Raw genomic sequence first — 117,951 nt, forward strand, 5'->3', positions numbered from 1 at the left:
TTTATTAGTATAGATAGCCAAAGTTTTTATCTTGATGTTCAAGTTTTAAAAAGTTAACATGTCTGTAGTTTACTTTTTTTGCATTGGCATTGTTTTGTTATTGTTTTAATAGCCAGAGTTTTGATCTTGAGGTTCAAGTTTTACTTTTTTTTTTTTTTTTTATCTTTATTGTTCAGATTATTACATTTGTTCCTCTTTTTTCCCCCCATAACTCCCCTCCTTCCAGCTCCCACCCCACCCTCCACCCTCACTCCCCACCCACTGAGTTCATCCATAGGTGCATGATTTTTGTCCAGTCTCTTCCCGAATCTCCCATTCCCCTTTCCCCCCCAAGAATAGTCAGTCCATTCCCTTTCTATGTCCCTGATTCATTATAGTCACCAGTTCATTCTGTACATCAGGTTATTTATTCACTTGATTCTTAGATTCATTTGTTGATAGATGCATGTTTGTTGTTCATAATTTGTATCTTTACCTTTTTCTTCTTCCTCTTCTTAAAGGATACCTTTCAGCATTTCATATAATACTGGTTTGGCGGTGATGAACTCCTTTAGTTTTTCCTTATCTGTGAAGCTCTTTATCTGACCTTCAATTCTGAATGATAGCTTTGCTGGATAAAGTAATCTTGGTTGTAGGTTCTTGGTATTCAGCACTTTGAATATTTCTTGCCATTCCCTTCTGGCCTGCAAAGTTTCTGTTGAGAAATCAGCTGACAGTCGTATGGGTATTCCCTTGTAGGTAATTGAGCCTCTTTCTCTTGCTGCTTTTAAGATTTTCTCTTTGTCTTTTGCTCTTGGCATTTTAATGATGATGTGTCTTGGTGTGGTCCTCTTTGGATTCCTTTTGTTTGGGGTTCTCTTCGCTTCTTGGACCTGTAAGTCCATTTCTTTCACTAGGTGGGGGAAGTTTTCTGCCATTATTTCTTGAAATAGGTTTTCAATATCTTGCTGTCTCTCATCTTCTGGGACTCCAATGACTCTGATATTAGTCCGCTTAAAGCTGTCCCAGAGGCTCCTTACACTATCTTCACACTTTCGGATTCTTTTTTCATTATGCTTTTCCAATTGGGTGTTTTTTGTCGAATCTTTGGTTTGATTATTGTGCTCCTCTGGTCTGCTATTGGGTATAATATTCTTTATTTCAGTCCGTGTATGCTTACTTTCTAATTTCTTTATCGTAGCATCGAGGGTCTCATTAGTTTTCGTGAGGCTCTGCACAAATTTATGGCAAGCCCTCAAAATTGCGATTCTTAGCTCCATATCCTCCATTTCTGTCATGTTTTTTTGTCTCCGCATCTTTTATGCTTTCTTGGTGCACCCCCTTGTGGTCTCTGTGCGCAGTCTTGTTCTAGCGAAGCCTTAATTGTTGTAGTTAACACTAGAGGGATTTGACCAACAGGCCGACTGCTCAAGTTTTACTTTTATTCTAGTAGCTTAAAAACAAAAAAAGGGGGAGATGTAGGGAGTGGATATAGGGTCAAGCCTCAGATTGACCTGTGGAAGGGCCACAAACAAGTCCTAGCCTGGAGGGCGGTGCCCTCTTAGCATGATTAAGTTTAACCTTATAACCCTCCTTAGTTCCTTTCTAGGTAGCTAATGAGCTTTGGGAGGTGCAACAAGTGCTGCCAAAACAAGGTGAAACTCACAAGAACATTGTATCCATGTTGATCACTTCCTTATTTTGTTTTGACTATAAAATAAAGCTTCAGCTTGGAGGCTGGGGATCTTTCTGTGTCCTCATCCAGGCAAGGGAGATATACCAGGCCTCAGCTGTATTCCCTTGTCTGTCTTCTTTAATCCTTCACCACCCTTTCTCAGGTTCACCCTTGGCTGTGCTGACACAGCACATTTTACCCACTTTTTGTTGGGCTCATTCTTCTTCTTGAGGGGTGTATTTTGGAGGTTCAGGTAATTCAGGAACCAGCATGATCTGCAATGGTGCCTCTCTCTCCTTAGCAGCTAGCCTTGCTGCTGAGTCTGTGCAACAGTTCCTTTCTGACACTGAGTCTTTCCTTTTTGGTGTCCTCTACAATGGATGACTGCTACTTCCTTGTGATCCCAGACTGCTCTAGTAACTTCCTCCAGTCATCAGAAGCCCCCTTTTCTTGTATATGGTACCATGGATATGCAGGGTAGCGAAGGCATAGCGTGAGCCATTCTTATCCTTACTGTGATTTAGGGCTCTGACTAGAGCCCAAAGTTCTGCCTTCTGCACTGACCATCCTTCAGGCAAGGCCTGTGCCTCTATTATCACAAAGTTTGATACTACTGCACACTGGGCTCATCTTTTTTCTTCACCTAGGAAGCTACTGCCTTCCATGAACAATACTAAGTCCAGATTTTGTAGAAGCCTATCTGTTAGATCTGGCTGCCTGGAGGAAACCTCCTCTAGGACTTCTAGACAATCATGTTCAGGAGTTCCCTCTGCATGTGAGCATGAGTCAGCCAATGTTGCCCCTTACCTTCCATTAGGGTGACAACAGCATGAGGCACTTTAACATTTAAATTCTGTCACAGAGTGAGCTTGTCTGCATCTTTGACTAATAAGGTAAATGCTACAAGGTCCATGAGGCATTGGGCCACCTAGAGGCAACTGGGTCAATCTCTTTGGAAATGTAGGCTACTGGGCTCTGCCAGGGTTTCAACTCCTGAGTCAGAACTCCTAGGGCTACCCCATTGTAAAATCCCGTGCACATCTGGAAGCCCTAGAGCCAGTGCCTCAGTGAGCTTTGCCTTTATGATCATGAAGGCTTTTTTTCTGCTCATGACCTTCGTTAATGGGTGCCTTTTCCTTTCCTTTTAAGGCTTCATAGAGGGACTTAGCTAGATCTGAAAATCCTGGGATCCAAATTTGACAGAACCTGCTGCCCCTAGGAATTCCCGAATCTGTCGCCAGGTTCTGGGGACTGTACTACCTGCTTTCTTTCAGTCCTTAGTCTTCGTTTCTCTTGGGTAATTCGGAAACCTAGGTATTTTACTTCCCTCTGACAGATTTGAGATGTCCTTTTGGACACCCAGTAACCTATTTTAGTTAAGAGTCTTAGAAGGGTTTGTGTTCCTTCATGTGGAACTAGCCTGTAGGAGGTCATATCCTAGTGCTCCACTAAAAGAGTCGAGGAGTTCTTGAATGCTTGTGGCAGTCTGGTCCAGGAAAACTGTTCCTTAGCCCCTGTGTTTGTTTTTTTCCACTAAAGGGCAAACAGGGGCTGATTTGAGGGTGCCCGCTGAAGGCAGGAAAAGGCCTTTTGCCCAGACAAGTGGGAATTCCTTGTCTAATTCAGGCTGAAATGGTGAGTCCTTTGACTGGGAGGTATAAAGTCTCAACTCTTTCTTCCTAGGCACTGCTAAAGACAGACTCACTTGAGAGGTCTCCTCACCTAAGTGCAGTTGTACTGAGCTGTTCAGGGCTAAGGTGATTTCTGCTACCATTTTGGGCAGAGGGACCAAGCAGTCTGGCAAATATAGGAATTCATGAACCAACTGGTGGCTGCCTAACTGACATTGGTAGGGACAGAAGAATAGTCTACAGTTGTGATCCTGGTAGCTCCGATAATGGTGACTTTCTTTCATGAGAGGGGAGCTACTTTCTGAGTAACTACCAAGTGCTCTGCCCCTGTATCTACCCTAAAGTTCATAGTCTGGCCCCTGATTTTAATTTTGACCATGGGCTCATGGGGGCCCAGTTGGAAAGAGTCCAGTCTGTCCTAGTTGGAGACAGCTGCCAGCAGTCAGATGAGGTTGGAAAAGGCTGCTGGATTTTCATCAGGCCTCTAGAAAACCTCAGAGGTCTTGGCCACATTAGGGGGTTTCTTGGCCCCAGCCCAGAGCCCCTGGAGGAAGGCCAGTTGATATCGCTCTAATATGGCCCCCTTGTCCTCTGAATTCAGGTCCCATCTGAGTTCTACACCTGGGGTAGCCTCCCTGGCCCATCTGTCTGTGTCTAATGTCCTGGCGGGGTCTAGGTCTGGAACCATTTCCAAGTTTCTGTTATTATTCTTATGTGCTCCTCAGTGGTAAAAAGTGAGAAGGAGTTGCTTGCAGTTGACCCAGGTAGGCTTATGGGTATGAAAAGTTGACTCCAGAAGGTCAACTATGGCTTGAAGTTTTTCAGAATAAGTGGAAGTGTCATTTAAGCAAACAGCATTTAAGACTGCGGCCCAAGCTTCCAATTTTAAGAGATTGATCGTAGTGAAAGGCTTGGTAGTGAAAGACCGATCCCCTCTCTTGTGGGATCCTGTTTTCTCCAATTATATGAGGACCCCTGTATTTCTTGGAGAGGCATCTGGAAAGCTGGGAGTGGTTTGGGTTCCCAATCTGCTGAGTGCAACTGGCTCTGGAGAGTCTGGTTGGCAGGAGATAGGAGGAAGTGGTATATCTAAGCTTCTCTGGCTAGGCAAAGGGGCACTGGATGCTGCTGGAGGCACATATGGAGGTGGTAGAACTGGCAGGGCTTCCTCAGGTGGTTCCTACAGAATAGAAGGCTTATTCTCCTTATGAGGGTCCTGCCCTTTTCCCTTATATACACAAAACCAGATCCAAAGCGGCTTAAGCTCTGCTATTTCTAGCCACTGGTCAATATAAAGGAACCAGTGGGAATGACCTGGTTCCCCTGTGATAATTCTGTGAACATTCCTGATCATGAGGACATCCAATGTGCCCTCTGGTGGCCATCCTGCTCCAAAAGATGGCCAGTCTATTTCACACATCCTTTTTAACTCCCAGGGGACTAGTATTAAACTGTAGTCCCCAGTAAACTCCTTTTTAAAATTCCTTAACATACATTATAAGACAGCAGAGTTTGAGGAGGAGCTATTACCCATGTTGCAGGGAGGGACCTGATTGCCTTCTCTTTTTTTAAAATGCCTGAATAAAAAAACTAATCAAGAGAAGGCTTATTTTCTAATTTCATTTGTTCTTGGGTGTGGATTGAAAATGACAGTAATCAGATTTCTGCTATCAGTTTCCCTAAGTACATTGACATAAGCTATTTAACCTCTGTTTAGGGAGGCAAAATGCAAATTATTTACTCCCAACTGTCCTTAATTTAGGGAAGACAGAATTTCTGCTCAGTTTCCCTATTTTACTTGTCCCGTCTTACTGGCCTGTCATCCTTTCAACTTTCTTTCAACATTTCTCTTTACCTTCCTCTATTAAGCCAAAGCCATACATTCTTTCCACTTAGAACTCTTAGCCTTAATTTTTAGGTGAGATGTCATATCTTTTTTTGAGATGCAAACAGAAATTTCACTAGCTAAACAATTTAAACAAACAACAAAGAGACATATTTAAACAATAAAGACAGATAACATTCGCCACTAAAAATTTTGAATTACCAGGGAAATGTGGGAGAGGTTTTAAAAACAAAACAGAAACAAACATAAAAACACTTTTACACCAGTACATGCCACATTTACACCACAGAATACCACCAAATCAGTTTCAATTGTATAGAAATGCAGAACAAGTCCCTGAATAGAGGCAGTATAAAACTGCCTAGGAACGCTTCTCTTCTACCTTTTATAAGGCAGGCCAGACTCAGTTTTGACTTCCCTCCCAGAAAGTCCCAGAGACAGTGAATACCATCTAGAAGCCATTCCTCCAGATGATCTGAGCTATCCTGAGGTAATTAATTACCTAAGTAGGGACCATCTTCCTCTTCTGTCCCATAGGACAGGCCAGAACTCAGACCCATTTCTCAGGGGAAAAACTTACAGTGTCGGACATCTGATTTTTACTTCTCTCCGGGGAGGTCCCAGAAAGGTGTTTACTTCCTCTTTTGGGTTCACTAGAGTGCAGAGTTTCTACAGTCCCTCCGGGCTCCACGAGTTTAGCAACTAGTGAATGTGCTGGTGGCACACCTTCCTTCGGTCCCAGAGCCTGAAGCAAGTGGCCCAAAGTCCACTCTCATCAACAGTGGCCTAAGAACCAGCTCAACTGACGTTTCGCGGCAAATGCACCAAATGTGGCAGAATGCACAGGAGAATGATCAGCCAGCACTCTGAGGGAGGAAAGTTTAACCTTTATTTTGCAGATCTGCTAGTCCAGGGGAATTCTGGATCCAAAGCCTGAACTGAACTCACGGGCAGACTCTGACCTATGTATCTCCTCCTGTGGCGGGCCTCTGAGGGTCTCCGCTTCTCCGCCCACGTCAGCTGTGGAGGGGTCCTGGGGTTAGGCTCTGCAGTGCTGTCCCTCTGCTCAAAACAGTCAGGGTACAGTTTTAACCAGATACTGAACTAGGTTGCAAACCCTCCCCACTGCATCCCCAGTTTTCCTTTTCATTCAAGTAACCCACACTGTTTTTATTCATTCTGTAAACCTCCTATCCCAAATGAACTTGAGATGAAAGTCAAAGGTAAAGCAATTCGTTCTTCATTTTTTTGTGTGTGTGATGTTGGGGCCATAAAATGAACTCATTCTTTTATTTACTTAGCCAAATTTCTGATACCATTCTTTAAAATGCTTTGCTTAGCAAGATTGTGGTTACTACACCATGTCTCCAAAACAGATAAATATGTTTACAGAGCCAGCTGATGGCTATAGTATAGCATTATTGCAAGACAGGAATTCCACCCTTTTAGGAATATCCCAGGACATTAAAAATAAAAATAAAGTAAACCCTGAGGCATGAGTTTACAAATTTCTGGGTTATGCCAAAGATGTAAAATCAGTAAAAATTGAACTAAAACCAGATATAACCTAAGCATAAATGAGATTCTGCCCATTGATAACAGAGTCATTGAAATGACTAAAAAATTCTTAAGACTTGGCCTAATATAACCCTGCGATACCTCTTGTAATACTATCACATTTTACCTTTTAAAAAGCTCCCTGGATACTATTGGCTTATGCAAGATTTAAGACCTGTCAATGAATCCTCACATGGCCCCTTCCTGCTGAGCTCCTGCCCTGCAGCAAGTCTGCTGTTTATACACAGCTTAGGCATGCTCTCTGCTCTGCCTTGAAAAAAACACATGAGCAGGTCTGTGAAAACTGGGGATTGTAGGAGATTCAAGCAAACACTAGGTCATGTGGTTCTGGAGTCGGACCATTTCCCCACCTGGCACCTGACAGGTGCTTTCCTTCACCAGGGTACATACTAGGAAGACTCCTAGTAGCTTTACTCTGTGAGCTTGCATACTGCAAATAATAATAATAATAATAATAATAATAATAATAATAATCACCTCCACAAAGCCTGGATATACTGTGCATTTTTCTTGGGAGCTTTTGTTAAAGACTCAGATAGTAAGTTTGGTGGTTCTAGTACGAGGGCAATTTTCCCCCATACTGTGAGCCTGACTGGCACTTTCCCCCAGCAAAAGATCCACAAACCTCATCCTCCTGATATCATTGATCCAGCTCTGCCAACACTGTGCTTTGTGAAGAAGACCATTGCTGCCACAACCTGGGGCCACACTACTTGTTATACTGTAAATCAGAAGACGCCTTAATCAATAAGCCAAATTTATTTGAAGTCCTGTTCATTTTTGCTAGTGCTAGCAGGCCCAGAGGAACTCTTGCTTCTCAAATTCTGGGACCCAATATGGTGCAAGACTTTCCCATTTATGATTCTCAGCTCTTTGTTTTCCAAATTTGAAATGAGATTTCTGGATCTTCTGATAAAAGATTCTGTGTGCTCGGACAGAGCCATGAGAATATATCTCAAGGCCTGGCCTAGTGCCAGCACTGAAAACTCTGTCCTAGGCATAGGTTATGGCCTCTCTGGAATGGGATTAGTTTTATCTTCCCTATTATTTAAGCAAGCAAATGTTTACAGAAGCCAGAATAGCAGGGTTAAAATTTTAAACAGCTGTTTTTACCCAACATGGAGGTTACTATGCTTCATACTGAGTATGGGAACCTTTTGAAGAGATTCAAGAAGGCTCAGGGAGTGGAATATCAACCTAAAACATAGAGATGAATCTTGAGGTGCGTTGGGATTTTTGATGATCCACCCTCTGGCTCTGAGCTTGTGGAAGCCTGTTAGGTCCATGCCAAAAGGAGCCAGGCCAACAGACATTGTGAGAGTTTAAGAAATTGTATTTCATGCTCTCACAGCAGGCTGAGACTAGTATGTTGGTGTCATCATTGAAGGTCTGGTTAGATTCTCTTATGTAGGGTAGAAGTATACAATATAGGGTCAGAGTGTGGTTGCAGGACTCAGTCAAGCCATGAGGAGGCCACAAATTGTTCAAAGGAGTGAAGGAATTAGAGTGTGGAATTCTTTCAAGCAAAAAGGGATTCAACTTACCTTCTTTTTTTTAGGCACCAGCTGTATCCTCCAAGCTATGGGAAAAGGCTTATAATAATATATATTTCAGAAAACAAGTCCAAGCAGGAGAGATTAAGGGTGGTTCATCCTAACAGAGCCAACTTTGGTACACTCCTTGGTTCCTCCCATAATCACCCTGGTTCAGCAAAGGCAGAAAAATTGCAGATTACTTGTAGCTCCAGATAGGTAGCCAAGGCCAATTGCAGGCAGTGCCTGAAAACAAGTCACTCCAAAAGTGGCCCAATTTCAAAACAATCATCGGAAGCCTTAAGACCAGACAGATCACAAATCAATTAACCACATAACCAGGACATCCAAGGAAGAACTTAGCTAGTCCCAGAACCTGCTTGAGCTAACTTACCTTCAAAGTGTTAGCAACCACATGGCAGTTTATATGCTAGTGGTCAAGGCTTATCTTAATAGTTAATCAGCCTGAAAATTAATACCACTTATGAAAAAGAAAACAGCATTCAAGACTAAAATAAAGAGCAGAAATCATTGACCTACACAACGAACATTCCTGGAGCACAAAACTCAAATGATCAGAGATTACATCTATAAGCCCCATAGACACATATCACAAAAGACCACCATAATGAGATTGAAGACATAGTATATCTATCTAATACACAATAAAAAATACAAGAAGACTGCCAAAATAAAGAGACAAAGAAACATACTGTCCGCTCCAGCACCCTCTCCCCTCCAAAAAAGAACAAAAACAAAACACCAGAAAGCAACTAAATAAAATGAAGGAACAAACTTCCAGAAGTAGAATTTAAAGCCATGATATTAAGGGTACTGAATAAAGACACAGTCTTTAAGACAAAGGAGTTTAAAAATATATTTCATGCAAATGGAAATGAAAATAAAAGCTGGCGTAGCAATGCTTTTAAACATGTAGGCATCCAACATAGAAGCATCTTATTATACAGAGTAAATCCTGATAAACATAAGTGGAGAGATTGATAGGAACACACTCATAGTAAAATTTTAAGAGTCAATTGATATCAATGAATAAATATTTGAAAGAGAAAAAAGAACAAAAATAAATAAACAGTAAAATTAAATGACATTCCAGACCAGATATACTTAATATATATTTTCATATATCAATTTCACCACAAAGCAGCATAATACACATTCCTTTCAAGTGCACATGGAATATTTTTAGGATAAACCATATGTAAGAGTACAAAACAAGTTATAATAAACTTAAGAAGATTAAAATCATGCTATATATCTTCTCTGACATACTAGTATGAAATTAGAAATAAAACAGACACAAAAAATTAAATAACACAATATGCTCATGGTCAAGGAGGTTAAATAACATGTTACTAAGCAATGATTGGGTTAGAAAGGAGGTCCTGGAAAAAAATCAAGTTACCTTGAAACAAATGAAAATCAGAACACAACCCAAAATCATGGGAAAGAGCTATGCATTCCTAAGGAAAAAAGTCATAGCAATACAGGTCTACTAAAAAAATAAATCCAATAAAATATCTAACATTGTACCTAAAAAACAAACTTAAAGGAAAACAAAGTGCCAAATTAGTAAAGCAATAATAAAAATAAGAGCAAAATAAATTTAAAGAATATTTAAAAAATAAAAAAAGACAAAACACTCAAGAGGATGGTAGAGTAAGTGGAAGCTACTCCCAGGGCCAAACTGGAATTATAACTAAAATATAGAAAAACAATTCTAAATAATCAATTGAAAACTAGCTGGAGAGAGCCCTGATAATTAAGGATGGAAAGTGGAGAATGCATAGAAAATCGTAAAAAGGATAGATGTGTTAGAGAACTGGGCAGGCTCCCACTAAAAACAGCTGAATTTCCAAAGGAATATCTTAGCTGTGGGGGATTCCAAAAGAGAGCTCTGTAGTCTAAACCCAAGTTGGACCCCCACCCCAAAGCGCCAGAACTGAGAAAGGTGCCCACAGAACATATAGCTGTGAAAAGAAGCAGAATTGCTTTCTGCCGGGAAGAGAAGGCTGGAAATGAAGGCACACTCTTAAAGGAACAATGCACAAAATTTTGTGCGCAGCATTCACCTTAGGCTCTGGCAGAGAAATGGAAAAGTGTACTGGAGCTGTGTGAGCAGAAGCCAAGTGTGGGGGCTTTGGGGTTAGACTTCAGAAGGGACACACCCGAGTTTCCTGTGCTGAGTCATTCCCTCCTACTGCAAAGGTATCTTTCTCCAGCAGAGCTTTATTATCCAGGTAGCATTGACCCACCATGTTTAAAAACCTCTTGCCCAACCATGTAGTCAATAGCCTGAGAATAGTTGATACTGAATGACAACCAGACTGTAGGCAGAAGAGGATCTCTGGAGGTTTTAAGTCTTTGCATGCTCTACTTCTGGCCCTGAGGCTAGGAAAAGCAGACCTTCATGCATATCTTGATCCTTTCCAAAGACACCCAGCCAGAACAGAGGAAACCACAAGATGTGGATAGCTGACAGCACCAAACAGGATACTCAGGGCTAGTCAGAAACAATGCCTGATATTGTCTTACCCTAGAGATTGGGAGGTGTAGCAAATAAACCCAACACATAGACATAAAGACAAACTGAGAGCCAAAATGGGGACAAAAATACAAACCCTGATGGAAAGACTAAGAAAATTCTCCAGAAGAAAAGCTAAATGAAATGGAGATAAGAAATGTATCAGATATTGATTCAGAGTAATAATTACAAGGATGATCAGCATGAGAAAAGATATAGAAATAATGAAAAATGACAAGTCAGAAATGAAGAATGACAAAGCATTAATAATAAACACATTGGAAGGAATATATAGATTAGAAGAAGCTGAGGATCAGATCAGTGAATTAGAAGACAGGGTATAAAAAATCACTAAATCAGATAATTCAAAGAAAAAAACAAACAAAAAAAAAACAAGAAGACAACTTAAAGGAGCTGTGGGAGAATATGAAACAATAATATTCACATTATAGGAATTCCAGAAGGAGAAGAAAGGGAACAAGGGATAGAAAATGTGTTTCAAGAAATAAATGGCAGAAATGTCCCTAACTTGGTGAAGGAAAAAAATCGCACAAGTTCAGGAGGTACAGGCAGTCCCAAGCAAGAAGAACCCAAACAAGCCTATGTTCAGACATTTCCCATATAATAAAGAGGTAATATTCAAATTAGCTCTCATGCCCTCACAAGATGGCTGCCAATGACCAGGCCGGCAGGGGAATTACTGAGGGACAGTCAAATGATTGAACAGTAGGCTGTATGGGGCGACCAGGTCAGTGGGGAGCAGTTGGGGGCAACCAGGCTGGCAAGGGGGCAGTTAGGGGTGACCAGGCCAGCAGAGGGGAGCAGTTGGGAGTGACAAGGCTGGCAGAGGAGGGCAGTTGGGGGCAACCAGGTTGGTGGGGGGTGGGGGGGCAGTTAGGGGTGATCAGGCCGGCAGGGAGGTGAACAGTTAGGAGCCGGCAGTCGGATATCCCTGAGGGGTCCTGGATTGGAGAGGGTGCAGGCTGGGCTGTGGAGATAACCCCGTGCATAAATTTCTTGCACTGAGCCTCTAGTAATAATTAAAATGCCACAAATTAAAGAAAAAGACAGAATCTTAAAGACAGCAAGAGAAAAGCAATTTGTTACCTACAAAGGAGCTCCCATAAGGCTGCCAGCTTATATCTCATCAGAAACTCTACAGGCCAGAAGGGAATGGCATGAAGTCCTCAAGGTAATGGAAAGCAAGAATGTAAAACCAAGATTACTATATTCAGCAAGGCTATTATTCAAAACTAAAGGCCCAGGTTCTCTCTCTCTCTTCTCTCTCTAAAATAAATAAACAGAAGAGAAACCAAGATGGCAGCATAGGTAAACACCGGAAGTTGCTGCCTCGCACAACCACTTCAAAAATATAACTAAAAGACAAAACGGACATCACCCATAACCACAGGAAGGCAGGGTGAGTGGAAATTCTACAACTAGAAGGAAAGAGAAAAGCACACTGAGACTCAGAGGAGCTGAGGTGTGGAAGTGCAGAGGTACAGATGCGCTCCCAGAAAGGGCTGGCAACTGAGGACACGGTTGTCTTTTTCAATCAGGAGGGAGTCTCAAGCTCCTGACTGCTCTGAACTCCAGTTCTGGGCAAGTCTCTGGGGAGCAGACTCATACAGGGAGAAACTGGACTGTCTGGCATCAGTTGGAACTCGAGGGCGGCTTTCTCTCAGAGGTGCTTGCCACCATTACCGGGACACAGAGACGCAGGGCCTCTTAGGGTAGGACTGAGGATCAGCCATAGCTGTTTGCTCCGCCCTGTTGATCCCCTGAGGCCCGCCCCACCCAAGCTGTGCACAGAGGCTTTTGCATATGAAAGGCCTGGCCCTTTACAACCTGAAAATTACCTAACAAACTGCAGCTGGGTCAGAAAGGCCCAGGACATCCAAAAGAAGGTCCAAGGCCCCACAGCAGCTTGCATTGCTTCAAAGCTGGGCCTCATTGGGCACCTCCAAATCCCAAATAAAAAAGAGGAATCTGCAGATCTCTCCACAGTTCCTGCTGGGTAGCCTCAGGCAGAGGCTAAATTAGCACCTCCTTAGAGATCCAAGAGCCAGTGTACCCAGTGATCAGAGTGGGACCATCCAGATTACAACTCCTCAGATCCATAGGGACACACTCAGGGGGAATACTCAGTGAGCACCAAAGCCCCACTGAAGCAAGTCTTGCCACAGAAGGGTATCTCCAGCACAGAAGTTCTCCCACTGTAGACATAGCTGATTCTCACAGTCAATTGACCTGGAGGTCAATTCCTCCCAGTGATACCTACAACAATCAAGGCTTAACTACAACAAGACTGTGCACAAAGCCCACAAAGGGGTGCACCAAGAGTGTCCACCTCAGGTAATTGGGGAGGCTAAGCCACTGGGCTCTATAGGACACCTAGCACAGAAAGCCACTCTGTCAACAAAGGAAAGCATAAAAAATGCGGAGAAAAAGAAACAGGTCACAAATGACAGAAATGGAGGAAAGCAAACTACTGGATATAAAGCTCAAAACCAAACTTATAAGGTTTTTCAAGAATTTTCTAGAAACCACCAATAAATTCAGTAAGACCCTCAAGAAATCTAGTGAGACCCTTGAAGATATGAAAAAGGACCAACTGGAAATTAAGCATACACTGACTGAAATAAAGAATATTATACAGAGTTCCAACAGCAGATTAGAGGATCACAAGAATCAAGCCAAAGATTTGAAATACGAAGAAGCAAAAAACACCCAACTGGAAAAAGCAAAAGCAAAAAGAATCTGAAAATATGAAGATAGTGTAAGGAGCCTCTGGGACAACTTCAAGCATACCAACATCCGAATTATGGGGGTGCCAGAAGAAGAGAGAGAGCAAGATATTGAAAACCTATTTGAAGAAATAGTGACAGAAAACTTCCCCTACCTGGTGAAAGAAATAGACTTACAAGTCCAGGAAGCACAGAGAACCCCAAACAAAAAGAATCCAAAGGGGACCACACCAAGACACATCATAATTAAAATGCCAAGAGCAAAAGACAAAGAGAGAATCTTAAAAGCAGAAAGAGAAAAAAAGTCAGTTACCTACAAGGGAGTACTCGTATGGCTGTCAGCTTTCTCAACAGAAACTATGCAGGCCAGAGGGAGTGGCAAGAAATATTCAAAGTGATGAATACCAAGAACCTACAACCTAGATTACTTTACCCAGCAAAGCTATCATTCAGAATTGAAGGTCGGATAAAGAGTGTCACAGATAAGAAAAAGCTAAAGGAGTTCACCACCAAACCAGTATTATATGAAATGCTGAAAGGTAACCTTTAAGAAGAGGAAGATTGCTTGCTTCGGCAGCACACATACTAAAATTGGAACAATACAGAGAAGATTAGCATGGCCCCTGTGCAAGGATGACACACAAATTTGTGAAGTATTCCATATTAAAAAAAAAAAAAGAAGAGGAAGAAGAAAAAGGTAAAAATACAAATTATGAACAACAAATACACATCTATCAACAAGTGAATCTAAAAATCAAGTGAATAAATAATCTGATGAACAGAATAAACTGGTGAATATAATAGAATCAGGGGCATAGAAAGGTAGAGGACTGACTATTCTTGGGGGGAAAAAGGAGAGTGCGGAGTGAGGAAAGAGACTGGACAAATATCTGGGTGAGTACAGTGGGAGAGGGAGGGGAATAGGGTGGGGTAGGAACAGGATGGAGGGGAGCTATGAGGGGGGAAAAAAGAGGAACAACTGTAATAATCTGAACAATAAGAATTTAATTTAAAAAACAAAAGAAAACTAGAGGCCCGGTGCACAAAAATTTGTGCACTCAGGAGGGGGGTTCCTTCCAGCCGGCCTGCGCCCTCTCATAGTTTGGCACCCCTTGGGGGATGACCATCTGTTGGCTTAGGCCTGCTCCCTGGGGGATTGGGCCTAAACTGGCAATCAGACATCTCTCTGGCAGCCCGTCAGCCCTCGGGGGATGCCAACTTGCCAGCAGGGAGCAGGCCTAAGCTGCTGTCTGACATCCATAGTGCTGCTGAGGAGGTGGGAGAGGCTCCCAGCACCACCACTGTACTGGCAGCCATCACTGGAGCAACTAAGCCGCCTTTTTAGCATCCATATAACAATTATGCTGAATTCTTTGACAAATTGCTTGTCTCCATTTTGTTTATATCTGCTGATTCCTCCTTTTCTTTATTATGGTGGTTGTTTCATTGTCTCTCATTTTTTGTTCCTCTCTTTTTGTCTCTATATGTTAGATCAAACTGCGATGCCAACCCAATTTTTTTGGATTTGTCTTATGTAGTAGATTTTTTGGGGGGACCCAGTGGTGCAGTCTCTCAGGTCTTTTTGGCTGGGTATTCTAGGACTGCCTTCTACATGTAATATTTGTGTTCTCTTGATATAGTTGGGTCTTGAATGTTATTGTCTCATTCATGGATGGATTCTCCTCTCAGCTATCTGGTTATGTGACTTGATAATACAATAATAATAACACATCACTAAAGCAGACAAAGAAGATAAGTTTTTAATAAGGGTTAAAAGGAAAAAGGAAAGCTAAAGTGGGAAAAGTAGAAGAAAAACAAGATGAAAGAAAAGAGAAAGGCAGGAGAAAGAAAATGGGGTATAGAAAGAAGACGAAAAGAAAAGAACAATAAAAAAGTTAAAATAAAATAACAGTACTTAAAATATTTTTAAAAAGTGAAGTGTCATTTGCTTCAGCTTTTAATGTCTCGTGGGGACTGGTTTAGGATATCACTCTTCTGTTTGTCTGCCAATTTTGGTGTTAGGTAGTTAGCTGCTGACCACTGGCAGGCATTGTCTTTGGCTTTTTATACCTGTTGAAGGTCCAAGCGATCCACTGTTCCTCTGCCTGTGTGTCTACACAGGCCTTGGTTCTAAGCAGGCAGGGCCAATCTGCCCACTTTTCTTGTCTGCCAGCTGTCAATCTTAATCACTCAAGCATCTGTTTCTAACAGGGTTTTAGGTGGACATGGCACTGTTTTGCTTTCCAGGATTCAGATTGATGATTCCCTGACTGAGAGCTACCCCTCCATGAGTGGCCCAAGATATTATTCTGGTGTTGGTTGGTCAAAGATTCTTGTATAGAGACCAGTGGGGTTAGCTGGCAACCTGTAGTTTTTATCAGTCTGGTTCCCAGAATAGTCAGGCAGACTGGCCCCTCTTCCAAACCAGTAACTGAGGGTTCTTTGGCGGCTATTCAGAGTCCTTGTTTCCTTTGTATAGCTCAAAATGCAGACGGGTGTGGAAGGCTGTATTATCTGTCTTGAGGCTACTGGGAGGGGCTGGCTCTTTAGGAGAGAAACATCTGCATAGGTTTGGAATATTTTGAATGTCCCAATGCCAGATACCTTGTCATTGTCTCCCTGTCCTCCCCTCAGGCTCCACAAATCTGGCAGCAACTGTTCACACCTGCTGCTGGTGCTGGCCCCAATCACTCCACACAGTCAGCATGAGGGAGTGGTGGCAGTGGGAGTGGAGTTGCTGGCAGACAAGGGACGAGGGACCACAGCAGGAGGGACCAGGCAGGGGCACAGATGATAGGCCAGATTATCCCCTGTGCCCACCACAGCCTCATGGACCACAGTTCATTTCAAGGTGCACAAATTCGTGCACTGGGCCCCTAGTATATGTATAAAAGCCTAATATGAAAAGTTTCCCCTCAGGATTTTGACCAACCAGGAGTTTGATCACTCGCTGTGATATGCGCTGACCACCAGGGATGGCATGGAATGAAAGAAAGCTCAGGCCATCAGTCAGCAGCCAGGAAGGGAGGCCCTGGCTGGTGGCTGGCAGCTACTAGTGACCCTACCCATGCGTGAATTTCATACACTGGCCCTCTACTATTAAATAAGAGTATTGAAAGCAAACATCCCTATCTTGTTCCTGTTCTTAGGGGGTAAGGTTTTAGTTTTTGCCCTTTGAATATGATGATTGCTATAGGTTTGCCATATATGGCCTTTATCATGTTGAGATTATGCTCTCTCTATTCCCACTTTGCTTAGAATGTTTGTCAAAAATGGGTGTTGGATTTTGTTGAATGCTTATTCCCCTTCTATTGAAATAATTATATGATTTTTGTCTTTCAATTTGTTTATGTTATGTATCATGTTTGTTGATTTGCAAATATTATACCAGCTTTGCATCCCTGGAATAAATCCCACTTAGTCATTATCCTATATAATAAAAGGGTAATATGCAAATAGACAGAACGGTAGAACAACCAAACAACCAATCAAAGAGTAATATGCTAATGATATGCTAAGGCTGCTCAACCACTTGCTATGACATACATTGACCACCAGGAGGCAGACAGTTGACTGGTCGACCAGTCACTATGACATGAACTGGTCACCAGGGGTCAGATGCTCCAACTGATAGGTTAGCTTGCTGCTGTGCTCCAGCTCATCGGGACTGTGAGAGATGGGCCGGAAATGCCCTGGAGCCCTCCTACAGTTCCTCCTCAGCCGGACCATGCATCAGTGGGGTCCCTCAGCCTGGCCTTCATCCTCTCGCAATCTGGGATGCCTCAGGGGATGTTGGAAAACAAGTTTCAGCCTGATCCTGCAGGCCACTCCCTTTGGGAGGGTGCTAGATGCAGGGATCATGGCTGACAAGCGCTGCTGTGGCAGTGTGAGCCTCTCCTGATCCGGATTGATTAGGTGTGAGCCCATGGCAGGCACAATGGGGCTGGGATGAATGGAGCGGCAGATAGGAGCTACAGGCAGCATTAGACTAGGGTTTTGGTCCGATCCCTGCAGGCCACCCAGAGGGACCCCACCCATGCACGAATTCATGCACTGTGCCTCTAGTCTATATATATATACAAGCCCAGCTACCAAACGGAATGACCAGAATGACCAGCCCACCAGCAGCTATGACATGCACTGACCATCAGGGGGCAGATGCTCAATGCAGGAGCTGCCCCCTGGTGGTCAGTGCACTCCCACAGGGGGAGTGCTGCTTGGCTGACCAGGATGAGCAGCTGCTCCTGAGGCCCAAGATAAGGCCAATTCTCTTCACCTATCAAATCTGCACCTACCTGAGACAATCCAGACTTTGGCCTGACCCCACCGGCTGATGCAGGCCCTCTAAGGCAGGATTAAGGAAACCTTTGGAGCAGTGGTTGCTAACTGGTGGTCCATGGACCACTATTGGTCCATGAGGTCTGAAAGTTTGGCGACTGCTGCTCTAAGGTGTGTTCTAGAAAGAGCATGGGGAACTGGCACACACGGTTGGCAAGTGGGGACATGACTGTGGACCCCCTGGGGAGGCCGTCCTGGTGGCTGAGAATTCTGGAGCATTGCTACTCTGAATATCCCTGATGGTCTCACTGACCTGGCATCATACATCAAGGACACTTGCTGAGTGGCTTTGGGGTGCAAAGCTCTCCATCAGGTTCCTGCAGGACCCGGAATACACTTTTACTCAAGACATTACCCTGAAATATCAGCTCAGACTAATTTCCTCATTCAGCAGCTACTCAGAAGGCAGGTTCACATCTGCTCAGCTGACCAGGATGAGGAGCGCTCCCACAGTGGGCCAATCCCCACAGGCCATACTCCCCACCAGTGCGCGAATCCACGCATAGGGCTTCTAGTATTTGTAATATTTTACTGGATCCTGTTTGCTAATATATTTTGAGGATTTTAGCATCTATGTTCATCATGAATATTGGCCTACATTTCTCTTTTTTTTTGTAGTGTTTTTATGTGATCTTGGAATTAGGATAATACAGGCCTCATAAAAAGAGATGTTCCATCCTCTGGGATTTTTTTTAAAAAACTTTGAAGAGGATAGGTGTTAGTTCTTTGAATGTTTGGTGAAATGCCCCTTTGAAGCCATCTGGACCAGGCTTTTGTTTGCTTAGAGTTTGTTGTTTGTTTTTCGTTTTTTTAATTACTGCTTCTATTTCACCAGTTGTTACTGGCCTATTCAGGTTTTCTGATTCTTCCTGATTTAGTTTTGGGAGATTGTATATTTCTAGGAATTTATACATTTCATCCACATTGTCCAGCTTATTGGCATATAGTTGTTCATAGTAGTTTATTATAAAATTTGGTATTTCTGTGGTGTCAGTGATTACTTCTTCACTTTAGTTTCTGATTTTATTTATTGGGTCCTCTCTTGTTATTTCTTGATGAGTCTGGCTAATAGTTTATCAATCTTTTTCATCTTTTCAAAGAACCAGCTCTTGGTGTCATTGATATTTAGTATTTTTTTAGTCCCCATGTCATCTATTTCTGCTGCAATCTTTATTATTTCCTTCATTCTGCTTACTCATTCTATTTCTAGTTCTTTAAGTTGTAGTGTTAATAGTTTGTTAATTTTTCTTGCTTTTCTTTTACTTTTTTTTTTGAGGTAGGCCTGTAGTGATATGAACTTCCCTTTCAGGACTGCTCTTCCTGTTTCCCAGAGATTTTGGTTTGATGTGTGTTCATTTTCATTTGTTTCCAGGAAATTTGATTCCTTTCTTGATCTCATTGGTAACCCATTTTTAAATAACATGCTATTTAGCTTTCATGTGTTTGAATGTTTTGGGGTATTTTAGTGTAGTGGAATTCTAATTTCATTCCACTGTGATATCAGAAGATGCTTGATTTTTAATTTCATTCCACTGTGATCTGACTTTTTGAACGTGTAGAGTTGTTTTGTGTCCCAACATGTGGGCTACCTTTGTGAATGATCCATGTGGACTTGAAAAAAATGTATAGTTGGCATGTTTGGGGTGAAATGTTCTATAAATGTCAGTGAAATCCATCTGATTTAGTGTGTCCTTTAGAGTCAGTGTTTCCTTGTGAAGTTTATGTCTGAAAGATCTATCCAGTGAGGTAAGTGGGTTGTTAAATGTCCCTACTATGAATGTATTGTTGTTGATCTCTCCCTTATAATTCTCTAGAAATATATATATACTAGAGGCCTGGTGCATGAAAACTCATGCATTGGCGGCAGGGGGTCCCTCAGCCCGGCCTGCCCCCTCTCACAGTTTGGGAGCCCTCGGGGGTGGGAGATGACCAAGCAACCAGGGGAAGGCAATGCCCCACCACACTTCTGCTGCTGCTACTGCCAGCAGCGCAAGCCTCATCCATCCCTTGTTACCTGAGCCTCAGGCTGCTCTGGCGTGCTGGGCAGGCACCATTGGAGGCTTGTCTGTGCCTTGGGCTGGCCCTGGACTCTGGGGGGCTGAGGGGACTGGGGGACTACAGAGGCAGGCGCAGCCATCCTGTGGCTGTGGCCATTGCCATCTTGGAGGGCGGGGCAGTCAATTAGCATATTCCCTGTGAAGATGGGGCAGTCAATTAGCATATTCTCTTCTTATTGGCTGTGGGCACAACATCTTTGTGACAGTGTGAGGGGCAATTAGCATATTCCCTCTTTATTGATAAGATTTTTGTGCTTCTATATTTGATGCATATATCTTTTCCAGGATTGTATCCTCTTGTTGAATCTATCCCTTTACCTATTATGTAGTGACCTTTGTTGTCTCTTGTGATGGACTTCATTTTGAAGTTTATTTTGTCAGATATGAATATTGCTACTCCAGTTTTTTTTTTCTTTTCCATTTGCAGAACAATTTTTTTCATCCTTTCATTCTTATCCTGTGTGAGTCTTTTGTTCCGAGATGGGTCTTTTATAGATAGCATATAGTTGGGTCATGTTTTTGTATCCATTCAGCTACTCTATGTACTTTGATTGGAGCATTTAGTTCATTTACATTTAAAATTATTATTGATAGATACTTACTTATTGCCATTTTTATTCTGTATGCCTAGGTTTCTCTATTTCTTCTTCTCACTACAGCAGTCCCTTACCATTTTTTGTATTGATGGCTTGGTGGTGGATATATTCCTTTAGACTATATTACTTTTTGGGGGGACAAGGATGGGGGGTCTGAGTAGCTCTTTATTTCACTGTCTATTTTGAATGATAGACTTGCTGGATACAGTAATCTTGGTTTCAGTTCCTTGCTTTCCATTACCTGGAGTAATTCATACCATTCTCTTCTGGCCTGTAGAGTTTCTGATGAGAAATCAGGTGTCAACCTTATGAGAGCTCCTTTGTAGGTAGCAGTTTGTTTTTCCTTTGCTGCCATTAAAATGATGTTTTTATCTTTAATTTGTAGCATTTTAATTATACTGTGTCTGGGCAAGGGCCTGTTTCATTCTTCTTCTTTATGAATCTCTGTGTCTCCGGAACTTGTTCCTTTTTCAGGATTGGGAAGTTATTTGCCATTATTTCTTCACACATGTTTTCTATACCTTTCTCCCTTTCTGCCTCCTCTGGCAAATCTACTATTCTAATATTACTAGAGGCCCGGTGCACAAAAATTTGTGCACTCGGTGGGGGAGAGGGAGGGGTGCCCCAGCCCGGCCTGTGCTCTCTCGCAGTCTGGGACCCCTCAGGAGATAACGACCTGCTGGCTTAGGCCTGCTGCCGGGTGGCAGAGGGCAAGCCCAATCCCTAGGTGCAGCCCCTGGTCAGGCTCAGAGCAGGGCAGATTGGGGAGTTGGGGCGCCGCCCCATCATGCACAGAGCAGGGAGGATTGGGAGGTTGCGATGCCACCCCTAGTCACGCTCAGGGTAGGACCGATTTTGGGTTTGGGGCACCGCCCCCTGTCACACTCAAGGCAGGGTCGATGGGGAGGTTGTGGCGCCACCCCCTGTCATGCACAGAGCAGGGCCGATTAGGGGGTTGGGGCGCTGCCCCCTGTCATGCACAGAGCAGGGCCCATCAGGGTTGTTGGGGCTCCGTACCCTGTCACGCACAGTGCAGGGCCGATCAGGGGGTTGAGGAGCTCCATGCTGAGAGTCACAGAGTAGGGCCGATAGGGGAGTTGGGGCACCGCCCCCTGTCACACACAGAGCAGGGTGGATCAGGGGATTGGGGTGCTACACCTTGTCACACTCAGGGCAGGGCCAATGGGGATGTTACGGCTCTACCCTGTGACACACAGAGCAAGGACCATGGAGGGGGTTGGGGCGCCACCATCTATCACCCACAGAGCAGGGCCGATCAGGGGGTTGGGGCGCCTCTGCTCTCACACTCAGGGCAGGGCTGATGGAGAGGTTATGTGCCCCGACCTGCAGGGCACGCTTCGTGGGTACACTGCACCAAATCCTGCAAAGGAATGAGAGGATAGGAGACGCGAAGAAATGGAGGCAAGACAAAGTTCTGATCAAGCCTCAGTTTTATTCTTTACAGCGGGTGGTATTTATGTTGTTTCTAGAGGAAGGGGGTGGGCAAAGGAAGTCGTTAAGGATGTAACAGGCTTTGGAATGTCGCAGCTTATCAGCGGAGATGTAGCTTGCTTTGTGCTTAGGGTGAGGGTATGTTATCTTTTAACTCCAGGCTAAATTGCAAGGTTAACTTTTAACTCCAGGCCAAATCGAGAGTTGGCTTGGAGGAGCCAGAAACCTCTTGTTGTAAGCTGGAGATGTATATGTGATTTATAATGGCTCCCAACAATTCCTCCCTTACCATTTAGTTAAGGGTGGGCATTAACCGACTGGGGGAGTAGTGACCTGGTTCCTCCCATGAGATCAGCAGATCTCACCTCTGGTGGCTCTTGGTATCTTTTGGGGAGGAGAGGCAGAGCCAACAATTATATATGTATGGATACCAACCTCTATGCAAACCAGGTGTGCTCACAGAGAAATCCAGAGGCGGTCGAGAAAATTTTGATTTTCTGTTTTGACCTTCCCTTGCAGTGCTTTGCCCTGCACCCAGACGGTACCCATACCATACCTCTTTATAGAGTGTAGGTAAGCATTCCTCTGGCTTTATGCTGTCCCCGTGTGGAGGGAGCTCTGGCAATCATAATCATGTTCTCGGTGTATAGTAGCTAAACGGTGGTAGTGAACCTGAATGGGTTTGGCCAGGATGCTATCAATTTGCTGTTTGACAAAACTTGTCAGTTTCTTAAAAGCCCATGGACCAAAGGTTAAAATTAACAGTAAACTGACAAGGCGGCCAAGTGCAGGAAGCAGGTAGGGGAGTAGGCCATTGAGTCCGCTCCAAAGGGGGTTTTCAAACAGCTCTCTTCGCCTTTTCACCAGGTCTTCCTGGAGTTTTCTTATCTTGTCTCCGATGATTCCAGATTTGTTGGCAAAAAAACAGCAGCATTCCTGTAGGGCTAAACATATTCCTCCCTGCTCTGCTATAAGTAAATCTAATCCTCTTCTATTTTGTAAAACTACTTCTGCTAGGGAGTCAATTTGGTCTTGGAGATCATTGATAGTACCTGAAAGAGCCTGAACATCAATTAACTGATTATAAAATTTATTATAGGTATGTAATGCGGTTCCTAATCCAGCTGTGCCAGTGGCCACAGCTCCAGAGACTCCCAGTCCTATAAGTAAAGGAATAAATTGGACAGCCCGCTTACTGCGTCCAGGAATGTAATCAAGGCTGGGTAGGGGGACAGGTTCTCCCCCTGGAATAATATCAATGTCAGGGAGAATACTAGCCTGAATACATAATCCTGTCCAGTTTAAAGGTAGAGCTGTATAGGCCATATTACCTCCACATACAAACACTCATCCAGGAGCGGGGCAAAGGGAGGAACTGTGATTGTGAACGGGAGAGCAATTAACAAAGCTAACGAAGCCTACATCTAGATCATAACTATTATTCTGGGGGAGTTTTTGTAGACATGAAGAAAAGTTGAATGCAACAGGTTGAGTTCTAAAGGGCAAACTGAGGGTACAATTATTATTAGAAGTGATGTTACTGATGTCATCTGGAATGACAAGGGGCATAGGTGTACCTAGGGTCATGCATAGCCAACAGTTTTCTGCAAGGGATGGATTGGAGGCATTTAAAGCACGGAGTGTGGCTTCTAAGATATCAGAGGTTTGGGTGTCTAGATCTACTCCTCGTGATTTAGGTAAGGCTAAAGGGTGATAGTGGAGGGGAGGATACATGTTTCTAATGAATTCTTCAATTTGGTTCTGAACTAGGGCTTCCCTGACTCTGTCAGAATTTATAGTATGATAGGCAGCTTTCTCATTTGATGACCCATCAGTAAAAACAGTTAAAGCTCCAGGAATTGGTTCCTGCGTAGTATTTTTTGGTATAATGATGGAGGTCTTATATAAAAATTGTAAAAGTTTATCTTTTAATAGGTGACAACTAAGTTCCCCTGAATATCCATTTAACCCAATTTGCCAATTTTAAGTCAGTTTGAAATAGCATTTATTCTTTTAACTTTACTTGTCCTAAGTTATGGACAGTAAATGACCTTAATTAAATTTCTGGTATTAGTTTTTGGGTACATTTACATAAACTTTGTTTAAGGAGACAAAACACAAATTATTTAATTTAGCTTTTGAGGCCCAATATATTGATTTTTAATTTTAGTTAGGCATCTGAAGGAAACCTTTTTATTTCCTTCCAGACAGCTTTCTTTCTCACACCAGCAACAAATGTAAGAAACATGGTTGCCTTTTGAGATTTTAACAAATACTGTCGCAAAGCTATATATTTCAAGTGATTATTTTAAAAAGGCAAAGCGAAGCAAGTAAATTTAGTATTTAGTAAACTTTTGATTCACAAGGGACAAATGCTGCCCCACCTCCAGCCTAATTTAAAATGCAGCGGCGAGGAGCTTTTGTTATTTCAAATTACATCTTAAAATTCCACTGCTGTATTTTAAGAAATATTAAACAAAATTACTTGTTTTGCCCTTTCTCAGAGGCAAAAACCTAAAATATATTTATTAATTTATATTTGATAAAGCTTTCTATGTGATTTCAAGTATATTAAATTGTCTTTATTAAAAAATCCTTTAAGAAGAGAGAATAAACTTTTGAAAACATTTCAGGGCCCATGAAATGTCCCAAAGTCATTCCTTGGTTATAGTTTTGAAATCCAACTTGAAAGACCATCAAATATATATGTATATATATATATGATTTAAAGATTATATACCTTTTATAATTATTAAGAGATATCAATTAAATTAAAACTGATCTTTGTATATAAAATTTCTGTTGGGATCACAGAATTTATCCTCTTTTTTAATTAGATCAATGAGTAACATATTTTGAATTCTAATTATTTCAGAGAAAGCACAAGATTTTCTTAAAAATAAATTTCTCTACCTTAGGCATTTAGTTACCACAATTATAATTTTTCCCAATTTGATTTAACTAGAACTTTTTAGCTGGCAAGTCAAATATTTAGCATTTCTCAATCAGTAACATTTTTAGGAATAAACTTCAAAAAATGCAGGACATAATCAACCAACAGATTTAATTCTGTTCTTTAAATTTTGTACGAAGTACACTTAGATCTTATTTAATTCAGTTTTATGTCACTTCAAGATACCTAGGTATAAACTCCAAGGTCTTAAATTTCACAGCAGATTTGGAAAACCACACTTGAGGCTGGCAAGGCAGGCCTGGCCCCAGCCTTTGATTTTAAAACGACCATAATTTTTCCTCTGGGGAAGGCCAACAAACAAGGTTGTAGATACATTGCTTCCTGCCCCTTGCTAGTCGGTGGGAAGTTTCAATATTGGCCTGGCGGAGGAAGGGGGGCGCTGTTTTCCCTGAAAGAACAGGTTTGGCCTAGCCTGGATTAATCAGATGTAAATTGACCACATTCTTTAAGAATTTGCTACAGGTGGGAAGCAACTAGCCCCTTTTCTCATTAGAAATGTTTTGGCCAGCCTTTTCAATTAACAAAGGGCCGGTTTTTTACCGGGCTACTTAGATTTTTATAATTAATATAGATCAATAATTCTTGAGATTCAAATCTAAATTATTATTTTAAGGCAGTTATTTTGGTAACTTTTCTATAACAGACAATTTTACTAAATTTCTTTGAGGCTTTTAAGATTAACTTTGGAACAGGCTTTATTAACATTTCAAAAATCACTCTTTATTATGGAAATATACCAATATTATTGCTAGAACCAGCCTGCATTTCTTCCCTGGCTCAAATATGCCATTTTTCTTAGGAAATAATCAGTCTTGGGTTTTATTCTGTACATTTGTAAAGAGATTTTTAGCTCAAAACTCTATCTAAATGTCCAAAATCGGATGATGCGCGCTTTTAGTTCCAAGCCAGTTTTTCTCTTTACACGTGAACAGAAATCCCAGACGCATTTTCTAAATTTTGTAAAACTTTTTTAATTACGAGAAGGAGATTTTAAATTTGAATACTGGGGAGGAGACGTCCATATAGGATCGCCATGTGTTCCTTTTTCCTTTCCCCTACATATCCTGCTTTGGGGGAAGTTTTCGCAAATGACTTAGATGGCGTATTTGTTCCCAAAGTCATGCTTAATAGAAGAAGACATTTTAAATTTTTTCCTATTTTGCTTTCTAAAGTCATGGCTAGCACCCAAGGTAATCTTAGCCAAATTTGGTTGTCATAAGATGTTCTCCAGTAATTTTTAAATAAAACACCAAGTAATCTCATTGCAGGAGAGCCCACAGCTCTGCCCTCTCCTGCCATCTCTGAATCTCTCTGAACCAGAGAGAGATTCGGCAGCAGGGTTTCATTTCTTAAAAGTAAAGAAGTTTTTTAAATCTTTCTTTTTAACCCTAAATATTCACGCCTTGAGGGACTCCCTGAGTCCTTTAAGAAGCCTTTTAAATCTTTCTTTTGAACCTTAAATCTTCGTGCTCTGAGGGACTCTCTGAGTCCTTCAAGAAGCCTTTTGAATCTTTCTTTTTAAACCTAAATCTTCGTGCTCTGAGGGACTCCCTGAGTCCTTCAAGAAGCCTTTTGAATCTTACTTTTTAACCCTAAATCTTCATGCTCTGAGGGACTCCATGAGTCCTTCAAGAAGCCTTTTGAATCTTTTTAACCCTAAATCCTCGCACCTTGAGGGACTCCCTGAGTCCTTTAAGAAACAGCTCATGAGAACTCAGAGCCTGACCCATGTCTTAGCCTCTTCCACGTAAGCCTCCAGGACATATAAACCCCGTACCAGGTCAGCCCAGGAGTTGACAAGGAGATGAACCAGCAAGGAAGATGCCAACCGTCACCTCAAAAGAGAGGCCCCTGTCCACATGTCATAGGTCTGGATGTTGAAATTCTCTGCTGAGACTACTTCAGTCCTGTTTATGCCACAGGTGTGTTTTCCTACGTAAGCAACTGGTTGGTATAATCCGCCAACTCGGGCCCCTGGATCAGAGCTCCCCAGATCGAAACTTGTTTTCAAGTGCCTTCCTCGGAGCTGTTTTTGAGGCTCACTCCTCCTACGTAAACAGCCGGTTGGTATAACCCTCCAACTCGGACCCTTGTGAGGCAGGTAACCTGCTAGGACCCTCAGGCATTCACCAGTCGGGAGTCAGGCACCCCATGAGTGCTCACAAGGTGGACGGCTTGCGTTTGTAAGTAGGCAAGGAGTTTTCCCGGAGTAACAGTGACACAAGTTCTTACTGGTTTACTTCTAATTTTTGGGTGGACGGTTTAAGCTTTAAAGTAGGCAAAAACACTTACTTCAGAGTCTCAGCTGGAGTCCCCACTTTCTCCGAAAGAACCACTAAGACAAGGTGAACACAGGGTTTTTGGAAGGAGTCAACCACGTGGAACGAAACCAAGGGACAAGCCTGGGTGATTCGGAGTTCTCTCCGCCGAAATCGAGTACCTTTCACTCTTCCCCGAAACAACAAGAGAGTGCTCAAAGTGGACTAGAGGCAGGAGACAAGGGGGGAGGCAATGAGGGAAGAGAATGCCTATCCAAAAGTGAATGCGTTCACTTACCAAAGCAACAGGTCTGACTCGCAAAGCGGGTAAGCAGAGCGGCGACCAGGAAAAAAGCAGGCTGACTCACAGGGCGATCCCAGTGGCGCCAAAGGGGGTCTGGCCCGACATAAAAAGTGAACGTTCCTGAGGAGGATTGGAGAGCGGAGACCACGGTTGGGCGCCAGTTATGCCCCGACCTGCAGGGCACGCATCGTGTGTATTCCACACCAAATCCTGCAAAGGAATGAGAGGATAGGAGACGCGAAGAAATGGAGGCAAGACAAAGTTCTGATCAAGCCTCAGTTTTATTCTTTACAGCGGGTGGTATTTATGTTGTTTCTAGAGGAAGGGGGTGGGCAAAGGAAGTCGTTAAGGATGTAACAGGCTTTGGAATGTCGCAGCTTATCAGCGGAGATGTAGCTTGCTTTGTGCTTAGGGTGAGGGTATGTTATCTTTTAACTCCAGGCTAAATCACAAGGTTAACTTTTAACTCCAGGCCAAATCGGGAGTTGGCTTGGAGGAGCCAGAAACCTCTTGTTGTAAGCTGGAGATGTATATGTGATTTATAATGGCTCCCAACAGTTATGGCTCTATCCTGGCACACACAGAGCAGGGCCCGTGGGGGCGAGGGGGTTGGGGCGCCGCACCCTGTCACACACAGAGCAGGGCCGATCAGGGGGTTGGTGCGCTGCACCCTGTCAAACACAGAGCCGCAGGGCAATCAGGGGGTTTGGGCGCTGCCCCCTGTCATGCTGATCCCAGTGCTGGGAGCCTTGCTGCTCCTCTGATCCCGGTGCTGGGAGGCATATTACCCTTTTACTATATAGGATAGAGGCCTGGTGCATGGGTAGGGGCCGGCTGGTTTGCCCTTAAGGGTGTCCTGGATTAGGGTCGGGGGTCCCCACTGGGGTGCCTGGCCAGTCTGGGTGAGGGGCTGAGGGCTGTTTTCTGGAAGCGAGTGGCTGAAGCTTCCAACCACTCCTTGTTTTCTTTTTTTTTTTTTTTTATTCTGGGCCAGCTTTAGCTCTGAGGCCTCGGTGCTGAAAACATCGATACAATGTTGCTAAAGCCTGGCTGAATGAAAGCCGGTTTCTGGAGTTTTGTTTAGCTTCTTATTTGCAACATAGTACATAGTTGCTTAGAGTTGCAGCTGAGAAGCCGGCAAGTGAGGCGGGGAACGTTGGAGTCCACAGTCACTGAAGCAAGCAAACCTCCCTGCTTGCTTCAGTGCCTGGCTGCCGGCCGCCATCTTGGCTGACAGTTAATTTGCATATACTCACTGATTAGCCAATGAAAAGGGTAGCGGTTGTATGCTAATTACCATGTTTCTCTTTTATTAGTGTAGATGTTTCATGTTGTCCCACAGGTTTCTTAACGTGTCCTCCTGTTTTTTAATTGTTTTTTTTTTTTTTATGGTTCTCTGATTGAGTGATTTTTTTCAACCCTGTTTTCCAATTCATTGATTTGATCCTCAGCTTCCCATAATCTGCTGTGTATTCATTCTATTGTGTTCTTTCTTAGTGCTATTTAGTTTTTTACTTCCATAATATAGTAATTACTTCATAATTACTATATGTTTTCTCATGCTATTAAGCATCTTTATCATCATTTTTCTGAATTCAACATCAGATTAATTTCTTATCTCCATTTTATTTATATCTTCTTCTGGAGAATTCTTTGTTCTTTCACTTAAGGGTTGTTTCTTTGTCTCCTCATTTTGGCTGCCACCTTGGGTTTGTGACTCTCTACTATGTAGATCTATTATGCCTGTCAATCCTTAGTGTGGGCAGTGTCAAATGTTTATGACGAATTAGATCAGGCAAAGATTTAAAGTCTCAAGCTGACTGCCTCTGCCTATAGAGCTTTAGGATTCTTTCTTGAATAACCCTCAAGTAATTGTCTGCAGGTGTTTAATGATTTTTTTTCCCCAATAGGTGTGTCAATTACTTCTGCCTGGAGGCTGTTTCTCTCAGTCTTTTTATAGACCTCAGCAACCCTGCACCATGGGGCAAGGTGTTTTCCAATAGGGTGGGTCAACTGCCTCCCTGCAAGGCAAAGTTGCCTATATAGCAATTGTCTGTGTGAAAAAAAAAAAAAAAATGACCTCTGAAGTGTGAGACAATGACTCAGCCTTGGAAACCAGGTTGTCTGCCTTCTGAGCTTTAACTCCAAAGCCCCCAACTCTGCTTCTGCTCACACAGTTCCAGTCCACACTGCCCTTCACCTGCCAGAGCACAAGATGAGTGGCTTCACAGGGAATGTTGTGCATTGTCCCTTTAAGAGAATTCCTGTATATCCAGCTGTCTCTCCCTAGCAGACCAGAACCCTGCTGCTTTTCACAGCCAGATGTTATGTGGGTACCCTTCTGAGTTGAGGTGGTCTCTGATGGGGGGCCCAGCTTAAGAATTAGATCCCAGAGTTCTCAATGAGAACCCCCCGACAGCTGAAATATCTCGGAACTTCAGCTGCTGTCTGTGGGAGCCTGGCCAGCCCTTTCACACCTCTGCTTCTCCTACCAGTCTCTTTATGGTCTCCACTTTTGGTCCTCAGGTATCAGGTTCTCTCCAGTGAGTCTTCCATTTATTATACAGGACATTTTTCTGTATTTCAGTAGTATTTTCTGTGTTCCAGTTTGGTCCAGGGATCATGTCCATGCAGCATCCACTTACTCCACTGCCATTTTCAATATCTTCCTAATGCCTTGTAGAGTCCTCCTTCGCACAAGGGATGACCTGAGCTGTGAAAATGATGTGCAGCATCCAAAGTCATTAAAAGGGACGTTTGCTTCAGCCAACATGGGTGGGATGGTCATATTAGGCTTGTACACCCATCCCATCCACCTGTCAGCTGTTGGCAGCCATAATCCTGGTTTGGAAGAGGAGGCTCCCAGGAGTGATTGCTACCTGTCATCTGCTGGACTGAGTCTTTTATCCCTCACAGGCAGCTAAGGCCACCGTCCTGTCCTGATGACAGCTCATGGGCCTCCAAGAGCAATCCAGCTATACCTATTGGCTCCTCAGGCCTGACACTGTGATTGCCCTGGATGGGGCAGTTGATAGTCTTGGGGAAAAGAAGACATCACCAGCTGAGGCAACACAATGGTGGGGTCAGCTGCCTTCATCACACATTCCCCACTGTGACCCCCATGGCTGCTCCACCTGCTTTCACTCAGCTTGTCTGCCCCCTCCCCCTAGGTAAGGGCACTACCAGCTTGGTTGTGGGTCATAGCTGGGTAGTTGAGGAGGGTCACTCACCGGAATGGTCAGCTAAGAAACGAGATTAGATGACTGCCCTTCACAGCTGAGTCAGATAAGCCGTGTCTGAACCTTGGCAAAGTTGTCTTGACTCCCATACCCTGCCCTGCCTGCCCTGGGGGCCAGACCCAGTCTCTGAGTGCTGCCCTTGTGAAGGAGGTATGTCATCATAGATATTGTCTTCAAAGATCAGACTTCCTGTCCTCTTGTGCTTCTCAGTGGTTAAAGCACGGGCCCTCCACCTAAGGTCACTTGTTTGATTCATGGTAAAGGACACATACATGAGTTGCAAGTCGACCTGGGTCAGGGCATGTGTAGGAGGCAAACAATTGATGTGTCTCTAACACTCCGTTTCTCTCTCTCTCCATTCCTCCCTCCCACCCTCCCTAAAAAAAAAAATGAAAAAGAAATATCCTTGGGTGAAGATTAACAAAAACAAACAAAAAAAGATTTGACTTCTTAAAACTTACTGAATAAAACGTTTTAACATAATAATTTGTTATGGACAGACAATAGTGCAGTAGGTCTGGTGGGGCAGGCAGAGGCAAGATAGAGCAATCAATGGGAGGGGAAAAAGGAACATATGTAATAATTTAACAATAAAGTATAGCTCAATGGTTGAGTGGCATTGACCTATAAACCAGAAGATCAAGGTTCAATTTCTGGTCAGGTCACATACCCAGTAGGGGACAGGGCAGGAGGTGGCCAATCAATGATTCTATCTCATCATTAATGTTTCTATCTCTCTCTCACTTTCACTTTCCCTCCGAAACCAATAAAAATATATTTTAAAAAATAATAACACTATTTCTTAAAAAGTTAAATTTAAAAAGGAAAAGTAAACAAATTCCACTAATTGAGGCTGCTCTGTCTGTGGAGTAGCCACTCTCTATCTCACCGCTTCACTAAAAAACTTACCTTCACTTTAAGAAAAAAATAATTTTTTTTTAAAGCAAAAGATTGTTAATCTCATCACTCAGAGAAAACTCTTGTAACATTTTGAAATTTGCAATAATATGCAGCTGTTTAAAAACAAACAAACAGTACATTTGGGAAATACTGAAAATAAAACCACCCATAATTCCATAATCCAGAGACCCCTGTCTGACTTTCTCAGCTGCCACCTTCCATTACAAAGTATCTTGAATACCATCCCTTCACTTTCAGTTACATTGTGTCCCACTCTGGGCCTGGGCTGTGGTTTAACAAACTCCCTCTTTTTGGACATGAAGGTGTTTTCAGAAAGGCCTTGTATAGCCCACCTTGGCCTGGTTCTGGTACAGATTTAGATGTGCAGTGTGTGCATGCATTCAGGGCTCAAGAAAGTTCTCCAGTTTCCTGGATTTAGGGAGAACATGTACATTCCACCTTCAGGTCTTCCAGGATGTCAGTGTACTCCTCTCAGGCTTCTTCTCCTGAGACCATGGTTGGGGGCATTGTTTTCTGGGAGGCAGAGGAGGAATGGGATGCAGAGTGGTGGCAGGTGGCAAGTGGCAGGGAGAAGCAATCTGCTATGTTGTGAGTGTCTCCTGTGTGGCATCAGGAGGTACTGGCAAAAGGGGCGACTATGATGTTTTCTAAAATATTTCAGATAGCTACTTGATTTTTGAAGTTATTCATGAAACATTTTTAAGCCCCTGTTGCATTCATGGAACTACACCCTAGAGCAGTGGTTCTCAACCTTCTGGCCCTTTAAATACAGTTCCTCATGTTGTGACCCAACCATAAAATTATTTTCGTAGCTATTTCATAACTGTAATGTTGCTACTGTTCTGAATCGTAATGTAAATAGCTACTTGATTTTTGAAGTTATTCATGAAACATTTTTAAGCCCCTGTTGCATTCATGGAACTACACCCTAGAGCAGTGGTTCTCAACCTTCTGGCCCTTTAAATACAGTTCCTCATGTTGTGACCCAACCATAAAATTATTTTCGTAGCTATTTCATAACTGTAATGTTGCTACTGTTCTGAATCGTAATGTAAATATCTGATATGCAGGATGGTCTTAGGCAACCCCTATGAAAGGGTCGTTTGACTGCCAAAGTGGTCTCGACCCACAGGCTGAGAACCGCTGCCCTGGAGGGTGGAGATGGGCAGAGCCAAGTTTTACAAGTGATGGACGAGCTCTATGGTTGTGGATGAGCTCTAAGACTCACTGGCGTGATGATGCCGTAGGATCAAGCTTTGGAGCTGAGTAGGAACTAAAAGGAAAGGAAGCTGAAAATTCCATAAGAAAGGATATTCTGACGAGTTGCTTTTCTGCCTACCAGGCCTACCATAGACAGCCATTGCTGTTTTCTTCCCTCCTCCTCCTTTTCTATCCTCATGGCTTTGTCCCACAGCAAACCTCTGCTCACCAGTCAGCACCAACTTTTCCCTCATCACCACATGAGGGCACAGCTGCTTCAGGTCCTTTCAGGGACCAAACTTCAGAGTCAGGATTCAACCAGGATGTTCTGCCCCTACCCACCTTCAGTCAACCACCTCACACTTCTTCCCTCTTGTGTGCTGGGCCCCAGCTCCTGCCATGAGGCCATGTCCAGACAGGACTCCCCTGACATCGTCAGGGAGAGAAGCACAGAGGGCCTGAGAGCAATGGAGAGCTGGAGGGGTGAGAACGGGAACAGCCCAATCCCCTCCCCTAGGACCCTGCTGGTTCATGTCAATGAAGGGACAGAGAAAACAGGCCTGTGTTTGGAGCAAAGGAGGGCCTGAACTGAGGGCAGGAGAGCCGCTTGTCTAGGGAATGCATGTACTACCACAAGAGCTGTAGGGCCACTGCACCATGGTCTGTAGAATGCTTAGGAAAAGCTGGGCTCCTACCCAAAGTGGAACTTCCTGTGACTTCACTTGGCCTTTTCCAGGACCAGTGTCAGGTGGACAGCCAGTGTTCCCCACAGCTGCAATGCTGCTGCTGTTTTGGGAAGGTGTCTTGCATCACATCTATCTTCTGAGTTTCAGCCAATACAGCTTAAGAAATGAGAGAGTGGACTTTTTTGCCTGGTCCTGTCTGGCTCTAGCCCAGCTTCCCTCCCCTCTTTCTGGCCTCTGCACTCCCTCCTGTGATGACCACAGTCTACTTTTTCAACCATAAAGTGGCAAGTTCCAGAAAAAAATTAAAAGAAAATAATTGACTCTGAATTAGAACATGCACCAGCCAATCAAAAGGAGTGCTTGCAGCGGACACACCCCGCTGGGGCCCACAGGCTGACTTTAAACCTTGAGCCTAGTTAACCCTATGCCAGAGTTGCTGGAGTAAATCATAAATTTTACCCATAAGACTCCCCCTGTAACTGGCAAAACTAAATGGCTCTGCTTCCACAAAATTAGACCATATTCTCTGGTGAAAATAGAAAACACTTCCAGCACCCTTCCCCCCATGAATGTTGAACATGCAACTAAAGAAGTCCCAGGACCCCCTATTCTGGTGCTAGGACTGGAAATATATTAATCATATCCCAGTCCAGGTAAAGTATCCTTGAATCAGTTTTGCCAGGGAATGGTCTGAAAGTACCAAACTTGCTTGTTTGTGGAATGGTGGGCCAGGGTGGAAGCTGAGGTATGGAGCAGCATTGCGTTGAGCATCTGCCAGGATCCAGCCTAATGGCAGTCATTTAATGGTGAGGAGAGTGACCCTCGTTAGGTGCCTCAGGGGTTCCTCATCCACTCTGGATAGCACTGGGTGGATGAGCCAAACCTTCGTCTGCAATCTCTAGGGCTAACCACTGTGTACCTGGCTGCACTCATTCCTGTGTACACCAAATGGCTTCAGCTGCTGACAGCTCAAGCTTAAGCCGTGCACGATGATAGCTTAAGTTCTACAATGATACCTAAATGTACACTCACAGCAACACCATCCCTCCTGTCTTTAGCCTGACCTTATCCAGTGAGGCCAGTGCATGGCTTGTGAACTGTGTTCCCCCACCTGACCTTCTTAAATGTGGCCAGTGCATGTCTTCTGATCTGTGTTCCCCCTGCCTGACCTTGTCCAGTGAGGCCAGTGCATGGCTTGTGAACTGTGTTTCTACCACCTGACCTTGTCCAGTGAGACCAATACATGTCCTGTGAACTGTGGTTCCCCCCGCCTGACCTTGTCCAGCTGTTGCCAGAGCGTGGATTGTGAACTTTGTTTTCCCAGCATGACCTCAACCAGTGAGACCAGTGCATGTCCTGTGAACTGTGCTTCCTCTCCCTGACCTCATCAAGTGAGGCCAGTGCATGTCTTGTGCACTATGTTCAAGCCTGACCTTGTGCAGTGAAACCAGTGCATGCCTTATGAACTGTGTTCCACCACCTGACATTGCCCACTGGAGCCAGTCCATGGATAGTGAATTGTGTCCCCCGAGCTGGGCCTTGTTTAGAGAGGCCAGTGCATGTCCTGTTTACTGTGTCTGTGAGCTCTGTCCCCCAGCTTGACCTTGTCCAGTGAGGCCAGTGCACGTCTTGTGAACTGTGTTTCCCCTCCTGACCTTGTCCAGCTATTATAATGGCGTTTCTTGTAAGCTGTGTTATCTCTGCCTAACCTCGTCTAGTTTTGGCCAGGACACGAATTGTAAACTGTGTTCCCCATGTCTGACCTTGTCTAGCTGAGGCCAGCGAATGTTTTCTGTACTGTGTTCCCCATGCCTAATCCTGTCCAGTGAGGCCAGTGCATGGCTTGTGATCTGTGCTTTCTTGGCTCAAGCATATAAGGCTGGGAAGTGCCAGAGATTAGGGACTAGGTGGTAGCAGGCAACTCAAGATAGACATGTGGGCAAGTGACAACTATGGAATATTTGTGCTGAATAGTAAGGCTACCATTATTGTCATTTCTTTTGCAAGCCCAGCATACCTACAAGAAAGAGATTTTGGAACTTTGACGCCCACCAGTCATGGTGACACTGCAGGGCTCATACTAGAAATAAACCAGGTTCAGGAAGTGACTGTGAAAAAGCCTATTCAGAGAACATTCTCTCTTTTAAATATATGTTTTTATTTACCTCAGAGAGGAAGGGAGGGAGTGAGAGAAGCATGGGTCAACTGCCTCCTGCTCTTCCCCAACTGGGATGGAGCCCAAAATCCGGGCATGTGCCTGACTGGAAATCAAACCATACCTCCTGGTTCATGGGCTGATGCTCAACCACTAAGGCACACTTTCGTGGTGAGAACATTCTTTATTCAAACAAGCATGTGGTACTGGAGAGATTTTGAATGCAATGAATCTGGAAAAACTTTCAGTCGAACTTGTCTTATTGACCATAAGAGTCCATACCTGGTAAAAGCCTTTTTGAGTGCAATGAATGTGAGGAATCTTTTACCACAGTTCATTGAATGCACCCTTACCCCCTCCACAAAAATTAGCCCTTATTTGAAACAGTCTAGATTAAATGTATGTGGACATACTCATTCAGAGCTGGCGAGGTGACCTGCAGATTTTTTGGGGTGTGGAAGGAACCACAAATTAACTTATAGATGTAAAGTTTGAGTAGAACATGCAGCATTTTCTAAACATATTTGGGTACAGATTCCTTGTTTTATGAGCATTCAGAGCACCCTCTTGGAATGCCAGCTGGAGGAGCTATGGCCACCACCAAAATAGCTACCCACTCAATACTGCATGTCCATGAGTTCCACCTGGCCCCGGCTCCAGCTGCAGCAAACACCATGGCTTCCCTACATTCCTGTAGGTTTTGTTCAGTTTGGCCAGCACCCTGAGCTTCCTGCCAAGCCCAGTGCTGACAGGGGCCTCCTGAAGCATGTGGAGCATGTCCTCTCATTGAGGTGACTGAGTAGCAAAAGCTGTTGCTGCCTTCCAAGGGGCACAGTCAGCATCTCCTCATCCCTAATGCAAACAACATCAAATTGTTCAACCAGCATAGCTACAGGGAGGACTTTCTCTTCCTGAGTTGGGCAGTTTTCATGTGTGTGACAACTGCATTGTCCTTGTCACTTTGGAAATAAATGGAATTGACTTCTCACTTTTTAGATAATAAAAGGTGAAAACAATAAAATTTTCACTTGGCATCATGTACGAGGTCTTCCCTGAAGAGCTTAGGAGCTATGACAGCAGAAGACTGTACCCACTGGAAATGCAAGTGCAGAGAAAGTTCATCTACTGACAATGCTCAGCCAGGTCTCCCAGCCAGGGCAGCTGAACACTCCCTGACCAGTGGGCTTAGACTCCTCTATGATGGGCTGTTTGCCCCATGGTCATCTAATGTCAGGGCTTTCCTTATCTGATGAATAGGTGTTTAAAGCCAGTCTCTCATGTGACTCCAATTCTACACTGCATGTTACAGACATGCAAATGGGAAGAGCTGATTATCAACCCTGGGACCCTGAGAATCACGCAAGGTGGCCACTCCCAACAGAGCCCAGAGCTACAGGTTACCAAGACAGCTTGAGAGTTACCTGCTTGGGTAGAAGAGGCCCAGCCAGCAGGAAGTGCTCGCTTCATGTGTGATCTAAGGTCAGGTCTGATTGTACCTCAGCGAGGTGTTCATCGGTGTGTATGGTGTGCAGATGGAAGATGTGTGGGCATCTGCTCTCCCCAGCATAACCTCCAGACCAAGTTTAGTCCCTAACCAATTCCAAATCTAGCTGTCCTCACCTTCTGTGGGAAGAAAGTCAGCTCAGGTAAAGGCCTCCACCAGCAGGGACCCACTCACCTAAGGGCTAACCCACACCTGAAACCCAAACAGATCACATCTCCACAGGCCTCCTTCTGTGGTGCAGGAGTGACCCCTGGTTTTCTCCCATGGGATCTGGAACTTTGTCTCAAATGCCACCACAACCTGGAATAAATCCATGGAATGAGCAGTGGAGAGAGGGCATGTGGGGCATAGGTAACAGGGAAGAAGAGGGGAGGAGATGAGGACAGAGGCACACCTGCATACATGAGCACGCCCCACACAGGGGATGCCTTACTAGTTCACCCACCATGAAGTCTCTTCCACTCCCCAGCACTCAGCCAGGCACAGATAATTTTGGATAAGAAGCACTGTAGGAGCAACACTGAGAGGTATATGGCCAGGTACCCTTCCCACCTAGGCCCTTTCTCTGGACCCCAGGCATTCTGGGGCTCCTCTGGGATCAGCCCTTGCTCTCTGTATGATAGGTGAGAGGTCAAGACCACAAGCATAGCCTCTCTCTTGACTGGAAGTCCACCCACTCTAAGACCTCACCTCTAAAGACAGGGACAGCTTAGTGCAATGGAGCTTGGGGTTGGAGGGGTCAGGGGGTGGGGAGCCAGGTTGCTACACAGTGATCCTGGCTTTCTCATAGGCTTCCCCCCTAGGAAGTCAGGTTCACCTTGGTCCAAGGAATTTATCAAGAGTTTTGAAACCATGTATTTGATAAGTTCACTTGTGATAATAGAGTATTTGCTGACTAAAAATATTGTGGGGATACGATGAAAAGGAAACATTCTGACCATTTCACACATGAAAGATGAAAATGGGACCTGCTTTCCACAGTCCTGAGCCCTAGCACACATACCCCTGGGCGCCTTTACTTGAGCCTCTCTTTTCCTTGAGGGGCTGCCAATAGCAACTGATCATGTTGTTGACACCCCAGCAGACTTTGAGGCTGGGGTCCAGGTTGGGGTCCTTGTCACGGAAGATCTGCAAGCCAGCATCAAAGTGCACCAGGGCCTTTCCAATGTGCCTGGCGGTGAGCTGGTTTGGGGCAGGGAGCTGTATTTACCCTCTTCCCCTACAGCACACTACTGCTTCAGCACCATTAGCTCAATGTTGGACAGGTCAGCCCTGTGGCTCTGCTGCAGCTCCACCATGCCTGCTCCCACCACAGCCCTGAAATCTGTACTATGCACCAGCACCATGACATCATGTAGTATCTACAAGACTGTTTCTACTCTCTTGCCACCACTGGACACTTTCTGGTCACAGTTTCTGCCACCCCTGGTTCAGCATGGAGGATGGGATCTCCTCTTTGGACTCAGATGCTCTACATGGCATTGAGGACACTGTAGTCCTCCGAAAGGCCAGGACTGCTGACTGCTCGGGTGCCTCCCACTACCCCACCCAAGCCACCAGGAAAAGGAAGACCCTTCATAGGTAGCAGGCCTTGAAGGTGGCAACAACATCCTGGTCCAAGGGCTGGATGAGGGCCATGGTGTATTTGGGCAGGTGCTCCACATGCAAGTGGTCTGAGAGGTCGTCTAGATTCCCAGGATGGCCTGGCACACTGTCCAAGATGAGCAGCACCTTGTGCTGGAGGCCATGCTGGGTTCAGTACTTCTCCACAGCCAAATAGAAGAAGTGCAGAAACCACTCCTAGAAGAGGCTCATGGTCACCGAAGCCTTCCTGTGCTAGCACCACAGCATAGTCAGGTTGGGCCTAGAGAGCCCCTGAGCACCCTTGGCACCTGGGAGGAGGACACCAACAGTGGCTTCAGCTTGATGTCACCTTCTGTGTTGCCTTTGAGTGGCAGAGTTAGGACCTCTTTAACACCTTTGGACCCAGGGGCCAACTTGTTCTCCACAGACAGGAGTGTCCTTTGGGGCAGTGGATTCCAAAAAAGCCTGGTCTTGTCCATGCTGAAAACTTGCAGGTCTGTGGGAACTATTCCAGAGTCTCTGGATAGTCAAGGCAACTCAGAGCATAAAAGGCCTTATTGATAGTGCACTGTTAGGCCAAGGCCACTCTGAACATGGGAATCTTAACCAGAATTTCCAAGGACTATTGCAGGTGCACAACACGGTCACTACTTGGAGAGAAGCTTCTTTTGTATAAATAGTGTCATACATTTTAACCACCAGTGTGCTGGGGAAAAGGCTGGGAGAGGTGAGATGGCTGGAGAGGATCCTGAGGCTATAGCTCTAAGGGAGAGCTCTGGTGCTGCTGCTATGTGAGATGGTAGGTCCAGAGACAGCATGCAGCTGCTTAGATAATGGTTGTGGGTATAGAGGCTACTACTGTTTTGTAGGAAAGATGTATTCATTTATCAGTTGGTGTGCGGCTGCCTGCATGAGACTTCACTGTGATAAACTGTTTTGTCTAATGGCTTATGGCCACTGGCCTCTACAATAAAGACTCATTCTTATACACTCACATCTCATGGCTTCTCCGTCTATCACCCAGCATCCAAGAAGGTCCAGCCCCTAGCAGAGGGCTCGAACCCAACAGTTAGTGTAGTGAGCAGGGGTTGAGAAGGAACCTGCCCGGACACTTGGTGTATTTGTTAGTAAGCAGGATTTAGAAGAATCTAGGGACTCAGAGCCCCTGGCTCTGACATGGCCGAGTAGCTGACCTTCTGGTTCCCCCTGCGCAGCAATGCCTAGAGCTTACACACATCCCCTGCACTGGATAGTCACTGCTGCCAGGCTACTCCCCACAGGCCTTGCAGGCTTGACTTGCCTAGAAGCGAGAGACTGGCCCAGAAGATTCGGCATAGGCACCCTGGTTCCACTCCCATTGGAGGTCACAGAACAGGCTGCAGGCCTTCTCCTGGATGTGTGCCACTCTGATGGGCATGTTGCGCTGGTTCTGGTCATGCTGATGCTCAGAAGTCGCTCCATGTTCTCCATCACCAGGCTAAGGCTGCTGATCAACCTTGGCGCAGCTTGAAGGGTGGCCGCCTGGGAGCTCACCTGGATATTGTCTATTTTCACAAATGGTGGCCACTGTGGACACAGACAGCCCCAGTGCCCACCCAATGCTGCTGAGCTTCTCTCCAGCCTTGAAGCACTGCAGTACATCCAGCTTTACCTGCAGGCTAATGGCCTCCCAGTCTAACTTGGTACCTCCACACTGGACAGTGCTCTGCAGCCTCTTTGGGCTGAGACTGGGTGCAGGGCGGTTCTGTCCAAGCCAAACTGATCTTTCTTGATATCATGGAGGAATATTTGGGTTCCCACCATGAGCCTGCTCTCAATGCCACCGGCATCTGTAAAACCACAAGATGTTTACTGGTATGAACAGCCTAGGAGCTTGAGTAAAACCTGAAAGACCCTTAACAAGTCTCCCTTTAAGTAGGATGTTCCAGGCTACATGGGGTCAGAGTTCACTTGCTGCTGGATGAATTCTAGCCCCGTGACCCTCAAGAACATGTAGGGGTTCCCAGGTGTGGCTGTGTCTCAGGAAGTCCCAGGCCTGGCCGTCAGGGTAAGGATAGCAGGGGTGACCCACCTCCCACCTCAGCAGGCAGGAGACCCTGGCCACATCCTTGGCTGACCTACCCTCCTCCTCATGTGTGTTCCTAGGGAAGCCTCTGAGTTACCCAACAAGACCACACACACAGGTGCCCCATGGCACAGACAAACTTTGGTCCCTGTCTCATGGGTAGAGCCATCCTTGGGAAGCTGTATGCATCAAAGACCCAAGAGGCCCCTGCCTGAAGGAAACCCTGCTGGGAAGGAGGAGATCTCTACTGTGACCCATAGGACACCAATTCCTGGGCCGACAGGAACCATCCCACTGGGATATGGTGAGGACTAGAGGCGAAACAGACTTCCCACTGCTCAGTACAAGGGCAGAGGCATCAGGGACACCCAGAAGCTGGAGACTGCAGGTACTGTCGCGCACAGAAAGGCCCTGGACTAGGACAGGGCCCTGTTCTGTGGAGTAAAAAGGGCTAGTGGCCCACATGCCACCATGGGCCAGGAAATTGCTCTGCAGAGCTGCTGAGGAGACTGTGGACTGTGGGTGTCACAGAAGGGCCCTAGCACTAGAAGAAGAGAAGGCTATGGAGTGCAGATAATTTGTGGGCTTTCCTGGGAGATGTCTGCATGGCTATTTACTCACGTGTGTATGTTCTGCACATGTACAGAGGCCAGGAAGAAGGACACACACAGTTAGCACTGGCATTGCCAGAGGAGCAAGCAGGTAGAGCCTTAAACTTCATATACCTTGGTTAAGGTTTGAATAACTTTACAATGCAAAATGGGAGGACAAACCTGGCACAAAATTAATTAAAAAATACTCACTTTTCTAAAGTGAGCTGGGGGCAGAGGAGCCTGCTGGAATCAGGCAAGGCTGCATTTAGCCCAAGAGAAGCAAAGCAAAGACTAAGGCAGCATGAACATGGATGCAGCTGTGCCCACAGACGTGTCCTCTGGGCACACATGATGACATGTTGTATTGTGATCTGGGTGCCAACAATAAAAACCTGAACTTCATGGCAACCAGAATAAGTTGAGACTGGCAATCCTGTCTGAGCTCCCTCCTCTTGGGATTTTGATTTTGGCTCTGGAGTCCTGAGACCTGGGGACAAGCTCCTAATCCTCTAGTCATGCAATGTGAGCCTGGGGCAAGCAGGAAAGATGGCAAGGCAGGTTGCTGGGCTGAGCCTGGGGTCAGGGAGGCTGGGCACTGCTGTGCCACAGCACAAGGGTGAGGAAAGTCTGAGGCAGCAGGATGTGGCATTCTGACTTAGCAGGACTCAGTTCACCTGAGCTCCATCTCTGACAGGCTTGTTTGGCTTTGCCATGTCTCCAGACTGCTGGACCTTGGGAGGGGCCTGGACCAGCCCTAAGGAAGAGGGTCATGTTAGTGTCTGTAATGGGGCGACCCGCGGAGACAACCACCAGGGATTCAGATAAAGATTTAGGATCCTTTATTAAGCTGGCCAGTGACTACAGTTACAGCACCCTGCCGAAGCAAAGGCTGAACTGTAGTGCCTACCACACACACAGGCATTACAGCGTTTTTATTTGCAAAAACCACAACGTTATTTACAAAGCCTTGCTTACACAATTTGTTCCCGACATAGTACAGCAGCAGTACAGTGACTACCTTCCTATCTATGTGTTCTAGGAACAGAGAGCACAATGTGCCCCACCTGGCTGAAGCGCCAGCACATTCCTATCTATGTGTTTTAGGAACAGAGAGCACAGCGTGCCCCGCCTGGCCAAAGTGCCAGATAAGCAGCCCAGCACAGTGTCCTGAGCTCACCTGGAGGACATTGGGGCTGGGCACCCAGGTCAAACAATCAATCGGTAGTGAAGGGTCAAGTACTGTTTGCACCAACCTGGGCTGTACAAGACATGGCCCTGCCGACCCTCTGGGCAACACACACATATGTACCTCAGCAGTAAACCCTTGGCCAGCCGTGGGCAAACTACGGCCTGCGGGCCGGATCCAGCCCGTTTGAAATGAATAAAACTAAAAAAAAAAAAAGACCGTACCCTTTTACGTAATGATGTTTACTTTGAATTTATATTAGTTCACACAAACACTCCATCCATGCTTTTGTTCCGGCCCTCCAGTCCAGTTTAAGAACCCATTGTGGCCCTCGAGTCAAAAAGTTTGCCCACCCCTGCCCTAGGCCCTGTAACCCAAGTGTCAGAGCCTGCAAGAGTACTGCTCAGCACTGCTGCTCTGAGTTTCTCTGAGTCCATATATTCTAAATTCTTCCCGACTATTCCAGGGCAGGTTCCTTCTCAAACTCTTCCCACGGTACTAACTGTTGGGAACTTAGTCCAAGTTCCTCCTTTATCCTCTGCTCACTACTTACCAGGTGTTGGGTCCAAGCCCTTCTGCCTGAGGCTGGACCTTCTTAACAGAGAACCTATGAGAGGTTGTGGGTATATAAGAATGAGTCTTTATTGCAAAAACTAGCAGCCACATAGCCATCAGACAAGACAGTCCTTCACAACAATCCCATATAACCAGCCCTACACTGGCTGGTAAATACATATATTTTCTACAAAGCAGTGTTAGTCTCTGTACCCACAGTTACTCTCTGAGCAGCTGCATGCTGCCCCCTAGACTTACTACCTCACTTCATAGCAATACCTAAACTCTCTGCCTCAGCAGCTTCTCTAGCCTCTCTGGCTCAGTAGCTTCATCTGTCTTCCCTGCCCAGCACACTGGCTGCTTAACATGGTAGCTGTACCTGAGCTATGAGCCCTTAGCCTTACATTGTAGCGGTACCAGCTCTCAGCTCTGTCTGAGCTCTCACGTCTTTCCCCTCTAGCTCACTGGCTGGTCAATAACATACATATTGCTATTTACACAAAAGAGGCCTTTAGCCAACAATGACATCAGTTATTTGGCTCTAGAAGGGCACAGTGTACATACAGTGAGATCGCTGTGGCCTTGCAGCAATGGTATCTTAGCCTAGGGGCAGAGTGGCCTTAAACAGTCCAGTGTATTGATCACAAGGCCTCTGTGGTTTAATTGGACTTAAATACGGGGCTTGATTCCCACCCCAAACCACTGAAACACCAAGGAAAGTCATTAGAATCTTCCTTCCACCACCTCTGTGTGCATAGTAAAAGGGCCCACTGAGTGGGCCTGAGGGGTCCAGACCCCACTTTGTTCCCACATTACAAACAAAGGTCTGGCCCTTGACCTGCTGTGGCAGGTCACCTTTAAGCCTTGGAATATTCTACCTATTTACCTAAGGCCTTGGACCACACCAGATAGTTGATGCTAACCATGAGACTGTGGCTGTGAACTCAGGACACACTGTATCAGGTTGACCTCTCGGGGAGCTGAGACTGAGTCACTAAAGTCAGTCATACTCTATGTCTATGTGAGAGGCCACCATAAAAACCCTGGATAACAGCTTGGGCAAGGCTCCCTGGTTGATAATCTCTTGTGTGTTGTCATACTCCACTACTGGGACAGTTCAGCACTGTCTCGAGAAGGGGTGCCTGCACACTTGTGCCTGACATCTCCCAGACTGTGCGCTTTTTCTGTTGCCAACTTTAATCTGTCTCCTGTCACTCAATAAGATGTCACCATGAGAGTAACAGGCTTGCTGAATTCTATGGCTTCTCAGTGAATCAGTGGGAACCCTGAACATGCTGGGACAGCCAAGGGAGAGCATGGCACTCTGCCTCTGGACCCGACAGCATCAGAACACCTGTCTTCAAGACTACTTAGAGGAGGTCAGGGCCCATGTGGGGGCTGAGACCATGTAAGGGCAGGGACAACCACAGGAGTTGTCAGGAAAATGGGAACTGAACTTGAGACCATGTCCCTTCAAGGCTGAGTGAACATAACCACACAGGCCCCATAGGCTCCCATGAGTGTCACATAAGAATCCTCTCAGTGGGAAGCTGGGCACTGGAACCAAGGACAGACCTCGGAGGAAAAGGCAAATACTGGCTGTTGCTCAGGAGCTGGCAATACAGGACACTGGCAGCAGGTTAGAAAGTAGCCGGACACTACAGCCAAATACCCACAGGGCCCACAGACAGGCATCCTCAGCCCCACCTGCACCTCACAGCCATCCCTAGAAAACCAGAGTGCCAGGGCTTTCCTGAGCAGGAACTGAATAGAGTTTATGGCTTTTCCAACATGGGCAGAACTGGCTTGACCAGGGCCCCAGGGAGACTGCAACACCTTCCAGTAGAGGACCCTACCCAGGCACCTGGGTTCCAGCTCCTCCTTTGAGTTTCTGCTGTCATCATTCTAACCTCATCCCATTGTTCCCACAGCTCTGGTAGTGAGCACTGTTACCTGATTTTCCTACTGCCAGGACTCATAAGGGTTCTGTTCTTTTTGCACCTAGGTTCAATTACTTACATTAAATTCCCTGTTGAAACAGCTGGTGTGTCACTTCTGCAAAAGGTCAGACTTACTATATGACCTCACAATTCCTCCATACCAAGTACATAACCAAGAGCAATGGAAAAGTTTTTCCACATGAAATCATGCACTTGTATGTTCACAGCATCATTGTTCAGAATAGTGAATAATATTCTCCAAAACATCCAACAATGAACAGAATGTGGTATAGCCACACAATGGAATGGTATTTTGTGCACTGGAGGCCTGGTGCACAAAATATGTGCATGAGGGTCTGAGGGAGTTCCTTGAGCCTGGCATGCACCCTCTCCAATCCGGAACCCCTCGGGGTATGTCTGACTGTTTGGCCTAAACCGGCAGTCAGACATCCCTCTAGCAAGCTGGAACTGCTGGCTCCTAACTGCTCACCTGCCTGCCTGCCTGATTGCCCTTAATCACTCTGCCTGCATGCCTGATGCCCCTAACTGCTCCCCTGTCATCCTTATTGCCTCTAACCACTCTGCCCTGCTGGCCTGATCATTGCTAACTACCTCTGCCTGTCTGATCACCCCTAACCGCCTCTGCCTGCCTCCTTGATGCCCCTACCTGCTCCCCTGCTGGCCTGATAACCACTAACCACCTCTGCCTTGGCCCCCATCCTCCCCACCATAGCTTTGTCCGGAAGGACGTCTGGAAGGCTGCCCAGAAGATGTCTGGTCTATCTGGTCTAATTAGCGTATTACCCTTTTATAGTATAGATAAGAATATGTGAGGTGCTCTCATCATGCAGCAGGTCTTCAAATGATGTTTTATTCAACATTGTTTCACTGTAACACAAATGATATTAACTCTCACTTATATCAATTGGCCTGTGGTAAAGTGGTTTTGTTACCTTACAGTCACACAACCTAAGGACAATTAAGTGAGCACTCACTGTCCTTAATGAAACCAGTCATAAAACGCCATTAATGTATAATTCCATTCAATGAAATGCCCAGAATTATCAAATCCATGGACATAAAGTAGATTAGTAGACATTAAAAGGGGGAAGAGTGAGGAGTGAGGGTTCCTGGGCATGGTGCTTCTTTGGAAACAATAAAATTATGGCAATGGGGTTGGTTGTACAACTTTGTGAATACTGTCTATTATCCCCACAAATTATACGCTGTCTGGGTATGTGAATTATAGCTTAGTAAATGTTTTCTTTTTTTTTTCATACATAGGGGCATACAGACACAAGGCATGGTGCAGATGTGTGGAGTAAGTAAAGGAGTGCAAAAATACCAGGGTGACCATCTCCCCTGCCCATTTCACAGCTGTCAGCTCCTCACAGGCACGTGTGGAGTCCAAGGTAAAAAGGTCACCAACTTCTGTGCTACCTCCTTTCATCCTCACCCCTTCAGGGAAAACAAGACACCCTAACTGTCTGAGAGTGTCCTTGTCCAACTGTCCACCTAGACTAGACAACAATGGGGCAGGGACCTTACTTGTCTCCTACTTCCTGCACCCACAGGGTCTGGCATATGACACACCCTTAAGGACCTTGTGAGGAAAAAGAGGAAGAGAAAGAAGGCCCAGTGCACCTAGGCGGTGAAATGTCATGCCAACCTCTAGCTGCAAGTCTTAGAGGCTAATAAAAGCTCCAAATGTGGTGCAGCTTTGAGTCCCTTCCCAGTGATGAGAACAGGGTGGGCCTGGGCTGAGAGGCAGGCATTAGGACCCAGGGTTCTGGATGTGTCCCTTTGATAGTCCCCACCCGAGGCCTTTCTGACCTGCGCTAGACCTGGGCTTACATTCTCCTGCAGCATCTGAACAAGGTCCTCCACCAGATCCACAGCTTCCTTGCCACTCTTGGGGTTCTAGGACTCTACCCAGACCCAGTTGTCTGGGGGAAGTACACCCAGGAACTGCTTTAACAACATCAGCTCCAGCATCTGCTCCTTGTGTGCACCTCAGGCACAGATCCTGGTGGCACAGCCCATGTAGGCTGGTCAGGGCCTCTCAGAGGTCCCATGGCCTCTTTGTAGCAGAAGCTGTGAAAGCACAGTGGGGATCCCTACTGAGCCCAGGAGTCAGCTCTGGGGGCTGAGGGCTGGAGAGGAACTCGGAATGCCATGGAGCTGCCTTGCCCTCCTCCATCTTGATGATCACAAACTCTTCCTGGTCCAGGAGTGCTGGGTCGGCTGCCAAGGCAAGACCTTGGGAATCTTGCCTTCCCGGCCCTCACTAAGGTCACACACACCGTCTTTCTGGGACTCATGCCCATCAGATTAGAGAGATGGACCACCCTTCCCTCCTCCCACCACCCTGTATAGCCACCTGCTCTGGGAAAAACTGTCCGTCCTCAAATCTTGCTAGCTGGCAACCTGGCAGGGGACACTCCTAATGTTGACCTCCCCCTAGTACTGGGAATCTGGTTAAGAGGAGTGAGCCCACTCTGCAAGGAAGCTTTCAGGAATTCAGACCCGACCAAGCCAAGTAGTGAGGCCTCCTCCATCCCAGGACAGTGCCTCAGTGAACTGCAGCCAAACAGAGATTCTGGCAGGAAGTAGCAAAGGCTCAGTGCCCTGGGAGAGTCTGGGTGAGTGAAGGATACAGTCTCAGCAGCAGGAGGAAGAGTGAGGTGGGGCCTTGGCCAGTGTGATTCAGTTGGTTGGAACATCATCCTATACACCAAGGCCTGGTGGGTTCCGTTCCTGCACACATACCCAGGTTGCAGGTTTGATTCCCAGTCAGGGTGCATGCAGGGGCAACCGATGAAGTTTCTTTTTCTCTCTCTCCCTTCCTATCTCTCACAATTAAAAATAAAAGAGTGAGGTAGGTGTGGGGCCCTGTATAAGTATACACCAGGTGATTCAAGGTTGTTTTAAGCATGAGCTAATCAGGAGGTGCTCAAGGTTAGATAATTTATGCGGGTGCAAGGTCGCTACAAGCCTCGTACTGGGTAGACATGCTTTTCTGTAGCAAAATACCGATGTTATTGTTTGGCAAAGTGCCTTCTTTGTTTGAGCCTGTTTGAGCATGTATATAAGCTGTCACTGACTAGCCTGCTATGGCTGCTTTTTTGTGTGGAATAAAGCATATCCCATCTGACTGCCTGTGCATACCTATCTTTCTACTTTCCCTCACTGAGGAGGGTCAAGTTCCTGGCTGAAGAGCTCATACCCCACAGTGGGTTAGGCTGAAAGGACTGAATAGAGGTCTGGACAGCCTCAGAACAGGTGGTGAAGGCCTCAATACTTGACTCCTTCCACCATAGTGGACTCCTGAGAGGGCTCCATGCCAGTGTTCTTGATCCAGCATCAAGAGGGTTCAGGAATCTGGAGAAGCACTGTGCGTAAATTAATCAAGAGTCCAGAGACATAATTTTGAAAGACATCTGGGGAGTCAGAGAAGACTTAGCTAAAGGAATTAAGTTCTCCTTGTCTCAGGACCCCTTGCTCTTTATTAACACAAATTGTCCTAAGGCAAGGTAGATATACACATCGAAGGGTAGGGTTTGGTATACAGTAGGCATTGTTAAATTGGGGGAATTTGCCTACAGCTGTTCAGGAGTTTGGCCAGTAGGAGGCAATAACATGTAGATTGAAATGCCCTTAGCTGTCTGGCAGCAAGCAATCATTTTATGGATCCTTTTCAGGCTTGGGGAAATGCCCTCAGCCATCTCCAGATGATTCAGCCCTGCTGACATGATGGAATTGGCTTCCGGCAGCTCCGCTCAACTCAAATTGCCAAGATCCACCATCGACACTCCCCAAAATCCTTCCATCAACATTTTAAACCAATCCTCTGTTCAGAAAGGGCATCTGGAAATCAACCCCATCTGGCAACTCCAAGAAAAGGAACTGGAGGGCAGCATTTTCGTTATAAATCTCAGTAGACTGGACTTTTCTTTTGCACCAGCCACTTGCTACCGTTGCATTTTCAAAGGTGAATGCAAATAGTTTCCAATGGCAAGGCATGATTTAAAAGGCTCTGGTCTGGGCTCCTCAGACCTGGATGGCCTCACCGACACACCCCCAACACCAAGGTGAGGTGACAGCTGGAGGAAAAGACTTCCTGGGCCAGAGCAACCCTGCAGAGTCTCCATTGGAGGAGGATCTGAATTGTAACTGCTATGTGTGGGGAGCTTCTTCACTTTGTGGAGGGAACGGAGGCACGCAGATGCAGTGGGAGCAAAGTGGGAGCCAGCACTGGGATGCAGAAATCCAGAAAGACTTCCCCAAAGAGGTGTGAACGACTCAGGGAGATCAGGGTAGGAAAGTGATTGCAGTGTATGCATGGAGGTCAAGGGAGGCCGGTGAGGAGGGGACCAGAGCCTGTTGACAAGCAAACCCAGAGCTCCACCAAGAGCTGGACTCACCTGGAGCCATTTATGGGGACTCCAAGTCTGAGCAGCCCCCCACTTTGCCTTTACCCAGGGAGATGGGTGCTTCTATGTCCTACCTCCCCTACTGTCCTCAATCCATGGCACCCCTATCCTGGGTCTTCCCATCACCTTTGGCCACATGGCACCGGACTCACTGCCCCTAGGAGCACACAGACTGGCCTGTGCCCCACAGGATCAAGGACCAACCACCCTGGGGCCAGAGGATCACGAGCTTCTGGCTGCCTCAAGAATTGCTTCCAGTGCTTTTCACCCTCTCCTAACCCTCACCCGCCAACTGGCTCTCTGCTCCATATTCCATGCATGCCCCCAAAGAGGAGGTGAGGCAGGGTAGGGGGATCAGTTGTTTCCTTCCTCTACAGCAATGGACAGCAGGGGGAGTGAAAGATGTGCAAAACAGGTTCTGTTAAGTGAGGTTCTCTGGGAAATGTAGTACCCCGTACCTCAGAAAACAGTTCCATAGAGTTGCATAGACTACAATTCCCAGGAGGGAGCTAGCACCTGTGCTAAGGGATTCAACGGTGTATGCAGTGGCCCTGAAATGTTCTTCAGGGGCCTTCAAGGGGATCGTGGCTGATCTAGTCCCTGGTACTTCTGTTAGGAGCAAAAATAGAATACTGGGGACTGCCTGTGGTTATGGGAAATATTAGCCATGCTCTGTTAACTGTGATTGGCTTGTGTAGGTTAAAGAAAGGACATTGTTACCTGGCTAGGAGTTATACACCCCCCGACCTGGGAATCTTCCTTGGAATGGTCCATTCTAATTCAAGAACTGCCTGTTATTATGGAAAGATTAACAACCTCAATGCCCAAACAATGGATTCCCATCCCAGCCTGCCTTGCCTACTTCCCCATGCCTGTAATCCCTACTTCCTGTGTAGTCTGTGACCTACCCTACATAAGCAGCTAGTTTTTGATAGTGAGCAGAGTAGATTTTTGTGGATGACCTGCTGCTCTCTCATATCACCAGCATTATTGGAATAAATCTATATATCCTATATAATAAAAGCCTAATATGCAAATTGACTGTCACACCCTCACACAAGATGGCTGCCCCCCGTGGCCACAAGATGGCCAGCAGGGGAGGAAATTTGAGGGTGATCAGACGAGCAGGGGAGGGCAGTTAGGGGTGACCAGGTTGGCAAGGGAGGGCAGTTAGCGGTGTCCAGGCCTGCCGGAGAGGGCACTTGGGGGCAATTTGGACTGGCAGGGGAGCCATTAGGCATTAATCAGGCTGGCTAGAGGCCAATCAGGCTGGCAGGCAGAAGTGATTAGGGGCAATCAGTCACTCAGTCAGGCAAGTGGTTGGGAGCCAGCACTCATGGATTGTGAAAGGGATGTCTGACTGCTGGTCTAGGCCCGATATCACAGGTATTTGGCCTAAACTGGCAGTTGGACATTCCCTGAGGGATCCCAGAATGGAGAGGGTGCAGGCCAGGCTGAGGGACACCACCCCCAGTGTACAAATTTCATGCACCAGGATCTAGACTATATATATATATATATATATACATATAAAGCCAGTGACCATAATGGCCATAAAGACCATAACAACTGGTCTCTATGATGCCCACTATGGCCAGCCAACCTCGCAGCCCCGCCCTCTGTTGGCCTTTCCCTGATTGGACTCTCCCACCCTAATCAAGAGCGGGTGGATGGCCAAACGCCCCCATCCTCTCCCCCCACTCCCACCAGCCCCACCCCCGATCAGCCAGCCTCACCATGATAGGCCCGCCACCCTTCCCCCTGGCTGGCACACTCCTTATTGCACCCTACAACCCAATAGGGGTCAGGGATTGCCAGTCAACCTCCTGCAGCCCCTGCAGTCCCAATGGGCCCCACCACCCTGATTGCCCAAAGCCCCTCCCTCTGGCCAGCCCCACTCCTGATCGCCACCCCACCTCAATAGGGGACAGGGACAGCCAGCCAACTTTCCACAGCTCCTCCCCTAGCCAGCCCTGCCCACTATGGGCCCCCAACAACCTGATCAGCCTCAGTCCCTCCCCTCAGCTGACCCCACCCCTTTTCACCCCCTGACCCCGATAGGGGGCAAGCCTAGCTGGTCAATCTCCTGCAGCCCCATCTCCTACCTGACCCCACCCCAAATTGGCCTCCCCACCCCAATCTGGGGTAGGGACAACTGGCCCACCACCTACAGCCCCTCCCCATGATCGACCCTGACCCCATTCGTCCCCCGAACCCCAATTGGGGCAGGACCCACGTCCAATCACTTGCGGCCCCTTCCCCCATCTGGCCTGGCCCTGATCAGGCCCAGATCAGGTTGAGCCAGCTGGCCAACCTCTCTCCATCTGCTCCTCCCAACAGAAACAGCCCTGATCTGCCCTGATTGGGGCTGGGCTGGCCGGACCCCACCCATGCACGAATTCGTGCACTGAGCCTCTAGTATCCTAATATATAAAAAGCCAGGGGGATTCATGACCAAAACAACCAGACTGAAGATGTGAGCCCATGGCATGGACAGGGAAAGGAAGGCTTGAGGAAAGCAGAGGTAAGGGGGATGCCATTTCACACAGCTGTGCCGCCTGCAGGGTGGATGCTAACTTGCTCACATGCACTGAGTGTGAATATACTGCAGGGGAGTAGAGGGAAAATAAGACCCTGGAGTACTGCTGGGCCCTTGGCCCTGATCTCTCTGGCCCAGTTCTCCACCCCATCTCCACACTGCCCAGGACCAGAATCCCACATTCTGGGACTAGTAAGGCTCCTTGATGTCCCCACAGTCCATGCTGTAGTATATAGGATAGTCATTGGAAGCCCCAGCCACCTGAACCAGTTTCCTTACATAGACCAATTATTGGACATAGCTCAGATCAAGCTTTCCTGGGTCTGGTTCTGCGTTACTGGTCAGGAACAGCATAAGGTCCTCATGTCACAAAGTAAAAGAAAGACTTCAGGAACAGTACAACAGCCTCTCATATTGCAAGAGGATTCTGAGGAAGCCAGCCCACTGCGACCACCAGAGACACCTGAGCCTATAGAAAGACATATTAGGTCAGCGGCCCAAGGACCAAGACCCCCAGTGGCAATGCAGATGTAGGTCCTGATGGGATCCTTCAAGAGGGGGGATCAGTCTTTAACTATCAGCTATTCTTTACCACTGACCTCCTCAACTAGAACATCACATGCTGCCTGCTATATTCTGAGAAACCCCAGGCAATGATAGAGCTCCTAGAATCCATATTTCTGACTCATCGCCCCAGCTGGGTTGACTGTAAACAGCTCCTCCTCACCTTGTTTAACAGAAGAATGCCAGCAAATTGTTACTGAAGCCAGGAAATGGCTCCAAAATCAGGCACTGGGCATGGGAAGGCCTGCCTGATGAGGAGCCACACATGATCCCAAATACAGAGAAAGGAAAAAATCCCCTAGAAAGATACCGACTCGCCTTCCTGCAAGGAATAAAGGCAGGAACCAAGAAGCCTACAAAACCTGGCACAGATCTCTGAGGTCTTATAGAAACCAGATGAGATTCTGGCTGACTTCTATGAAAAGTTCTGCGAGGCTTAGAGAGTCGACTCCATTGGACCCAGAGATCCCTGAGAACCACTGCCTGGTCAATGCTGCCTTTGTAGGACAGGCTCAAACCAACAACTGACAAAAGCTTTAGCAATTAAAGGGATTTCTTGGAAAGAATGCTACTGAATTGCTAGAAATCACCCACAATCACCCCTTTGTAAACTGGGTCTGCACAGCCAGGAAGGAAGCAGATCAAAGAATGTGAAACAAAAGGTGGCCCTCCTGGTTGCTGACTTGGGGCACCCAGGCCCACCAGGTGACACGGGAGCTGAACACTAGGAGGTGATACAAATGGTAGCACCCCTATCAGGATGGGAAGTTACCATTGTGGGGACTACCAGGACCACAACCTGTAGACCATTCTGTGGATCCCGACAATGCCAGCTGGGAGGCCACCAGGTGGTACATGAGTACCTGTATAAACCACTGCAAAATCCTGACCTCATTCTGTACATGGACGGCAGTCATTTCACGAGTAAAGGCAAAAGATATGCTGGGTATGCAATAGTTTGGAATTTTAAAGCTTTGGAGTTTCTCCAAAGAGCAGAACTGTGCGCACTGATGAGGACATGAGAGCTTAGCAAGGATAAGCAGGTCAACATATATACTGACTTGCGCTACGCCTTTGCCACCCTACGTATTCATGGAGCTATATATAAGGAAAGAGGACTCCTCACAGCAGAAGGGAAAGGAATCAAAAACAAAATAAAATCCTGAAACTGTTAGAGGTGGTCCAGGAACCGAAGGAGGTAGCAGTCATCCACTGTAAGGACACCCAAAGGGAAAAGACTCAGTGTCAGAGGGGAGTGTAGGGCAGACACTGCAGCTAAACAAGCAGCAAGAGAACAGGCAACACCACCCAAAATCATGCTGGCTCCAGAACTGCACATACCCCCAAAATACACAGCTCAGGAAAATGAATAGACACAGCAAGAGGAAGGAAATATGACTAAGAAGGGATGGTGCATACTTCCAGACCACAGGATCTATGTGCCAGAACAACTAGCCCACTCAAAGGTCCTCCAGCAACATGAACAGATCCACCTGGAAAAAATTGCCCTAGAAGTTTTATTGAGTTGGTACTACCTGATCGCTTGACTTCCATTCCTCTGTGCCTCCGTCTCCCAGGAATGCCTCCTTTGTGCTCAAAACAATGCCAGAGAAGGCCCCATCAGACATCCTGGAATCCAGTGCTGTGGCCAAACACCCTTCAAAGATCTAGAGGTAGAATTCACTGAAATAGGACCCAGCAGTGGAAGTAATTATCTCCCAGTGTTTGTCTGTATTTTCTCTGGCTGTGTCGAGGCCTACTCCATGCATACAGAAAAGGCAAGTAACCAAGGCTCTGCTAAGAGGCATCATCCCGAGGTATGGGATGCTGTTAACTATGGGATCAGCCAATGGCCCAGCCTTTGTGGCAGTAGTACAGTAGGTAGCTAAGACTCTAGGCATTCAATGGAATTTACACAAGCCTACTGGCCCCAGAGCTCAGGGAAAGTAGAACACATGAATGGGACCCTTAAGCAGACTATGACAAAGCTATGTCAGGAAACCAACCTGCCCTGGACTGATATACTGCCTCTGGCTCTCCTGTGGGTACATTTACCCCATGGGCAAAGATAGGGTTCTCCCCTTTTAAAATCCTATAGGGGAGATCTCCTCCACTAATCAAACTCAAGGGGGACATAAAAGAATTAGAAAATTTAGGAATTCAGAAGCAACTACAAAGACTAGAAAAAAATGTCCTTAAGGTACATAGATGGGAAACTGACAGAATTTCTCTGGGAATAACTATACACCCCCACAGACCAGAGGATCAAGTCTGGGTAAAAGACTGGAAGAGAGAACCCCTCAAACCAACCTGGAAAGGGCCTATTTTGTCATACTAACCACTCCCACAGCCCTTAGAGTTGCAGGTCTGAACACCTGGATGCACCACGCCCTGGTAAAGACAGCTCACCTGCTGAAGGACAGGCAATCTGAGCGTCTGGATTGTTCCAAGCCAGATCAATCCTCTGAAGACCACCTTAATAAAGACAGTAAAACATGCTAATCAATCTACCCAAAAGCCTGAGGACTCACTCCATCAGTAGACCCAATAGTCACCTGCTGGAATAATGCCAGCACTGGACCCTGTATCCTTACTTACATTTTTCTGTTAGCAATATTAAGTTTTTCCCCTCACCCACCTTGTTTATTGTTGTCCCCAACCAAAATAAGACTGTTTATTTTACTGTCATTAATCTCTCTTATTGAGACCTTCAACTTCCCCCAATGTTCCTGCCAGGAAACTGTCTATACAGGGCTTAGGAAACAGGGGGATTAGGGGGAGGTGGGTGTGGTGGGCCTGTATAGAGTGTATGTCAGAAAGCTGAATACTCCAAGCCAGAGCTTTGTCCTCTACACTTTTAAGGTTAATGATGTTCTCCAAGTCTGCTAAAGGCAATTTGAGAATCAAAAGTGGGGGATGAGATGACAAGAATCCTCCTTGCTTGCACCACCATAACCATGTCTCAGCTTCTACGATCTCATTTGCTTCTGTTTCAGCAGAGTTTGCTGCTGGTTAAGCTTCTGTTGTCTTGGGTTGTGGTGCCTGACACTCCTCCTCAAACTGCAACAGATACCCAGAAACTTAATATATAAAGTAGAAAGAATGTCTAGAATGTGTATGTATGCCATATATGGGAGACAAAGAACCTAGGAATGTATATAAGGCAAAGCCCTGCCTCATTCATTGCTCAGCCTCTGAAGATGACTCTGCCCAGCCAGCATCAGTGCAAATAAACAGGCCTTTTCTGAACCTCTGAGTGCAAGTGCATTTGGTTTGTCTCTTCCCTTAGGCCTGATTTCTGCCATAACAGGACAGGCTTCCAGCCTTGTCCTTTTTGCATTTTGAACCCAGTGAAAGTAGGTTTTTGAAGGAGTACCATGTGAAAATCAGGGAAAAATGCCTAATGGGTGTTTATTTTTGGAGTGACTGCACTGCTTTGGAGTGGCTGCACCTAGGACCTGTGTCTGCACTGGCTTGAAACAAGGTGGTACTGATAGGGGGATGTATAACCTGGTAGATAGAGCACCTGAATTAACCTGAAAAATAACCATATTTTTAATCTTAAAACACAAAGACTTATGAGAATAGGGGGTAAGTATCTCATATGTGAAGAGAGAGTTACATTTTTCTTAAGTTTTCTTTTTCAAGGCCTGTGAGGAGGTGACTCAGCTGTGAATCCTGCAAGCAGAACTGATAAACTTGGTCAGGCAAACCCACCAGGAGTCAAATCATCTCATCAGCATCATCTCATCACCAGATGATTAAAGACAATAGCTGAAGTCTTTGGACCAGGGCCGCATTAGCTGAATTACATTCACCCCAGCCCACTCCTCTTTAAAATCCTGTCTGCTGAACCTTGCTGTAAGGATTTGAATTCTTGTCTTCTTGGTTGGCTAGCCTTCTCAATAAATGCCTTATAGGATTCAACCCTAGTTTCCTTATTGGAAACAGCGACAGGCAGTCTGAGCCCAACCAGGGGTTTCCTGTTAACAGTACAGCCCACAGGGGCCCTGGAGCCAGGGAGGCAGAAAAATGTGGGTGCATGAAAGACTCCTTCCTGGAAGGAGATCCCTAATTCTGGATGCTCAAATCCTGCTTAGTGTCCTACAGGGTGACACAGCTCTAACTTGGGGTGCTCTTTTCTAAGGAATGGAAAGCATTTGCATCCTATTAACTTTTCCAACTTAGCATCTACCTTCACAGTATCTGGACTCTGATCAAAGTAATTTCAAATAGTTGCTTTGCTTAGGGAGTCAGACAAGGCTCCCAGTCAGCTTCTTTGTTCTCTTTGTCATGTTTTGGCTAAGTTTTTTAACAAGTCTCCCTCCAACTCTTTCTGGCTCTCTTCTTGCTGTCACCTTCTCTTGGTCTTTGAAAACTCTCATTTCATCTTACTGTCCCTCTGATTTTGTCTCCTTCTCCCTTCTTGCCTTTGTACTCCTGTATTCTTGTTTGTCCCTTGACTCTTGTGGATGAAAGGGGCCACAAGCTAACCTGACAAGCTCAGGGAAGGCCTGTATGGCAGTCTTTCAAACTCAAAGACCTAAAGTAACCACAAAGGATGGTCTGCCATTAAATTTTAACTAAAAGCAGTATGGTGGGTAGTCACTCCTAGGACAGTAACTTCACTGACAAGGTCAACCTTTACCTAATGTGCCTGGACACGAGGACAGATACCACAAATTCCTTCATTGTTATTGTTATCATGTTAATAGTTAACTGTTAATTATCCTTCACCCACCTAATTATGTGTCATGTAACCCACCTACACCACTTCCTTTGATTGCAATGTATAAAAATTGATGAGAAATTGCAATTCTGTGGAGCATTATCCAGTCCACAGCAGCTGCTGTGGTACAGCTAAGATACTGCTTCCTGACAATTGTCAACAGTTTGGCTCAAATTAACTCACTAAAAATCTTTACAGGTTTGAATTTTTTTACCTTAACACTCTCCTTTTCTGTTCCCTGTGAATCTATTCCCCTCTCCCCCTTTCTCTCTTTTCACCTTCACCCCTTACTGATCTCCCTCCCTATTGCTAACTATTCTGGCACATATTTCTACCAGGGTCTGAACCCTGACCCTCTGGCTTTTTATCACATTCTCTAGGTCTGAGAGAGTAGAGAACTTTCTCTGTTATCTTTCTTCTATCTGTTCACAATGGGCAAACTCTGGGTCTCTCCCTGCCCCCAAGTCAGGCACTCCTCTCTCTCCCCATTCTCCTCCCCTTCTCCACACCCTCCTTATCCAGTCCCCTACCCTCTCTCTGCCTTCCCTTGTCCACCACTAAAGACCTGGAAGATATGGGCACTGAAACCTATTCATGAAGACTTGCATTCTCAGCCACCTTTGTGCCAGATGTTCCTGTGCTGACTCAACTTGGAATGACATACCAATGGCTGGGATCCCCCCTCCATTTTATATATTGGAAACAGGCACAGAGAAGTTGAGAGTCTTTCCTTGGGTCACACAGTTGGTGAGGGTAGAGACGAGACTGAAACCCTCATGGACTGAACTATAGTCCACATGCTGTGCACCATAAGATGTTGACACTAAAGAAGCAACAAGGAGTGAGGGAGGCCAGGTACATGCATTGCCAGGTCATCACATGCAACAGACACACACACACACACACACACACACACACACACACACATACACTTCCTCCCTGGCTTTCACCTCTGAAACTATAGAGGGCTGAGGAAACAAAAGAGGAGCTAAGAGAAGCCAAGGGTAGGAGGGGAGAGCCTATTAGAATAAAAATTCCCACTTCCCAGGAATCCATGGAATTCTCTTCTCTGGTGAGTCTGTCTCAAATCCCTCTCCCAGGACAGGAACCTAATTGACTCCAGGTTTATGCCTTACCGGGGGTTGAGTTTTTGTGGAAGAAAGTACAAAATCTCTGTGACCCTGAAGGAATTCTGTTTTCAGTGACAAGGACAAATGAGGTATATAGGTTTCAGATTTGTATAGAAACAAACTTTATTAAAATGAGGCCAAAGAAAACAGGGATGAGATTGATTCCCCTCAGCACTTAAGAAATTGTCGATTTCATCTCTTGTCATGAAAGTGGAGGATTTGTTTAACTAGTAACTTCTGTACTAACTACACCTTTGGGGGTGGGTAAGAGGCCAGTAGACTTCCTCTAACATCTCTTAGAGTGGGGTATGAGGAATGTGGTGACTACATTGGTCCTATGGCTATGGAGATACGATTTAGGGCTAATGACTCACTCATTCTCCCTGAAAGCATAGGAGTTCTCCCCTGAGTGTGTCTTCTGATGTGTGATGAGATGTGGCTTCTGTGAAAAGCCTTGCCCACACTCCCTGCAAACATGGGGCTTCTCCCCTGAGTGTGTCCTCTGGTGTCTAATGAGACCTGAATTCTGTATAAATCCTTGCCCACACTCCCTGCAAACATAGGGTTTCTCACCTGAGTGGGTCCTCTGATGTCTTATGAGACCTGACTTATCTGTAAAGCCTCTACCACATTCCCTGCTAATATAAGGCTTCTCCCCTGAGTGTGTTCTCTCGTGTCTGATGAGATCTGATTTCTGTGTAAAGCCTCACTCACATCTACTGCAAATACAGAGCTTCTCCCCTGAGTGTGTTCTCTGGTGTCTGATGAAATGTGACCTTTGTGTAAAGCCTTGCTCACACTCTGTGCAAACATAGGGTTTCTCCCCTGAGTGTGTTCTCTGGTGTCTGATGAAATGTGATCTCTGTGTAAAGCCTTGCTCACACTCTGTGCAAACATAGGGTTTCTCCCCTGAGTGTGTCTTCTGGTGTCTGATGAGATGTGACTTCTGTGTAAATCCTTGCTCACACTCCCTGCAAACATAGGGCTTCTCCCCTGAGTGTGCCCTCTGGTGTATCTTGATATGTGACCCATCATTGAAGCCTTGCCCACACACTCCAGACTTGATTGCTACAATTTTTGACATTCCTACTCCCACAAATAATTTGCCTGTGTTCTTTGGATTCACATTCTGGTCTCTGCTGGGCTCTTTCTCCATTATTCTCTCATACTCACTAGAGCTCCCCATTTGTCCTTCAGGAGGTTTGAAAAAAGTCTGTGAAATTCTCCTCTGCCTGATCCGTTTAGGTAAAAGTTTGGACCTTTTTTTTGACCTCTTGACCTTCAGCTATGTCATTCCAGCCATATGTACCAGTATGTTGAAGCTGTTGATTCTGATCCTCTGGGCTAGGCTCCTCTGATTGGAGGTGTTTTCTTGCAAATGTTCTTGGCAGACTCTCAGATGGGTGATTGCATTTCAGGTGTTGGCGAAGAAATGTCCGACTGGAGAAGGCCATAGAGGAGGAGGGGCATGGGTGGATCTCTGGCTTTTGTTCTGCTAAAGGAGAAAGTTTTGGTCAGGGGAGATGTTGACAAGGCAGCCTGTACCATACACTTTGTCTCCTGGTAAGATATGACTCACAATCATTCTTATTGTGTTGACAATGCAAGCATTCAGCCACAAAGTGTTTCTTCATAGTCTATTTTTATGCACTACATTGTCTTTGGAAATCCAGAAAGCCCATATCAAAGGTGTTTTCTGCATATGGTCAGACTAGGAACTTTCAAGGAGCAATAGAGGGCATTTCACATCTTGTATGGATGGAACTACAGTGATCTTTACTGATACATGTATCTTCCAAAGTCATGCTAAAGAGAAAAACCACAGGCCTAGCCAGTATGTTCAGTGCTTGAGAATCAACTCATGCTCTAGGTGGTCACCAGTTCTATTCCTGGTCAGGGCACATACCCAGGTTGCTGGCTTGATCCCCAGCAGGGGGCATGCAGGGGACAGTTGACTAATGTTGATCTCTCTCTCTCTCTCTCTCTCTCTCTCTCTCTCTCTCTCTCTCTCTCCCTTCTTCTCTGCAATAAATAAAAACTTTAAAATAGAGACAGACACAGAGATAAAGAAACCACAGGACCCAATTAGGAATAGCTTCTTGCCCTAGCCGGGTTTGCTCAGTGGCTAGAGAGTCAGCCTGTGGACTAAAGGATTCTGGGTTTGATTCTGGGCAAGGGCACATGCCTGGGTTGCTGGCTTGATCTCCAGTAGGGGGCATGCAGGAGGCAGCTAATTAATTATTCTTTCTCATCACTGATGTTTCTATCTCTCTGTCCCTCTCCCTTCCTCTCTAAAATCAATAAAAATGTATTTTAAAAAATAGCTTCTCTCTCAATTTATCACAGATCATAAAATGAAAACATGTCCCTCCTCAAGCCTTACAGCAAGTATTCCTACTTGATTTTATTCAGTGTTAGCCCATTTCAAATACAATAGAAGGTCCTGTTTCAAAATGTTTCCTTAACAATGCTTCTTCTTACACTGCTGACTCCCATTCCTCTCCAGCCAACTGCCATCCTCTCTCACTTGGAGATAAAGTAATCTCAGAGGGGATTCCAGAGTGAAGTTTATTTTCCCCAAATAAATTTGTTTTAAATATATTTTTCTTGATTTCAGAGGAAGGGAGAGGGAGAGAGAGACAGAAATGTCAATGATGAGAAATAATCATTGATTGGCTGCCTCCTGCATGCTCCACACTGGGGATTGTGCCCTGACTGGGAATCAAACAGTGACCTCCTGGTTCACAGGTCAGTGCTCAATCTCTGAGCATTAAAATTAACAAAGCATAATTACAGAACAGAGAACATGCTACTTTGCAGCTGAAAACTTCTCAGTTGTCCCATCTCACTCAGGAAAGTCTCCAGTACCTCAGTTTGGATCATAGACACTGTTTTTCCCAGGTTGCTAGGCATATACCAAACTCTATTCATACCCTCTGTACTGAGTCTGAGATTTGAGTGACCCTCAGCCAGCTCAATGCCCCACCTCTATCCCTCCTTGCACTAGCTGTTCCCTCAGCCCCAGACCCTGTACACACAGGTATTTTTGTAAATGTTATGTCCTGAGCGAGCCCTTCCCTGACCATATGACTCATGGAATCCTCCACTCACACTGCTCCCTAGGCACTTATCCTGGATCAGTTTTCTCCAAAGCACTAATCACTGTGTAATTTTATGCACATGCATGCATGTATGCCTGGGTTTTCCTCCTTGGCCAAACAGCTACTTAAAAGCAGTGATTCTGATCATCCTGTTAATCTGTATTTACAGCTCCCAAAACCCTTGTGGCACAGAATAGGAACTCACCTGACAAGTCACCGAAATAATAAATGAATGCATGTTAACATACACATTTCACTTAGAAGTATGGAGTAAGTTAAGAAGAAACAGCTAGAAGCACCAAAAAAAAATGCCTTGGTGCTTGAAAATTGTTCTTTTGCCTCTAGCCTTTCAGACTACATGATGTTGTATATTTTGTGCATGAAGGATTTTTAAAAATAAAACAAAAAATAGGACTGTCAGTGTGGCTCAGTTGGTTTAGCATTGTACCAAGCAATAGCCACTTTTATTCCAGGTTAGGGCACATGCCTGGGTTGTATGCTTGATCCCCTGTAGGGGCATGCAGGAGGCAGCAGATTGATGTTTCTCTCCTTATCCCTTCATCTGTCTCTAAAGTCAATAATTAATAATAATAATAATAATAATAATAATAAATCAGTGAACACATACTTTAAAAAGTTAGCACAAAAATATAAAATATTAAGATTTTTCTGAAGAATGAAAGACCTAATTTCATTAATTTCTGAAGCATCTTATTTGAAAGTTTACTGAATTTAGAGTGGGTTTGACTCCACTACTCAAGAGTTGGGTCATGGAAATTTCTAAGAAGAATTCTTTCTTTCCTTGTTGAGGAAGAGTGGTGCCTACCTCTCCCAACTGCAAGATCTTTTTTCCACTTGCTGCCCCACTTGATGCCCAGCACCTGGCCATATTCTTCCTCATACCAGACCAGCAGCTCACAGCCTGTCTTGATGACCCGGCAGGTTCAGTAGAAAACCTCCTGTGATATTGAAAGGATACCAGGTTCTGCTCTTCATCATTCCGGGTGCAGTTCACATACCTGGGATTGAGGCAGATGAAAGGAAAGAAAACCACAAGTGATGAGTTCCTACTACCTGTCATATCCATGTCCAGCTCCTCACTGATGCGCAAGGCCCTCAGCACTGATGTCACCCACTCTCCCCAGTGCTCCTGGGGAAACTTCTGTTCAATGTCTGAGCCTCTGTCACAGGTCATATGAATTCCTGTCGCCATGTCCGGCTTACTTGGAGTGCTCATCTTGCTTAGTACCATTTCCAAAGCCTGATTCCAGACTTTGCTATAAAACCCAGTGACCTCTAGCTTCGTTAAGCTCTAAATCAGGTTATGTGTTATTCCACAGAACTTGGTGCTTGATCTAGGACTCTGCTTCTGGATTAGCTCACATCATTCAACACTCAGACCAAATCTATCTTCTCTTGAGAGGGCTTTCTCAAATCTCTCCACACCTAATTTAAGACATTATTCACTTGCCATTGAATTTCTCACAGAGGTCTTTTTGTCTTAGCAAAATAACACAGAACAATAGTAGTTTATTCATAATCTGTATCCCCTGATGAAAGAGAGCCCTTCAGGAAAGGGGCCCATGACCACTTAACTCTACAGGCTTCAGAACCCTGTTCTAGTTAGAACTGAGGCTGGGATGATTTGCTTCACTCACAGTTTTAGGTTATCCAGGCACTGTGCACTTTTGAAAAATAGGAAAATTATAGTTAAATATTGATGAAATCAATGTTTCCATGTCTGTCTGCAATAAGTCCTCCATAAGGAAAATGGGCTATATGATCTTTTCAAGTAATGAATTCCTTTGTCTAAACTGGAACATATTAAGTGTTTAATTAATGTCTAGTAGATAAATTAAAGTGTAATCCAGGGTCCTCAAGGTTCCCCAGTGCCCAAATTGGAGATTTGTATTTTGAGGACATATGCTATACTTTCACCTCCTTTTTTTTCTAAATGTCTCTTGATGTGAAAGATCAGTGTATGGGGAAAAAAGAGGAACAGAGGACTGAGGGAGACCACTGTGAGAGGTGTGATTGAAAGGAAAGATATATGTGCTTGTGAGGCATGAGTGTCCTCTCTGGCACTCAGAAGAGGTGAAAGTATTGACCTTACCGCATCCAGTTGGCCTGAGATGTATCCTTTCCATCCACATCCTCTAACACTTTCTCCCTTTGGTGATCTACATTTCAGAAAAAGAAGTTAAAGGATTTTTTTCTCTTTCATGTGGATGTAACAGAAAAAATATTTTACTCTACTACCATCAAATTTCTTTCAGCCTACATGGGGATTCAACTGCCAATAGTTATCACAGGATACTGTTCTTACTCATAATCTACAGGTCTAAGTTAATTTGTCCACTAAGAGCAGGAGCCCCACAAGGGATGAGATGGTACCACTTTGCTCCAACTTATCCTCTGATCCTTAGTGAGGAGTTCCATGTTCATGCAAAGTCTGCTCAGTACACAGAGATAACAATATTATCCCCGCCCATGTCCTAATATGTAGAAGGTTTGGGGCCCACCAAGCCACAGGAGGGACATGGGAAGCCATAACAAGGGAAAGAGGTAAACTTCTCACCAGCCAGGTGTATCCATTGCTGGCTGTGTCTTTATCTTCTGTGATCTGGCCCTCATAAGGGCCAAAGTGCAGGCCCACCAGCAGATCACATTCCTCATTCCACATTCCAAGTCCAGCTGCAGGGATGCCTGAGGGTCTGATTCTCAACCCAGGCGGCAGAGTGAGGGCTGAGCGGTTGGCATGCCCCTTGTCCACTGCACTGTCTTTTACAAATGTAGGGGGCCCATGCACAGCACAGCAGTTGATGAAAAAGTTCTCACATTTCTCACAATCTGGAGGCAAGAGCAACAAGGATTAGTGAAGGTTATTGCATGTTGCTGGAAATAAAGAGCTTCTGAAAGAGCTTAGACATTCACATCATTGAACCTCAATCCTGTACTCCAGGTAAGGAGAAAATAAATGAATTGGGACCAATAACCAGATGGAATTATTGCATCAAGACATAACATTCTCCTTGGTGAGGGTCAACTTACAGAGATAGTCATCATCCTGGGGCTCGCTGACCTCTTGGTACACACGGTCCTTTCTTTCACGTAGGCTATACACCTTCACATCCATCTCCTCTCCCCTGATTTCTACATTGGTAAATGCAGTTTAACAAGGGTTTGGGGGTCTGTCTTTTCAGAAAACATATAATCTTCTCCCATCAAATTACCACTAACAAATAAACTCTGGTATTTTCCTCCATTAACTAAGAGACCAGGACTCCACAATGACTTCCAATGGCCAATTCAATTTCAGTTTCTAGATTTTCTCATTATCAGGGTCAACTTCCAAACCATTACTCATTCATAAAATATATATTAAGGGCACATTATATGTTAGGCATTGAGTAAAGACCTGGACATACAACAAGAAGAATTTATGGTTGCTTTTATCACAAATGAATTTATTTGAGAAGTTGCATGTGTCCATTGTTTTAAATTTAACTTACTGCTTTCAAACAATATGCAAGCAATGTATCCTTCTGTTCACTTTACACATTAACATTCAGGAACTCAAAGGGGTTGTTAGATTTGCTCCGAGCTCCAGTACTAACTCTATTCTCACCTTAGTCTACCTTCAATCCAGGCCTGTGTAAAGTCCACCCCACATACATAGGCCATACTGACCAGCTTTTCTAGAGGACTTAGTGGAACTGAAATCTCCAAAGTATTTTCTCTTATCCAATTTTGTTCTAAAGTGCTGTCCAGAGTTACTTGCTGCTCCATGAGTGGAAACTGGTTTCTGAGTAAGCTCTGAGCCACTTGTCAGCAAATTTTCTGTTCCTGACAATTCCTTCAAAATATATTCATTACTTAATGGCACCCTGGATGTTGCTTTCAGTGAGAAAGTTACATATCAAAAATAACATGCATTTACTTAACCTTTAGAACTTATGATATATTTTTATATGCCTGACTTTATTAATAGTTCAACAGTTCTTGAAAATTTCTGGGAAATATGAATATTAGATGGAAAAGGAAAGGTCACTGTGGGTAGTAAATCCATAGTTTAGAACTCTTTCCTTCAAATAACAGTAGGAGTGAGGGATATTGAGAAAGAATAAAGAAATAGTTAGCAGAACCCTGGTTGGTATGGCTCAGTTTGTTGAGCATTGCCCCATGTACTAAAGGGTCACTGGTTCAATTCCTGTCAGGGCACATGGCTGGTATACAGGTTCCATCTCCAATTGGGGCTCATGAAGGAGGCAACTGATCAACATTTTTCTCACTCATTGATAGTTCTCTCTCTCTCTCTCTCTCTCTCTCTCTCTCTCTCTCTCTCTCTCTCTCTTTCTCATATATATGAAATAGGAGTTTGTTTTCCTGCTGCAGACATGACCCCAGACTCCATAGCAAAAGCCAAAGTGGAACCTGTGGGAACAGCTTCATGGGGGAAAGAAGTACATATAGCTCAGAACAGAGTTAATCAAGTTGTGAAACTCAAGGCAGACCCAGCCTTTGAGTTATGGAGTCTCTGATGGAAGTACAGCTGGTACGAAGATATTTGGATTGAACCTCACTGGCAAGTTGGAGGGGAGATGCCTCCCACAAATGAGACATCCTATCTAATTATAGACAAACATGGTAATTAACCATACCTCCGCTATGCTTCCCATTGGCTAATTAGCAGGATATGCAAATTAAATGCCAACAAAGATGGTGGCTGGCAGCCACGCAGCTGAAGCAAACATGAGGCTTGCTTGCTCCAGTGATGGAGAAAGCCAAGGTTCCCCACCTGCCGCGGCCTGGCTCTGAGCTCAGAAAGCAACAATGTTTCAATTATAGAAGCTAAACAAACCCCAGATATGTGCTTTAAGCCAGTTGGGGCCTCAGAGCTTAGAGCACCAGTGATGGCAACAGTGTTTCAATTATAGAAGCTAAACAAACCCAGATACCTGCTTTCAGCCAGCCATGGCCTCAGAGCTAGAGACGGCTCTAAGCTCCAGTGACAGCCATAGAAGGTAAATAAATCCCAGAATTAAAAGAAAAAAAGAGGCTGGGAGCTTCAGTTGCCCACCAGCCTGAAAACGACCCTCACCCAGACTGGCCAGGCACCCCAGTGGGGAGCCCCAACCTGAAGAGGGTGTGACCAGCTGCAAACAGCCATCAGCCCATTATCCAGGCTGGCCAGGCACCCAAATGGGACCCCCACCCTGATCTGGGACACCCTTCAGGGCAAACCAGTTGGCCCCCACTGTGCACCAGGCCTCTATCCTATATAGTAAAAGGGTAATATGCAAATTGACCCTAACAGCAGAAAGACTGGGAATGACTGGTCACTATGACACACACTGACCACCAGGGGACAGACGCTCAATGCAGGAGCTGGCCCTGGTGGTCAGTGTGCTCTCACAGGGGGGAGCTCTGCTCAGCCACAAGCCAGGATGATGGCTTCCAGTACAGCGGTGGTGGTGGGAGCCTCTCCCGCCTCCTCAGCAGTGCTAAGGATGTCTGACTGCAGCTTAGGCCTGCTCCCCCGTGGCAAGTGGACATCCCTCGAGGGCTGCCAGGCTGCCAGAGGGATGTCTGATGGTCATCTTAGGCCCAATCCCCCGGGGAGCAGGCCTAAGCCAGCAAGTGGTCACCCCCAAGGGGTCCCAGGCTGTGAGAGGGCACAGGCCAGGCTGAGGGACCCTCTACCCCCGAGTGCACAAATTTTTGTGCGCCAGGCCTCTAGTTAACAATAAAATCCCAATTACAATAGGAAAGCCCAAACAGTGAATACAAGGGCCATTCCTAGAGCATCCAGTGCATTTGAAAACAAGACTAGACCACTGCACCTCTCAAGACAATTTCTACATAAGGCAGCCTCACAAAGACTTGGAGACATAGCAGTTCTATCTAATACATAGAAACAAATACAAAGATACAACCCAAAATGAGGAGACAGAGACAACCCAAAATGAGAAAAGAAGGAATCTCAGAAAAATAATAGAGATGGAGGCATACAAGCTATCAAACATAGAGTTTAAATCAATGTTTATAAAAATGCTTAAATAACTTAGAGCAAATTACAGCAGCACAAAAAGTAACAAGAACCAGACAGAAATGAAAATTGACATATCTGATATGAAGGACAGACTAGGACAGTCCATACAGGACACATTCAAGGGACAGATTAAAGATAGATTGCATGAAGCAGAGGGTTGAATTATTGATTTGGAAGACAAGGTAAAAATAAATACACAATCAGAGCAACAAATAGAAATAAGAACTGAAAAGCAGGAACATAGCTTAAGAGAGCCATGGGACAACATTAAATGTAACCACATCTGCATTGCAAGAATACCAGAGAGGCAGCAAATGAGCAAAGAACAGATAACCTGTTTAAAGAAATGACAGAAAAATTCCCCAACCTGGTGAAGGAAAATATCATACAGGTTCAGGAGGCACAGAGAATCCCATTCAAGATGAACCACAAGATTCTTACCCAGACACATCATAATCAAAATGGCAAATGTTAAAGACAAAGAAATAATCTTAAAGGCAGCAAGAGAGAAAGAAGAAATTACATACTAAAGAGTTGCCATTAGAATGTCAACCAACTTTCAAGAGAAACACTTTAGGCCAGAAGGGAGTGATATGAAAACCAAGTGCCTAAATTCAAGACTACTGTATCCAGTGAGGCTACCAATTAAAATTGAAGGTGAGGAGAACTGAGATGATGGCATAGGTAAATACCAGTATTTGCCACATACCACAAGCACATCAAAATTACAACTGAAATACAGAAAAACCATCTTCCAGAGCCACCTGAAAGCTGGCTGAATAGAAGTCCTACAACTAGAGAAGTAAAGAAGAAAGCACATTATGGCTGGAAAGAGGTGCAGAGGGGTGGAATGGGCTGGACAGGCATCACATGTACCACTTTTTTAATGTTGAGGGAGATCATCCCTGCAGAGGCCCCCAGTGAGGAACAAAAGGTACAAGCTGCACACAAGTCCCCCGATCCAGGTTCACAAAGCTGGGAAAGATGTCACTGTAACCACAGGCTGTCACACACTACAGTGACTGTGGCTTAGTGACATGGAGACTGCTGGAGACCCATCTGTTTCTTTCAAAGGGCCAGCTCATGAACTGAACTTACAAGGCCTCACTTCCTCTGAGCTCCAATACCAGGACAAGGCTTTGGGGGATCCAGAAGCAACTGGATTTTCTGGCATCATGGCCGGAACTCAGGGGCAGTGTTTTCCCAGACAGAGGTGCTCATAGGGGTAATTGTTTCTATGCTGGGACCTTCCCCATCACAGGGCTAACTGATAACCATATCTAAGATCCCATCAACCTGAAACACAGTGTTTGTTCTGCTCTAGTGATTCCCTGTGATCCCATCGCATCCAATTTGGCACTCCACTTAACCTGTGTGCAGTGTCTTTTGCATATGAATGGCCTGTCTTTCCGCATGCTTCATACCTTAATGAAATCTCTCAAACAAGGTGAATCTGAGTCAAGGAGCCCAAAACCTGTCAGTAAAAGGTCCAAGACCCAGCATTAGCACCAGCCTGCCTTGCTTCACAACTGAGCCTCACCTGGGCACTTCCAAACCCAATACAAATAGGGGGAATCTGCAGATCTCTCTGTAAGCTCCTGCTGGGTGGCTTCAGGCAGTGGCATACTTTGCACCTCCCTGGAGACCCAAGAGCCAGTGCTCCCAGTGGTCAGCATCAGACTATACCACATTACAACTGCACATATCCACCTTGGAAACATTCAAGAGACAGACTAGTGAGCACCAAAGCCCCACTGAATCAAATCCTGCTCCATAAGGGTGTTTCCTGCACAGGCGCTCTCTGAGTATAGTCACAGCCAATTGGCCTAGAGGTCAATTCCTCCCAGTGACACCAACAGCAAGATAGTCTCAACTACAACAAGACTATGTGCACAACCCACAAAGTGGCCCACTTACAGTTCCCAATTAAGGTGACTGGGGAGGCTGAGCCACTGAGCTCTATTGGACACTATTACACAAGGCTACTCTACCAACTCAAGAAGATATAGCAGCTCTATTCAATAGAAACAATCCTGGGGAAGCAGCCAAAATGCAAAGACAAAAAGTTCACAAAGAAAATAAATGAAAGAAAGAAAACTATGGGATATAGAGTTCAAAACCATAGTTATAAGGTTACTCAAGAATTTTCTTGAGACATCCAAGGGACTTAGTGAGACATTCAAGGATCTCAGTGAGAATGAAAAAAAAAGGAAAAGAAAAAAAAAGGAAAAGGACCAGTCAGAAATTAAGACTACACTGACTGAAATTAAGAATAATATACAGGGATAAAATAGTAGAGTAGAGGGTTTCAAATAGCTAATCAAGACTTTAGGATATGAGGAAGCAAAAATGCCCAATCAGAAGAGAAAAAAACAAAAAACAATATGAAGGCAGTGTAAGGAGCCTCTGGGACAACTTCAAGCATATCAAAATTTGTATTATTGGAAAGCCAGAAGAAGAGAGCGCAAGATATTGAAAACCTATTTGAAGAAATAATGATAGGGAACTTTCCTTATCTGGTGAATAAATAAAATTATAAGTCCAGGAAGCAAGAGAAACCCAAAGAGAACCATACCAAGCCACATCATAATTAAAATTCCAAGGGCTAAAGACAAAGAGAGAATCTTAAAAGCAGCAATAGAAAAGCAGATAGTTACCTACAAGGGAACACCCAAATGACTGTCAGCTGATTTCTCAAAAGAAACTATGCAGGCCAGACGGGAGTGACAAGAAATATCCAAAGTGATTAAGGGCAAGGACCTACAACCAAGATTACTTCAGCCAACAAAGTTATCACTTATAAAGCATTAAATTAAAAAAAAAAAAAAACACCCAGCAAACAAAAGTCCTGGACCAGATGGATTTACAGGTTAATTTTAACAAATATTCAAAGAACTAACACCTACCCTCCTCAAGTGATGCCAAAAATAAAAGATGAAGTACATCCAAGCTCTTTTTATGAAACCAGCATTAACCTACTTCCAAAATCAAATAACGACACTAAAAAAAAATGAAATTATAGGCCAATGTCTCTGATAAATGTAGATACTAAAATCCACTACAAAATTTGAGCAAATCGCATCCAGCAATATATTAAAACTAGAGGCCCGGTGCACAAAATTCGTGCAGGGTTGTGTGTGTGTCCCTCAGCCTGACCTGCACCCCATCCAATCTGGGAGCCTTCAGGGGATGTTCTACTGATGGTTTATGCCCTCTCCCCATGGTTCTCTGCTCTCTTCAGAGCCTACCTGCTCCACACCACAGCAACTGCCAAGCAGGCCATGCTGGGTGCTGCCTGCAGGCCACACTTGCCTGCTCCCTGAGTGCCACAGTCACAGACAAGCAGGCCATGCTGGGAGCTGCCTGCAGGCAGTGTTTGCCTGCTCGTGGTTGCAGTGACAGCCAAGTAGGCTGTGCTGGGAGTTGCCTCCTACCTGCTGTCAGTCTCCATGAGGTGATGAGGTTAATTTGCATACTCATTCCTGATTAGCTGGTGAATGTAGGAGAGGGATGGTCAATTTACATGTTTCTCTTTTATTATATAGGATGATCATACACCATAATTAAGTGGGACTTATTCTGTGGATGCAAGGCTGGGACAATATTTGTAAATCAATAAATGTAATACATCACACAAAGAAAATGAAAGCTAAAAATCACACGATCAAATCAACAGATGCAGAAAAAGCATCTATAAGCAAAGTGGGTCTAGAGGGGTCACACCTCAATACAATCTACACTAATAAAATAGAACCATGCAAATTAACCATCACTCTGCTACACCCAACAGTCAATTAGGAGCGAGTTTGCAAATTAACCCAACTAAGATGGTGGTGGTCATGGAGCTGGCATGAGCAAGAGGTTTGGGTTGCCCCAAGTGATGGAGGAAGCCAAGCTTCTTGCCTGCCCTTGCTACAAAGTTTCAATTATAGAAGATAAATAAATCCCAGATACCTGCTTCCAGCCCACCTGGCCTCCGCTCAAGGAGGGGCTGAAAACAAAATTTAAAAAGGAGAGGCTGGGAACTTGGGTCGCCAGGGACCATGGCTAGTCTGAAAATGGTCATCAGCCCCTCACCCAGGCTGGCCAGGCACCCCAGTGGGACAGCCCCACCCTGAAGGGGCTGTGGGCAGCCTGCAAACAGCCACCAGCCCCTCACCCAGGCTGGCCAGGCACCCCATTGGGGACCCCCATTCTGAAGGGTATATGGCTAGCCTGAAAACAGCCTTCAGCCCCTCATCTAGGCTGGCTAGGCACCCAGTTGGACCCCCACCCTGATCCAGGATACCCTTCAGGGAAAACAAGCTGGCCCCCACCTATGCACCAGGCCTCTATATTAGTAAGAGGGTAATATGCTAATTAGACTAGAAGACCTTCCAGACATTCCTCTGAACAAAGCCATGGTGGTGGGGCCAATGTAGAGTGGTTAGAGGTCATGAGGGGAGGGCAGTTGTGGGTGATCAGGCTGTGGGGAGGGGCAGTTGAGGGCAAGCAGGCCTGCAGCAGAGGGCAGTTGGGGGCGAGCAGGCTGGCAGGAAGAGTGGTTAGGGGCAATTAGGCAGGCAGACAGGCAGGTGAGTGGTTAGGAGCCAGCAGTCCCGAATTGTGAGAGGGATGTCTGACTGCCAGTTTAGGCCTGATGCCTGTAAACTGGCAGTAGGACATTCTTTGAGGGGTACCAGATTGGAAAGCATGCAGGCCAGGCTGAGGGACAACTCCCCTGCCCCGCCTGCATGAATTTCATGCACCAGGCCACTAGTAAGTACCATAAAGAACAAACCTACAACAAACATCATACTCAATGGGCAAAAATAAAAAAAGTGCTTCTAAGAATGAAAACAAGACAGGTATGTCCACTTTCAACACTCTTACTCAATATAATACTCGAAGGGCCAACCACAGTAATCAGACAAGAAAAATAAATAAAAGGTATCCAAATTGGGAAGGAGAAAGTAAAATTTTTATTATTTCCAGATGACATGAAATTGTACATAGAAAATCCTAAAGACTCCACCAGGAGATTGCTAGGCTTAATAAGTGAATTTGGTAAGGCAGAGTAGAATACAAAATTAACATCCAAAAATTGATGGCATTTTTATACACTGATAATGAATTCTCAGAAAGAGAAACTAAAAAAGCAATCCCATTTACCTTTGTAAGGACAACAAAAAATATGATACCTAGGAATCAACTTAACTAAGGGGTTAAAAGACCTATTCTTGGAAAATGATAAGATATTGCAAAAAAATAAAGGAAGATACAAATGGAAGTATAAACCATCTCAATAGATTGGAAGAATTAGCATGATTAAAATGTCTATACTATCCAAGCAATCTACACATTAAACTCAATCCCTATTAAAATACCAATGAAATACTTCACAGTTAGAATAAATACTGCAAAAATTTATTAAAGACCCCAAATAACTGTAGAAATCTTGAGAAAGAAGAGAGAAGTAGGAGGGATCACAATGTCAGATATTAAGTTATACTATAAAGCCATTGTAATCAAGAAAGCCTGGTACTGGAACAAGAACAGGCATAAAGGCCAAGGGATCAGAACAGATACTCCAGAAATTGACACTGTTATGCCAAGATTTCGGGGTCCCCAAAAATCAACCACCAGGGAGCCTCTTCTGATGCAAAAGCAAAGAGTCTTTATTCAAGCCTGGGTTTGGCTCCCAGCCTCCTTACCGACGCAGCAGCGAGACAAGAGAGCGAGTCCCAAGAGAACAAAGATTATATAGGGCTAGTCATCTGGGTGGGGCTAGGTGGGTGATGAGTGTTACAGTGATTAGTCACTTAGGTCAGGGTTTTTCAGCAGGGTCTTACAGCACAAAGGTCAGGAAGTGACTAACACATTCTGAAGTTTGAGCCATCCCCTACTATTTTCTGATTGGTCAACAGCGTCGCATTGGTAGCATCCTGTGGCATAGCCTTATTAGGACCTTAGCTATGTTCCTGGAGCTTCATTTGTCCACTCAGGTGGTGGTTGGGGAATTTAGGACATTTCTGGCATTCCTGTGGGGGCGGGGGTGTGTTTAGGCTGAGGACCCAGCTCTACAAGATGGAGAATAGTCAGTTCTTCTTTGTCCTTTCATTCCCCCCTTGTCTTGGAACTTATGGCTCGATCATGATATGGACTGCATCTCTACCTTGTCCTCTGTTGCTAGAGGCTGGTATTGGGCTTGTAAGACCATTAACTGAACTGCTTCTATGTGCTCCTTGACAAATTGGGCTAGTCTGTTAATAATGAAAGGACAGAAAGTCAACAGCATTAGAATTATAAGGGGTCCTGTGAGGGCGGAAATAAGGGTAGTTAACCAGGGGGACCAGTTAAATAAAGATTCATACCAAGACTGAGATTGCTCCCTTTCTAGCTTTCACTTCTGCAGTCCTTCTCTTATGAGGTTCATGGATTCTTTAACAACTCCTGAATGGTCAACATAAAAACAACATTCCTCCCCCAAGGCTGCACATAAACCCCCCTGCTGCATGAATAGTAAGTCCAATCCTCTCCTGTTCTGGAGTACTACTTCAGTTAAGGAAGTGAGGGATTCTTGTAAATGGGTGATGGATTTTTCAATTCTCTCTATGTCTAAGTCAATGGCTGCTCTTAGGGTTCTGTAGTTCTTGTCTTGTATGACAAGCGAGGATATTCCAGTTCCTGCTCTTGCTAGTCCTAGTCCCAAGAGGGCTGCCATAGTTAGGGCAGTAAGTAACAGGCTCCCTTTTACTTCGGGGATTAATGGCGCCTACTTTGTCAAGTATTTCTTCTCCTGAGTGGTATATTAAGTTGGGGATTAACTGCACACGTATGCAGAAGCCCTCTTTTAGGGAATTAAGGACTAAAGAGTGGATGCAAGGAGTGAGGCCACTGGAACAGGCCCACCATGCATTCTCAAGGGATAAAAGATATGCTGCCTCTTTAGGGATCATCAGAGTCTTATTACAGAGATGTGACTATTCAGAGGATACGCGGTCTATGCAAGTTCCCTGCCCTATCACTGCCTGTAGGGTTAATCTTGCAGCAGTTCGCTGCCACCTGCAGGAGTTGGCAGTCGGGACTGTTGTGTAACTGTCCTTAATCGCAACCCCCTCATAATACAGTGGTCTGACATCTAGACAAAGCCAACACATTCTGAAGTTTGAGCCATCCCCTACTATTTCCTGATTGGTCAACAGCGACGCATTGGTAGCAACCTGTGGTATAGCCTTATTAGGACCTTAGCTACGTTCCTGGAGCTTCATTGGTCCACTCAGGCGGTGGTTGGGGAATTTAGGACATTTCTAGCATTCCTGGGGGGGTGGTGTGTTTAGGCTGAGGACCCAGCTCTACAAGATGGAGAATAGTCAGTTCTGCTTTGTCCATTCAACACACACCACGACAGTCAATAAATATTTGACAATGGAATCAAGAACATGGAATCTCAGGCATCTCACGTTGCAATATGTTAACAGATACATCACCCAGAGGGCCTAGGAACTAAGGAGAAAATAAACAAATTGAACTACATCAAAATATAAAGCTTCTACACATCAAAAGAATCCACCATCAAAGGGAACCCACTGAATGGAAGAAAATATTTACCAATAATATCTATACTAATAAAAGAGGAAAATGCAAATTGGAGTCACTCTGCTACACCTACCAGCCAATCAGGGTAAGTATGCAAATAAACCCAACAAAGATGGGAGTGGCCACGGAGCTGGAGGCTTGGTTTACCCTTGGCAATGGATGAAGCCAAGCTTCCTGACCTCCTTGGCCACCGCACTGGCCACCGCCCTGGCCACCACCCAAAGAGTGGCTGGAGGCCTGGGGCACCCTGGCCGCTGATCAAGGGAGAGAACATGTAGTCACGACAGGAGCCTGAGAAATCAACACAGAGGAGCGCCTACTCCAAGCCTCCATGGTGTGGCTGGGGGAAGGCCCCCGTGGACACACACACACACACACACACACACACACACACACACAGGGGTGCCTGCTCCAAGCCTCAGATGAGGCTGGGGCCAGGCCCCCAACAGATACAAACAAACACACACACACACACACACACACACACATACACACACACGGGGCGACTGCTCTGAGTCTCCAATGCAGCTGGGGACAGGCACCCACCAGGGAAACACACAATCACACAAATACACACACACACACACACACACACACGGGGTGCCTACTCTGATCCTCTGTGGTGTGGCTGGGGGCAGCCACCAGTGGATATATACACACGGGGTGCCTGATTTGAGCCTCGGACACCGCTGGATGCAGGTCCCTGCCCCAACCTGCAGGGCACGCATCGTGGGTACACCGCACCAAATCCTGCAAAGGAATGAGAGGATAGGAGACGCGAAGAAGTGGAGGCAAGACAAAGTTCTGATCAAGCCTCAATTTTATTCTTACAGCGGGTAGTATTTATGTTGGTGGGCAAAGGGGGGTCCATGGGATAAGCCTCTCATTAAGGATGTAACAAAGGCTCTGGAATGTCACAGCTATGCGCTTATCAGCGGAGATGTAGCAGCTTATCAGCGGAGATGTAGCAGGTTTGTGCTAAGGGTGAGGGTATGTTATCCTTTAACTCCAGGCCAAACCGGGAGTTGGCTTGGAGGAGCCATAAACCTATTATGCTGTAAACTGGAGATGTATATGTGATTTATAATGGCTCCCAACAATTCCTCCCTTACCATTTAGTTAAGGGTGGGCATTAACCGACTGGGGGAGTAGTGACCTGGTTCCTCCCATGAGATCGGCAGATCTCACCTCTGGTGGCTCTTGGTATCTTTTGGGAAGGAGAGGCAGAGCCAACAATTATATATGTATGGATACCAACCTCTATGCAAACCAGGTGTGCTCACAGAGAAATCCAGAGGCGGTCGAGAAAATTTTGATTTTCTGTTTTGACCTTCCCTTGCAGTGCTTTGCCCTGCACCCAGACGGTACCCATACCATGCCTCTATATAGAGTGTAGGTAAGCATTCCTCTGGCTTTATGCTGTCCCCGTGGGGAGGGAGCTCTGGCAATCATTATAATCACATTCTCGGTCTATAATAGCTAAACGGTGGTAGTGAACCTGAATGGGTTTGGCCAGGATGCTATCAATTTGCTGTTTGACAAAACTTGTCAGTTTCTTAAAAGCCCATGGACCAAAGGTTAATATTAACAGTAAGCTGACAAGGGGGCCAAGTGCAGGAAGCAGGTAGGGGAGTAGGCCATTGAGTCCGCTCCAAAGGGGGTTTTCGAACAGCTCTCTTCGCCTTTTGACCAGATCTTCCTGGAGTTTTCTTATCTTGTCTCGGACGATTCCAGATTTGTTGGCATAAAAACAGCAGCGTTCCTGTAGGGCTAAACATATTCCTCCCTGCTCTGCTATAAGTAAATCTAATCCTCTTCTATTTTGTAAAACTACTTCTGCTAGGGAGTCAATTTGGTCTTGGAGATCATTGATAGTACCTGAAAGAGCCTGAACATTATTAATTAATTGATTAGATAATTTATTATAGGTATGTAATGCGGTTCCTAAACCAGCTGTGCCAGTGGCCACAGCTCCAGAGACTCCCAGTCCTATAAGTAAAGGAATAAATTGGACAGCCCGCTTACTGTGTCCAGCAATGTAATCAAGGCTGGGTAGGGGGACAGGTTCTCCCCCTGGAATGATGTCAATGTCAGGGAGAATACTAGCCTGAACACATAATCCTGTCCAGTTTAAAGGTAGAGCTGTATAGGCCATATTACCTCCACATACAAACACTCATCCAGGAGCGGGGCAAAGGGAGGAACTGTGATTGTGAACGGGAGAGCAATTAACAAAGCTAACGAAGCCTACATCTAGATCATAACTATTATTCTGGGGGAGTTTTTGTAGGCATGAGGAAAAGTTGAATGCAACAGGTTGAGTTCTAAAGGGCAAACTGAGGGTACAATTATTACTAGAAGTGATGTTACTGATGTCATCTGGAATGACAAGGGGCATAGGTGTACCTAGGGTCATACATAGCCAACAGTCTTCTGCAAGGGATGGATTGGAGGCATTTAAAGCACGGAGTGTGGCTTTTAAGATATCAGAGGTTTGGGTGTCTAGATCTACTCCTCGTGATTTAGGTAAGGCTAAAGGGTGATAGTGGAGGGGAGGATACATGTTTCTAATGAACTCTTCAATTTGGTTCTGAACTATGGCTTCCCTGACTCTGTCAGTTGTTCCGCCACCATCCGATATGTGGATCGGTGCCTGTGGGGGCCAACAGACAGGTTTACCGATGGTGCCATGACAGGAGGCCTGGGCATATTTAGAATGTCCCCGACTCTGGGAATAGTCATACTCGCCTCCAAAAGAGCCGGAATAAGTCCTTTCTAGGATGGCAGTAAGTAATGTCTTTCCATCCGAGGTAGAACACTGTTGGACGGTGGAGTAGCAAGTGGAGTGCATTTGTGTAGTCATTTGGCAATCAGAGGGGCATGGGCCAGGTTTGCCATCACTGGTGGGGATGATTTTAGGTTTATTTATACATTTCCATCCCTGTGTAACTCCGCCTCCTATCGAAGGCGAAAAGGTTAAGTAGGCTATTTTACTGCCGCAATCAGTTGATTGGGTGAATTTGGATGGGGGCGCCAATATGGTTCCGTCCTTGCAGTCACAAGGGGCTCCATAAAGTGCTTTTAGAAGTTGCTGTCTATTAGGTGGAGGCCCAAACCCACCTTGTGAAGGGGGGGGCAGAATTGCCAAAGTAGTAGTAAGGTCACTGTCATGGTTACTGGAATTAAACAATATTAGCCCAACAAGGGCAAAAAAGTTTTCCACCGGGAATTAGGTTAGGGTTGCGTCTGCACTCCCAGAGGGCTAAGAGGAATATTAATAAAAAGCCAAAAAGGATTCCTATCCAAAAATACCAGGGTAGGGGATACCAGAGCATATCTAGGGGGGTGCTTACCTTATCTGACGGTATTAAAGGTGCCAACACCTGTGGAGAGAGAAAGAAAGATTGTTCTCAGGGACTGCTCCCCTGGAGGAGTGGATTAGTGTGGGTTAGGGGTTGATGGGTTTAAGTAGACGCTCGGGTAACCATCGTGGCCCTTCTTCTTGGGTGTCATAGACACATGCAGAACCACGACCCCAAATGAGGACAGGGTCTGGACCATGCCATTTGGCTGTCATGGGGTCCTTCCACATGACTTTAGCATATTGTTTTTTGTTTCTGGGTGCCATAGTCTGTCTGCGGCAGATTTTCCTTCTTTGTCAAGTTGGAGAAAATTTAGGATAAATAAGGCATGAGATAAAGTATTTCGAGGAGAACCTTTAGTAGGGTAGATGTTGATGGTTTTAAGTTTATTTATGGTGTTTTTAAGGGTTTGATGAGCCCGTTCTATTATACCTTGCCCTTGGGGATTATAAGGGATTCCAGTTATATGTTTGATATTAAATTGATGACAGAAATTGTTAAATGCCTGTGAGGTATAGCCCGGTCCGTTGTCTGTTTTTATTATTTGAGGTTTTCCTATGGTAGTTAAGCATTGGAGGACATGGGCTATAACATTTCTTGAGGCTTCTCCACTGTGAAGGGAGGCAAAAATAAATCCACTATATGTGTCAATGGAGACATGTGTATATTTAAGGTTGCCGAATTCAGGGATATGTGTGATGTCCATTTGCCATATCTCATTTGGGAGTAGGCCTCTGGGATTGACTCCAAGATGCGGGAGGGGAAGAAGAGTGACACAGCCTGGGCAATTTTTGACTATTTGTCTAGCTTGTTCTCTGGTGATTTTAAAAAGGAGACATAAAGTGTGGGCATTAACATGATGAAGATTATGATATTGTTTAGCTTTAGAGATGGGGTCTATGGTGAGGGTAAACATGAGATGGGTATTTTTATCTGCAAGGGCATTGTCCTGGGAAAGCAGACCAGGGAGGTCAGAGTGAGCTCGCAGATGTCCTAGTAAAAGGGGGCTGTTCTTGTTGTGATAAGAGCTTGGAGTCGCTGGAAGAGGGGAACTGCATTGGTGGAAGGTTTGATATGAGGTACTGTTTCTAAGAGGGGTACAGAGAAGGCAACGTAGGCACTATCAGTAAAAAGATTAAAAGGGGTGTTGGGTAGTTTTGTGAATACCTGTAGAATGGCATATAATTCAACAAGTTGGGCGGATTTAAAGGGGGCTGAAATTGTATAGCTTTGATTGTCAATTATATAAGCAGCTGTACCGTTAGAGGACCCATCTGTAAATACAAGGGATGCTTGATTAAGGGGTGTTTTTGAAGTGATTTTTGGAAATATAAAGGGATGTAAGCGAGAAAAATGAATTAATTTATGGGGGGGATAATGGTTGTCAACCTGTCCTTGAAATGAGGAGAGGGAGATGGCCCAATCGTCTTCATTTTGTGTGAGCCAGTTTATTTGATCCTTAGTATAGGGGAGAATGAGTTTGTCAGGGTCTTTACCAAAATGTTGTCGGCTCTTCTCTCTGCCTAACCTCAGGAGAAGGGCAACTAGGGTAGGATATGGAACGAGAACTTTGGAAGGGGAAGCAGGTAGATGAATCCATAAAAGGGGGTTTTCTTGCCAGAGGACCCCCGTGGGAGTATGGGGTGTTGCACAAATGATAAAGGAGAAGGGTTTATTATATGAAATGCATGTTATTTGTTGTTGTTGGATGGCTGAATTAATGATGTGGAGAGCCTCCTTCGCCTCTGAGGACAGCGTACGGGGGGATAAGGGGTCTGGATCTCCCTGCAATATGTCAAAAAGGGGTTTAAGATCATTGGTTGTAAGTTTTAGATAGGGTCTGAGCCAGTTAATATCACCTAGGAATTTTTGGAAATCATTGAGAGTATGTAGATGTGAAGTTTTTAATTCAATTTTCTGGGTAGTAATATTATTGGAATTTAATTCAAAGCCAAGATAGTAGTAAGGATCTTTGAGTTGTATTTTGTTGGGGGCGATTTGCAGTCCAAAAGAGGCGAGTCGGTGGGTTAACTCCTGGCTACATTTGAGTACCTCAGAGGTGGATGCTCCTGCTAAGAGGATATCATCCATATAGTGAATAATATAGATCGAGGGCCATCGTTCCCTGAGAGGGTCTACGGCTTGGGCAACAAATTTCTGGCATAGTGTAGGACTATTTGTCATGCCTTGGGGAAGGACTTTCCATTGGTATCGTTGCATTGGGCCTTTAAAGTTGGTAACTGGGAGGCTAAATGCAAAGCGTTCTCTATCCTGGGGGTGAAGGGGAATGGTAAAAAAACAGTCCTTGAGATCAATGATTATTTTGAAATGATTAGCTGGAATGGCGATGGGAGAGGGGAGACCAGGCTTAAGGGCTCCCATTGTATACATGGTTTTATTTATTTCTCTAAGATCTTGAAGGAGTCTCCACGCCCCGCTTTTCTTTTTGATTATGAAAATGGGGGTGTTCCAGGGAGAGATAGTAGCCTCTAGATGTCCAGAAGCCAGCTGATCCTGTACGAACTTAGTGGCAGCTGAAAGTTTTTCATTTGTTAAAGGCCATTGATCTACCCATACAGGAGAGTCAGATTTCCATTTAATTTTATCTGCATGGGGTACAGGAAAGTCAATGGCCGCTAAACAAAATTTTGGTTTCCTATACCTGAGCGGTCAATTTTTTGAGTGGCTAATATGGGATGTTTGATACCTTGGCTATATTTACCGAGTCCTTGCCCTGGGAGAAAACCTTGATTAAGCATTTGCTGGGTGACGACTTCATTTGGGCTGCACATAATGAGTTTTAATTGGGACAGAATATCGCGGCCCCATAGATTGACTGGAAGATTGGGTATAATGTAGGGCTGAACTTCTCCTGAGTTTCCCTCGTTATCGGTCCATGTTAGGATTTTTGAGCTCTGTTTAGGATTAGTGGACTGGCCAATGCCTTTGAGATGGGTTATTGTACTAGTGGTGGGCCATGACTCCGGCCAGAGATGGGCTGCAATGACGGTAGCATCTGCCCCTGTATCTATTAAGCCTTGAAAAGCTTTTCCATCAAGTTTTAGGGTAAGTAAAGGTCTCTCAGGAGTGATTTGTTGGACCCAATAGATATCAGAGGACCCGAAGGCTGACTCTAATCTTGGGAACTGAACGGTACTTTTCGAGGTAGAATCAAGGGGGAGTAGTATTAGTTGGGCTATTCTCTGTCCTTTTAGAATGGTGACAGGTCCTAGCGGGGCTGAGGCTAGGAGGGTTATTTGTCCTGTATAGTCATTGTCAATGACTCCAGGGGTGATATGAAGTCCAGCTAGAGTGGAACTACCGCGTCCTAATACGAGACCAAATGTGCCAGAGGGTAGGGGCCCATATGTCAGTGTGGGAACAAGTTGAACTCCTTGGTCGGGAATCAATATTGTGTCGGAGGCGGAACAGAGGTCCAATCCTGCACTGCCTGGAGTGGCGCGGCAGAGGGCGCCGACACCTGGGCGGGGAGAATTTGATTCTGGGTTTGAGGGACAAACCTGATAGCTCCCTGGTTGTGTCCCGATGGAGGGGCCAGGGGCTGGCCCCTCTGGGAGTTTCCCTGCTTCTGAGGAATTGGGTTGCCATCTATGTCTGTCTTGGAACGACATTCATTCGCCCAGTGTTTGCCACGTCTGCACTTAGGGCAGATTGAAGATGGTGGCGGCCTGGTTTGTTTGCCTGTAGGGCAGTCGCGAGAGAAATGTCCGGGCTGTTTTCAATTAAAGCAAGTCTTTTCTTGTTTAGGTTTGGTGTAATCCTTGAGGGCAGGATTACACCAATCCTATGGCTAAACCTATGGCGTGTGAGGTGCCAATGCCTGAACAGAGTTTGATGTAATCTGAGAGGCTACCACAGCGGTGGGGTCTGATGGTCTCTTGACAAGATGGGTTAGCATTTTCATATGCAAGATGTTTAATAAAGGCACTTTCCGTCTCTCCTTCACCAACTAATCGCTCAGCGGCATCAGTTAAGCGGCTGATGAAATCGCTATAAGGTTCATCAGGACCCTGTCGGATTTTAGCTAAGGAAGTAGTGGCAGATCCCTTAGGGGGAAGACGGCGCCAAGCTTTCAGGCCAGCGTTTTGAATCTGGGCTAATAAGCCGGGAGGAAAAGCGGCTTGTGCCTCGTTGGTATCATAAGGGCTTCGGCCGAGTAATTTGTCTCGCGTCCATGAACGGGAAGTCCTACTTTCACTATTGCATTGAGCAGTCTCTACAGTTTTCTACGAATTCTGTTCACCAAAGAACATAGTCACCTCCCGATACAGTAGCTCGAGCTAAGGAGAGCCAGTCATTAGGTATAAGCCAGCGATCACTCAAGCTTTCAAGTAAGGCCAGAGTGAAGGGGGCAGTAGGCCCGTAACTACTAACGGCCGCTTTTAAATCTTTGAGATGTTTAAGGTTGAGGCGACGGTATTTTTGAGCGGTGGTTTGATTTGAGGCAGATGTGGGGTCCTCTGTATCGGAGCCCTCGTCGGCCGAATCGTGGCCTTGGTCCTGGCTGTGGGGATCGGGGGGACTGCTCTCTGAGGGATTTTCCTCTTCCTCTATGTCTTCAGGGGGTTGGGAATTTTGGCTACGGGTAACTGGGAAAGCATGGACAAGGGGTTTAGATTTAGAGTTTTTAGGGGTTTTTGTTTGAGAGGTGGTGAGGGTGAGATTGGTGAGTTCAGCCTCAAGGGCCTGGAGTTCTTTAATGAGTTGGACATGTTCGCGCTTTTGATGAAGGATATCTTTTAAGGAGGAGATTTCTTGGGTGAGAGAGATTTTAGCTTTGCGGACATGGTCAGAGTAAGAAGGGGAATTAGGAAAGGGCTCAAGAATTGGAGCTAAGAAAGGAGTACTGTGGGAAGGAGGAGGTATGTAAGGAGGGGGTTTAAATGAAGGGGCAGAGGGGGCAGACGTTAAGCGTGGGAAAGGGACGTCCTCATTGTGACAACGAGCGGCAGCTTTATCAAGGGTTTCCTGATCTTTAGGTGAAAGGGCATTATCCTGCGGTCCTTGGGTAAGGGGAGTTAGGGAGGGGTAAAGTTTCTGTGTAAGAGTGTTTGGTTTAGAAGGAGGATCTGAGCATTTTTTATCAGGGATTTCCTCCGGAGGACTAGGCTTAAGATCCTCAGGCATGTCAACACAGACGGAGGGACAAGCAGAGGAAGGACGGGATAAGTCCCGAAGGACGCTCTCGCCTGTGACAATTAGTTGTTTAACGTCTGAGTCATGGGAGTGGACTTTAAGGACATCATTAATCAAATTCCAATAACTGAAAACAGGGACAGGTATTTTTTCAGGGCCAAAAACCCGATAATAATCCTGTAAGGCATCGCCTACACGCTTCCAACATCTAATATCAATAGTACCCTCGAGAGGGAACCAGGGACAGAGATCAGTAATAAAAGTAAAGAAGCTTTTTAAATCTTTCTTTCTAACCCTAAATCCTCGTGCCTTGAGGGACTCCTTGAGTCCTTTAAGAAACAGATCATGAGAGCTCAGAGCCTGACCCATGTCTTAGCCTCTTCTACGTAAGCCTCCGGGACGTATAAACCCCGTGCCAGGTCAGCCCAGGAGTCGACAAGGAGACGAACCAGCGAGGAAGATGCCAACCGTCACCTCAAAAGAGAGGCCCCTGTCCACATGTCATAGGTCTGGATGTTGAAATTCTCTGCTGAGACTACTTCAGTCCTGTTTATGCCACAGGTGTGTTTTCCTACGTAAGCAACTGGTTGGTATAATCCGCCAACTCGGACCCCTAGATCAGAGCTCCCCAGATCGAAACTTGTTTTCAAGTGCCTTCCTCGGAGCTGCTTCCGCAGCTCGCTCCTCCTACGTAAACAGCCGGTTGGTATAACCCGCCAACTCGGACCCTTGTGAGGCAGGTAACCTGCTAGGACCCTCAGGCATTCACCAGTCGGGAGTCAGGCACCCCATGAGTGCTCACAAGGTGGACGGCTTGCGTTTGTAAGTAGGCAAGGAGTTTTCCCGGAGTGACACTGACACAAGTTCGGTCTAGTTTACTTCTAATTTTGGGTGGACGGTTTAAGCTTTAAAGTAGGCAAAAACACTTACTTCAGAGTCTCAGCTGGAGTCCCCACTTTCTCCGAAAGAACCACTAAGACAAGGTGAACGCAGGGTTTTTGGAAGGAGTCAACCACGTGGAACGAAACCAAGGGACAAACCTGAGTGATTCGGAGTTCTCTCCGCCGAAATCGAGTACCTTTCACTCTTCCCCGAAACGACAAGAGAGTACTCAAAGTGGACTAGAGGCAGGAGACAAGGGGGGGAGGCAATGAGGAAAGAGAATGCCTATCCAAAATAAATGCGTTCACTTACCAAAGCGACAGGTCTGACTCGCAGAGCGGGTAAGCAAAGCGGCGACCAGGAAAAAAGCAGGCTGACTCACAGGGCGATCCCAGTGGCACCAAGGGGACGTCCGGCCGGACAAAAGGTGAACGTTCCTGAGGAGGATTGGAGAGCGGAGACTGCGTTGGGCGCCAGTTTATGCCCCGACCTGCAGGGCACGCATCGTGGGTACACTGCACCAAATCCTGCAAAGGAATGAGAGGATAGGAGACGTGAAGAAGTGGAGGCAAGACAAAGTTCTGATCAAGCCTCAATTTTATTCTTACAGCGGGTAGTATTTATGTTGGTGGGCAAAGGGGGGTCCATGGGATAAGCCTCTCATTAAGGATGTAACAAAGGCTCTGGAATGTCACAGCTATGCGCTTATCAGCGGAGATGTAGCAGCTTATCAGCGGAGATGTAGCAGGTTTGTGCTAAGGGTGAGGGTATGTTATCCTTTAACTCCAGGCCAAACCGGGAGTTGGCTTGGAGGAGCCATAAACCTATTATGCTGTAAACTGGAGATGTATATGTGATTTATAATGGCTCCCAACAGGTCCCCAGTAGACACACACACACACACACACACACACACACACAAACGGGTGCATGCTCCGAGCTTCTGTGGCATGGCTGGGGGCAACCACCCTTGGACACACACACACAAACACACACACACACACACACACACACACGAGTGCCTGCTTTGAGCCTCTGACGCGGTTGTGGTCAGGCACCCAGTGGGGACACGGACACACACACTCACACACACACACATGCACACACACACGAGGTGCCTGCTCCGAGCCTCCTATGCGGCTGGGGACAGGCCTCCTGCAGGGACACACATACTCACACACATGGGTTTCCTTCTCCGAGCTTCCAATGGAGCTGGGGGCAGGCCTCCAGCAGACACACACACACACACACACACACACACACACACATCACTTGCTCCCAGCCTCTGCTTCCATACTGTAGCTTAGTCCATCTCCCAATGGACAACCATAGCCCAGGACAACCACTGAGGGCTCCAGGACTGTGAGAGGGGGCAGACTGGGCTGAGGATCCCCCATCCCCCAGTACACAAATTTCATGCACCAGGCCTCTAGTCTACACTAATAAAAGAGAAACATGGTAATTAGCATACAACCGCTACCCTTCCCATTGGCTAATCAGCATACCCTTATGCAAATTAACTGTAAGCTAAGATGGTGGCCGGTAGCCATGCACTGAAGTGAACAGGGAGGTTTGCTTGCTCCAGTGATGGCGAACTCCAACGTTCCCCGCCTGACTTGCCGGCCGCTCAGCTGAAACTCTAAGCAACTATGTTACAAATATAGAAGCTAAACAAAACCGCAGAAACCGGCTTTCAGTCAGCCGGCCTTCAGCCGGCCGGACCGCAACATTGTATCAAATACAGAAGGTAAAGGCCAGAAACCTGCTTTCAGCAGGGAGGCCTCAGAGCTGAAGCTGGACCAGAATAGAAAAAAGAAAAAAAAAAAAAAGGAGCAGTTGGGAGCTTCAGTCACCCGCCAGCCTGAAAACGGCCCTCAGCCCCTCACCCAGACTGGCCAGGCACCACAGTGGGGACCCCCACCCTGATCCAGGACACCCTTCAGGGCAAACCAGCCAGCCCCCGCCCGTGCACCAGGCCTCTATTCTATATAGTAAAAGGGTAATATGCCTCCCACCACCAGGATCAGCGGAGCCGCAAGGCCTCCTGGCACCAGGATCAGTGTGACAGGGGGCAGCGCCCAAACCTGCTGATCGCCCTGGGGCTCTGTGTGTGACAGGGGGCGGGACCACAACCTCCCTATCCGCCCTGCTCTGTTTGTGACAGGGGAAGGTGCCCCGACCCCCTAATCAGCCCTGCTCTGTTCCTGATAGTGGGGAGCTTCCCAAACCCCTGATCGCCCTGCAGCTCTGTGTGTGACAGGGTGCAACGCCCCAACCCCCTGATCGGCTCTGCTATGTGAGTGATAGAGGGTGGCGCCCCAACCACCCTCCACCACGGGCCTTGCTCTGTGTGTGACAGGGTAGAGCCATAACCTCCCCATCGGCCCTGCCCTGAGTGTGACAGTGGCAGTGCCCCAACCCCCCAATCGGCCATACCCTGAGTGTGACTAGGGGTGGCATCATAACCTCCCAATCTGCCCTGCTCTGTGCATTACAGGGGGCAGCGCCCCAACTCCCCCATCTGTCCTGCTCTGAGCCCGACCAGGGGCTGCACCTAGAGATTGGGCGTGCCCTCTGCCACCTGGGAGCAGGCCTAAGCCAGCAGGCCATTATCTCCTGAGGGGTCCCAGACTGCGAGAGGGCATTGGACAGGCTGAGGTACCCCATCCCCCCCACCCCTGAGTGCACAAATTTTTGTGCACTGGACCTCTAGTATATATATAAAGAACTAATACAACTCAAGAAATGGAAGAGAAACAGTCTAATTAAATAATGGGCAGAAGACCTGAAAAAACATTTCTCCAAGAACACATACAAATGGCTAATAGACACATGGAAAACATTTTCAAAGTCACTAATCATCAGAGAAATGTAAAATAAATCACACTGAGATATCACCTCACACCTGTCAGAAACCTACATAATAAAAGCTTAATATGCTAAGTGTCTGGTCGTCTGGTTGTCCAGTCAACCAATCAAAGTGTAATATTCTAATGATATGCTAAGGCCTCTCAACTGCATGCTATGAAATGCACTGATCACCAGGGGGCAGACAGTTGACCAGTCAATCACTCACTATGATGTGCACATGAACACCAGGGGGCAGATACTCTGACCATTTGGTTAGCTTGATGCTGGTGTCTGGCTGATTGGGACTGAGGAAGGTGGGCCTGATATGCCCTGAAGCCCTCCCGTGGTCCCTCCCCTGCTGGTCAACCTCCTGTGTCCCTCCGGGCACCAACTGTGCTCTGGTGAGGTCCCTTGGCCTTGCCTGCACTCTCTTACAATCCAGGACCCCTCAGGGAATGTCCAAGAGCAGGTTTCGGCCAAATCCTGCAGGCCTGGCCGAGGGACTCTACTGGTACACAAATTTGTGCACCAAGCCTCTAGTGGCTATCAAAAAAATTAACAAACAACAAGTGCTGGCAATGATGTGGAGAAAAGGGAACACTAATTCACTGCTTCTGGAAATGCAGATTGGTACAGCCACTATGGAAAATAGTATGGAATTTCCTCAAAAAATTAAAAATGGAACTTCCTTTATATCCAGAAATCCCACTTCTGGGAATACAGCCTAAAAACCCCAAAACAACAATCCAAAAAGCTATATATACTCCAATGTTCATGGCCATGTTATTTACAACTAGAGGCCCAGTGCTTGAGCACTGGGGGTTGTCCTTCAGCCAAGCCTGCACCCTCTCCAACCTGGGACCCCTCGGTAGATGTCTGACTGCTGGTTTAGGCCCAATCTGACAGTCAGACATCCCTCTCACAATCCAGGATTGCTGGCTCCCAACCGCTTGCCTGCCTGGCTGATTGCCCCTAACCACTTTTACCTGCCAACCTGATCGCCCCCTAATCACTCCCCTGCCAGCCTGATCGACACCTAACTGCTCCCCTGTCAGCCCAATTGCCTCCAACTGCCCTCCCCTGCCAGCATGGTCCCCGCAACTGCCCTCCCCTGCCGGCCATCTTGTGGTGCCCATCTTTGACCACATGAAGGCAGCCATCTTGTGCAAGGGTGTGACGGTCAATTTGCATATTACATCTTTATTATATAGGATAGCTATGATTTGGAAACAGCACAACTGCCCGTCAATAGATAAATGGATAAAAAACCTGTGGGACAATTACACAATGGAACACTATGAGCTGTAAAACAAGATGGACCAGGAAAATAGTACGCTAAGTGAAATAAGCCAATCTGAGAAAGACAAATATCACATGATCTCATTTATTTGTGGAATCTAATGAACTGACAAATAAAATAAGACCTGAAGTAGAGAGGCATGGAACAGACTGACATACCATGATGTGGGGTTGGTGGGAAAGAAATGAACCAAAGAACCTATCCTATCTAATAACAGAGAAACATGGTAATTAGCCATACGGCTGCTACCCTTCCCACTGGCTAATCAGTGAGATATGCAAATTAATTGCCAGCCATGATGGCAGCCGGCAGCCAGGCATCTGACTCGAACAGGGAGGCTTGCTTACTTCAGTGACGGAGGAAGCCAGGTTCCCTGCCTGCCTTGCCGGCCTCTCAGCTGTACTCTAAGCAACATTGTAACAAGTATAGAAGCTAAACAAAACCTCAGGTTTCAGCCAGCAGGACTGCAACATTGCTTCAAATACAGAAGGTAAACAAAGGCCAGAAACCTGCTTTCAGCAGGAGAGGTCTCATAGCTCTAGCAGAGCCTCAGAGCTAAAGCTGGCCCAGAATTAAAATAAAAAGAAAAAAAAGACAGGTTGGGAGCTTCAGCCACCCGCCAGCCTGAAAACGACTCTCAGCCCCTCACCCAGGCTGGCCAGGCACCCCAGTGGGGACCCCCACCCTGATGGGGGTGTAACTAGATACAAACAGCCATCATCCCCTCACCCAGACTGGCCAGGCACCCAAGAGGGACCCCCACCCTGATCCAGGACACCCTTCAGGGCTAATCAGCCGGCCACCACCCGTGCACCAGACTTCTATCCTATATAGTAAAAGGGTAATATGCCTCCCAGCACCAGCATCAGTGGAGCAGCAAGGCCTGCCGGCACCAGAATCAGCGTGACAGGGGGCAGCGACAAAACCCCCTGATCACCCTGTGGCTCAGTGTGTGACAGGGGGTGGGGCCACAACCTCCCTATTTGCCCTGCTCTGTTCATGACAGGTGGAAGCTCCCCAACCCCCTGATCGCTGTGCGGCTCTGTGTGTGACAGGGTGCGGCACCCTAAACCTCCCCTCCATCGGCCCTGCCCTGAGTGTGACAGGGTGCGGTGCCCCAACCACCTGATCCACCCTGCTCTGTGTGTGACAGGGGGCGGTGCCCCAACTCCCCTATCGGCCCTGCTCTGTGAGTTACAGGGGGAGCTCCTCAACCCCCTGATCGGCCCTGCTTTGTGCTTGACAGGGGGGAGCTCCCCTACCCCCTGATGGGCCCTGCTCTGTGTGTGACAGGGGTGAGCTCCTCAACCCCCTGATTGGTCCTGCTCTGTGTGTGACAGGGTACAGAGCCCCAACCCCCTGATGGTCCCTGCTCTGTGTGTGACAGCTGGCAGCGCCCAAACCCCCTTATTGGCCCTGCTCTGTGCATGACAGGGGGTGGTGCCGCAACCTCCCTATCAACCATGCCTTGAGTATGACAGGGGGCAGTGCCCCAACCCCCCAATCAGCCCTACCCTGAGCGTGACTGTGGGTGGCATCGCAACCTCCCGATCTGCCCTGCTCTGTGCATGACAGGGGGCGGCGCTCCAACTCCCCAATTGGCCCCGCTCTGAGCCCGACCAGGGGCTGCACCTAGGGATTGGGCCTGCCCTTTGCCACCCGGGAGCAGGCCCAAACCAGCTGGTCATTATCTCCTGAGGGGTCCCAGACTGTGAGAGGGCACAGGCCAGGCTGAGAGACCCCTTCTCCCCACCCCCGAGTGTACAAATTTTTGTGCATCGGGCCTCTAGTTCTATATAATAAAAAGCTAATATGCAAATCGACCAAACTGGCAGAACAACTATTTGCTATGATGCACACTGACCACTAGGGGGCAGACAGCCAATGAAGGAGTTGCCCCCTGGTTGTCAGTGTGTTCCCACAGGGAGAGTGCTGCTCAACCAGAAGCGGAGCTTGCCAGCGTGCTCACAGCTGATGAGTGCTGCAGTGGCGGCAGGAGCCTCTCCCACCTCCCTGGCAGTGCTAAAGACCCATTTAGGGATGTCTGCCGAGGAGTCCTGAACTATGAGAGGGTGCAGGCCAGGATGAGGGACGATGTTGTGCACTAGGCCTCTAGTACAGTGGTCGACAAACTCATTAGTCAACAGAGCCAAATATCAACAGTACTTCTTCAAAATAGACTCACCCAGGCCGAAAACAGACTTCTGCGCATGGGCCACGAAGTTTCAATCGCACTGTACATGTGTGCCCGCACGTGGTATTTTGTGGAAGAGCCACACTCAAGGGGCCAAAGAGCCGAATGTGGCTCACGAGCCACATTTTGCCAATCACGGCTCTACTATATGGTACTTATATGCATAGACCATGGACATAGGCAATAGGATAGTGAAGAACTGAGGAAGTGGCAAGTACTGGGAGGATGGAGGCTAAGTGAGGGAAATGGAGATATCTTGAATACTATAAAATTTATAAAAAATAAGTTTAAAAATGAAAATTAATAAAATGTGTGGAACAATATCTTCTTTAGATTTAAGATGCTATCTGTAGCAGCAGACATCTATTGTAGATTGGAAGATTAGTATATTGTGTTGTCAATGGTTTTATAAAGTTACATTTATTAATCAAGAGAAGTATGAAATTATTGTTTTCAACTAACCAATAAACTAGCAAATTAGCTTTTAAGCTAGAGGAAAAAAACATTAAAAAATAGTTGGCAGAAACATATTTGGACAATAAAAAATTTGCTAAAACTTGCAAATTGCTATATTCTGGAGAGAATATTTGTAATTTGATAAACTGGCTCCCACTAATTCTGTTTGAATAAGGTTTTTCTACTAGCTAGTTCTCTTCCATTTCCTGATCTATATCATGCTAATCCACCTATCTAATAAAAGACAAAAAGGGTAATTAATCGTACCTCCACTACGCTTCCCATTGGCTAATTAGGGCAATATGCAAATTAACTGCCAACAAAGATGGTGGTTAATTTGCATACGTAGACACAATGATGGGATGGCAAAAGGGGAAGGACAGAAGAACAGTGATCGGAAACACAGGCGGCAGGCAAAAGCTGCGGGGGTGCTGCCTCGCCTACAGCCATGTGGTTGCCATGGCAATTGGAGGGAGAGAGAGCCGTATTGGGATCAGAGAGCTGGAGCGCAGGTGAGGCAATACCCCAGCACCCCAGCACCTGACATGCAAAGGTTGGGGATGAAATGACTTTTCCCAACCACATCTGCAAACATCCTGGGGAAGGCATCACTGAAGAGTTCACAACAACTCTCTTACTTGGCAAGGAAGAAAACAGTTGGAAATGGAAACAATCCTTACATCAAAGTTAAGGTCCCTCTGAGTAAAAATATTTTCAATGTAAAGGAGGGAGCGGACAAAAATAATAGGTTCTCATGACTTCCACTGAAGATTGAGCATATGACAGAGTCAAAACGAACATATAAATTAAAACAGACAGTGGACATTCAAATGACCTGAATCAACTGTCACTGTCCCAACAGCAGCAATGCTTATGTGATAATATTGTTTAACAAACATACAAGTCATATGATAAGAGAGGTTCGGCTTCTAAAGTAAATTGAATACGTTCTTTAAAAATTGTCATGTCCTCCCCTCTGACTATAATTCTTAATTTTCCAATCAGAAAATTACCCCAGGTGATCCAGTAACATGTAAAACTCCAGTAACCTAACTTATTTAAAAAAACAAACATCCCAACCATTTTTAAAATATTTAAATTGATATTTTAGGGTTAAAATTATAGAAGATATTTAGATCCAAATATATTTTCTGAATAAAAAAATAATTCAGTTTTTTATTTAAAAAAATATATGTGACACATTTTCCCAAGGAACTCTGAATTAGTACCTTTCCCTCTAACTTTCTTCAAATTAAGAGAATCTATGGAGTTCCGTATATTGCACAAGTTTTAATGAAAGAAAATAAGACTTTCTAAGAGCATCAAATACATGTTTTCTCATTTACAAACATCTATACTCTCCTCTCTCTCTCTCTCTCTCTCTCTCTCTCTCTCTCTCTCTCTCTCTCTCAAATATATTCTTACTGATTCAGAGAGGAAGGGAAAGGGAGAGAGATAGAAACATCGATGATGAGAGAGAATCATTGATCGGCTGCCTCCTATATGCTCTGTATTGGGGATCAAGCCCACAACCTGGGCATGTGGCCTGACCTGGAATCAAACTGTGACTCCTGGTTCATAGGTTGATGCTAAACCACTGAGTCACACCAGCTTGGCTCAATTCTTATTTATAAATTCATTCCAAGGACATATACAGCTTGAAAAGCTTTGGAAGTAGTTTCAAAAACACTAGCTTTTAAGTAACAAGAAAACAGTTGTAGAAGAAAGTTTAAATTAAAAGAAAAAATTGTTTTAACTTATTCAAGAGTGGGAACATCCTCCATGAAAATGTGTACCTTGACTGTGGATGGCTCGGTGGCCTTATCACACCTTAGGAATGCAAATGCTTTTTTACAATGAAAAGAAAGAGAGTTTCATCTCATTTCTCTCCTAGGGTAGATGTCTGTCAATAGAAGGTGGGCATCCATAAAAGGAGGGGCTTACACAATCAATCCAAAAAGTCAGCAATCTATGAATAATCCAGAACTGAGTATCTCCTCTGCCTCACACCCTCCCTCCCAGCCAGTGAGCAAGATAATTACTCTCAAGTCAAGCTAAGTGCCCCCCCCCAGTCACAGTGGCTCAATGCTGACATACAAAGCATACAAATACTTTTCATTCTGGCATAAAAGGGACAACTTTCTTGGAAGAAATGGATGGAACTGGAGAGCATTATGCTAAGTGAAATAAGCCAGTCAATGAAGGAAAAATACCACATGATCTCACTCATTCATGGATAATAAAAACCATTATAAATTTATGAACAATAATAGATACAGAGGCAGAGCTACCTCAAACAGATTGTCAAACTGCAGCAGGAAGGCCGAGGAGGATGGGGGTTGGGGGCAGGAGGGAGGGGGGTAAGAGATCAACTGAAGGACTTGTAAGCATGCATATAAGCATAACCAATAGACATAAGACACTGGGGGTTAGGGGAGGCCAGGGGATTGTCAAGGGTGGGGGGAAAAAGGACACATATGTAATACCCTTTTTAATACTTTAAGCAATAATAAGAAAAAAGATAAACCCCCCACAAAAAAAGAAAAGCAGATACTGTAAATTTCTCAAAGTCTTCCTGAAACATTTTTTAAAGTAATTTTTACTTCTTTAGAGAAAATGCATACATGGCAAACCATCTGTAATAAAAGGCCCATTCTATAAAATTTTACCTGGTCCTACTCATATCTGCAATCATAACCATATTTACAGACAAATATATCTATACTAATAAAAGAGTAATATGCTAATTAGACTGGGAGACCTTCCAGGAAAGCTTCCAGATATTCTTCTGGACAAAGCCATAGTGGTGGGCCAAGGTAGAGGCGGTTAGAGACCAAGAGTGGAGGGCGGTTGTGGGATCAGGCTGGTGGGGGGCGGGGCCATTGGGGGTAAGCAGACCAGCAGAGGGGCCAGTTGGGGGCAAGCAGGTCATCAGTGGGGGTCAGTTGGAGGTGATCAGGACAGAGTGGGGGCAGTTTAGAGTAAGCAGGCCAGCAGGGGGACAGTTGGAGATGAGCAGACCAGTGGGGAGGAAAGGTAGGGGTGAGCAGGCCAGCGGGGGGGCAGTTTTGGGTGATCAGGCTGGTGGGGGGGGCATTTGGAGACAAGCAGGCTGGCAGGCAGAGTGGTTAGAGGCAATCAGGCATGCAGGCAGGTGAGCGGTTAGGAGCCAGCAGTCCCAGATTGCGAGAGGGATGTCCGACTGCTGGTTTAGGCCCGATCACTGTAAATTGGCAGTAGGACATCGTTCGAGGGGTCCCAAACTGGAGAGGGTGCAGGCCAGGCTGAGCAATACACCCTCCCCCGTGCATGAATTTCATGCACCAGGCCATTAGTAATGTTGTAATGAACTTGAAATATAATGTTCACCAGAGTATTTCATGAGCTATTTAATACAGTATGAATGTGAGTTTACAGTCCTGCTATCAGTTACCCTAAGACATCTCCACATTGGAAATCACATATAAATCACTAGTATCTTCATTTTTCATTGACTCACTTCTAGTTCAATTTGTAAATATGAAGCCAATCATTTAGTAAACATTCAGAGGACCCTCAGGGACCTGAATTGGGCCCGGAGTCTGAGAAAATCAGGTATGAACCAGCTTTTCAAAGAGCTCACAATGCAGAAGTAGGCAGGTTGAACAAATGATTCCAAACAGTACGAGGCATCCTAATTAGATCTCAGAAAAAGAAATCATACTTCATACAGAACTGGACATTTGAAATCAGTTCCAGATGGATGGGTTTCTATTGAATAGTGTGTAACCTCTATAAAGTCCTTAAGTCACTTTTTTATTTATTGTTTCAAATCATTAAACCTGAAGCTCCTCGGGATGAAAATGCTTTGTTTTATAAACAGTGGGAGACTCAGATGCTGGGGATCCTATATCCTTCTTCATCTGGGACCATCCACTGTAAGAACTGCCTATACATTAGTGAGTCAAAAGGTTTTAGTGCATCTCTCACTGCAGCATAGCAGAAAAGAGCTGCATTTGGAATCATCAGTCAGTGAATGGTGTAATGGTATGGATAAGACAGCATAAACTTCATAAAACTATCCAAGTATTAATGAGCTTATAAGTGGTTTAGAGAAGAAGCCATGGGTTAAACTTCACTATCACTAATACTGTGATCTCAGACATATAATCAAACATTTCTATATTATAAAACCTCAGTTTCCTCATCAGATATGATGATAGTTAAATTACCTACCTCATAGGGTATGGTAAGGTTTAAGTGAGTTTAAACACATAGAATTCTTAAAGTCTGAAACATTGTGAAAATGAAACAAGAGGTAACTACTACTGCTGCTACTGTTAAGATGATATCGGGCATTGTATTACAGAAATCATAAGGGAAGGCAGCAGTTCCTAGGATGCACCCTGAATTTTCCTCCTCTTTCTGGCATTTGAATCTCAGAAGAAGATTTTCAACAAGATTTGGGAAAAACTCACCTTCTAATGTTTACTCTGTTCCACTCTGAAGGCCACCCAAGAAGGTTTAACTAAAAAATAGTGAGAAATCAGTTTGGTTGGTAATTGTTTCTACAATCCAAAGACAGTCCAAGAATAATCAGAAAATGTTTGCTGAGGTTCCATTAGGCCTATGTGTTCATAAGAGCATCAATTAATTTTCTTAAAATGTTATAAAATTGAAAACGAGCCATCTGTACTACACCCTCGTGTGTGTGTGTGTGTGTGTGTGTGTGTGTGTGTGTATTGGCCTGTCCTTGGCTGGGTAGCTCAGGTGCTTGGAGTATCTGTTGTCTTACACACCAAAAGTTTTCAGGTTCCATCTGGTCAGGGTGCATACTGGAGGCAACCTATCAATGTTCCTCTCTCATATAGATGTTTCTGTCCCTCCTTATCTATTTCTTTCTCTAAAATGAATGAATATATCCTTGAGTGAGGATTAAAAAATTGACTTTTCATTGCACAAATATAATAAAGGTCACGTAACTGCAAAGAAACTCCATTTCTTTAACACAGCTCTTTCTCCTCTGTCTTCTTGATTCACCCTAGCATTGTCCAGTTCAGTAGCACCAGAAACACTTTGCCTCCTTTCTTTCTTATACTTCCACTTTGGTACATACACACTGTACCCACACTTCCTTAAGCTTATATTTTTATCAGCATCACACAGTCCTAGGAATAACAATTCATGTCTATGGACCACAGAAATAGTTTTGGGCACATTTCATTTTCAGCTATGTTTAAACCTCAGACCCATGAAACCATAAACTCTGCCAACCAGACTTTCATGAAACCTGGAAGAATCATGCCATAGGTGACATCAGAACTTGATACAGTGATGAGCTACTTTCTACCATGGTCCACCATCCAACCCCCTAATCACCGTGATTATAGTTTTCCCAATATGTACCTATGCAGACCATGGGGCAGCCAGATCTTTAATCAATGCTCACCTGCCAGACCTCCCTTCTTCTCTTGTGATGACAAATATTCTGAATTAGTTATTATAATTTTGTATTTTTATAAACTTACTATATTAATGTATCTATAAATATATACGATTATGTTATTACTTTATTCCCATCACCATTTATCCCCTCAATACCCTCTTTCACCTTCACACCCCTCTATTATCATTTTTTAAATCCTCAACCAGTACATTTTTATGTTATTTATTTTTGAAAAGTATGTTTTTACTGATTTCAGAGGGAGGAAGGTAAGTCAAGAGATTGATAGAAACAGCAATGATTAAATGGAATCATTGATTGGCTGCCTCCTGCTTGCCAATCTTGGGCAATTGAGCCGGCAACCCAGACATGTGCCCTTACTGGGAACTGAACTGTGACCTTCTGGCTCATAGATGGATGTTCACCTATTGATTTTAGTGAGAGAGGAAGAGAGAGAGACAGAAAGAGAGGGAAAAATGGATGTGAGACAAAAACTTGGATCAGTTGCATGCTGTACACTCCCGGACTAGGGATGGAACCTAAAACCTTTTTGCTGTATCAAAAGATGCTCCAAACAATGGAGCCACCCTGCCAGGGCTATTTATTTAATTTTTATAGTAAGTTTATTAAAGCTGGGGACAGTGGAAGAAGAAAGGGTTTAGGATAGACTAAGCAATAGCAGACAGCCTAGGCTGGGTGCTTTGGTTCTCTAGAAATATTATAGGATATAAATCAGCCTAGGTCAGGCTGCTCTGGCTCATTGGAAAGTCAGAGAAAAGGGGCCTTGGAGACTCGTTCCCAGTTTTAGCCCAAATGAGCTCCCACTGCCCATTACTCCCTGGTGCAAGTCTCCTGGGGTCCCTTAGAATTTAGCAGATGCACACCTGTGGGGGAAGAAGAGGGAGAAGGGAAAGGCCTAGGCATGTTCCCAGAGGGAGAACACTTCAAAATATTTTTTAAAAAATAGGCCTGCTGGAGGTCAATGTTGGATTCCTAGTCAGGGCCCAAGTCAAGGTGTCTGGCATGATCTCAGTGCAGGGCCAGAAAAAGGCATCAGATTGAGGTTTCTCACTCATCAATGTTTCTCTCTTCCTCTCCCTCTCTCTTTCTCTCTCTCTCTCTAAAAAAAGTTTAATAAAAATTACTTTATATGAATAGCCCCTGACTGTATAACACACTGTTTTGCCCTTGCTTGTTTACTGACCAAGGAAACACTGTTCCCTTGATAACTTCTGAGATGCAGTCCCACCTAAATTCAGGTCCATTTCAGGATACCTTGCATCCTCCACCCGTGCACCTTGCTGTCTCAGAGTCCACACTTCATTAGAGTCCTCAGTGTCCTCCACCTGGGCTTTGGTGGCCCTCCTGTGGTGGCTCATGAAATCTGGTCAAGGGGCTCTGAGACCTGGAGAGAAAGACAATTTTTGTCCTAAAAGTGAAGAGTTTGAAGGAGGAACAAACACCACAGAGCTAGTGTGACTGGATGGGATGGGCTGGAAGACTCTAGAACAGGGGTGGGCAAACTTTTTGACTGGAGGGCCACAATGGGTTCCTTAAACTGGACCGGAGGGCCGGAACAAAAGCATGGATGGAGTGTTTGTGTGAACTAATATAAATTCAAAGTAAACATCATTACATAAAAGGTACGGTCTTTTTTTATTTCAATAGTTTTATTCATTTCAAACATTTTAACAAGAAGAATGTAAACACTAATTATTATAATTTGAAACTTCAAAAAATGGAGGAATCATAGCACAATAACATTCCTTATATTGAAGATGGCAAAGGCAAAATAAAATTGCCTAACAAAAGAAAGGTACAAAAGTCTTTCAAATTAAACTTAAATATAATAAAATAATTTAAAACTAAAACAAATAGAAAAGAACAAAATGTGTAAAGAGTAAATTAAACATTTTCTTCAGTGCAACTTCCAAATTATGCCCGGGACATAGATGTAGATGGCAATGTAGACTGGGTTGAAAGGTTTTTGGTCTCTAAAACATCAACTTCAGTGGGAACAGTGTTGTTGGTCTCCTTTTTTAGCTAATGCATCGAAGTCTGGAGTTAGTTTTGTTGTGGCTATTCTCAGGATAGATCTGAGGTGTTCGTCAGTTAAGCTGGATCTGTGAGGGGCTCTGTGGATGTTCATGACGGGAAATGTCTGCTCACAAACATAGGTTGGCCCAAACAGCACCAGTACCTTCTGTGCCTTCCTCCGGATGTTTGGGAAAGTGGCTTCATTAAGTGAAGCATAAAAGTCTCTTAGTTCAAGAGAGCTGAATTTCTCCTTTAGGACAAAGTCAGACTGAAGATCGATGAGTTCCAGTTGCACCTCTTCTGGTGCTGTTTCAGGGTTTTGTGACAAAGGACAGGCCACCAGTTAAAGCGACTGGTCAACTTTTTCAACATCAGAAAACCGACGACAGAATTCTGCATGCAGGTCATCCAGTGATTTGCTGTATTTCTTCACGTTTTGGATGGTCTCCTTCTGTGTGGCTAGTGTGGCAAAATGAGTGAAGGCTTTGTCTGAAATTTGTCTGGAAAAGAAAATCAGCTTCGATTTAAAGGCTTTCACATTAGTGTACATGTCATGTACATACTGATCTTCTCCCTGTAGCTTCACATTTAGCTCATTCAAATGTGAAAATATATCTACAGCAAATGCAGTCACACAGCCAGTTCTTGTCACTCAGCTCAGTAAATTCATCAGACTTCCCCTTTAATTTCAAAAATGCACCAATCTCTTCTTTGAGCTCCCACACTCGTTGGAAAACTTTGCCCAAACTCAACCAGTGGACACGAGAGTGGTAAAGTAAGTTGTGGTGATCCGCATCAGTTTCCTCCAGAAACTTAATAAACTGACGGTGCTGAAGTCCCTTTGCTGGAATGAAATTAACGTAATGAAATTACGACTGGATTAACAACATGATTAAGTTATAATATAGACTTGCACAATGATTCCTGGTGAATAATACAGTGAAGAAAAATAACATCTTGGTTAGGGTTCTCCTCTTTCACTTTATCCTGAATTCTTTTTAGCAGTCCAACATTTTTTCCAGTTAAATTTGGAGATCCATCTGTCGTGACATTAGCAAGTTTACTCCATGGTAGCTTCATTTTCTCAATGACAGTAGACACGCGGTCATACAAGTCCTCTCCTCGTGTTTTTCCTTTCAGTGGCTCCATGGCTAAAAACTCCTTCGTAATTTCAAAATTGTCACTAATCCCTCGGATAAAAATTAAGAGCTGAGCAGTGCCCTTTACGTCATTACTTTCATCCAATGCTAGTGAATAAAACTTAAAGAACTCTGCCTTACTATTTAACTTGCTGGCCAAGTTTTCATCAATCAGTTCCACTAGACGAGTCACTGTCCTGCGCGATAAGCTGAGTTTTTCAAACTTGCCTTTGCTCTCTGGACACAAGAGACCTGCTGTCTCTATCATACATTCTTTCAAAACCTCGCCTTCAGAGAGAGGTTTGCTAGCTTTTGCTAATTTGAATGATAGCATAAAACTTGCTTTGGTAGTTGTCTCTTGAATTGCAGTTTGTCTGTGAGAGATATTTTGCTGAGCCTGTAATTTAGCCATCAACCTCTGTGCAGTAGCCTCCCATTCTTGAGGTGACTGCTTGCTAACATAGTTGCCATGATTTGTGGTAAAGTGACGGCTGAGATTGTACTCTTTGAAAACTGCAGGTGCTTCCTAGCATATCAGACATACCGGCATTGATCTGACTTCGGTGAAAAAATATTTTGTTGTCCACTCCCTCTTAAATACTCGGCATTCACTGTCCACTTTCCTTTTCTTTGGTCCACTCATGTTTAATATTGGGCTAAAACTAACAGCTCCATTCTCTTATTAAATTCTTTACTAAAATAAGACCATAAAGTATAAAAACAAGTGATTAATTTTGCTCTACTATAACATTTTTGGTCTTCTAAATATATATATTAAAATTATCTGAAAAAGTTCAGACATGGGACAGAGGCACACCCTGACCATAAAGAACAACCCCTTTCCTCCATAGGAAACCTGTGTATCTTTCACACAGGCCCTTTGTTTATGGTAACACACATAGCTGCACATTGCTGTGTCTTCCAGACACACTTGTATGGGAGGTGCTAGGGCAGTGCAAAACATGGGTAACCAGTAGTTACCACTAGCACTTCCGTTACTGGCAAAAAACAGCCGCAGTGCACATAGTGTGAAAGAGCCCATTATCAATGTCAGATTGCATCCACTGGACTCTATAAAAACAACAAAGTGCCACTTTTAAATGCCCATTGCAACAGTTTTTCTTATTAAAAGCTGGAAATGGCAGGATATTTATATATATATACCCCTACTGTGACAGCCTGGCAGAGCATTACAAAGGAGAAAACCCAGCATCTGGTGATGTCCATAAGTACAAAACATCAGGTTGTCATTACCAGGAAAGGGTTTCATCCAAGTATTAGATATGAACATTTGATTTCCAGTTTTTCATTTGTCCAATTACTTCTGAAACCCTGAAATTAAGCGATTTTCTAATAAAATCTTTAGTTCATCACATTTCTATACAATCTTTTTGTTCAACCCACTGAATTAGGGTTCGTTCACACTAGCCGTGCTGCCGTTGCAGTTTGGTGCATTACTACAATGCAGCACAGCTAGGGTTAATGCAGGGTACACAGGTTTCCATCATGTTTGTGTTGATGCTAACATGCAGTGGTGCATGTTAACACAAATGCCCTGTAGCACGCATTTTTACAGGCGCAAGGGGGAGAAGCAAACGCAGCGCAAAATGCATTTGTTTTGCCACTAACACATGCAGTTAGTGGCCACGGTAGCGTTACTGATACCGCATCCGTATCAGCAAAAAAATGCAGCCGCAGCATGGCTAGTGTGACATGTCCTCTGTGTGTCTCTTTCCCTGCTGTGTGCATTCCCAGTGGGAAAAAAACTGCAGTGGATACAAGCCCTAAAAGCTGAAAGTCTTTGTTGTTTTATTAACAAGTCATTGTGATGTACAGAATGTGGGAACAGGAAAAAATTGTGTTTGAGTAGAACTCTTAATCTTACCTCAGAAAGGCTCTGATACTGTGCTCTCCAGGCGCGTGTCTCCCGACATCACCACAATAACGTGTCTACGCATTCCCAGGGTGATGTAGGGAGACGCGTCCACGGGCATTACAAGGAGCCTCTGGAAGATTGAGAGGTTGTTCCTTCTACTGAATGGGAGGATTTAGCTGCAGCCGTGTTTCTGACATTGCCATGTTAACACTGCTGCTGGTGAAGGAGTGGAGGGGAGAGCAAGAGAACCCTCCACTCTTTCGGCTCCGAGGGCCCGATAGAACAGCTGAGATCCGGCCCGAGGCCCGTAGTTTGCCTACGGCTGCTCTAGAACAAGGCTCTGGGAGATCTCCATGGGCAGCACCAGCCCTGCACTAACACAAGGGAGCAAAATTACCCTGGATTGGTACTCTGAGAGGCAAGGCCTAGCAGCCGTGGGCATACTACAGCCCACGGGCCGGATCTGGCCCGTTTGAAATGAATAAAACTAAAAAAAAAAAAGACCGTACCCTTTAATGTAATGATGTTTACTTTGAATTTATATTATTTCACACAAACACTCCATCCATGCTTTTGTTCTGGCCCTCCAGTCCAGTTTAAGAACCCATTGTGGCCCTCGAGTAAAAAAGTTTGCCCACCCCTAGGGTCTGCTTGTTTGAGGGGCCCTGAAGGGCAAGGCCTGGTATCTGAGGGGCATGAGGGGCGAGGCTGGGTTTCTCAGGGGCCCTGAGGGGCAGGGCCAGTGGGTTGAGGGGCCCTGAGGTGATGGAGGTGGGGGCAGGTCTTCGGAGCACTGAGGGGCAAGGCTGGGTTCTGAGGGGCCCTGAGGGCCAATGAAATGGGGAAGGTCTGAGGAGTCCTGAAGGGTGATGCCAGAGGGGCCCTGAGGGGCCCTGAGGGGTGAGGCCTAGTGGTCCTTGGGTGAGGTCAGAGGTGCCCTATAGTAGGAAAGCCACTGGGAGGATTTTAAATATGAAAGTAAAGAGATAGAAGAGGGGCAGGTAGTTAGGGCCAGACCAAGGGAGAAAAGGAAAATAGGGAAGCCCAAGAATAACAGGATACAGCTTGCTGACTAGTTGCTAAGGCAATCCAGTTGGGTAAAAGGGAAGCTAGGGGGGAGTTGCTGGAGCAACCCAACTGGGCCACGAAGAACCAACACCATATACAGAACTTCCTCTACATTATATTTACATATGTAAATATATACTAGATGCCTGGTGCACTAAAATTCATGTACTCAGGGGCCTGCCTGTGCCCTCTCACAACCTGGGACCCCTGAGGGGATGTCTGAGTGTGGTTTCTGCTGATCCCATAGGCCAGGTCTAGGGACCCCACTAGTGCACTAATTCGTGCATCAGGCCTCTAGTGTGTGTGTGTGTGTCCTAATCTCTAGACTGACTAATTTTTCTATACCCTGGATAAAGAGCTTCCATGGGAGATCCAATCAGAAGCCATCAGTGTATATATCTATACCCCTAGACAGAGAGCTTCGGGCAACCCACTTGGGTCCCCTCCCATCTAGAGGGAGTCTGTCTATCTCTCAATAAACTTTGCTTTTGTTTACCTCTTTGTCCCTGAGATGATGAACTTGGACCTGGATGCAGCACTTTGGTTTTAAAAGAAGTGACATTATGAGTAATAGTTATGTTTAAGTAATGCAGGTGTAAAAATGCTTTAGAAATAAGAAGACATAGATCAGTGATGGCGAACTTTTTGAGCTCGGCATGTCAGCATTTTGAAAAACCCTAACTTAACTCTGGTGCTGTGTCACATATAGAAATTTTTTGATATTTGCAACCATAGTAAAACAAAGATTTATATTTTTGATATTTATTTTATATATTAAAATGCCAATTAACAAAGAAAAGTCAACCAAAAGATAAGCCAACTAATTGGAATTATTATTGTAAAATTTAATAAAGGGAAACCTCACTAAAGTGGACTTGGAAAGACAGAACAGGGCACTGTCACATAGCTCAGACCAGGGTCAAGTACAGAGAAAATAATCAATTACAGGCCCCTACAGAAAGAGGTACAGCCTTGGAAGTTTTGACTCAGTGGTTAGAGTTTTGGTTCACACCAAAGGGTGACAGGTTTGATTCCCCGTCTAGAGCACATACCTGAGTTACAAGTTTGCACTGGCCTCAGGTTGGGGTACCTGTGGGAGGCAACCAATTGATTTGTTTCCCTCATGGGGATGTTTCTCTTATACTCTCTCCTTTCCTCCATTCCTCCCTCCTTTCCACCTTCCCTCCCTCCCATTATCTCTCTGAAAAGCAATGGGGTGGAGAGGGGCTGTGAATATCCTCTCCTGAGAGTAAACAACAACAAAAAATGTATAATGTGTCTCCCCAGCAACTTAGCCATTAAGAAACCATAATCACCCTAAACTGACCTTTTTCTCCAATGGACCTTCCTTACAATTGACCCCTCCCAACTTCCTCCTTTCTCCCTATATAATAAGATACCTTTCCTTTCCTTGTGGAACTTGCCTATGACTTTTGCTATGGCTTCCTTGCCCTAAATTGCAATTTTTTACTGTTTCTGAGTAAACCCATTATTTGTTGGTAAAATAACTGACTTTTAAGGTTATTGTTGGGTGGCTTATATAAGTTCCAGAGAAGACTTCCAAAATGTCTGGGGCTTATGAGCAAGAAGATGCAGTCTTCCTGTACTGAAAGACTGAGAGAAGGGTGCATCTTTGCAACCTCTTTGGTGATCATTTTGAGAATAGCCACATAGAAGTAAAATTCTCAAACATTCTAACTCAGATACTTCACTTTTCAAAATTTTCTCTTAGTGGCCTTGGCAGAGTAGCTCAATTGGTTAGAGTGTCATCTTAATATGCCAGAGTATCAGTGAATACATGAATAAGTGAAACAACAAATCAATGTTTCTCTCTCTTTCTCTCTCCAATTCTATCTAATAAAAGACAAAAAGGGTAATTGACCATACCTTTGCTACACATCCCATTGGCTAATCAGGGTGATATGCAAATTAACTGCCAACCAAGATGATGGCCGGCAGCCACACAGCTGAAGTGAGTGGGAGGCTTGCTTGCTCCAGTGATGGAGGAAGTCAAGGTTCCCCGCCTGCCGAGGCCTGGCTCTGAGCTCTGAAAGCAACAGCTCCAAAATCAACAAAGTTTCAATTATAGAAGCTAAACGAACCCCAGATACCTGCTTTCAGCAGGTCGATTCCTTAGAGTTGGAGTGAGCAGGATGGCAACAACGTTTCAATTATAGAAGGTAAATAAATCCCAGAATAAAAAAAAATAAAGAAAAAAAGGAGAGGCTGGGAGGTTCTGTCACTGGCCAGCCTGAAAACGGCCCTCAGCCCCTCACCCAGACTGGCCAGGCACCCCAGTGGGGACCCCCACCCTGAAGGGGTGTAACCAGCTGAAAACAGCCATCATCCCCTCACCCACTCTGGCCAGGCACCCAAGCCAAACCCCCACCCTTATCTGGGACACACTTCAGGGCAAACCAGCCAGCCCCCACCCATTCACCAGGCCTCTATCCTATATAGTAAAAGGGTAATATGCAAATTGACCCTAACAGCAGAAAGACTGGGAATGACTGGTCACTATGACACACACTGACCACCAGGGGACAGACACTCAATGCAGGAGCTGCCCTCTGGTGGTCACTGCGCTCCCACAGGGGGGAGCTCTGCTCAGCCACAAGCCAGGCTGATGGCTGGCAGTACAGCGGTGGTGGTGGGAGCCTCTCCTGCCTCCTCAGAAGCGCTAAGGATGTCTGACTGCAACTTAGGTCTGCTCCCCGCTGGCAAGTGGACATCCCTCAAGGGCTGCCGGGCTGCCAGAGGGATGTCTGACTGCCAGTTTAGGCCCAATCCCCTGGGGAGCAGGCCTAAGCCAGCAGGTGATCATCCTCCGAGGGGTCCCAGACTGCAAGAGTGCACAGGCCAGGCTGAGGGCCGCCCCCCAACCCCCGAGTGCACAAATTTTTGTGCACTGGGTCTCTAGTCAGTAAATAAAATTTAAAAAGAAACTTAAAAAAAATTCCCTAGTAGTATTCCCTGTGTGAGAAATTAGAAATATTTAATATATTTTACCAACAATTTTATAATAACAGAAATAATTTTTTAAAGTTCTTTTGAAGAAGAGAATTTCTTAAATTATGGTTTGCTCATACTTTGGAATATTATACAACTTTAAAAATGACTGAGGAGGAGGGGAAACCAAGATGGCGGCATAGGTAAACACCGGAGTTTGCTGCCTCGAACAACCACTTCAAAAATACATCTAAAAGATGGAATGGACATCACCCAGAACCACAGGAAGGCTGGCTGAGGAGAGATTCTTCAACTAGAAGGAAAGAGAACAGCATACCGAGGCTCAGAGGAGGTGCAGTGTGGAAAATACAAAGGTACCGAGGTGCTCTCGCAAAGCGGGCTGGTGGCTGAGGGCGCGGTTGTCGTTTTCAATCGGGAGGGAGTCTCAGACTCTGAGCTCCAGATCCGGGCAAGTCTCTAGGGACTCAGACTCAAACGGGAGAAGCGGGATTGTCTGGCATTGGTCAGAAAGTGAGGGCAGCTTTCTCTCCGAGGTTTGCAGCGGTTGCTGGGGTTCTGGGAAGCAGAGCCTCTGGGGATGGGACTGAGAGCAGCCATAACTGCTCCCTCCACCCACCCTGTTGATCCCGTGAGACCAGCCCTGCCCAAGCCCTGCACAGAGCCATTTGCCGGATAGCCTCAGGCAAAGGCTAGATTAGCACCTCTCCAGAAGACAGAAGTTTTCCCACTGCAGACACAGCTGATTCTCACAGCCAATCGGCCTGGAGGTCAAATCCCTCTAGTATTAACTACAACAATCAAGGCTTAACTACAACAAGAATGTGCACAAAGACCACTAGGGGGTGCACCAAGAAAGCATAAAAAATGTGGAGACAAAGAAACAGGACAAAACTATCAAGGGAGGATATTGAGTTCAGAACCACACTTTTAAGGTCTCTTAAGAACTGTCTAGAAGCCGCTGATAAACTTATTGAGACCTACAAGAAATCTAATGAGACCTACAGACTCCCAACAGCAGACCAGAGGACCGCAAGAATCAAATCAAGATTTGAAATACGAAGAAGCAAAAAACACCCAACCAGAAAAGCAAAATGAAAAAAGAACCCGAAAATGCCTCTGGGATAGCTGCAAACGTACCAACATCAGAACACATAGGGGTACCAGAAGATGAGAGAGAGCAAGATATTGAAAACATATTTGAAGAAATAATGACAGAAAACTTCCTCCACCTGGTGAAAGAAATAGACTTACAGGTCCAGGAAGCGCAGAGAACCCCAAACAAAAGGAATCTAAAGAGGACCACACCAAGACACATTATAATTAAAATGCCAAGAGCAAAAGACAGAGAGAGAATCTTAAAAGCAGCAAGAGAAAGAAACTCAGTTACCTATAAGGGAGTACCCATACGACAGTCAGCTGATTTCTCAACAGAAACTTTGCAGGCCAGAAGGGAATGGCAAGAAATATTCAAAGTGATGAATTCCAAGAACCTACAACCAAGATTACTTTATCCAGCAAAGCTATCATTAAGAAGTGAAGGTCAGATAAAGAGCTTCACAGATAAGGAAAAGCTAAAGGAGTTCATCACCAAACCAGTATTATATGAAATGCTGAAAGGTATCCTTTAAGAAGAGGAAGAAGAAGAAAAGGTAAAGATACTAATTATGAACAACAAATATGCATCTATCAACAAATGAATCTAATAATCAAGTGAATAAATAACCTGATGTACAGAATGAACTGGTGATTATAATAGAATCAGGGACATAGAAAGGGAATGGACTGACTATTCTTGGGCGGGGGGAAGGGGTGTGGGAAATGCGGGAAGAGACTGGACAAAAATTGTGCACCTATGGATGAACTCAGTGGGTGGGGAGTGAGGGTGGAGGGTGGGGTGGGAGCTGGAAGGAGGGGAGTTATGGGGGGAAAAAAGAGGAACAAATGTAATAATCTGAACAATAAAGATTTAATTAAAAAGATAAAAATGACTGAAGAAATGGAACTTAGTTGGTTCTAATGGGTTTAGCAGAGAATAATTCTAAGAACTGCTGTAATGTGAGACAAGTATGCAAAAAAAATTGTGTTGAAAGGAGACAAGGAACTAGTCACAGGATCAGGGTCTGGGCAAGGTGTGTGGAAATGCATGCTTGGTGTCATTGGAATATTGTATCATTTCTCCCTTTATTGAAAAAACACTGTACATAAATATTTCCAGTAGATAACTTAAATGCTGCTCAAAAGAATGAATGAAAAAGTAGTTGGCCCCACGGTATGGCTCAGTGGTTGAGGGTCAACCTATAAAGTAGGAGATCACAGTTTGATTCCTGGTCAGGCACATACTGGGGTTGGGAGCTCCATCTCCAGTGTGGGGCATGCATGAGGCAGCTGATCAATTATTCTCTGGCATCATTGATGTATCTATTTACCTCTTCCTCTCCCTTCCTCTTTGAATCAATAACAATATATTTTAAAAATAAATAGATAAATAAATGGACTAGCCCTGGCTGAGTGGCTCAGTTGGTTGGAACACTATCTGGTACTCCAACAGGTTGCAGATTTTATTCCCGGTCAGGGCACATACCTAGCTTTTAGGTTTGATATGTCAATGTTCCCCTCTCAGATCAATGTTTCTTGCTCTCTCTCCCTCTCCTGGTAATAAATAAATAAATTGGTAAACTTATCCTCAGGGAAGGATAAAAAATAAAAGGATAACATAATGAATGGACAAATCCTCAAAGAAAAAGGACCTATATTTTATGACTGTATTAAAAGACTCAATGAGATGCTAACTACAAACAAAATCCCAACTCAATTGTAATGTTATAAAGTACCAGGAAGTTTACAAGTAAAATGAAAATATATACATATCCTATGTAATAAAAGAGAAACATGACCTAACTGTTTTGGCTCAGTGGATAGAGCATTGGCCTGTGGACTCAAAGGTCCTAGGTTCGATTCTGGTCAGGGCCATGTACCTTGGTTGCGGGCACATCCCCAGTGGGGAGTGTGCAGGAGGCAGCTGATCGGTGTTTCTCTCTCATCGATGTTTCTAACTCTCTATCTCTCTCCCTTCCTCTCTGTAAAAAATCAATAATATATATTAAAATAAAAGAAAAACATGCAAATTAACCATTCCTTCGCTACACTCAAGCCACACCCACAAGTCACACCCACCAGCCAATCAGGAGTGAGTATGCAAATTGACCCAAATAAGATGGCAGCAGCCATGGAGCTGCAGTGAGGAGGAGGATTGGGTTGCCCCGGCGATGGAGGAAGCCAACCTTCTGGCCTGTCCTGGCCAGCCATTGGCTCCGCTGAAGTCTACAAAGTTTCAATTATAGACTATAAATAAATCCCAGAAAAAAAAAGAAAAAAAGAAGAGGCTGGGAGCTTGGATGGCCGAGGGGTGTGGCCAGCCTGAAAATGGCCTTTAGCCTCTCACCCAGGCTGGCCAGCCACAATCCCACCCTGAAGGGGCTGTGGGCAGGCTGAAAATGGCCCTCAGCCCCTCACCCAGGCTGGCCACACCCCCATGGGGTGATGGTTCCCACTGGGGGCTTGACTATTCTGCAAACAGCCATCATCCTCTTACCCAGGCTGGCCAGGCTCCCCAGTGGAACCCCCCAGCCTAAATGCATGTGGCCAGCCTAATAACGGCCCTCAGCCCCTCACCCAGGCTGGAAAGGCACCCCAGTAGGAACCCTACCCTGATCCTGGACACCCTTCAAGGCAAACCTCCTGGGCCCCACCTGTGCACCAGGCCTCTATCCTATATAATAAAAGGGTACTATGTAAATTGACCTTAACAGCAGAACACCTGGGAATGACTGGTCACTATGACACACACTGACCACCAGGGGACAGACGCTCAATGCAGGAGCTGCCCTCTGGTGGTCAGTGCGCTCACACAGGGGAAACTCTGCTCAGCCCAAGCCAGGCTGATGGCTGCCAGTACAGCAGTGATGGCGGGAGCCTCTCCCGCCTCCTCAGCAGCGCTAAGGATGCCCAGCTGCAGCTTAAGCCTGCTTCCTTCTGGCAAGTGGACATTCCCTAAGGGCTCCTGGGCTGCCAGAGGGACGTCTGACTGCCAGCTTAGGCCCAATCCTCTGGGGAGTGGGCCTAAGCCAGCAGGTGCACATCTCCCAAGGGGTCCCAGGCTGCGAGAGGGCACAGGCTGGGCTGAGGGAGCCCCCGGAGTGCACAAATTTTTGTGCACCAGGCCTCTAGTATAAATATAAGAAAATTTATACGGTTATATAAGCATTAAAGAAATCTTAGAACAATGACAGTTATGTTCCATAATGGAATGATTATGCAGGTTGAATCTAATTTACTGCTTATGTTATTTTTGTATTCTTAGGGATTTTCTTCTGGTCTATTGGTTATGAAAGAGGTATGCTTTATCCATCATTGAGAGAGGTGTGCTCTATCTACACTAATAAAATACAAAGATGCTAATTGACCGTACCTTCACTATGCCCTAAGCCACGCCCACCAGCCAATCAGAGCGATTATGTACAAATTAACCCAACAAAGATGGCAGTTAATTTGCATATGCAAGCTTTGAGCAAAGATGGAAGACAACATAAAAGGAAGCCAAGGATTGCAGAAGGGAGCGAAGCTTCAGAGAAGCAAGTGGGGTGGTGGAGGCAGGAGAGAAGCAAGCGAGGCGGTGGAGGCGGGAGCGAAGCCTGCCTAAGCAGGTTTCACTCCCTTCTCTGCTTCTCTCCAGCTGCAGGAAGCCCTTCCTGCAACAGGAATCTTCCTGCAACACGCCTCTAGTTTCCTAATATGGAAGTGAATTTGTGTGCTTTTTCTCATAGTTGTGCTCTGTGTAATTTGAATTTATGTTATTATGTATGGTAAGTGCCTGTGAACTTGTATCTTCTTGACAAAATTGAAATTATTGATATGAAGTGTTCTTTATTTCTATGAATGCTCTCTGCCTTCAGATCTACTGTATGTTATTATTCAAATTACATTTGAGTTATATTTGTGTAATATATCTTTTCCAATTCTTTTACTTTCAATCACTTTTTACCCTTATATTTTAGGTAGCTCCAAATGTTGTATATTCATTATCAGTGGCTATTAAAATCCATAAGGAATTTATTTTAGTGGAGGATGTTATTAGAGGTCCAATATATTTTTCCATTAATTGTCCCAACAACATTGATTATACCATGCATATTCTTTTCTCTGATCTGAGAAGACACCTTTATCATACAACATTTACATACAGATTTGTGCCTATTATTGGACCTTCTATTCTGTTTCAGCAGTTTGTCTATTTATAAGGTTTTACCTACTATTTTAATTATTGTAATTTTATAAGACATTATTTAATATCTGGTCAGGCTAGCTTCTAATAATTACTTCCCTTTAGATAATTTTTAAATTTTTTTTGTAACAGGTGAAATTAAGAAGCTCTTTAAAAGTTCAAATATATTGCTGATATTTAAGCTATATCACAATAACTTTTAGACAACTGTGGAATATTGACATCATTATATATGCTTTCTATTCAAGATGACAATGTTTCTTTTTTTTAGTTTCTTTTAAGTGAATAAAATTTTAAAATTTTATTCAAGTCAATTCTAAATAAGATTGTTTCCAGACATTGATTATACATTTAACTTACTGTTTGTAGCTATAAAGACTATGTATATATTTTTGACAACTAATACTTAAAGATCCTCTTGAGGAGATGACTAGAAACCCTTGTGTGTCTTGTTTTGTAATATGTTTTCATTGATTTTTAGATAGAGGGGAAGGAATAGGGATAAATTGGCTGCCTCTTATAGGGCCTCTACTGGGGATCAAGCCCAAGAACCTGTGACCTCTTGGTTCATAGGTTGGTACTCAACCACTGAGCACCCTGGCTGGGCAGTAAAAACACTTGTATAATATGTAGGCATGTTTTGTGAAACTAGAGAAAAGTTTTAATGTATTCAAATGCTCAAATTGCAAGTTCCTAGTAGGGAAGGATTCTTAAAATAACTAGAAAGTTGAGAGATCCTAGATGGCTGCTGATGGGACGGCAGGCTGCAAGATAGTGTGTGAGTGAGAGAACAAATGCAGAGTGTGTAGATGTGTGGGGAGTGTCTGTATTTGTGAGGAACAGCTATATTCCATGAGACTGTTGGGGACTGACAGACTGGGCTTCCTTGGCTGGGCAGCCTCTAATGCTGCTAAAATCTCACCCATACTGGCTGGTTCTGCTGAAGAGAGCACACCATCTTGAAGGGGAGAGAGGCTGTGATCGGAAGCCCAGACTTACCTTCATCCAGGGAGACTTTAGATGTCTCTTGGTACCCTGCAACCACAATGCCCAGGGACCAGCTGCCTCAGCTGAGAATTCACAAACACTGGGACTCCAGTTGCCCCAACAGCAAGCACCTAAAAAGTCTTCCCAGGGGGAGACAAAGCAGCACTGAATATGCGGATGGGTCCTGCACCTTCTCACAGAGATAGAAGAAAGAACTGAATCAAAAAACACTGACCTACAGTTGGTAAATTAAACAGCTGGTTAGGCAATACATGGATGGAAAGGTAAAAAATCACCTAGAGAAAGTCATTGTGTGAGAAAGAGTGCTACATAACCAGATACCCTCAGAGAAGCAATCATGGGGAGACAAAGAAACAGCCCATATATGAAATAAAAGGAGGAATCACTGGAAAAGGAAGTAAACAAAATGGAGGGAAGCAATATGACAGAAAAAGAATTCAGAGCAATGGTCATAAGGATGATAAAAGGATGGAAGACAAATTCAACAATATGTGTAAGAACCAAGAGAAAATAAAGAAGAACCAAGAAGAAATGACATTTCTGCAATAAAGAACTCAATAGAAAGCATCAACAGTAGATTAGAAAAAGAGAAGGATCACATCAGTGAGCTAGAAGACAAGGTAGGAAAAAATACCCAAGCAGAACAGCATCTAGGAAAAAAAATGCTTAAAAAATAGGAGGAATACCTAAGGGAGCTTTTGGAGAAGAACAAAAGAAAAATCAGCATAAAAGGGGTTCTAGAAGGAGAGAAAACTGAGCAAGGAATAGAAAACCTTTTGAAGAAATAATGACATAAATATTCTCCGATATTGGGAAGAAAAAACTCACACAAGTCCAAGAAGCTTGCAGAATCCCAAACAAGATGTACCACAAAAGTCTGACACCAATACACATTATAATTACATTGGCAAACACCAACAAAAAAAGTAAGAATCTTAAAGGCTGACAGAAAAATACAGAAAGTTACCCAAGAAGATTCTCCCATCAGAGTAATGACTGACTTCTCAACAGGCCAAAAGGGAATGGAATGAAATATACAAAGTCATGCAAAGCAAGGGTCTGAATCCAGGCATACTGTACCGAGCAAGTCTATCAATCAAAATTGAGTGTGAAATCAGGAACTTCACAGACAAAAAAGGACTAAGGGAGTTTATTACCATCAAACCAGAAATCCAAGAAATGCTAAAGGGTCTATTATAAAAATAAGAAATAGCAAGGGTAGAAAGAACACAGCCATAAAGAATAAAAATGGCAATAAACAAGTACCTATCAATAATAAGTTTAACCCTACCCTGTTTGGCTTGGTGGATAGAGCTTTGGCCTGCAGACTGAAAGGTCTCAGGTTTGATTCCAGTCAAGGACACATGCCCAGGTTTTGGGCTTGATCTCCAGTTGGAGTCCTGCAATAGGCAGTTAATCAATGATTCTCTCTCATCATTATTGTTTCTATCTCTCTCTCCCTCATCCTTCCTTTCTGAAGTCAATAAAAAATCAATAAAAATATATTAAAAAGATAATAATAACTTTAAATGTAAATGGATTAAATATGAAATCAAAAGACATAGGATAGCTGAATGGATAAGAAAACATGACCCATATATCTGCTGTCTACAGAAAACCCACCTCAGAACAAAGGACTCACACAGACTGATGCTGAAGGGATAGGAAAGGTTTTTCAGGTGAATGTAAAAGAAAACAAAGCTGGGATAGCTATACTGATATCTAAAAAATTATACCACAATGTGAAGACCATAACAAGAGATAAGGAAGGCCACTTAATAATACTAAAAGGAGCAATTCAATAAGAAGATATAATTCTGGTAAACATATATGCACCCAATACAGGAGCACCCAATACATTAAAAAAAATTACTTCTGGAAGATTGTATTAAGGGAGAGATTGACAGCAATATAGTCATAGTAGGGGACTTTAATACTCCACTAACACAACAGGACTAATCCTCTAAACAAACAATCAGCAAAGAAACATCAATACTAAATTATTCACTAGAGGAGATGGAATTAATTGGCATATTCAGAACATTTCACCCCAAAGCCACATAATACATATTCTTCTCAAGTGCACATGGGTTATTTTCAAAGATAGAACTCATATTGGTACACAGGCAATGTCTCTTCAAATACAAGAAGATAGATATCATATCAAGCATCTTCTCAGATCACAATGGCATAAAACTAGAAATCAACAATAAAAACAAGAAAAAATATAAAAAATGGAGGCAAAATAACATGCAATTAAACAATGATTGGGTTTCTAAAGAGATCAATGAAGAAATAAAAAACATTATGACAACAAATATCAATGAAAACACAACAATCCAAAATCTATGGGACACAGTGAAAGCAATCTTGAGAGAGAAGTTTATAGCTCTACAGGCCTACCTCGAAAAACAAGAAAAAATGATAATAAATTATTTAACCCTACAACTCAAAGAGTTAGAGAGAGAGCAACAAGAAAAGCCCAACGCAAGCAGAAGGAAGGAAATAATTAAGATTAGAGTGGAGATAAACAACATGGAAACCAAAAACGATAAAACAAAAATGAAAAAAAAACCCACCCACCCCCCTGCCACACACACACACACGCACACACACACACACACACACACACACACAAAAGATCAATAAGATCAAGAGCTGGTACTTTGAAAGGATAAATAAGATTGATGAACCTCTAGCTAGGCTCACCAAGAGTCAAAGGGAGATGACCCAAATAAACAAATCAGAAATGAAAGAGGTGAAGTAACAACCGATCCCACACAAATACAAACTATTATGAAAAAATACTATGAAAAACTCTAGTCAACAAAATGGCAACCAAGAAGAAATGGACATACTCTTAGAAAAATATAGCTCCCAAAACTCAATCAAGAATAATAATTAAAAAAATACTCAAATAGGCCAATAACTACTGAAGAAATTGAAGCAGTGATCAAAAATCTTCCAGCAAACAAATGCCCTGGTCAGGATAGCTTTACAAGGAAGTTCTACCAAACATTCAAAGAAGAACTAAAACCTAACCTCCTCCAAAAAATTCAAGAGAAAGGCACACTTCGAAGCTCTTTCTTTATCCCAAATCCAGATAAAGACACCACATAAAAAGAGAACAACAGGCCAATATCCTTGATGAACATAGATGCTAAAATCCTCAACAAAATTCTATCAAACTGGATCCAGAATTACATTAGAAAGATCATACACCATAACCAAGTGGGATATATGCTGAGGATACAAGGATGGTACAGTATCCGCAAATCAATAAATGTGATATATCACATAAACTGAGAGACAAAAATTACATAATTATATCAATCAATGCAGAAAATGCATTTGACAAAATCCAATACCCTTTCTTCATAAAAACTATCAGCAAAGTGGGAATAGAGGGATCAAACCTCAACATAATAAAGCCTTATATGACAAATCTACAGCCAACATCATATTCTATGGGCAAAAACTAAACTCATTTTCCCTAAGAACAGGAATAAGACAGGGATGCCCACTTTCACTATTCCTGTTCGATATAGTACTGGAAGTTCTAGCCTTATTGGTCAGACAAGAAGAAGAAATAAAAGGCATTCATAATAGAAAAGAAGAAGTAAAACTGTCCTTATTCGCAGGTGATATGATACTATTCATTGAAACCCCAAAGACTCCATCCAAAAACAACTAGACATACAAAATGAACTTGGCAATGTAGCAGGATACAAAATTAACACCCAGAAATCTATGGACTTTTTAAACATCAATAATGAGTTCACAGAAAGAGAAATGAAAAAACAAACAAACAAAAAACAGTCCCATTTACCATTGCACACACAAAAAATTAAGATACCTAGGAATAAACTTAACTAAGGACGTAAAAGACTTATACTCAGAAAACTACAGGACATTGAAAAAAGAGAAAGAGGAAGACATAAACAATTGGAAGCAGATGCCATGCTAATGGATTGGTAGAATCATCAACATCCTTAAAATGTCCATCCTACCCAAAGCAATCTACAGATAAAATGCAATCCCCATTATAATACCATTGGCACATTTTAAATATCTGGAACAAACTTTCCAAAAATCCATCTAGAATAAAAAAAGACCCTGAATATCCACAGCAATCCTGAGAAAAAAGCACAAAGTTGGAGGGATCACAATACCGGATATGAAACTATATTACCAAGCAACAGTTCTCAAAACTGCCAGGTATTGGCACAAAAACAGACATATAGACTAATGAAACAGAACAGAGAACCCAGAAATCGACCCAAGCCATTATTCTCAATTAATATTTCACAAGGGAAGTAAGAGTATACAATGGAGTGAAGATAGTCTCTTCAAAAAATGATGCTGGGAAATTTGGTCAGATACATGCAAAAAAATGAAACTAGATCACCAAATTACACCATACACAAAAACAAACTCAAAATGGCTAAAGGACTAAAATGTAAGACAGAAAACCATAAAAACCCTACAAGACTCCATAGGCAGCAAATAGCAGACATATGTTATATGAATATCTTTACAGATACAGCTTCTAGGGCAATAGAGACTAAGGAGAAAATAAACAAATGGTACTAATCAAAATAAAAAGCTTCTGCACAACAACAACAACAAAAATCAACAAAACAACAAGAAAGCATGCTGCATGGGAGAACATATTTGCCAATGATATTTCTGATAAGGGTTTAATCACTAATTATAGGAAAGATGTAAATCAAAATGGCAATGCAATATCATCTCACACCTGTCAGAATTGCTATCAGCAAAAAATCAACAAAGGACCAGTGCTGGCCTGGATATGGAGAAAAAGGAACCCTCATGCACTGCTGGTGGGAATGCAGACTGGTGCAGCCACTATGGAAGACAGTATGGAGCTTCCTCAAAAAGTTAAAAATATAACTCCCATTTGACCCAGTAATCCCACATCTAGGATTATATCCCAAGAAACCAGAAACACCAGTCAGAAAGTATATATGCACCCCTATGTTCATAGCAGCACAATTTACCATAGCTAAGATCTGGAAACAGTCTAAGTGCCCATCAGCAGATGAATGGATTAAAAAAACACAATGGAATACTATGCCGCCATAAAAAGAAGTACCTTTTACCATTTGCAACAGCATGGATGGAACTGGAGAGCATTATGCTAGGTGAAATAAACATGTCGGAAAAAGATACATATTACATCATCCCACTCATAAATGGGATATAATGATCAATATAATTTGATGAACAAGAATAGATCCAGAGAAAAATGGTAGGGGATGCGAGGTGAGAGAGCAGCCAAAGGACTTGTATGCATGCATATTAGCATAACCAATGGACACAGACACATGGGGCGGTGGGCGCCTGCCCAGGGTGGGAATGGCTAGGAGTAGGTCAATTGTGGAAAAAGGAGACATATGTAAAACTTTAAAAATAAAAAAATATAAATAAATAAATAAATAAATAAATAAATAAATACCTTGAAGGTTTATTTCAGTGGTAATTTAGAATGTAAAGAATGTTTTTAAAATTTACAATTTAAACACAACATGGCTTATGTTAAATATACAGTTTTCCAAAGCTGAATGTCCTCTTTTGAAGCTCAGATTTCTAGCGTGAAGTTGAAAAACCACTTTCTAGAGATCCTCATCAGTTCCTAACCAGAGCTCTGACCAGAGCTTTGGCT

The 117,951-nt window shown here is 44.8% G+C and overlaps 1 non-coding gene and 1 pseudogene across 1 annotated transcript; one reads left to right on the forward strand and one right to left on the reverse strand.

Annotated features, from left to right (window-relative positions):
* The first annotated feature begins 14,091 nt into the window (after positions 1 to 14,091).
* On the forward strand, positions 14,092 to 14,198 carry LOC139000693 (U6 spliceosomal RNA). The gene has a single exon (XR_011469685.1). It is a non-coding gene; the product is annotated as a U6 spliceosomal RNA (small nuclear RNA).
* Positions 14,199 to 38,204: 24,006 nt separating this feature from the next.
* Positions 38,205 to 100,072, reverse strand: LOC139000452 (histone-lysine N-methyltransferase PRDM7-like; annotated as a pseudogene).
* Between the last annotated feature and the right edge of the window lie 17,879 nt (positions 100,073 to 117,951).

This window comes from Myotis yumanensis, unplaced genomic scaffold, assembly GCF_028538775.1.
Source record: "Myotis yumanensis isolate MYYU_CA2020_CCGP unplaced genomic scaffold, mMyoYum1.0.hap1 SCAF_24, whole genome shotgun sequence".
Lineage (NCBI taxonomy): Eukaryota > Metazoa > Chordata > Mammalia > Chiroptera > Vespertilionidae > Myotis > Myotis yumanensis.